Source organism: Ostrinia furnacalis, unplaced genomic scaffold (assembly GCF_004193835.3).
Source record: "Ostrinia furnacalis isolate ACB-3 unplaced genomic scaffold, ASM419383v2 OfSCF1456, whole genome shotgun sequence".
Classification (NCBI taxonomy): Eukaryota; Metazoa; Arthropoda; class Insecta; order Lepidoptera; family Crambidae; genus Ostrinia; species Ostrinia furnacalis.
Window position 1 is genome coordinate 131,414 of NW_021131695.1, and position 139,251 is coordinate 270,664.

General features: G+C 37.2%; 6 protein-coding genes across 10 annotated transcripts; 4 read left to right on the plus strand and 2 right to left on the minus strand.

The window, feature by feature from the left end:
* Positions 1-11,375: 11,375 nt before the first annotated feature.
* Positions 11,376-19,880, minus strand: LOC114352839 (uncharacterized). Its single transcript, XM_028304580.1, has 6 exons — positions 19,795-19,880; positions 19,067-19,296; positions 18,482-18,592; positions 17,968-17,992; positions 17,810-17,868; positions 11,376-17,429 (listed from the first exon to the last, which is right to left on the minus strand). The coding sequence occupies exons 1-6, from the start codon at positions 19,859-19,861 to the stop codon at positions 11,385-11,387; spliced, it is 6,537 nt and encodes a 2,178-aa protein (XP_028160381.1). The 5' UTR covers positions 19,862-19,880; the 3' UTR covers positions 11,376-11,384.
* A 2,268-nt stretch (positions 19,881-22,148) lies between these two features.
* LOC114352841 (uncharacterized) lies at positions 22,149-25,636 on the plus strand. The gene is made up of 7 exons (XM_028304581.1): positions 22,149-22,362; positions 22,791-22,872; positions 23,124-23,262; positions 23,697-23,821; positions 24,094-24,175; positions 24,467-24,568; positions 25,335-25,636. Exons 3-7 carry the CDS (start codon positions 23,154-23,156, stop codon positions 25,634-25,636), a joined length of 720 nt encoding a protein of 239 aa, XP_028160382.1. The 5' UTR covers positions 22,149-22,362; positions 22,791-22,872; positions 23,124-23,153.
* Positions 25,637-25,914: 278 nt separating this feature from the next.
* DCTN6-p27 (dynactin subunit 6) lies at positions 25,915-27,339 on the plus strand. Its single transcript, XM_028304567.1, has 4 exons — positions 25,915-26,090; positions 26,181-26,351; positions 26,473-26,645; positions 26,752-27,339. The coding sequence occupies exons 1-4, from the start codon at positions 26,080-26,082 to the stop codon at positions 26,979-26,981; spliced, it is 585 nt and encodes a 194-aa protein (XP_028160368.1). The 5' UTR covers positions 25,915-26,079; the 3' UTR covers positions 26,982-27,339.
* Positions 27,340-29,050: 1,711 nt separating this feature from the next.
* Positions 29,051-87,578, plus strand: fwd (phosphatidylinositol 4-kinase beta fwd). Of its 5 annotated transcripts, none has more exons than XM_028304550.1 (11): positions 29,051-29,559; positions 49,066-49,960; positions 54,111-54,311; positions 59,567-59,833; positions 64,050-64,121; positions 64,334-64,423; positions 67,916-68,149; positions 70,375-70,553; positions 85,160-85,271; positions 85,963-86,104; positions 87,300-87,578. In XM_028304550.1, the coding sequence occupies exons 1-11, from the start codon at positions 29,471-29,473 to the stop codon at positions 87,479-87,481; spliced, it is 2,463 nt and encodes an 820-aa protein (XP_028160351.1). In that variant the 5' UTR covers positions 29,051-29,470; the 3' UTR covers positions 87,482-87,578. The 5 variants fall into 5 exon arrangements, with proteins under 5 accessions (XP_028160351.1, XP_028160352.1, XP_028160350.1 ...); XM_028304551.1 differs by having other exon boundaries at positions 64,050-64,096; positions 64,309-64,423; XM_028304549.1 differs by lacking the exon at positions 64,334-64,423 and having other exon boundaries at positions 29,051-29,232; positions 29,339-29,559; positions 64,050-64,211.
* LOC114352812 (uncharacterized) lies at positions 77,287-78,409 on the plus strand. The gene has a single exon (XM_028304554.1). The coding sequence runs from the start codon at positions 77,462-77,464 to the stop codon at positions 78,395-78,397; it is 936 nt and encodes a 311-aa protein (XP_028160355.1). The 5' UTR covers positions 77,287-77,461; the 3' UTR covers positions 78,398-78,409.
* A 3,668-nt stretch (positions 87,579-91,246) lies between the features above and the next one.
* On the minus strand, positions 91,247-101,938 carry LOC114352834 (ATP-dependent RNA helicase DDX54). The gene is made up of 13 exons (XM_028304576.1): positions 101,621-101,938; positions 101,354-101,533; positions 100,986-101,169; positions 100,518-100,864; positions 99,637-99,847; positions 98,790-98,908; positions 98,133-98,246; positions 96,620-96,811; positions 96,210-96,323; positions 96,006-96,121; positions 95,015-95,150; positions 92,375-92,519; positions 91,247-91,451 (listed from the first exon to the last, which is right to left on the minus strand). The coding sequence occupies exons 1-13, from the start codon at positions 101,822-101,824 to the stop codon at positions 91,273-91,275; spliced, it is 2,241 nt and encodes a 746-aa protein (XP_028160377.1). The 5' UTR covers positions 101,825-101,938; the 3' UTR covers positions 91,247-91,272.
* Between the last annotated feature and the right edge of the window lie 37,313 nt (positions 101,939-139,251).

Genomic DNA, 139,251 nt, shown 5'->3' on the forward strand with positions numbered 1-139,251 from the left:
TTTGTATGAAAATTAAAAAAATAATAATTATGATATCAAATTTCTGACTTCACCATACCATTTATATGACCATGCTAACATGGGCTAGTGTCGGCTCATATACCCATTTACCTAACACCCTGTTCTTCTCTCATCAGTATGCGCCTTGTCTTGGCGACTGGCCATTGACGCCGGCGCCAACTAGCGAGTGAAAATATGACTGTTTTTTTATTGTACTTGCGCTCAACAGTTGGTGACAATATCAAAGTCATTAAAACTCATTTTATTCTTGCAAGTAGGTTTTTTAAAAAGCACTTTTACCTAATTACCTTAAAACTAACTTGGAATAATAAATTTATTTGTAAAAAGCTGTCCATTAAGCTTTTGGCTTTTGCCGTTCCTTGCTATAGCAATGATGAATTTTTTAGTTCATCCGTCCATCGAGTTGAGTTTGAGTTGAGGTGCTAAGGGGCGTCCGTCCAATTAAAACTAGCCGAGGCTCTTCTCCATCTAGATATTATCTCAAGTCTAAACTGTAATTTATGTTCAAAATATCATAAAATCTAACTCACCTTTTACCAATGTGTCAGCTGCAGATTCGAGTATGTACCGTCATATAAAAGTGTCCAACATTGGGGGCCTGTCATCGCACAAACTATAGCTAAGATCACAGAATACGCTGGAGGCACTGGGTCTTCGTCACATTGTCTTTACAACTGTTTTTGTTGCTCTGTGGAACAAGAATGTGTTACAGTTGGGACTCTAAGCCTTGTCCAGGAAGGCGAATTCGCCGCGAATGTCTACGCGCGAACAGTGTTCGCCGAACACGAGCGTATGTGTGACGCGATTTGTCTTGTGGACGCAATGTATTGGCTGCTAGTATCTCGCCAACGTGCGTAGGATTCGCGGCGAATTCGCTCTCTTGGACAAGGCCTTAGTTTTGACATAGCTTGACCATGACCATAACCATAACCTTATTGTTAGCTCCTTTGAAATAGCTGAGGGTAGTGGAGCCCTAGCATGTGGTAACAGTGGTCAAGCTACAGTCATGATCCAACCGGTTGCAAAGGTCAAACGTTAATGCATTTATCAAGTAAAATGCATGAGAAAACAAACAATAAACAAAACAAATAACGGGTCTATTACCTACTCACATTACAGAAAATAACCCACTTAAGGTAAAGAACACAAAAACGTTCGAGATAATTTAAAACTGAGAGCAAGAAAACTAAAACGCGACTTCGTCATTTGTCGCAAAACCAGAACTAGAAAAGGTCATTTTTTCATGTCTGAACTGTCCAGGTAAAGAACGGAATCTGCACCCATTTCGTTCAAGATTTCAATTCACCAAGCCACTCAGCCATTGGGGGTTCTATATTGGCTCACATAAAATTCTATATCCTATTCTTTGTCTTACTAACGATTTTTGTTCATAATAATCTCTCTTCATAATTTCATTTTTCATACTTTTTTTATTCATACATTTTTATTACTACCATCAAGTTATGTAAGAAAATGCGCTACCTAAAAGATAACTCTGTATACAGTGTACGATCATTGCAAACGTTGTAATAGGGATAGAGACATGCGATTTTTGGTTTTAGGAAGGTAATACGATAGAGAATAATACAAAGTAATAAAAACCACCGGTTATAGGGGCATTTTTTGGAGAAATTTATCAATTAACCAAAAAAACACGAATTTAAAAGCAGATTTTTTTCAAAAAGTATCCTTTTTTAATATTTGTTGGCTTTTTTTGTGTATTTTATGTATTTTTTAGTATCGCCTGTTATTTAGCATTATTACTGTTTTTATTTTATCAGGATATACCTCTTAGTTTAAAAGTTATTACGTTTTCTTTACAATAAGTAATTGGAAGAAAAAAAATTCTATAAAAAATTAAGAAAAAATCTCAAAAAAATTTTGACCTCTTTTTTGTCGATAAAAATAGGTCTCTAGTTTCATCTATTTCCATATGTACACTTTAACGTGACTCACACTGTATTTCTACTTATTTATAACTTATCCCAAACCTATCAAGTAACAGCAGACGCATGCGGTGCATACGTTACAGTCAAAACTCATAATCGGTCAAAACACTTTTGACTGAAAAAATCGGTCAAAAGTGATATTGACCAAGGCCATCAGTCAAAACCACTTATGACCGATTTTTTCACAACAACACATACAGCGATTAGACAGTGCCTGTCTACCTGACAAACAGTGTTGTCGCGTTCTTCTTTAAAGGCCGGGATAAAAACTATTCTACGAGTGACCTAATCCAATGTAAGAGTATTTGAAGCCATAAAAACATTACACAACACTAATGATGCTCGTTTGAAGTTTAATAGGATCAAAGTACCAAAAATATAGATCAGTTTGAACTCATAAATAACTGCTGAAAGTGGCAGACATTTGTTTAATTTCGATTTCGAGGTAGGCAGTAGGTTAATTAATACTTTGATGGTTAAAGTATTATTTAATCCTTAACTTTTTCTAAAGTTGCCAATCATAGTGTCATTTTTTATAGTTACTTTTGTGAAGCCTCAATGTAATCTTGTTGGTGATCAAATAAATAAAAAATAATAATTTTGAAACCTTTAGATAGGATCATTAGTTTTTTCATGAAACCACCGATGTTCACGCAAAACTACTGAAATGATGTTTATGAAACTAGGGATAAATATGGTTTCATCATCCTCATTTCAGCCACAGGATGTCCACTGCTGGACAAAGCCCTCCCCCAAGCATTTCCACGACCGTTCCTACGCTTCCCGCGACCTTCACCAGATCGTCGGTCCACCTTTTTCTAAAATAGTGAGACACGGGTCTTAACGCGACGTTTATTAATGAGTTACATTATGTACTCACGGCTTGACGTTTCGGGTGCGATGCTGCAGCCGTGGTCACAAGCAGACAAGCGTTAAGACCCGTTACTATTTTAGTTGAAATGGAACACCAAAGTTTAAAACCACCTTTTTCTATTTATAAACAACTCAACAAACACACCTTGCTGAACTTGTTTATAGCCCATTTGCGATCAATGTCAAATTGTCAATTGAACGTAATAGCTGTGATAACCTGCGACCCCGGCTTGGTGATGTCATAAGATGCTTTAGATAACGGCCCACACTTGAATAAAAACAAGATGGGAGAACTATTTGTATTTTGTAAACTGACATAAGACTTGTATGATGTGGTCCCAGAGGCTCTCCATAGACTGCACTTTTTCTCGGCCGATAGATTAATCAGTATGAACATGTAAGAAAGTGCACACATTACATCGATTTTGTGCCAATTAGGGAATGCAATCTCGCGAGATCTCGTTCTCGCAGAGATCTCGGCCTTTTTTAGCGAGATTGATTTCGGACGAATAAATAAATATTGGGAATATTTGCAAAAAAACACACGAAACTGCCAATCTCGCGAGATCTCGCAGTATTGTTAATCATAATCTCGCGGGATCTCGCTTGAGCCCCAATCTCGTGAGATTTGCATTCCCTAATGCCGATTCCTTATCCAAAGAAACAATCGGCCAACTAAAAATCTGAATCTCAAGACTGTCGCTCAAGTCATCTCCAGTATTCTCCAGTATCTTGTAGTAAATAAAAGGGATGCAAGATCAATCTTTTGGATGGTCTATTTATTTAAAAACCGGTCAATTGCGAGTCCAACTTGCGCACTAACGGTTCCGTAAAAATTGTGATGTAACAACATCACGATTTGCGGATTTTTGCCTTTACTTGTGCTGTAAAGAAAGATAACTTCCTTCTAGGTTAATTTGATGATTCTAGGCCTACGTAGCAACGAAATAATAACAGCTATTATGATGCGCCTAGGCGTCTGACCTGCCTCAATAAATATTAATGTGTAAGAAGTCGCATAGTGAAAAGAATGTCGTACAGTATTCAAAGACCATGAATTTATACGTCCAAAAATATAACTCCTACTAGCTTTTGCCCGCGGCTTCACCCGCGTGAAATTTAGTTTGTCACAGATCGTCATAAATTATAGCCTAATGTTATTTTGGGTTATAAACAAGAATACTGTAAAGTTTATTTATTTATTTATTTAAAATCTCTATTGCACACATAAAAAACAGTGATACAACAGGCGAGCTTAATGCCATGTGGCATTCTCTTCCAGCTAACCAGAAAATTAGACAAAACAGAGAATTTAAGTAGGTAATAGTAGTAGTAATTAAAGTTTCATTAAAATCCGTTCAGTAGTTTTTGCGTGAAAGAGTAACAAACATCCAGACATTTTATTTTTTATTTTTATTTATTTACATCCCGACATCCATACATACTTTCGCATTTATATTATTAGTAGGATAGTAGGATAAAAGGTAGGTCAAGAGTCATATGAAATGAGTCTAGCTATTTAGCCTAGGCTCAGAGTTGTAAATATTTACAATCTCCAACATAGCTCCAAGGTTCAAAAGTCAAGGTTTAACTTGCAGAATAAAAATATCGTTCAAGTTAGTTTTGTAATAAAGACAACCTTAGCATATACGGGGTTATTCTAAACGTTTCGAATGCTGCCATCTCTCTCACGCAAAGCGAGATGCCAGTATGAGCGATGGTGACAGATGACCAAAAACTAAGTAGCGTTGCGTAGCAGGCCTACTGTAACTGCTTCTTTGGAGGCCAACCGGCACCGCCTATGTCGTCTTGAATTAACTTGCAACCCTCGGCATGCGGGTATAAAACATTACTCTCCTTTACGTCGCGTAGTCGGGTAAAATTAGTGTTGATTAAGGGTCATCATCATCATCATCATCATCTCAGCCATAGGACGTCCACTGCTGAACATAGGCCTCCCCCAATGCTTTCCATGTTGATCGATTGGTAGCGGCCTGCGTCCAGCGCCTTCCTGCTACCTTTATGATGTCGTCGGTCCACTTTGTGGGTGGACGTCCCACGCCGCATTTTCCGGTACACGGCCTCCACTCCAGAACCTTGCTGCCCCATCGGCCGTCAGTTCTGCGTACTATGTGCCCTGCCCATTGCCACTTCAGCGTGCTAATCCGTCGGGCTATGTCAGCGACTTTAGTTCGTTTACGGATATCCTCATTTCTGATTCGATCTCGATTATGGGTGCACGCCAAAATTAAGAGACCCGGTGCAACGTTCGTTTGTATTAGTAAACTAGATGGGCCCGCGACTTTGTGCGCTTGGAACTCGTAATTTTCCTAAGTTTTCCCACCGTTTGAAACCTTCCCTGTACTACGAAAATCATTTCAAAACCAAAATCTGCCAAATCGGTCCAGCCGTTCCCGAGTTTTTGCGCGACTAACGCACAGCAATTCATTTTTATTAGAGAAAGAAGATAGGTAAAAGGTACCTAGATGTTCTTCATCTAGACTTCATCTAAATATCTATGAAATTCGATTTAGTAGCAAAAACGGTCAGTGTTAGTTTCGCATTAAAATAAATAATGTAACCCGACCAGTTTATAAATATTGCAAGAGACGTTGACTTTTTGCGATGTTTCTTAAATAACCAAATCCACCGCATAACGAAATCTTAACGGATTAAAATTATGAATCCATTCACAATGAAAGTGCTAGATTGGGCATGACACAATGGTTATACACTGAGTGGGTCCACTCTACAGCTTAATTATTATTACTGACGGGATTGCTACCATGCCTTAATTTTGAGTTTGCGAAAGAGGGTAGACCGATCGAACGTCGACCCATTGGGATCTTTTTTGCTTCCCCTTACTTTTATTCTCTCTATCCACAAAAATCCTAGTGGATCAAGTGCTTAGGTAAGAGGGACCTATAATCTTCTGGTGTCGGATAAGCCGACCCCAGGAGACCCATCCTAGTTCTCGCTAGCGCGTCGCATTCGCACAGTAGGTGTTTCATGGACTCCTCATGTTTTCGACATGTGAGTCCATGACACCTACTGTTTATCTAGTTACTTTTCTAGATCCGTATTTTGACGGATTCGAATCGGACGTAGTGCGATTTCGTATTCGTACATCCCATACCCGTGCTAAGTTTGCCGGTCCGTGGAATGCGCGTCCCCTCCCCCGACCGCGATTAAACGCAATTACTTAGTGATTAAACGCAATTAATGTGTCTTATTTTACGCAAATACACATATCAATAATAATAAATAAAAAATATTTTAAATATACTTTGATAAAGTTATAGACGCTTCCCTTCTAGTGACGTCATATCGCTAGCGGCAAACTTAACTTAACAAAAGTAAGGTTACTGAGTTCATCTTAACTGTGACAAACTTGAAATTGTTCCCACGATTATGTTTGAAAGTATGTATGTGAAAAAATAACTAATTGGCATAGCTTGTTAAAATTTTTGAGCATTAGGATTCCTTTACATGAGGAAACCATAGTCTAGACCAGTGGTTCCCAAAGTTGTCTGGGCTACGACTCATCTAATACAAGTTCCCAAACTCGGGACCCACCTATAGGAAATTTCGCCCGCTGCCCAGCGGTTGTATCGGTAGGGTGGTGTGTCGTTCTACAGGCAGGGCCCACTCAATGTTCGGTCGCGACCCACCACTGGGTCGCGCGCGACCCATAGTTTGGGAAACCCTGGTCTACACTATTTACACTAATATTATAAAGAGGAAAGAATTGATTGTTTGTTTGTATTGAATACGTTCCGAAACTACTGGACAGATTTGAAAAATTCTTTCACCATTAGAATCCTACATTATTTCTGATGAAAATAGGCGGTACGAAGTTCGCCTGGTCAGCTATTATTAAAATACAGTGGCTACATGAAATTGTACTTTTGATACAGAGGTCATAAGGTTGGATTTGCAGTGGGGATCAATATTGAAGGAAAAAACATTTTCGAATTACTAATTTTGTTACAACATTGTAGACTTTAATGATCTTTGATTCATTCATTTAAAACCTAATTAATGAATGATAATAGGAACCTAAATAAATAGTTTCTAGCACAAATTATGTTACACATACATAATACTAATCAGACTCATGTATTACTGTAATAGTATTATAAAGATATTATATCAAAATAAGAAGTATGTAATAACCATAAATACCAAGGTATTTATGGGCATTTCTCCACTAAATGGAAAATCGCTGTCCCAAGCTAAATTTATGTAGTAAACCTTAAAATTTCTCAGGTTTTTGTATCAATACCGACATAGAATTAGGTATTCTTAGCATGACATAGCATATTTAGTAATTTAATCATGGAATATTCGAATAAATAACCTCAAACGTCTCAAATCACAGTCCCCTGGTACGTCCCTTTTCCAGAATTACACATATTGTTACAAATGTTTATTATATTGCTGTTGATATTTGAATAAAAAATATCCAAATACATTAACAATAACAGTTAGCATCTTAATACATCACAAACAATGTTTACAATATAATTTTAATCAAAATATCCTTCTGAGAATGCTGTCCTCAAATTATTGAAACATTCCCCTGTTAAAATTTTAAAACCGGTTTAAAGTCATATTTAGTTTTGGCGCAAAGCACTTAGATCGCGAAACGGAACGCAATAGGTGTTAAGGTTGTTCAGTTGTGTAGCTAGTGGGCAGCCGCTATTTTGTTTAATGCTACTACTGCGTCATCTGGTGAACCACGCNAAAGATATCAAGGTAGATAGGATCGTTTCCTGACTGATTAAGTAGTGTTGGTCACATAGCGAAATTGACCCACAACATTTAAGTTTAAAAAATCTACAAAAGGTGTTTCTCTGAAATCTAACAATATTTATGTATTTTTTAAATCTTTTTACTTCTCTGTAAATTAATTTAAATCATTCAGAACAAAATTTGAGGTTCTTTTTAGATAAAATTTGATTTTATAAAATGTACTTGCTTAATTTTCTACTATTTATAGTGTAATCAGAAAAAGACGATTTAAAAAAAAACTAGAGCCAATCTGCTAAAAGTAATAATAGTTTCGTAAATTGTGGGTCTTAATTGACACAAAATCATTTAAATATCAAGGGCAACAAAAATACTGTTGACCAGTGTTATTTATAATCTATTGTTAAATCAACCATTAATAGAAATAAAAAATATGATTTGTAAGGCACTAAAAAAATAAGTTTTTACAAACATAAAATTAAAAAACAACAGTAAACAAACATTGCAAAATGATTACAAAAAATAGTAACTTAGTACAAAAGAGTCTACTTGCTAAATAAACAGTTTGATTTTGAATTTGACTAGGACCAGTTTTATTTGGGATGTGTAAGGCAAGTGCCCTGAAAAGGGCCATACTAAAAGTATTTTGATTTGATTTCAATCTTAACTAAACAAAACCTACAAGTGGACAATATAGGAAACTAATTATAAACCTCCTTAGTGATTCAGCAACTAAATATAACTGGGGCTGTGGGAGGCACACAGTCCGTATAAGTAGAAGGGTCAGTTTGTGTAGGGCTGCCACCTCAGTATTATTAACAGCTTACAATTCAATACAGAAAAACTGGTTTTTTACATGGTATTTCCAGTTCAGAGGTCCAGTGAGATAACAATACTTGAGTTGGTTAAAATACGGTTTAGAAAATACCAGTTTGAAAAAAATTTTGGTTGCCATAGGCTGGAGATGAGAAGTATGGGGAGTTTTAGCAATGTAACCATATTCTTTGAAATAAACTATTCTATTCTATTCTTATTACGTTTCAGCCAAATGACGTCCACTGCTGGACAAAGGCCTCCTCCAAGGTTTTCCACAATTTTATATTTCAATTGTATTGTCAGAACCATGCTTTTAACAATAGTTATGTTATTTCTTATGTTACATGGTTCATTATAAGGCCAGTTCGCATGATTTGTTTTGTTTGATCGATAAGATGTACAAAAGTCAATTGCTACACAAATAAAACTTATTATTTTGTTTTCTTTCTGAATCAATACAAAACATTAAACTTAGGATTAAACAGACTTGTTGATGTTTGTTATTTTCAGTTAGAACCATTAGTAAGCCCTTAGAAATCTACTAAAAACAAGACTATCTAAATCAATGACATAAATTGCATTAGGTTATCAAGCTACAAAATTAATGAATGTTACTAATGATAAAATTTACCTAAATTCATTGATGCTGATTTATCTCAACTTTGAGAAACTTGAATTTGTTCTTTGATGGGCCAGAACTAAAGATTAGATGACTGACAGAGAGAAATTCTGTAAAAGCAAGAGAAAAGGTTGGAATGAGTCATAGAGGCAGGCACTTACAGGGTATGTACCACCCTGGACTAATATCATTTAACATCAGGTGTGATTGCGGTCAAATACCAGCCACTTTTGCAAAATTTTTGGTCTTTCATAAAATGTGTGCTATCCACTTTTTTAATTATACTCAAGTATTTGTGTTGAAATCTGCCTAAGTTAGAAACAAAAAGTGATAAAGATGTGAAATGTGAAAGATTTGTTGTCAAAAGAAAAAGATAGCTGTTGGACCAACAGTGTGTCAATGTAAATATTTTATTTTATTTTTCTTTATTCAGAAAACCACAGCTCTTTATAATAATAATACAAACAGGTATTTTTGTTCTTACAGCCAATAATGGATTCTATATATTATTACAATCTCGTAAAAAAAAAAACAGTCAAAGGGGCAAAAAAAAAGAAACATAGGCTTGCATGCAGGTTGTGTGTGTGTATGTGTGTGTGTGTGTGTGTGGTGTGTGTGTGTGTGTGAGTGTGCGTGAGTTTTCATTTACCTAATAAGTCGCAAATCTCCCTCTTGAAAGAGTGCCTGGACGTGCAAAACAAATCGACTTGACTAAACTTTTTGTTATAAATGCGGTGCATTCTGCATACCACAGAATTTTGGGAGTAATTACTGCGAGACAAAGAACTGCTAAAAAGCTTAGTATGTCTAGTACGGGTGCGAGGAGCACCAAAAGTAAGCGTTTTGGATGCAAGGTTAAGGCTGTCTATGTTGCTATTGCAGATGTTATAAAGAAAGGTCACGTCAAGTAAACAACGACGGTCTTCAAGTGACATAATATTTTGGGATGTACAAGAATCCTCGTAAATAAGCAGATATCATTCTAAAAATAAGATAAGATTAAGCTTCATATCACAGGAATGAAAAGTAAATAAGCCAGTAAGATAAACATAGCTTAATTACTGTCAATTCATACTTAATTAGACTAATTGGAACAATTTTAAGGTATGGGGTGTGTTAAATAGTTTATATTGGAGTAAAATTGATGTTGATGAGCCATATTTATGTTTTCCTGCCATTTTATGTGTGTGAAGGTGTGCAGCAGTGTGTCATGATGTCATCAACTCAACTCAATTGAGGCTACAGAATGAAAATGTTTCAAATGTGTCATTGAGCACACATAATTAATAAAGTACACATTGTATAGTAACTTTAAAGTGTTAATTGGAGACTGGATTGTTCGTTTAACGTTTTGGAAGGACATTCGACGGACGATACACGAAATATGCGACAAGTTTTGCCAAGATGCCTCGACAAAAGATCTGTCAATGAAGAGTTAGCAACCCGATGTCGAGTGTGGGAAAGTCGAAATGCAATGAAAATATGCTAATACAGACCGATTCACATCCACGTACAAACTCACGGCTCGATCACGAAGAAAACAAAGAAGCAACAAAGATAATCGTAGAGAATTTGCCAATATGACGAGACATTTCCATTTTGGTTGTGACCTTTGCAACAAAAAACACTTCCTTACACCACACACAGACACTGCACGGTAAACACAATTTTGTAAACGTTCGTAAAACTTAAAACACAAACACAAGAAATAATACAAAGAGTTTTCCCGTCGCGTAAAACGTCTCACCGTTTCAAAATCAAGAAAAATTTAGCGATATCGCGCATGCCCAACAAAAATTTACATCACGTGACCTGTCATGGCGTCATTCAATTGAGGTTTTTTAACGTTTTGCAATCTGCACTATGGAATTCATATTGTACAGCTTATTTTAATTTGTATTAAAATAAATTACATATAATTTTTATTTATTGTTTTTTTTCAATAATATTATATTTTCAAGTTAAGTTTTATTCATGAAAAGATCTATTTTAATTTTTTTTCAACGAAGCGTGTGTAAGCGCCATCTGTTGTGGAGTAGCTGAAGTTTTACAGCAATAAGACCACAGATTACATATACCCAAAAAGGATTCAATTTTGCGTCAACGCCCTCTATTGACAAGCAGTAACACTTTCTTTTTGTACTTTGTACGTCGTCAGCCATGTGATGGGTGACCGGCGACCGCCCTGTTTCAGGGTGCATTATAGCATTATGGATTACTATTGTAACATGGGAAGAATAAGTTACCAATTTGAATACCTAACTTGATGTGATGTGTTGATGAGTTAATAATAGAATTAAAACAATATGTTAAACATAGATAACATTTTATTTCAGATCGCTTTATTTATTTTATCAGTAGTAAAAATAACTGGGCGGAAATCGATAAGCTGGCATGGGCATCCACATAGGTTCGAAGTCGTCACACTCATTGCAGAACTCTGGTCGTCGCAGCACACACCGAGGTCTGCCCCTCATTTTCTTCCTGATTCTACCATAAATGCACTTGCAATCTTCTTCATCATCAGATCCTGTTTTTCGTCTCTTTCTTTCTCTGTTCGCTTCAGCACGCGCTTCTCTTTCGCCTTGATTCGTTGGCATGTCTTCTCTATCACCTGTTGGCTGCTCTGTACTCGTTGGAGTTTTAGCTTTTGGAAGAGTTATTTTTGGATTATTGCTGGCACCTTGACGGGAGGATGTCAAAACCACGCCACCCCCAAACCCTTGGTACTCAACCGGAGTGACACCTAGACTTTGGATGGTGCCGTCATTTCGTATCGATCCTTGTCCTGTTCCTCCAAATTCTGGTACGTGAAGTTGATTCGCGATTGGAATATTTTGTGAAATAGCTGGATTTGGGGCTGCTGCTATTTGGTTAGGATTTTTGCCACATTGACAAGGACCGGTATTCGATTGATTATCTTTAGAACAATAACAAGTATCTTTGCCTGCTGGTGGAGCTTTCCTAGCCCCTTCATTCATCTTTAATCTCTCTACAAATGCCTCAATCTTCTTTGGATCGACTTCTTTTTCAATCTTCTTCAAGCACCTACTAATTTCTTTCTTCATTTTCGCATCGTTGGCGCAGTTGTGGCCAGTCTTCTCAATTTCGTTCAGTCGTTTCGCCAAGCTTTGTTTCATGTTGTTTCTCAAAGTCATTTTTTCCTCGTCCTCATCAGGGAATGCTAGTTCATCAAAGAACTGCTTGACTTCGTTTTTCATTCTAACTTCTTCAACTTCATCTTTTACTGCTCTTTCACTTGGGATCGAAACTTTAGATAGTTCACATAATAACTGATTTTGTCTTATCAAGGGATCAACTGGAGGACCTTCAGGTTTCTCGTTTATATCCACTAAGTATTTCGTCACAGCATCTCGTATTTTTGCTTTGTAAATTTGCTTGCCTATGTCATCATCACGATTGTAGTGAAACTGGACGAAATTGTCTACAATATCGTCTCTCAGTTCATTAAACATCTTAATCACATCAGCCGTGGTATTCAGCGGCTCTTCTAAAATAGTATTGACTGTACTTTTCAATTCTTGAACGTATTCGTGACGTGCTCTCTCTTCTCTCATCAGAGGTTTTACAGCATCGATTGCTGCTACAAGCTCAGTCTTTTTAGAGTCTTTCGTAGGTTTAAAATCGCAACAAATAGGTACTTTAGACATTAACACCTCCAATTCTTGGTCAAGTAAATAGTTGTAGAGTAAATCATCAGAAAACGTCTGTGGATTGCTGTTGAGTTCACAAATTTTTATAATGATCTTTGTAAGCAGATCTTCTCTGATGATTTTATTTGTTTGCTGATCTTGAGGAGTGCCAGCATACAGAGGTAGACTTTCACACCAATACTCAACTATTTCTAAAATAATGTCAGCAGGTTTCTTCCTTGGTATTGGAGATCCTTGGCAGCAGACTGGAGCTGCTGTTGGACTGACCCACGGCTGACTTGCACTACTAGGGCCTGCCACTTGACTCGTACCAAGAATCCCTTTTGACTTCGAAGCTTTCTTCTGAACCTTTCCCTTTTTACTATCTTTGCCATTCAACGGTGGTGCTGGAACACATTTACGTTCTTCTTTTGATGTTTTTAATCTATTCTGTAGATCATCGGCCAGTTTATCTATATCTCCCTCTTGACCTGGCAGCAATGGAAACTTTACAACCCATTTAGTGATTTCTTTGTGCATTTTTTCGTCAGGCTTCTGTTCATTCTTTTCAATCTCACGCAGCCTTTTAGCCAACATCGATAATATCTTATCCCATTCCAAAAGTTCACCCACACCAGACGCTTCTCTGAGTTTTAGCGTTCCAAACCAATCATCTATTTCACACCTCGTTATAACTTCTTCTACTTCTGCAGAAGTAGAATTTTCATTTGGTGTAGGTACTTTATAAAGTGCACTATACAGTTCACTGTATATTTGTTCTTTAGTCAAAGGCACAGCATTTCTTTTTAAGGCATCTTGAAAGTACTTATCAATTTCTTTCTTTATTAAATTCTCGTATTTCACTTTGACAGCATCGTTACCATGGTCGAAATTCTCCAAAATAAACATGTCTGCTAAGTGATTCTTATAAATCTCAAATCCTGGATCATGAAATTGTCTGTTGTAGATAGGACTTGGTATAGATGCTTCAATAGTGTTTTCTAGTTGATGTTTGTAGTTATCTCCGGCTGTGCATTCTTTGATGACACTTTTAGCTTCCATTACCTTATCGACTAAATCATTCTTAAGGCTTTCCTTCTTTTTCTGAATATCAGGACTTTGAAGGTTGTTCAGTTGTGCATTCACTTCATCTGTAAATAGTTCTTGATAAAGCAAATCATCGTTCATGATTTGGGGATCCACACTGAGTTCTCCCGCTTTTTGGTATAATTTCCTGGCAATATCATCTTTCATAGTCCTCTCAGCGTCTTTATTTTCAGCACGTACCGGTAGTTTATTTGCCCAGTTTTCTATAGCTTCTACTATAATTTGACCTGATCGTCCTGCTTTCCCACCAGAACTGCAGCAAGATGGTCTGCAACTCTTGGAACTTTTAGACTTATTTTTCGTTTTTGATTTACTTTTCTTTGGAGAGCTAGTAGATTCATTTGATGGTTGTATACTTTCTTCTGGACCTTTATTGACTCTTTCTATTCTCTTTTGCAGTTGTTGAATGACTATCGGATATACTACTTCTTTATTTCGATCAAGTGGAAGTTGCTGAATCCATCTAGTTATAAATTCATCCATATCAGAGTCCGGTGGTGGGTCACTCGGATTAACTATCTTATTTCTTTCTCTTTCTGCAAACTTTTCTGCCAGTTCACTTATCATTTTGACTCTCAGATCGCTGGATTCTTGACTTGTAATAGGTAGCAAAGGTAAATTATTAATCCAGTCTGAAATCTCTTTAGCATAATCAAGTTCCAATCCGAATAGTCTTACTGATTCATCTTCAGGAATAGGTATAGTAATAAGTTTGTTGTACACTTGAGTTTTGCATAGCGTGGACGGGTCAGCTGTATCTCTTGCAAGTTTTTTAACTTCTTTCAACAAGCGTGCTGACCAGGCATCTAATTTTACTTGATCATCAGCAATATCACCAGCGTTATTACGAATGTAATGATCTATGAAGTCACTTATGTTTTGCTCTTGTATGCCAGTGCTATTAATTGAAGCTGCGGTTTTATTGGCATTTGTACAGCAAGGCATAGGCGTCCTACTTGCTGCTATCTTCCCGACAAGCTCGTCGATCATAAGCATGACGTTTCCAGTGTGTTCAGGTAAAATAGGCAATTCGTTTATTGACTGACTTATTATTGAAGCCAAATACATATTGTAATCCATGGCTGATGGAGACTTTCGTCTACTTTCCTCAACGTCGTACACATTTTTAGCCAAATCATTCACGAATTCTATACGTTTCTTATTGTTAGGTGTATTATAAGAACCCTCGATGGGTATATTCCTTAGCCAGTCTGATATATCTTTTATGTATTGCAACTCCTTGCCAAGTCTTTCAGGTGAGAATTCGTCGTGTTGTTGAGATTTTGAAAAGTTGTCGTACACTTCTTTTCTTGTTGGGGGACTCAGTTTCCGGAATTCTGTTTTCAACAATTCGCCAAATGCTCCTCGAGCCATAGAGTCGACAACATTATAGTTTCGTTCCATGAATTTTCCTATAAACTCCATCAGAGTTCTGTCAGTATCAGGGGCGACAGTAGTACCATTTTTTGAATCATTTGCTCCTCCACATTTATTACAAGGATTAGCGTTTTCTACTATAACTTCATTTCTCTGCTGAATCTTTTTCTGAACTTTTCCAGAAAGCGTCGCATCTTGAGGTAGCTTCACAATCCTTTCTTTCAAATTCTCTGCAAGCTTCTCAATGTCTTGATTGGGTGATTTCACCATCTTCTTCAACCATTTTGACACCTCATCAGTTAATTCACGATCCGGTTTCTTGTTGTTTAAGCATTTTTTAACAGCATCAGCTAGTTCATGTACCATTTTATTTTGTTTGTCTTTATCCACAGTTTTATACATGTCCGAGGGTAGTTCACCCATGAAAATTGAAATTTCATCTTCTAGTACATCGATTCCTTTGGGCACAAAATATTCCTTCCAAGCAAGGTCGCCCTCCATATGCTTTATGTTTGACATAGCCTGTCTGCTACCATGTTGAGGTTTCGTAAGAACGGGTACAGGAATTTCTTGCAATTTTTTCACTAATTGCTCTACTTCAGGAGTTGCAGCAAGAACTTCTTCATCTTCATAGATATTAAATTTCAAAAGCCACTTAAATATAAAGAAATTCATATACTTATCTCTGTCATACCCAGACTGTGGTGCTAGCTGTTCTAATTTCACTTGATCCATGATGTCTCCAGCTAAATCTTGTATTATTGTGTCTTTGAATTCCTTTTCATCAGGTGCATCAAACTTTTTGGGCAACACTTCCATCCATGCCCTTATAAGACAGGAAACCTTGCTCATATAACTTATTTCTTCAGCATTCAGTTTAGAAACTTCTGCTTTTTTCTTAGGTGTTGATGTTACTGGATATTTAGACGGTCCTGATATTTCGTGTTCGGATGTGAAGACGGACATAGTTCCCGAATGACAAGATTGCTCCAGATTTCTATTACAATCAGCGTTTTTTATGATGTCTTCGGTTAACATATCTCTAACATTTTCTATAGTAACTTCTGAGGCTTGCGCCTCGGAGATTTCAAGTGAGTTTCGTAAAATATTGCTCATTTCATCGTCATCTTTTTTGCCACTTATAGATTCTATACAGTCTATAATAATGTCAGTTATTTCTTCTTTTATTTCATTTTGCTGGCCAACAGTAACGCCCTTTAAGCAGTTGCTTAAACCTTCTAATATCGATTGTTTCAAACTTGACTTACTGCATACAGTTAAGCGATACATACTTCGTTCTCTTGGAAACTTACAGGAACTAAAACTCTTACATTTCGATTGAACCAACAATAGTCTATTAGCCAAGTCTTCTGCGATACGATTAAGATAAATCTTTTTATTTTTCGGGAAGTGGAGAACATTCGGCAGGTCATTTAAAGTGTCTACAATAAGCCCTTTCAAAATAAGCTTGTAGTTCTTCGTGCCAGATGGTTTATCAAGCAATGGCATAAGACGTTTGGTGAAAATATCCGTCGCATCTATTATGTTAACTGTTCTTCCAATTTCATCGCTCTCTTTGAATTTTATCTGCATAAGCCAATCTAATACTTCACTTTCTACCATTTTCTCTTTATCATCACAGCCAAGTCGATGCAGACTACTACCGTTAACGACATCATCATCTGTGTTAACCGTGTCGTCAACTAACGTAGCTACTTGAGTTTCATTATTAGTCTTTGTACGAAGTCCATTTATTTTCTTTAGTAGATTGTTCTTAATACCTTCCTTTAACAGATCTTGATCACGTTTCGCTCCTGGATACCACATGGGAAGAGCGTTCAAAAAGTTTTCAATCTCAAACTTGACTTTTCTTTCATAATCTTTAGAATCAGAATCATTTGATAGTTCAAATAATTTGTCAATGAATTCATTGACCATGTTTCTTCTAAGATTTTTCAAAGAGGCTGTTATATTCGGATAAATTGGTATATCCTCGAACCATTTCAGTATTTCTTCGTGCAAATCGTCTCTCACAAAACTATTTTTTGAAGTGGTAGTAGTTTCATTTTGTACATGTACAGTTTTAAAAGTATCATGACTGAATTGGGTTTGTTCATCAGATCTAAACAGATTTGTCTCAAAGCTTCTACTGCCTTGTGCTGTGTGAGTGAAATCAACGAATTTGGGAGGAGTTTGTATGGAATGGCTTTCGGTGAACCTTGAGTTACGTTTTAAGATTGATGCGGCTGGAGAAATTGCGACCTGTAGAAAAAAATAATTATTTTTATTGCCAAACTTAAAGAGGCAGAGGAGGGGGCACAAGACTCTAGAACTGATGGTCGCGCTGTGTTCTCGAGTGGCGTGGTAAAACGCAATGTTGGGTGGTGCAACGAGTGGAAGGCCTACTTCCACTCGGTGCACCGACGATCTGGTAAAGGTAGCGAGAAGCATCTGGATGCGGGCAGCGCAGGACCAGTCATTGTGGAAATTCTTGAGGGAGGCCTTTGTCCAGCAGTTGATGTTCTTTGGCTGAAATGAGGTAGGTAATGCAAGTTTAGCTCAAAGCAATAAGCAGTCGTCAAAAAAAAGTATTTGTTCTAACTCCAGAAATATGTTTTATGCAGCAAACCACTCCTACTCACAGATCTGGTAACTCCTCCTGGTTCTGTTGAAAGAACTCGATGTATGCTCGGTTTGGAGGCTGAAAAAAACATGAGAAAACTTTGTCTGTCTCATTTTAATAAAAACTAACCGACTATTTTAGCAACTTAAGAATGAAAACAATATTTTGATAACTTACCAACTGCAATAGCCGATGGTATATTCTGAAATCAAAAATATATTATTTGTTTTTACTATGAACTGGAGAGGGCTATGCTCGGTGTTTCTTTACGAGATCGAATCAAAAATGAGAAGATCCGTAAACGAACCAGTCGCTGACATAGTCCGACGGATTAGCAAGCTGGAGTGGTAATGGGCAGGGCACATAGTACGCAGAACTTTTGGGCAGCAAGGTTTTGGAATGGACGCCTCGTACCGGAAAGCGCAGCGTAGGACGTCCACCCACAAGGTACACCGACGACCTCATAAAGGTAGCGGGAAGGCGCTGGATGCAGGCCGCCACTAACCGGCCATTGTGGAAATCATTGGGGGAGGCCTATTTTCAGCAGTGGACGTCCTGTGACTGAAAATGATGATGATGAATGAAAACGTTTAAGATGGTTTGCGTCAACCATAGTGATCAATGGACGATGCCAGTGATCTTAGTCAAGTTTAATTTGCTGCTGATCTAGCAATGGTATTTGAAGACTTACAGTCTGGCTCTGGCGGTCGTGTCTGCTACCAGACTCTGCGCAGGAGTGGTGTTCCTGCTGGTGTTGATCCAGTCGCTCCTTGATCATCGGGCAGTGCTGCTGGTTGCACGACTGCGGGATATTACGTTCATTTAGTTACTTTAATATAAAAGACAAGAAAGGCAGAGAGGTCTTTACGCAACGACTGGTTCTGCTCTGCCTGGATTTAGGTTGCTGAGATTTTTACTAGATCGTCGGTCCACCGACTATTGGGAGTAACGTAGAAACCCTTAACGCAGCAGATAGTTGTCGACGCTCTTTGTTTCATAATGCTTCTTCATAATTAATATATTACTAAGGATTTTGATGAAAATTTATCTCAAAAAATACAATTTGTATAATTGAATCGCCATTTTCGTCAAGTTATCCTCATTTTGCAAATTAGAAACACCGAAAGTGACTCCGGCTGTAGCAATACAGTCAAAATGTCAGGCTATAGATAGTAATAGTACCTACTTACTCATGTACCTAAGTGACGCGTTTGAGACCCGTTGCTCCTAGTTAGTTTTATTGCGAAAGTTTAAGATATTTTAGCATCCAACTTACATAAGAAGACTTGATCTTATCCTTGAAACTCCTGATGCTCTCCAGGTATCTGATCTCTATATTCTTTCCTTTCTTCGTTTCCTTCTTCTTGGTCCTGGACGAGAGGTCTTCTATGCTGATGTAGGTGGCGTTGATGGCTATATCGTCGTTGTTTAAGGCGTTGGTCTGGATGCGGATGGGGATATAGATCTTTTTTGACTTTGGGGGTGGGGGTTGCTTGTCTGTGGTACCTGTGATAAAGTTAAGACAAATAAATACTGTATTGTACACCACACAAAACAAGAATAAAAAAGAAATCCACAAAAGAGACGGCACACACAATAGGAGGTCCAATTGCTATGAGTTTAAAAAAATCCTACTGATTATCTCGCTATGTGAGAAGGAAAAAAATAGGGGCTGATGATAATGATAAATAAGCTAACGTGGTTGAGTGCTTAGGCCTGTTTTATACAGGGAAATCCTGAGTTCGATTTTCAGTGGAGATAAAGTTTCCTGCTTGGTTTGGCCCACCCACCACCATCTTACCTGAGTCTATCGCCATAACAACAATGTTAACAGCATTATTGCGTTTAGGCAGTTGGAGGTAAGATGGCCAGATACTCTGAGATTGAGGATTCTGGGTAAAACTCACACGGCCTGATCATCATAGGCCAAGAGCTTGACCGTTGTGGTTAAAGAAACGGACAGGGTGTGACGTGTGTTCTTAACAGCATACTTAGAAAGATTACCTTCCAAGGAAACAGTGGCGTCATCATTCTGACCCCCACCCGTCGCCATCGTTTCCCTGGGGTTCATCCCGCGCTACTGCAGCACCTGCGAAGATGATGACGTCATCAATAACAAAGACTGCTAAACAGAGAGCGTTCCTATACAGCCCCACAAATTCAGGTAGCCCCAGTGATATGAACCTCCTCTGTTGCAAATTGTCTATGATACTTTAAGAATGATACAAGTGACATCTTTGTGGAAAATATCTTGATCTTAAAATAACAGAAATGTAGCTCATTTATTAAGTTGAATAAAGCCTAGTTTCTGAAGGCCGTATCTTTTCATTTGTAACAATTTATTCAACTTAATAAATGAGCTACATTTCTGTTATTTTAAGATCAAGATATTTTCCACAAAGATGTCACTTGTATCATTCTTAAAGTATCATAGACAATTTGCAACAGAGGAGGTTCATATCATTCTCCCTCGCTATATTTCAATGTCCAGGTACACTTTATAGTCTATCCAATATAGCTTGATTAGAATGACGGCTGTCAAACGAATGTGACTAGTGATGGGTATGTTTCATACGGTTCACATAGATGTATCGATAAGTTTTCGAAAAAATGATATAAAAAAATGCACCCAATTTTTCTTCATATCTTTATTAATAAAAACGACAATTATGATTTAAATTTAAAGACAGTAAAATTTAAAATTCATGTCATGGGTGTACAACCTAAGTCGTAGTCATTATCATCAGTGTTCTTCAGTGGTTTTTTCCTCTCGCTAGAGGGCGGTGGGCATCTCTTCTAGAGCAACGGTGCTATGAATACCCAAAAAATTACCGGTGATTGATTTCCGATGTTTGATTGTTTAAGAATGAAATGTTTTTTGGTTTTTAATAGTGAACATTTAGAAAAACGTATAACTTGACTTAAATATGTTAAAAAATTAGTTAGAAAAATTTTTTGTTAAATATGTTAAAAAAATAGTTTTAATTTAATATGACATTTGTCGATATGTCCCAACACTAACATTTTTGTAACTCGAGATAACCTTGTAGAGACGTCGTTAATACTCTAGCTTGATTTTTATAATTTCGAATTACTACTTATTGGTGTAATTTAACGCTGCATTTACACGAAATTATCATTTTTATTGGAAGCACTGTCGTCGAAAATATTGTTTGTAGGTCAGACGTGAATTATTTCTTGTCCGCTAATATTTAGCTCTCATTGAACGCTACTACAAAGTTATGTCGTTACTTTTGATGACATCTGTCATTCTAATCAAGCTATATTGGATAGACTATAATCAGACTTAGATGAAATAGTTCAGGAATCTGAATCTGTTCAGCAGCCTGAACTTGGTCAAGAAACTGGTGTTGCTGAAGAGCCAGAGGCAAACCTGAGCCGGCGTTCCCGCAGGGCTCGCAGAAGACCAGGCTATCTAGAAGATTTCGTTTGTGATAATGACTAAAGTGTACCTGGACATTGAAATATAGCGAGGGAGAATGATATGAACCTCCTCTGTTGCAAATTGTCTATGATACTTTAAGAATGATACAAGTGACATCTTTGTGGAAAATATCTTGATCTTAAAATAACAGAAATGTAGCTCATTTATTAAGTTGAATAAAGCCTAGTTTCTGAAGGCCGTATCTTTTCATTTGTAACACCCAGTGATGCTCTACCTCTTTGCTTCGGATTGACACTACTTTTTGGGACACCCTGTATAATTAGGTATATTCCTAGCACTGCATTCTAGAACGCTGGGTTATGTGCTTGTGTTTCGTAGAATCTGTGAAGTTCGTTGTAGCTTTTGACTACGATTCTGCCAACGGAGGTTTGTGGTAGCACATGGTTCGAAAGAAGATGGATCTCCAAGAACCAGAAGACAAGTCTTAGGAAGATTAACATACCATCAGCTAGGCCGTCTGGCCAAAGTTTACTCTGTTCCAAGAGTTACATGGATCCCGTAAGTCTGAAGTGTTGTGTTAAAATATTTATGTACAATTTTTCACGATGATTTTTTTTATCAGTTTACCATTTTTACTTGTGAATTTTATGTGACAGACTGCTGTCAGAATACGTCAACTTCAACCGAAATAAACCAAAAAGAAGAAACGGTTTTAAAAAGAAGAAGATTGCCTATGTGTAGGTTTTATTTAGTCCTTACAGGAATAAAATCCAAAGAAGTTTTGTCAGTCAATGTCAAGACAATGGTCAAGACTATTGCTTCCAATATTGAAGAATTCATCATCATCATCATCATTTCAGCCATAAGACATCCACTGCTGAACATAGGCCTCCCTCAAAGATTTCTGATTTCCGGCTTCCGGCCGCATGCAGGCTGCATGAAATATTATTATGTCATCAATAATACTTGCTACGAAAACCTGGCCGTTTTCTGAGGATTTGTCAGAAAAATTTGAAATTCTCGATCCAAACGTTATCCTGACATTAGTTTGACATCAGAAATAATAGGCAGCCAAAATTCCAAGTCATCCTGTCCTTCTAAAATATCCCACAAATTACTGTATTCTGCAGCCAAGAACTAACACCGTTCAGATTCTTGCAAGAAATGTAAGTAGCTTTTGTAATACTTTATGAACCCTCAGATAAGTCATAGGTATAGTTTGGGTTGTGTGACCGTATTCCTGGCAGAAAATAGGTCCCTGAATGGTCCTGTACAAGTCGTGGAACAAGCACAAAACTTTCTTTTTAACTTGAGGAGGTCCAATCACATTTCTGTGTTCGCATCTCCACACAACAACGGGGCAAACTCAGGGGGCAAAGTAACGCAGAGGAGTGTGCTAAAATCATTTCATATACATTTTAGCTAATTGTAATCCACTGCTGTACACATCTCCAAAAAGTGCCAAGTGCACGGTTTCCCATTATTTTTATCTTGCCATCGTCAGTATGTTCCTGAGTAAGTTGTAAATTGGATCGATTTACCTAGCTACTACAAGAGTATTCTGTAATTGGACTGAGTTTTTTTTTGTTTGCAGGCCCATTCCCCATTGCGAAGAATGGCAGGCCTGTTATAGGCCTGATTTAAGTCATTCCTGTTTGAGGATGCTTAAAATGACGGTAAAAATATTTTTAAATATACTCGTCACATTATTTGCCCCCGTTGGGAACATAATTCCCGTTCAATAAGTGGATGCTTGCATGCTATGAAGTTTCGTGCGCAAATCGCAAGACCTTGTTGTCTTTATGCTAGCCACATATTTTTTTAAAGAAGGGAACTCAACCTTCAAGTGTAGTCCCTAGAAAAAGAAGTTGTTCAAGCCACTAGCCAGTATTTTTACTGCAAAGCTTAAGGGCATCTTGTGTTTCAGCACATCCCCATTGACCACAACTGAGTGATCATGGAGGGTGGCGAAGGTATGGTGGCCGTGGTCCGCGGACTTCGCGACTCCGGGCTGGCCGTCACGCTGCTGGATGGAAGCAGGCAGTATACCCTGATGCCTAACGCTGGTAACTACCATTACATAGCCTATACTTAACATCGTTTTAAAAGTAGTACATAAACCGACTAACTGACAATAAAATTTCTATTTGGCGCGAAACAGGGCGTGGGGTCTTATTCTAACATTCAAGAATTTGTGTCTGGTTCCAATATTTACGTAGTTGGGTATGTTTATCATCATTCATTATCATCAAGGCATTTAGTGTCCACTGCTGTTGCACGACACGACCCTCTCTAATTCGCCAACGAAAAATGGAGGATTTGGTCTGCACTGAAAAGATGTCTGAGTTTCTTGCGCTGCTTCTTCTCAGCACTGGCTTATTTACTGTCCCAAAGCGGTGGTTAAATTAATATTAGGATGAGAAAAGAAAGTCTGATGTTCGCATAGTTATCGCTTAGTCTTTATAACAATGTTAATATTTATTTCCTTCCCCTCCCCCAGCGAAGCCGCCGTCCCCTCCAAATGTGCGAATCACGCACACTTGCGCGCGCGCACAGACTCAGGAGATGGCGAGGAGTGACTCTGCTGCGCAGGCCACGGACGGGAGATACGCTAGCATGTATAAGGCAAGTAAAGTCTTTCAGCTTTTACTGGATTTCATGGTAAAACATTCAGCAATCCTATGGGGCAGCCACGTTCTGGAATGGAGGCCAAGTACCGGCAAGCGCAGCGTGGGATAGCCACCCACAAGGTCATTTATGCTTCATTGAGTCGCCATGGTTAATTTTAATTACGTTCTTCCTTTTTTTGGTGGCAAAGATGAGTGGATTTTGTTCTGCATGTTTTAAAATTCGCCAATAAGGTCGTGAAAAATAATGACTGACTGATATTTTTTTAGATGGCCCACTGTAGAGTGACTCCAACCTCCCCACCGGTGCAGCTTACGGAGTTTCCACCGCAAAGGGCTGAGCTCTGTCCAGGTTAATGGAAATTCGTTTTCAATCACTTAAAGTAGAAAATGAATAAGCCTATGGCTGCGTTTCCACCATAGATGTGCGAGGATGCGTAGCGAGGGATGTGTTTGCAAAGAACCAACAGAATCGCTTCATTTACTTCGCCTCGGTAAATGAAGCGCTTCTATACTAGCGCATCTATAATATTCTTCTATAAACGCAGCCTTACGTTGAAAAAATACCTCAACCACTAACAGAAACAATAGACGAGCGCATATGCATAACCAGCTGATAGACTAGGTGTATGCTACATTTCAGGACATGGCAACTTCGAAGTGGGTGGGTGTGGTAGCGGCGAGAACTACACACCTTGCAGGTCGAATGGATCCTTCCGCGGCGGGATGTCGTGGCCTGATAGAGGTAACACATTTCTTGCTTTATTACCGACTAGCAGTGCCCGCGACTTCGTACGCGTGAAAATCATTTATTACTGATGATTACGTGATGGTATAAAGCCTTCCTCGATAAATGGGCTATCTAACACTGAAATAATTTTTCAAATCGGACCGGTAGATCCTGAGATTAGCGCGTTCAAGTAAACAAACAAATAAACTCTTCAGCTTTATAATATTAGTATAGCCACAGAATAATAATAAGTACTATAGGTGTACCAGAATCTCATGGCAAATAGGGAAAATAAACTTTGTTGAGAGCAATACCAGGCCTGGCTCACTCCGCGCGGTACATCCGATAATTACCTACAGCGAAGCGCCCCGCCGGCGGGTATTATATCAGTCGAGTGTCACGCGCGCACTCGTCAGGACGCTGGCGTGCGTTGTAGTATGATTATAATTCTATGATCGAAGTATTATTTAAAAATGGACATAAAGAGAAAGAAATATTGTGCGGCGTTCGGGTGTTTAAATTCGAAAAGTAATCTACCAGATTTATCTNCTTTTCCTAAAATCTAAGGGCCTGGAAGTGACGGATTGGGAACAAGTGCTATCCGAATCTTTACATTCTATACGTTCTTTACTTTGCACGGCCACAAATTGCACTCCTCACGAACGTTTGTTTTGCCACCCTCGACGAACAATGAATGGGCAGTCGATACCATCATGGTTATCGTCTTCTGGGACCGCTCTCATGAAAAGGAATGTTCGTGCTTCAAAGTACGACCCCTTAGTGGAAGAGGTCGAACTTTTACAAACAAATCCATCATATTCGTATATAAGATTACAAGATGGTAGAGAGACCACCGTTTCAAACAGACATTTGGCTCCTTTACCGGATGGAGAGGATGATTCCTGTCAAGAAGAGCCATCAGACTTGGATGAAATAGTTCAGGAATCTGAATCTGTTCAGCAGCCTGAACTTGGTCAAGAAACTGGTGTTGCTGAAGAGCCAGAGGCAAACCTAAGCCGGCGTTCCCACAGGGCTCGCAGAAGACCAGGCTATCTAGAAGATTTCGTTTGTGATAATGACTAAAGTAAGTGTACCTGGACATTGAAATATAGCGAGGGAGAATGATATGAACCTCCTCTGTTGCAAATTGTCTATGGTACTTTAAGAATGATACAAGTGACATCTTTGTGGAAAATATCTTGATCTTAAAACAGAAATGTAGCTCATTTATTAAGTTGAATAAAGCCTAGTTTCTGAAGGCCGTATCTTTTCATTTGTAACAAAAATATCGTACTTTTATTTAGGCCATGGTCAACCATACAATAAAAAAATCATTCTGTCATTTTTAGTTGTGAAAAAAAAATCGAACTTGTTGATGGATGACGTCACTACAGCTGGTGCAATACGAATTTGGTGAAATTAGTAAAACATTTTTAGTTTATTTAACTAATTTTTAGAGTGGGTGTCGAGTCTGTAGAAAGATTCCAACGCTTATATTCTACATTTAAAAATATACCTCTGTCACAATGTCCCACAAGTAAGTAAATTGTAATAAAATTCCTGTTTTACTTACATTATATTCACTGCCATAATTCGAAGACGAGACTAATTTTTAGTATGATTCCAGCATTAAAATATTACCAGGAGCTACAGTTTGTGAGGACTGCACCCTCGAAGGCGATATAACCATTGGCGGAGGCACAGTCATTCATCCTCGCGTAACAATCATAGCTGAAGGTGGTCCAATAATCATTGCTGAATATTGCATTATTGAAGAATACTCTACCATAATACACAAGTAAGTTATCTAGTAATAACACACTATATTTTTAACTACCTATATTTGTTTAAGCTTCAAGCGTTCAAGTCTATAGAAAAAAGGCAACAAACATTACTAAATATGTAAATCCTTATTTCAGAAAGTGTGATGACCAAGAGGTTCCACCAAAACCTTTGTTCATCGGTGCCCATAATGTGTTTGAAGTCGGCTGTCGGTTAGAGTCAACCTTTGGTCACGTCGGAGAGAGCAACCTGTTTGAATGCAGATGTTTTGTTGGTGTAGACGTTAAAGTTGGAAGTGGATGTGTAATAGGTAAATAAATTCAATTTCAATTATTTTAAGCCGGATTTAAAATTGAGGTGGCTCATCTACAAGTAGATAAGTAGATTATTGATTTAAAAATGTTCAACATTTTCAGGTGCAGCATGTCATCTTACAGCCCCTCAGACATTGACGGATAATACAGTTATATGGGGCTCTGAGCACCACATACGGGAAGCATTAGAGAAGCAGCCCTCGCAGCTCCTCCAACTGGACTTCTTGAGTAAAGTGATGCCGAACTATCACAGGCTGAGGAAACCTAACGTCCACAAACGGCCACCGTCAGCACGCCAGTCTCAGTCACAAGAGACTTCCCCTAAACCATGAACTTCTAACAATAACCAGATATTTACTAAAATATTTATATCACTGCTTGTGGCGCTCTGTGATCTTCAAGTATTTCGAGTTACTCAAGCAAAAAAGTGCAACTAAGTTAACAATTTTAGCTCTAGTATTTATCTTTATGTTATTTCAGGATGTTAGGACTCTAGGTGTCAGACCAAAGTGGCTGAGTGATACACATTTTGAAAGAAAGATTTGATACATATATGTATTGTGTTTAAAAGTCATGTAGCTTTATTTTTTAACCAAACTGCACCTATTGATGTATTACATAATTTATATTTTTACATTACAAATTACAATAACTAAGTTTCTAAAGCTTCGCTGAATAAAGTTTATACTGAAAAAAGTTTGTTTTTATTTTATTCTGTATTTTGCTTCTTTATCTGACGTAAAGGACTAAAACTTCTTCGTCTCCTCGGAAGAAGTTAATTGCGAATCATGCCCATAGATGGCGTACCAAACTGAAATAATAAACCATCATAGCTAACTAGTGATGTCTGGAGTGAACTTGAAGGTGATTTTGAGTATTGAAGTATGTATTAAGTTATAGATTATTTTATTTATTATTATTTTTTTATTTCAAAATTGGCGTATCTTGATTTATGTATCTTATAGTCAATATCAAAATGTTTTTATTTGTATTTGTAGGCTATTACCTAAATAATAGTCAAATCTCTAAAGAAATACATAATAAAATACGTATAAAACAAAACAATTTTTTCCCTTATGGAAAGGCCTTCACATGCTTATTATACATCATTATGTTCCGATTGATACTACACTGATTTCGCCATGTCGAGATATAAAGAGACACCGTGGACAGTGGAATACATTTTAAAAGTCTAAAGAAGAAGCAGTCAGTCACTAACTACTGTGTGCAAAATTTTGTAAGAAGAACGCGATAGTAGCAAAACTATTGATTTAAGAGCAGCTGTCTGAATTTACCACGCATTTATTCATATTACTAGCGGCCGCCCGCGACTTTGTACGCGTGGATCCCGTTTTACCCCCTTCATCTATCGTACGCGGTTTAGATTTTTTCATACAAATGTTTTTTCCCGCTAACTCCCGTCCCGTGGTAATTTTGCAATATCCTATTGTAACTAAGCTTTAAGTTTACTAAGGAACCTGCATGCCAAATTTCAAACGTCTAACTTAAGCGGTTTAGATTTTTCAAACAAAAGGATTTTCCCGCTAATTCCCATTCCGGTGGGAATTCTTAAGTATACTGTAACCTGCCCAGGAGTATGAAGAATAATTGTACCAAGTTTCGTTAAAATCCGTCGAGTAGTTTTTGTTTCTATAAGGAACATACAGACAGACAGACAAAAATTTTACTGATTGCATTTTTGGCATCAGGATCGATCACTAATCACCCCCTGATAACTATTTTGAAAATATATTTCATGTACAGAATTGCTCTCTCAGATTTACTATAAGTATAGATAATTAAAAAGACTATTCAGAGATTATCATGTTTAACGACAAAAAATCTGTGTACCAACAGCATTGACTTAAAAACAGTAATATTTGAGCTGTTGCTGATTTATTATCCACTATAATTCAGGATTCAGCGGCTCTGGCTCCAATCAATTTTTAATCCACATCACATCACATCCTCATCACAAACATCCAAAGAATCCAAACACAACACTAGATAGAAAGGTTTATTCCCGTTATCCCTACCAAGTTTGTCCCCATCGGCCAGAGAAGATGGGACGACGGGAATAAAGAACCTAAACCATCCCCACCAGGCTTGTCCCCTTGATGGGAAAACGGGAATAAATCGCTGGAAGTAAAGTATTAGAATTAAAACGAGTTTTTTTTTATTGTTGCTCATTTCATAAAGAATATTTTTTAATAACAAAACAGATAAAATTATCTTCTGTTTCAAATAACAGCGATAGATATTAAAATACAACTAAAACTACATGTTAATAATGGTGATTTTCAAATAAATACATTGTCACATAAATGAATATCACGTTATTGATAGTTTCACTAGTGGTTTTGGTTGGAGTGACATATAAAAAAAAAAAAACTAAATTTATGTATGATGTCGTTTCTGACGAAGAACCATCGATTTCTTTAATTTTGAGAAATTTGTTTCTTTTGTTACGCCTGCACTTATTATTATATTTCAAATCGTTTTAAGTGTTCGTCATTTTGTGTTTTCACTTTAAATTTGTCGTGTTCCGTTTGCCAATTTTTAGTAGGACACAATAGAAAACTGGTACAATATTGATATCAAATCTGGCTTTTACAATCAGAATTTTGTAGAACAAGTGCTAGAGTAGATAAATTTCTCTTAGTACCTAATTGTTTTGTTGATGTCCTAGCGTGGGGTGTTCGCGATTTGATACAGTTTATTTCGACGCCATGTTGGCAATGTTGTTATTTACTCGTTGATTTGCTGTGGGTTGTTGTGCTATGGGTATAGTGTGTTGTGCGACAAAAGCCACTGTGTGAGCATGTTGGAAGATGTACCCGTCCATGGAAATCGCGATCCCAAGGTCCCTCAGGCGCCTACACATCAAAGGAATCTTAGTTTGGACTTCAGGTAAGTGACTGATCAACCATATCTATAGTAAAAGATAACAACTTGGTGCCTATCTACAGTAAACTTGATTATCCTTGACAATGTACCTGTGTATTTTATATTAATTATGTTTATCAATGTTGGTTAGAACTTCAACGTAATGCTACTTGAATCATAACAATATCTGGGATTTGGTGATAATCATGTAAATAATTGTTATCCTTGTTGTTATTAATAGATGAAGGTTTTGATAAATTTTTACACTGTATTCATCTTAGTTGAATGCAGAGAACCAAGTTAAAATGAATAATTATCATGACTCAATTCCTTTCTGCTCTATAAAAGAGATTATGATCTTAGCCTTATTGTGAAAGAATAGCTTTACAGAAGATGTTTTGCAATATTCAAGGCTACCACAGCATACACTCAATTTAATTTAATTTGGTCATGATTAGTTAACACTCGCTGCTCTCTAAGTTAATTAGCAGGCCAATAAATAATATGCAAAACTACTTCCTAGTTGGAGATGAAATTCAGTCAAAGTATGAAGGATATTCTGTAAAAACTTTCTTATTGTTTTTCACTAAAGATTTACTCTTAGAAAACAAAAACAGAAATGTGCACTAACATGTAAAGTTTTGTCCTAAGTTGTTTTCAACAAAACTTATAAGTTAGTCAAAATGTTAACAGACTCAGAACAACTTTCAACAATTTGCAAAAAACTTCAACTTGTGTGTAGTAAATTTCAACTTTCATAGATCATAAATTTTTATGGGAAATATAATTTTGAGCACAGTAGAATGGGCATGAGTTTTATGACAGGGTTTATGGTCTATAGCTATCAGACTGGCTGTTAATGCAATCATTAACAACCTACACTTTTAATTGACCTTGAATTAGTAGACTTTTAATGTTATGAACACCCGCAACCTTTTTTTTAATTCTAAAATACCACTTATACACTGTAATTGTACCGAAGGTGATTTTTAACAAATTTAATTTAGTTTAACTTTTCTTTCCTTCCTTCATATCAAGGAGAAAATGCCTGTAAAAGAGTTAGAAGTATCTTCCTTTCTTTGTCACTCTGTAGTTTAACATAATATTCAGAATTACCTACATGTACGTACACAGAACATTACGGTCATTTCATGTACACAAACCATTTATCTATTAATTTCCATAATGATCATAATTTTCTAATTGAATTAATACACATGTTTGTATGGACTGTAGACAATCATAGGTAATTAAACACCTGGGCCATGGTATTCTAATAATTTTGTAATTATTCACACATGGTGGTTTAAATAGAATGTGTTTCTATTGTCATTACTTTGTTGCATGGGTTTCTTTGTCTTTCCTGTTGCAATGCTCTTAAAATAAACTGAATTGACATTATCCTGAGCACATACTTTCCTATTTACATATGTATTTATGGATTGGAGATAAATACACATGTACACACGCCCACACTGTTAACTATCCATTTCCATTTTTGCTCTCGCTCTAATCAAATGGCAATTCTTTGCAATAGAACGAGATGACATGACTTTCAATGGGCAGTTAACACTGTTGGCGATAGTACATAAAATTCAACAGAAAAATAATTAAAAAACAAGTTAGAAACTATGTTTTTGTTATTTATTGGACACAATCAAAAATTTAAAATAAAGCTCTAAAGATACATACATACATATTACCTATATAATACCTATCTACTTGCGGAAAATATGGGTAGAGTAGTTCATTAAATTTTAGGAATTTAAGCATAGTTAACAACTGGTAATTAGAACTAAACACCTAATTTGAAATAAAAACAGTCAAACAAAGTTGTGATAATTGACACATAATATTCGACACAGCAAATTAGTGGATAATTAGTGTTAAATATTGAGGATGATCATTAATATCAGATGGGATAATAACACTAGAATGTTATTTGGGTTTTTGGACTAATATTGAACACATTAACCCAGTTGTTACGGATATCCCTTTTTTCTTACGATTCCTGTGATTTTGCATATATCGGCTATTTAATGCATCAAGGCAACAGGAAAAATACAAAAAAAAATATTGGTCTTACGAAAACGCTGGAAAATGGTGTTTGATATACGGAACGCTAGTAATATGTACGGCCAGTTGTATGAACTAAGAGATAATACCTACTCTTTGCGACTTGCGTAAGTTATTAAAGTATTTGCATAAAATATGGAATATTCATTAATAAAAAAATATTCAGAGTTAAATTTATTATTTTTCAAATTTAATTCCAGTAGTGTGAATGTATATTATGCCCAAAAAATTTTCTGGGATCAAGGGTACTATTATATTTCTTGCGAAAAACATTGCATTTGTATCAAAGCGTGAGTTTTATAAAACCTGTGTGTGTGTTGTAACTGAATTTGAGATGTTAAAATACTTCTTCTCTGTTTATGTGGCGGAGAAAATCTCTTGGTTTTGACAGTTGGCGCAATTTTCAATGCATTTGAAGCAACTGTAACCACACTAAATCATCTCATTTACAAACAATAATTTCTTCATATCTTCAAACTTGACTGACCCTGTCTAGGGCATAATTGGATATCTAAGCTAACAGGATGCAGTCTTCTTCATCATCACTGGATGAAGAATTATCTAGTGATTTCTACGTGGGCTCTCATTTGTAATCCAGACACTTTATTTACATCACCAGAGTTCTCTTTGGTTAAGTCACCATTACAATTTTCCGGATTTTCCGGCGGGAAAATTGTGATTTAGTTAGGGATACACTCATCTTCATTTTTCTCCAATTCTTCAATGATTTCATGTAAAGGAAAAGGCCTCGAAGGCAGGCGCTAAAACAACAAAATACCGCAGTTCATATTACTAGCGTTCCTTATACGGATCACTAAGTTTAACGTTGAATTAGTAACAGTTATACTATAAAAATGTTTATAATTTTGTTATCGATTTACAAAAAGTGGGCTACAAACTTTCATATTTCGGGAAGAAATACTTTAGAATAAATACTTATCATGTTTGTATTCACCTTGAAAATGTCATCGTAAAATTTACGAAAACAACAAAACGCTTACTATTGAAATGTGACACCCAATGTAGAACAGAACACTTCTGATGGACGAAGGGACCCCTCAGGAATCGTTTAACATAAACAATGTTATCAGAAACCACCCTCATTGTTTATAATAATTTAATTTTTATGTTGATCCGTATATCAAACGCTAGTAACAAGTGGGTTTAATGAACGATTGTCTCTTACGTCCGTATTCACAAACGATGCTTCAAATCGAACGCACAGCGTTGAATACAGCTCTGTGATTGGTTCGTGTGTCATCCTGTGCGTCCACGCGCACTGAGACCTCATAATAATGTTTGTGTATATGGGCGTTAAATACGTCCAGACTGAATGAATTTTGAAATTTTAAAGTGTGGCTAGATTAGATGAGGATCGGGTAAACATTGAATGGTTAGGGCATTTCTGAACGCCGTGCCAGGTGAACGGACCGGCGAAAGTAAAAGTGGACGAAACGACTTGGCGGCGACACGGACGCCAAGCGATTTCCTGACGAGCTAACTCTCTGTAATCAAGTTGCATGCACAATTCCAAGTAGGAGTGCTCTTTCTAATTATGACTAGTTGCACCCATCCTGGAATGCCGCGGTCTCACGGTACCGCATCTAAAGTACGAGAGAAATCGCCTGTTGGTTTTTTTAACGCATACAGTGAAGAAATCCTAGGAGTATTTGGTTCTTCTGAACTAATAGAGATGCTTTCACACCCCGTACTGATTTATTTATTCTCGTACCTACTTACTTACGACCCTTCAGTCTACATGGATGACTTGCTTTTAAAGTTTTTAATGCCGCAGGAACAGTTTACTTGCCTACAAATAAAAAAAGGCTTTATTTGCTAGTTCAGAAGTTCAAATACCTATAAGTCAAAAGAATTAAATGTAATAATCGCCTTTCTGACATGCGAGAGGTTGACGAGGCAATAAGCGAGCTGTGACTTTGGAATTAAACACGTACCTACCTAGATTTCTTGGAAGCGAAGGTGCTTAAACTCTAGAGAAATTAATTTGACCCGTACACAGTTCAGCCAACTTGTACTTGGCTGGTTTCTGTACTTATTGGAAGTAAGGCGGCCGGTATAGATGTTAATTAAATAACTTCGCGTGATGCTGTAATTAACTGTAGGCCAGTAACTTCTTCTAATGTCGGTTTGTACAAAACAAATTGAATAAAATTATATCAAGTCTATTGAAGGTGGTAATGGAAATTAATTGCGATGCAATGATTGTTTAAATAAATGTGCTGATGGTAGCACTATTTAGCAGACTTGGCGCCATAATTTATTCCGCGGGCACACAGCTCGTTACCATCCAAGGCGATCGTTAAGCCTCCCGCCTTTCTTCCTGAAGCTCGCATTAATTTTAATTTTGTTGTTTATTTTAGTACGAACCTATAAAGTCATGCCGCGATAAATTAATCTTCGTTGATCGTCCTGTTTAAAACAGCTTTTGTAAGGTTATGCAGCTGTTCAACGCATTTTAATTACTTTTCTGATAACGTGTTTTTCAGCAACTGACTAATTGAAAACAATCGATTCTATAATGTTGGCGACCTTCTACTCTGCCGGTGTGCGCTGAACCGACCAAGGCGATTTTGTATTGAGGATTTGTGTACTTCTGTAGTTAGAACTAATGCTAATGGCACAAGACAAATAAATACTGGCAAGGTTGCTTGCAGTATGATTTATGTAACTTTAAAACTACAATGGCAGCAGGGATTATTGGATATAGATTAGGATTACAAAATCTTCATTAAATCATTCTTATCAATCGTTAATGAAAATTGATTGAAAAAATTAGCATTCCCACTTTTAAATTTATAAAATATCCTATTGCATTTGTCCAGCAGCAGGCTGAAACGAACGAACGAACTCCTATGACAGCCATCTTACTTCTCAATCACCCGTTTTTCCCATCCAACCTTTTTCTTTACGGATCTGTGGTCCGTAGTCCCTGCAATAAATTCTCTCTACCTAATCTCCTCAACTAGTTTTAAGTCGTCCTCATTTCCATCTGATTGAGAGGTCGGTTATCGCACAGAATATCGTCTCCATTATTTTACAAGTCTGTAATCTAGCTATTGCATTCCTTACTTTCCAACAGTATTGCAACTTCTCAAGTCTTTATCTCGTTTTGTTAACGCTCTCTTCAAAACTATAAGTTTATAAATTATGTAATATTTTTTCGGCGGTCCGGCTGTCCTCCTTATTGGAGATTCATTGACTGACCATTTATTCTGCCCCTGACAACTTCCGAGTTCGGATAAAAACTTGCTCTTCATTATTTGTCATTGTCAGTGAGTTCGTCGCTTAGCTCTATTATTATTGCATGGTTTTCCTGTATTAATCTCTATGATTCATTGGGTGCTCATTTTTATTTTGTTGACAACAGTCCAGTCACCATTATGGAAATGGAACTGCTAATTCTTCTCTTGGCGGTTTATTTCCAGTCCTCATTATTAATAGATTATCTTGGAATCTGCTTTCATACATTGTAACTTTTTTTTTATAGTTTTGATGTCAACAGAGGTGAATAACATTTTTTTTATATCTGTGAGCTGCGTGTGAGACAGTCAATAGGCGCCACAGACATGAGACGTGACGTGCGAACAGTGAGAGCGAGACAGTGGCTCACTTTGTCAATTAGTCCCTAATTACGCCGACCCTACCAATGGGAATTAACAAAAGTATGCATGGAACGCGACGCTAGTCACGCTACCGGCCACAATTAATAAACGGATTCGGTTAATTTCTATTTGAAAAAAATACCTATCGATAGGTTACGTTATTCTGATGAATAAATGCTGCACAAGTTTTTCTCTTAAACCAATAGTTTGACTGGAAAAAAATATTTTCCATTTTCGTTGTATGGAATGAAACATAAAGTGGTCGATTTCGACTAAGCCTTGACAGATCTTGCTTTGAAACTACTTGAGCCTTGTTCTATGGCTTGTTGACTGTAATCCTACGCTATCAGCGCGCATCCAAAGTTGCCCGTTCACAAGTTATGAGGTTCTGAAAAATTAAAAAAAAATTTTTCGGAACCTCATAACTTCTGAACGGGCAATTTCGTGCGCGCGCTGTTAGTCTAGGATTATAGTCAACAAGCCATAGAACAAGGCTCAAGTAGTTTCAAAGCAAAATCTGTCAAGGCTTAGTCGAAATCGACCACTTTATGTTTCATTCCATACAACGAAAATGGAAAATATTTTTTTCCAGCCAAACTATTGGTTTTAGAGAAAAACGTTCATAATATTTATTCATCAGAATAACATACCCTATCGATAGGTATATTTTTTAAACAGAAATTGTGAAAAAAAAATCGCTGATTTAATTCCTTTTAAGTTTATTAAAATGTGTTTTTAGCAGTAATTTAAGGTTAATTTACATTATTAACGTATAAAATCTTTATATTTTTGTTAAATCTTTAAAGATATTCCAAAAAAAAGTCACTTTTACTTACTTTTTTTTAATTTTTCAGAACCTCATAACTTGTAAACGGGCAACTTTGGATGCGCGCTGATAGCGTAGGATTACAGTCAACAAGCTATAGAACAAGGCTCAAGTAGTTTCAAAGCAAGATCTGTCAAGGCTTAGTCGAAATCGACCACTTTATGTTTCATTCCATACAACGAAAATGGAAAATATTTTTTTCCAGTCAAACTATTGGTTTTAGAAAAAAACTTGTGCAGCATTTATTCATCAGAATAACGTAACCTATCGATAGGTATTTTTTTCAAATAGAAATTGTGAAAAAATTCGCTATGTCCATAAATCGCAATTTCGCTCCATAGTGCGTGGCCTCGGTTGATAATTCGGTGCGCCCGCACTCACCGCTCGCTACGTAGTAGCAGATACCTACTCGACTGCTGACTTTATCATTTACCCGTTCATGCTTATAGGCCAAGTCACTTCAAAGTAAATCAGACGTTCGTTAGTTTTGACAACAACACATGTAAAATACATTTTCAGCAGTACTAAGTTATTCAGATGTTAGAATGACAATACTATAACGCGACAAACAACTATTGTGATATTCGGGTCGGTTGAATCATGCATGACCATGGGCTTTTCTAAATTCATACAGAATTGACAACGACGGAACTTGTTTTGTGAATAGTTTGATAGTGGTGAACGGAAGATGAAAATAGAATAGAACTAATATGCTGTTATCTATGTTCAGCTAGATCATTGTGTTCCGGGAACATAGAGTCGTTTCTTTAATTAACAAAACTAATGAAAACTATATTTCTGTCACGATTATCCACAGAGACTACAGTTTTCCTAACCATGTCAGCGTTTTTTTGTCTGACACAAATCGTGGAATTCGGAAATTAAACTCGAGTAGTCGATTCGGGTTACGTTTCCGCACCGAAGAGCCTAAATATAGGTGGTTTGTAGAAACTGAGTCATACGATTATGAATGAACTTTGCAAACACAAAAGTAAAACGATAAACATGGTGGTGACAACAATGTTATGAGTGTCAATTATCAATAAATGAGTCATGCTTTGATTTATTAATAAGCTCGGCAAATTGATAATTATGTGTCGTTCAAGTCAACAGTCTCGGTTAAGCTGCTGCAAAAATAAAATGATTCATCACTTGGTGACGAAGACATCCAACCAAAGCATTAGTTACTTGACTGTAAACATTATTAAACTCTGTGGAAAATTCGTCGTGTGACAATTTTTAATTTTTTTACCATTGTAAGACCTCGAATTGTTATTAAGGTGTGTCATTTAATTTTATGATTTATTCATCATCATTCTTTTTAATGTTAATTTTACATGTATTTACTGCATATTTTATTAATGTACTCGTATTTCTGTATATTTTATAAACTCACGTCTAGTGCAGCTGAGTGAATAACATCCCAACAAAGTAAATTTCCGTTTTCAGTTGGATTCTCCCTATTTCCTTACAAGCGTTTGGGAAAGCTTGTCTATTTTGGTTTAAACATGATGCTGCCATAGTCGGGAAACTCCGGCAATTTAGTGTATCATTGTTTTACCAGCAACGAGATTTAATTAAACTTGTTTACTAGTAATTAAGGTTTTTCTTTTATTCTCTTACATTAATTATAACTTCAATAGTATTAGGAGAATTGCTTGTTTATCACCACTCAAGTTTAATCGAAACAAAAGTGGCGTATTGCAGTTTTGTTTGCCAATGCTATCGTTCATTAGTAATGGCCGTAGAAAAGTAGTACAGCTTTCACAGTTCACACTGCAAACGGTGGAAGTGCGGACAAAGCTGCTAATAATGACTCGCATCAAGTGTCAATAGTGCTTAGGACGTCATTAGTTATCTTAACGAGCATATTCGCATTAGCTCGTAGTGCTCCGGTGTCATGGGACCCATAACGGGATTCTATTATGACAGCCTCTAAGACTTGCCATAACACGCCTTCCCACGGATGCCTATCGAGGTCACCATTGCGCCCACGAGGTGGTATAAAGGTCGTGGTGGAGGCTCCAGTAGTCAGTAGTCGGCCATGTTTTAAAACACATACTCTTAAGACCTTCGGCAATGAGTCATCAGATAAGGCCTCACCAGTCAAGATAAGAAGTACTAATCCAATTAATGGATTTACCAACGTAGTTTTGTTAAACTGGTTCAGTGCACGTCTCGCTCGTTCCTTTCGCTCTTCAATATTTAAGATAGATAGATATAAAGTTTATTTGCAAAACACATTGACACACAATAAGCAAAAAGTAAGATTAATAAATACAGGAGTAGCAAGAAAGATATAGTACATTACAAGGAATAGAAAAGAAAATCCTGCGCTAAGGTGTAAGTGTGCCGCAGCGATGCAAAAAAGCAAAGAGACAATTCGGTTTAGCCATTCACTTAATTAACCTAGACCTTTTTTAAAGTGCAAGAATGAAAGGAATCAGATTATTGAATTCAGAAGTGTTAATCTTGAACTAGTCTTCTTTCATCTTTTTGCCATTATTATCTTTGGTCGTAATGGGTTTCGTGTCTTCTATATTGGTCTGCCGCCTGTGGTTACTTTGATTTTTCTGAAATGAATTGACGTCTTCGCCAGGCCGTTAATTTCCAACCTTGACAGCAGTTTGAACTAATGAATTATGGAGGTCTTTGATGATAATAACAGACACTCATAATATTTGCTATTTCTAACGTGTGCGTACAAAGCATTCATCACTAATAAGCGTTTAATAAAAAGTTGAAATAAATATTATTTCAATATTTGGGTACTTCACTGGTTATTTATATTTTACTTAGAATTATACAGATCTGACAAAAAAAACTTTTTATTTGGTGGGTCATTCCATGACAAATGTTACCGAGGGTGAAAAACTAAATACGTTCTTTTCGCATTAAATCTGATGAATTTTGAAAGTAAACATTCCAAATTATAATGTGCAACAAAAAAAATCTGAAAGAAACAAGTAATTTTTAAGTTATTAGTCTTCAAAGTCTATACTTAAGTCAACTGTCTGAATGATCATTTTCTCTCTAATTATTGGTAATACGATTTAAAAAAAACTATAAATCTGTGAAACGTTTTGCCACTATATGATTCGAGGGTATTTATCATAGTATTGGTAGATAGCGTCATAGTCCCAAAAAAATTGATAATCATCAAGTTTTAAGTGTGTTTTCTTGTTACTTCGGCGATGTAACACCCGAAACAGAAAAACAGGTATTTGTTTTATTATTGTACCTTACACATGAATTAGGGTAACAATATTTGGTAAAAGTAAGGTCATGGTAGTAATGATTTCAAATACTAACTAATATCTGAGCATGATACTAATTTAGTATGTTTCTTTCTTGATTAAAAACTGTAACACCCGAAACGTTTCGGGTATTACATTTTTATTTATATGTCGATAATGTGTGTATATTGCTTGGAGAAGTGAAAAAGTATTACTGTGAGGGTCCTTTGACCTCCCACTAGCGCTGGCATCGGAAAAGGAGTCATATTTCTCAATTTAAGACTTTTTTGAAATGTCGACTTAACACTAAAATTAAGGTATTGCTAAAAAGTGTCGATGTTTGACATTTCCAATAAATATCGTAATTAGAAATTAAAGTAATGCTATTTCAAGCCAAAAACAATAGAAAAAGCTATATTCTGAGGAAAAATTAAACTTGAACTTTGTATATTTTTTAAAAAAAGCTGCTTCGTAATTTTAAACCAGAATTCGCTCTATTTGTGTTTATTTGTTGTACTCCTTATTTTGTAGTACCTAGAGACTAATAAAACACCGATTTTATCGATAAAACGCGTTGAATTTTCGTACTCGTAACACCCGAAACAGAACCATTGTAACACCCGAAACAAAGAAAAAATTTATAAAAAAATAGTAAAACGTTTTATTTAACAGTGATTGTATGTTACATGGTTTGTAAATTTCATACTTTAGAAGTCCTGTAAGTTTTAGGTATGATTCCTTAAGAAAATTCGCTAAATTTCGAGTAAATGCAGCAACAGTCAGAACATAGAGGCAAAATCTCGTAACGCCCGAAACGCACACTTTTCGACTCATATTTTCGTTATCCTACATTCTAAGCTGTACTAACTTTATTATTTAAATAAAACAACTAAAAACGGACAGATTAAGGCACTAACATTATTAAAATACTATTTCAAAATACATGAAATTGTTGAATATGTGTGTACGAACGTAACACCCGAAACGATGGAATGACCCTGGTATTTTGTTTGAATCCATTGTTGTCATATTTGTTTCGATGTAAGAAAAATTTCAATTTATAATAAAATGTGGATTTACCACCTGAGAAAACACATCAATTATTTTCCAATTGTATTCGTAACGCGGTTAAATAATAAGACATTATTGATGGATTTTTATAGAATAGTATAATAGCAATAAGCAAAATTTTATTTTCCTTTTGATGACGTAAACTATCCGTACCCTATCTATTCCACAACTCTACGAGTCTATCGTTTGCGTCAGTGCGTTAAACGTTTGATAATTCTGCTTCTAAAATTAATATTTTCCTAGTAAACGTTCAATAATATCCTCTTGAATATTGATTGATTTTATAATTACTCCGCAGTTCAACACGTCGCAACATTGATGTCAGCCAGAACACTGTTATCATTCGTAACATTTCAGTTAAATTAACAGCTTCTAGAATTGCGTCATTGCTTTAGCATTAATAGGAAATCAAATCATAATTTAGATACATATTAAACACCACTTTGATATGTTTTATTTTCTAAGCCATACCGTGCACGACCCCAAAAATTTAACCCTACAACTAGGCGATACTTATGTATCAAAGGTCCAATTCTATCTGTCAGAAGTACTGTAACACTAAAATGTAGACGACCCCAAAACGAGGACGTCCCACAAACCCCCTAAACGGGTATTTACCTATAATGATGTTGATATTTAGACACTCCCCTGCAGACCAGAAGGCGTCGGCTTTACGATTGTATATTATGTAGGTCACACTTCTACTGCCCTATTGTGTTTCGCGTTCTCTTGGCACACTGCTCATAAAGCTGTGAAATGCTGATGGAACAAAAACAAAAATTTAGTAATCATGTAAGTAAGCGAACACTTTACAACTACTCCAGATTTGTACTGTTAGTAACACAAACGTTTGCGCGTTTGTAACTGAGTCTCAAGTGGACACAGCTAACATTATGCTATGGTCAAATATAAACCACTTGGGTATTACGTGGCTTACGCACACCGGGGTATAAAAGGGAATGACACAATGGACGGAAATCATCAATCAGTAGTCCTCACCCACGACGAGAGGGTCCACATTCACAATAGTTGCCGACTGAACACAAATGCCCCCTCAGATTGTCTCAAGCCGTACATTGGTCTCGGAGGCCAGTGATTGTAGTGCAGGAGTTATTTTAAGATAGCGGTGACATCGGTGCACTCAAACTGAAGTTACCTTGCATTCAGATTTAAGAAACTAATTCTGCATTATCAAAGGATAATATGATTTTGTAATTTGATGTGCAATGCTGAATGCATTGATGAGATCACATTGTAGACCTTCTAGAGGCTTCATAACACGCTCATGACGAAGCCGTAAACATGGTAAAGAGAAAAAAGTTGAAAATTATACTTCCATTTATGCGAAGTGCTAATGAGGCACGCCTACAAAAGTGCTTTACGAAGCGAGCAGCTGAATTGTTGCACATTTGGTTTCACGAGCACAGTAATTCGTTGGCCTCGCTCGTTTGGTTTCGGAAGTACCAATTCATACATAGGTTTAACACGCCTAGCAAGAGGCAAGGTCGGACATAGCTAAAATGCTTAATGTAATACTTCCAACTATAAAAGTGAAGGTATACCTTCGTATTTGGCCATTAACGCTAAAGCGTTAATAACGCATAAATGCCCGTTTCCACTTCTTAGGTATAATGCCCTAGTTTCTAAATTTAGGAGCCCGACCGTTAAACGTTGCGGGTGAGTATTGAGAAAGGAATTGTCATATTCCAGCTTCTCTGATGTTTACATTTGGTGTGTTTCTATGAATAAATCTGGTAAAACATAATTCCACCATAGATTGTTTAAAATAAGGATCAACATTTTCGCCAAGTCTCTGTTTCAATGCGAATAAAAACCATATACAATTACTTACAAACTTAATACAGAAGTCAATAAATTTAACGTTATTGAGTTCTAAAAATGGATTCCAGCTCACTTTCGGTGTGGATACTTGTCACCCTCCGTCATTTGTAATTACGGCTCGTCATGGCTGCTGCTTTTTACATTCTATTGTGTGCTGAGGAAGTAATCTAATTGCCCTTTATTGCGATGAAAGGAAACAGGCGTTTTTGAGTGCTCAGGAAACTTCATTGTTTGGAGGCGAACGACACACGATGCTCATGTAACAAATCTCTGCTGGGGTTTTTCTAATTTAACCTATAGTTGATGTTACTGCTTGATTAATTATGACTCATGATCATGATAATCAATGCAGGCTGTCGTTTTATTCTTCTGGATATCACCTTAGCTGTTACTGTTTCCTTCCAAGTCTTCTAGCTTCTCGAGTAAACGGTGGGTTTCATGATCAGCACCACGTGGATGACAACTAATTATTATTATACAAATTGTTCTTGAAGTAGATTTCTGTTTGTTTCTTTATATCTGGTCGGAGGTTTTGATGAGGCTTTTGAACTTAATGCAAGCGAAGTCGCGAGGGTCCATTAGCATTGAATATTACTCAAATTACACTGTCGGTATAATATTTCCAAAAAGTGTATGTCATTTCGTAGTTACACACGGATTAGGTAACCTGTGAATTTAAAAGTACAACTGTTTACACATAGCCAGAACATTTGTTATACTTGCTTCAAATTACGTGAATGGCTTTTACAGTCAAGCACAACACAATTAAAATTCTTTGCAACTGGTACTGGTGGTTGCTCTTAACTTTCGAAATGGTTTAGGTATTACATTATTGCCATTTCATGAATGCTTTTTGCGAACAATACAATAATATAAAGGCTTGTTTCTTCTATTTGATCTCGTAATATCAAATTCATCTAACTAAAGAATACGTAATTACTTTCGAATGTATTGTTTTTCCAAATCATTTCACAACCATTTGTTCAATGAAACTGGCAGGCTCGTTACAACCATCCACATCCATAGTAACATTTCCAATTCTCATTTCTATTTGGTTTGTTTTTTCATCTGACATCTACATGTACCGCGTATTATCTTTGTGAAATCAATCCGGCAGATGTTTCGCGAACCAGCCGCCAATCCGCGCCGGATCTTTAAGCAGCTGTACACTCAAACTTTGCTACAAAAGCCCACCTTGTGTTTGATTGAATATTTTTAATCGCACTTTATTTTTATAGCGTTAGTGTTTGAGAATTATCAAGTCAATTTTGACCAGACTCAACAGTTTTGGATCTCGGTCAGAGAGGATAGAGATTTTCCGCTCCATTTCTATGAAAAGCATTTCCTCAAGTTAACACGGATTTATTTTCACTTCGAAATTAATTTAGGCCAGGACGTGTTGAAGATTTTAATTTGCTTTGTCTTATTGCGTGTTTTCAGAATAAACCGGTCTTACCGCGTCTTAGCTATAATTGCTTTATTATCTCTCCTATAAATAGCTTGATGAAATTAATTCTCCCAGAAAAATATTGCAGTAACAAATCTTATTCAGATATTCTTGATATCGCGATATTATGTATGTAGGTGGATAAACTTGTTTCAACAGAACGGCTGAGGTCATTCGGTAGACTTTTTAGGGAAGTTGTTTGAGGCATTTGTTGTGACATTCAAATGATCTGCATAACTTCACAACAATACATTTAAAGCTGTTTTCGCTTAATTCTAACTTCTATCACGTCATCTGTTGTTGCATGGTATCCTTTCCACGTCAAATCCTCTCCAAGGTCCACTTCAACCTATTTTTTATCCCGTCAAGCTGTTTATATAACAGTGCATAAAACCAGAGCCCGAGAAGCCATGTAATGGAATCAGGGCGAAGCAGGTGGCAGGCTTTGGCTTTTATTCGATTAGCGCTGGAACTCGCCCGCATAGTAGAGTCTAATAGATGACGAACATAGCATAAAGATTAAATTATTGGTTCACATCGAACGGACACATGGCAGGAACGTGACGTGACCCGATGTCATCGTTAATCTTAAACCATTATTGATATTAAAGTTTATTGGTCCCTATTGTATAACATTAACCGCTTATCGCTGCCGGTCGCTGATGATGGAAATCATTTCCTTTGTTCTTGTATTTCTTTTTTTTTAATACGAACAATGAGCGTTTAATATGTATGGGAATATGTAAATTGTTTCTTGCATATCTTGGTGCTGTTTTTCTCGCTGTCCGTTCGCAAAAATAATCCCCAATCAAAGTCAGCGCAATTTTTTGCGCTAAAAAACAAAAATAATATTCAATAGAGCTACAATGCCTACATTGAACGAGGTTCTACATTGCTATATTCTTATTAAGGTTGCTTAAACATTGACGAACATCTAACTTAATTTAGATATTAGGAAACAATGTAGTCCCTTGTGTAAACTCCGAAATGTAATTACTTCTTCTAAGTGTATTGACTCTCGTAATAAGTTTAAAATGCAATCAAAATAGGCTATTACATCTTGAGACTTAATATACAGTGTCGTCTATAATTTGTAATTTGTATTAGATTACTAAGAATTAATATAAACGTTTCTTTCTGGGTGTTCCGCTCTTGCTTTATATAATTCGACGTTACAGTACAACAAGCCTTGGAGAATATAGTTGTTGCTCAATCTAGTTTGTTTGCAGTTGCCGTGGGGCGCCGTCTCGCATATCAATGTAATAAGTAACAGTTTATTGTTTTGAAATTAGTACGTGTAATATCAAAGAAGCTACTGAAACAGATGTTGTGACGAAATAATGTCAACACTCGTAATCTAATTTATTTATACAAAAGCACATACCAACAGATGGTCGAATTTCGCGCTGGAAGTTTGTTTTACGTAGTTTGATTGTATTGTAGCGTCATCAAGAAATATTACTTACATAATTATTATAGTTTTCAGATACCGAAATTGACTTGCGTAACTTTAATGCCTCGAACTGCAACTTCTCCTCTTCCTCAAATTTTGAAGATACGATTTTATTCGTGGGACCCGTCGAAATTTCTCTCAAAGAAATGTTTTTCATTGATGAGTCGGAAATAATATTTCAAAGACGAAATTCGCTTGTAGCTTTTACCGGGAAGCCATAGAAGAGTCACTCATGTGTGGTACATTGACATTTTCGTAAACGACCTTGTTGTTTTCGCGAACTGGTCAGAGTCAGAGTTTATTTAAATATCCTGGCACAAGATAATCATTTCGTCAGTTAAACGAATCAGCCGAATTTATGATGTCACGGATCATTAAATTCATTGAGTGGTTCGGACATTTTAATTTAACAGGGGTTAACTCTCAATATAAAGTTAGTTGTAGCAATTTGTTAGGCTCAAAGAAAAAGGAACATAGTTGATGTAGAGTCAACTCAATAGTCAATACATTGAAGCATTTTCCTGAAATCAATTGCGATATGAAATCGGAAACGCTTCCATTGAATAAAAACCTGCATAATATGCCAATTTAATGATGGGAACGTGATGGTATACTTATTCCAAGCCTATAATGCATTAGGTTGGGTGAGAGAGAAGTAATTGCACTTTCTCTACGCGTGCTCTATCATATCGTCGACTAAATCATTATTTACTCTCACAGTTGCTATAATGATAAAATGTAATGATAAATTGACTGCTAATGATGCAGTTTACGTAGATGATATAATAAAACATGCAAATGCTCCAAAAGAACAGAAATACGGTTTGTAGGTTAATGATGTAATATCCGAATCAGGTCCTGCCAGATGCAAGAACAGGCGTGCATTAATAAAGTGTTCAAGTCCACTTCCGTGACATAAAAATGTATTGGTATCTCGTGTCCGTCTTTCCATTGGTGTTACATCAATATGGCTAGAGTTAGAGTAGAGCGGTGCTTTACATAAGTATCTGGCGAAGCAGATGTATATCTTAGAAACACCGCTAATTTAAAGTTAACCAATATTAAAACAGTTCTAAGAATGGACATGTTTCGTTACGATTTTACAACAAATTACACATAAGGCCAGTTCGCTAAGCTTGAAATTTTCTCAAGTGTTAGCATGTGCCGTAAAGTATAAAATTGTGCTCTACGCACATTAAAAAACGACAAGGTCGTAAGAGGCGTTCACTTTCGCATCCATGCGATTCGGTAAGCACCAGTAATAGTACGTCTATAGCAACTTTCTGTAATTACAACTATTCATTTTCTCGCGACTGTTACCAGATATTACGTGGATCGTTTCAATTATGCTTGAGAGAAACGTGACGGATATTAGCGGCTTAAATGACTTGGCAATATTTTAACATCGTCTCACTCAGTAAGATCTTGCGCAGCTGTTTAGGAAATAGTCTATTTGAGGTTATTGAATTTCGATCTCTAACCATCAGTTTTAAATTATTGTTTATTTGTTTGATTTTATCTTCGGATAATCCGTAGTCTTATCTGTTTGAAGAAGCTTCTCGTTTACTTTCACCGATGCCCAGTGCAACAATACCTAGCCATGGCACCGAGGCGAATCAATTCACCATTGTTTGGTTATTGACGTCAATACGTCGTGAGTGTGGCATGCAGGGCCTTCACGACTTCGATTTCATTCGTCGGCTTGGCCACGATCACCTGTTACTTTATTGCCTATATTTTTGTATCGTTAGACCGCTTAGTCGTCATTGACGCTATTTTGATTCGCGATATTTATATTGCTTCAGTAAACGGTGCAAAAATATCAATGGACAAACATTTTGATTAAAATCAATAGAACCCTTGTTACGTTAAGTGGTATGTCAATTTTCTCTATTAGCTCTACTTTAGACTAGGTCACCACATCACATTGTCTATTCGCGCGTTTATCTCCAAGATGCTCAATTGATTTGCTTTTATCACGATGACGTCAGTCAGACTATGCGTTTTCAGCGGACATTGTTTAATGTGATTATTAGATATCATGCAACCGCGGGAATGTTTCTTACCTGACCTGCACGCGAGGTCAGCGAGCCTGCGAGCCCATCGATTGTGACCTATTTTACCGTACTGACCGTTAGTGATGTTACTAATATTAAACACACTGATATTCCTAAAAGCTTGTCAAAACAAAGCTTCTAAGAAACCTCTTTTCACGCTACTCCATCGTGGAACTCCTGCTCTGTTTGTTTGCGTTGTAGAAACGTTTGTAAAATGTGGTGGTAATGAAACGTTATTTGGCTCGCTTCCATAAAGTAAACTGCACTTGACTTCATACTACCGATTTATTACTACAATAAAATCTTTACTTAGGCACCGGTTTATCTAGCATTAAAATATTAGCGGTATTTTTTATTAGCATATTAATATTGACTGGAAATGATGGTGTTGTAATGTGTTTATAGATAAAAATAATAGCATAAATGGTTTTATTTTTCGATTAATTTCTTCCGGCTCTATTTTGTAGGAATTTTGATTGTATGTATTTTTAACTATTCGTCAAGGTGTGAAGTTTGCTGTAATTTGAAGGGCTCTTGAAATATTTTCGAGCAAAATAAATAGTAGCTAATAGACGCATCCTTTTCAATGGCAAAGTGCCGTTACTCGTCATCGCACATCTGCGGCGGGCGCGCCATATGCTCCAATCTCGATAACGCTCCTAAAATAAACGACGCTAATTCGTTCGCCACTCACGCCTCGGAATGCTCACTCAATGAATACCCACTTCCACTTCCTCCACTTTCTTGATTCAATGGCTACACTGCCGTATTAAGAATGCTGCACTCGACGGAATACTCGGTGGCAGATGGATCTTCTGAAATGCATAGCTTAAGTGGTGATAAAACTCGGGTCGACGGCCGCTTTCTCCGAGATGGTATGCGTAAGTGTTATGTCATGGTGTCTGCTCGGTGCGCTGGCCATCGTAAACTGCCCGAAGACGCTCCTACAAACAAGAACACACTGTTATTAGTACATCATGAGATGTAAAACATACGTTCTCTACTTGAGTAACTGTTCCCATCCACATTAATATTCTCGGCCGCATCTAAGTAATACGCGTTGCAGACTCATAAGGAACTGCTTATAAACTCAATGAATGAATACAAATGAAGACATAAGGTAGCCTTTTATGTTGACATTGTTTAATGTAATGGCATGAAATCGCATGCCTCAGGTGTCAATAGTCATTGAACTATCGACGAAATCAATTCAAACAATGTCTTGAATAGCACGTACGACTTTACAAGTTTACACACATACAGCACAGACGTCCTGAAAATTGCTTGCGTCTATTTGAACAAGTGTAGTATGCAAAGCGAAATCAAACATTGTCAAAACTGGTTAGTTCCACGTACAAAAACGCACTGGATGCCGCGAACTCGGTCGGGGAAATCTTTGGCCTGGATAGATCTTTGTTTACAGTTTCGAAGTTGTTTAGTTGCGTTTAGGCTGCGTAACCGTGGTGATCCTTATTCGAATGGTATGCGCCGCGGCGTGCCTGGTGTTGTTGCGTAAAGCCGTAGTCTGCCCCACGACGCCCGCCGCGCTGGTCGTGCGCGCTCGCGATATGTTCCGCTTCTAATTACTCGTTATGATAAATTGCGCGGCTGTTCGCATTGTTCCAACATCGAGCCCGTGCTCAAGCGTGACGACCATGTTTGTGTGAGGAGGCTTATTAAATACAGTGCTGTGCTCTCAATTAGTGATTGTTTATCTTATCAAAGTGTATTCTGCCAAATGGTTAGGAAAATAATCGTCGTCGGCATCCGACACTACGAGGATCCTTTCTATAAGTACGTAGCGTACCGTAAAAACAGATTTTACCTTGTCTCTGTTTTCCTCTCCAAATTAGTATTCTGTGTTACAAGTTTCCTCAATTAGATTTTGTTTTGTCCTAGGCATGTGACCGGCGCAAGCGGGCCGCCGGCAGGATGCGGCCATCAGAGGAACAGGTCCTTGGACTCTGTTCTCCAGAGGATACCGGAGGACATGACCCCGACGTCGCCGGAGGGTGCGCCGCTTCGGATGCCCATGGAAGTGCCCGCACCGAGGCTCGCTCTTCCCCCCGAAGTCCCGGCCGGCTCCGACGACTCCGGTATCCACACCCCGCCCGACGGAAACGATGAGGAGAGACCACCGGCGCCGGCCGCCGCCAGGTCTAGAGAAAGCCTCGACTCCGGCAACCCAGAAGACACGGATAAACCGCCCGATCCACCCGACGCTGTGGTCGAAACGCAAATCAGATCAGACACATCCGCCGCAGAAACATCGAAAAACAAAGACTTTCTTTTAAGGCTATTCGAGAGCAAACTTTTCGACATGAGTATGGCCATCTCGTATTTGTTTAATTCAAAAGAACCCGGTGTACAGACGTATCTAGCGAACAAACTCTTCTCATTCCCTCACGAAGACGTGGACTTCTACCTGCCACAGTTGTCGACGATGTATATAGAAATAGGTGATGTGGCGGACGTGCTTCGGCCGTACTTGGTTCACAGGTGTAAACAAAGCGCGGAGTTTTCGTTGCGGCTCGCGTGGCTGTTGACGGCTTTCGGTGGTGACATGAAGAGGTCGAAGGCGACTAAGTTAAGAGACTCGATATTGGCGGAGGAGATCAGGCCGGCGGCGAGGCGAGGGCACCACAGGTCCCAGTCGGACGCGTCGGCGCTGCGGCTGGCTACGCCTTCGGGGCGGCACTTAGGGGATTTGGCGTCAGGGAGAGCCTTTGACAATGGATGCCTCTGCGGTGAACAGTGCTCCTGCGGCGCGCCCAGATTAGCACCACAAACTCAGGTAAAATATTTCTCTTTTATGTGCTCACATTCCTCTTTTCATGTTCTATTGTAAGTTGACTATAAGGCGATAAGTCGCATTCCTAAAAACCCGGTCGTAAAAATACATAAATACAAGTTTGATAAGAGATTGATATTACGTGTTCTGTTATAAAAGAGATTGATAATTCAGCTGGTTACAATAACGAACATTATTCAATCTTTAAGATTACAATAGATTTTGCATGCACAAATAACTTTGAATACGAATAGTACGAATACTCTTAATGTGTTTTTGAATTGTAATAAAATATGTATTAACTACTGGTTGCTAAGAGGATCCGTAACAAACATTATCCGAAATTCCATGGTATATTATATTTTTTTCAAGAATTTTAAAAGCTCCCTACTACGATCGAGCTTTTAAAGAAATCATTATTAGCATACGATACGTTTATTTGGTTTTCGTATCATTAAATCGATATTGCTTATCGTCCTTGTAGACGTAGAGTAAGTAATGGTCTTAACTCTTAGCGAAGTCGCACTACTGAGGCACTAATAATAATTTCACGCCGTGTGTATGTTTAGAGATTACGCTTGTACGGCTTGACCGAGCTTTCTTCTTAATCACTACGTGTAGCGTGTGTAACGTGCCCGAATTAAAACCAACCGTGACTCAGGCAGCCGTACAAATGACGTCATTAGCCGTGTCTAGAGACCTACTCCTTCTGATACTCGTTGCAGTCATAAAATCGCACATAATGTGCCGAACAAAAACATATTTTCTCACACATTGAAAGTCTATTAATGTAGTGGATTTCTCACGGATCTGTATCACTAGTGCATGCAATTCCTGTTTAAAAGGAATTAAAAGCGTTCTGTAAAAGAACGACGAAAGAAAGACACGTAAACCGCATTTCTATTTCTATCGTTAAATAATTCATAAAGATAATCGTTTTTATCAGTTACCGATAAGAAAGTATTCGATTTCAGATAAGATATTCAAAATGGGACTACTCCAAGCTATAATCGCTCGGAAGTAAACACAGGTTTTGTTGCACCTTTCTACCGCGTTCCTTCCCAATGAGGATCAGTACTGTTGTAGAAAATTCAATAAAACTAGTATCTACGTTAATCTTTAAGACATAAGAAAGATATATCTTTTTGAATTATCCAAATCGGACCATTACTTACGAAGATATTAAGTAATAAACATAGGCCGTTTTTGCCGCTACAAGTCAACGTACGCAGGGCCGCGTGACGTCACTATATCCGAATCGAGCGCAGCCGGCGTACTATTAGGATGGAAAATATTTTTTTCCAGCTAAACTATCAGTTTTAGAAAAAAACTTTTAATAACATTTATTCATCAAAATAAAGTAATCTATCGACCAGTAATTTTTAAAAATAAAAATTGTAAAAAATAAGTATCGCTATGTCCAAAAACCACATTTTCATAGGATTCGATGCAATGCGGAGACGCGGTTGGGGTGAGTGTAACTTAATGATTGTTTGTATTGAACATAATAATACATAATATGATGCTAATAATACCCAGTTTCTGGCCTGGGGGGAGAGGGGGGAGGGATTAGTCATACCCAGCTTATAGCCTGGGGGGGAGAGGGGGGGGGGATTAGTCATACCCAGCTTATAGCCTGGGGGGAGGGGCAAGCCTTACCCAGCTTCTGGCCTGGGGGGAGGGGGAGGGGTCAAGTCATACCCAGTTTCGGTCCACGGGGGGGGGGGGTAAATCATACCCAACTTCTGGCCGAGGGGGAAGTCATATCCAGCTTATGACCTGGGGAGAGGAGGGGGGCGGGGGAGTCATACTCAGCTTCTAGGCTAAGATTAAATAGATTTCCAGGAGGGAGCAGCTGTCCTTTCCTGCAGCAGCTGGCCGCCCATGGGAACGGCGAATAGATAGGTAGGTACGTAGGTTTAACTCAGAAAAACTAAATAACAGGTAGGTATTGCGTGTACATCGAAATGATCTTCATAGCAATGTCTTGTATGTAGCCTAGGCAGAGTGTATATGCCTCAGCTATACCTTATTGTTAGAAGTAAATAAACTAATACTTATACATTTTTATATTTTACTTGGAAGAAGATAATATGACTAACAACACTTATGAACACTTTATTTGAATAAATCGCCAAATATACCACCGCGGCGACCCCAATCGCGTCTCTGCGTTCCATTGAATCGTATGAGCGTATGGATTTTTGCGTTATTTTTCACAATTTCTATTTTTAAAAATTACCTATCGATAGCTTACTTTATTCTGATGAATAAATGTCATTACAAGTTTTTCTCTAAAACTGATACTTTGGCTAGAAAAAATATTTTCTATCCACGCAGTACGCCGGCAGCGTTCGGGTCGGATATAATGACGTCATCGTCCCCGTGCCGGGCGGTCAGTGAACTTTTTTAGTAATTTGGCCATAACTTCGTCAATTTTTGTCGTAGAACAAAAATTTTTGGACTGTGTATTAAGGATTTCTTAGCCCTATAAATCTGCATTCACAGCTAAAAATCGAAATGATCCTCATTCTATTAATAGATCATCCAAGTGAACCTTTTTTTGTCTCATTGGTGTGGGAATGTACTTTTTGTGCTTGTGGATCACAGAAAATCGTTCCTTTTAGTCGTCATACGACTCGTTATATCACTGAAAAGAGCAGATAATAGTATCATTATTTCACTTTGTTGGATTACCACGATCTACGTGTGTCGCAATCGGCAGCTGATTGTCAGATAACTGAGCTTATTCTAATTTTTGTATCCAATGAAATACTTTGTTGTACGATAACAATACACACTGTTTTGTAATTTTATCGCATTACGTTATAATGACGTTAATTCATTTTTTAGGAAAATGTGACGAAACATATTTTCTGTTATAAACAATAATGCAGCAAACGTAAAAATGTTAAAGTTCAAATAGAAACATCGTGATGTGACATTGTTAACGTGATTTCCCCAGTTGAACGAACAAAGCGTAAACACACGGGCTGTTTGTAAAAAATTTAATAACCGCAACAAAAAGATTGCTGTTCAATTTTATCGGATATTTGTACCACTTCTCCGTACAAAGATTCACAAATGATAATGATAAATAGACTTGGATTTATGCGAACACTGGTGTATCCAACATTGAAGAATTTATTGTTTGTATTCAGTCAGTGAAATTATGAATGAGTGAGATGTTATACATCTTGACAGTTATTTAAAGTCTACATCTAACATCGTTCTCATTATTGTTATTTATGTTCTTATTCTTAGAACATGTGCGGATTGTATCTTGAAATTTTGCAGTTAGCAGTATTATCCATTTCAATTTGGACGTAAAGTAACATCGCGCTTTGCTAATGAAAATGTTTTGCAAAGTTTTTGTAATGTTTTTAGTACAGACGTTAATAGTTTAAACATGGTAGTATTCCCCTAAAACCCATTTTTTATCTGAGCGTTTACAATGCAGTTCAGAGAACTGAGCTATTCAGTATTCTCATGTTAATATTGCGCAGAGGAAACGTTGTTTATTTTTTACAGTTTAGTAAATTGAAGCTTAACAAAACTGTTATAATCAAATAGGATTCTCTCGAATTTAGTTACCGAGTTACCCACTAGTCTAGAGAGACTACATAGAGTCAAATATTTTGAAATCCTTGTTTAAAGTTTATTCCAGATGTATGTAGGTACATAATTAGGTACCGTTTTCAGCCAAATGATGTCCACTGCTGGACAAAGGCCTCCCCCAAGGTTTTCCACAATGAACGGTCCTGCGCTGCCCGCATCCAGGCTCTTCCCGCGACCTTCACCAGATCGTCGGTCCACCTAGTAGGAGGCCTGCCCACGCTACGTCTTCCAGCCCGTGGTCGCCACTCGAGAACTTTCCTGCCCCAACGGCCATCGTCTCTACGAGCTATGTGCCCCGCCCACTGCCACTTGATTTTAGCAATTCTGCGAGCTATGTCGGTTACTTTGGTTCTCCTGCGGATCTCCTCATTTCTGATTCGATCACGCAGGGAAACTCATATAATTAGGTAATTAGAGCGTAATTACTGGTAATTTGTTTGACCTATAACTTATATCCCCAGTTCCTGATTATTTGACCTATGACCTATTGATCCTCATTTCCTATTTGTTTGACCCATGACGTATTGGTCCCCAGTTCCTGACGGCGTTGACGAACATCGGCCGGCGGCTGGCAGGAGTGGCCGATAAGGAACGGCGGAACGGCCGATTACGTGCCGAACTGGCTGCACTAGACCTCAACTTGCCAGCACGAGTTTGGCTACCACTACACCACAGGCCGCATTATGTGCTGAGGATACCACCGCACGCGGCTGCCGTGCTCAACAGCAAGGATAAGGTGAGAGATTATTCTTTTTTTGAATTACTGGTAGCCGTAGGCGGCTTCTTCGGGCAATAGAGCACTAGGGCACGCTTTCAGCCTCAAAATTTAAGCAAGGCCATTGGGAATGATGTGAATACTAATGAGATACACCATCTCATTAGTACTCACTTTCATCTTAACATGTGTCCATCAGACAACCTCATTCACGCCTCAAGGATATCAGAGCGCCTCAGTTTTTAGGATAAATAAATAAATAAATATCCTTGGACATTTTACACTGCGCCGCTAGCCCCAAACTAAGCAAAGCTTGTACTATGGGTACTAGACAACGGATATAAACGTACTTAAATACTTTTTTTTTGTAAATACATATTATATACATAGAAAACACCGCCCAGACCCGTCACAGAAATTAAAATTCATCATTTCAATTTCTGCTCGGCCGGGAATCGAACCCGGTACCTCTCGGCATAGTAGTCCGTTCTGAACCACTACACCAAACAACCGACTAAGGATATTGCAGTTGGAATGGCACTCCAGTGTATCCATACAATTTAAATTATGAACTGAATTTTATTTCTCGCAAAGCATTTGAATGCTTGTAATTCGAGGCCTAGATTCAAAACAAACTTGGATGCCACAACACTTCTTACTTCAAACTACTCACGTGGGTGGCTATAGCGGATGTGGCTTAGTCATAAGTCGTTTTACCTATCCAGGTTTTCTCCGCTGTTCTCACGCGACCAATGGTTTTATAGGCTAGGGTTGGGCAAAAGATAGTTTCTATTTTCTGTGATATTCATTACTTAAATAACATGAAGCTGATTTTTTTTATCCACTACGAGGAAGCTCTTGGCCTGTATCTCACCTCATGATTGAGTATTCATGATTGGAATTTGGAACAAATACTGCAGTACGTTCGAGTTGCCAAATTTCGTTCTTGCCATAAAATGTCACTTAAATTCCACTATGTAGCATAAAGCCATTCGTTTACATGCTAAGAATGTATTCCTTCACTCCGAAAAAATCTCTATCATATTTTACTTTGGTCAAACCATTCAAAACGATGCGGAGGTGTCTCTGACATATCTCATTTGTCACCTCTCCCAGTATATCTTTTTAAGGATATCGCACTTAAAACTAGTTTTTGCGATCAGGAACAAGGTTTCTAGCCCACCAATCATAAATAACACTTACCATGACATTCTCTACGCCTACATTCATTATGTTGCTCTTGACCTTCGTTATAGACATTCGGCGTTATCTGCTTTGTTCTTATCAATTAGTTGGCTGTGTCAACCAACAGTCTCTCGTATCAAGTACGAAGATATTTTTTGTATTTATTTAAAGTGTTTCAATGTATGGCAGAGTAGAATAGAGCAACCCCCACTTTTCCCGAGGATATCGTAAGACGCGACTAGGATGGATTCGACCAAACAAGAGTAAATATTAATCTCAGAATAAATCGTCAGTGTTGACATATTCCCCATACTTAAACTGTGAATGTGCCAGTTATTCTTCTTCTCAGTCGGTACACTCTTGTCAGAGTGGTCGTGGTCATCATTTTGAATCACGGTTCAGAGTGATGTTCCTCGTAATACGGCGCCATTCCTCGCGAACTGCAGCTTTCCGGGTACTTTCGCTAACCGAGCACTTAGTTGCGGCCTTGATCTGGTCCGTCCATCTCATTGGTGATCTACCAGTGCCAGTTATACCAGGAGTTATTCTCGGATAAAAGTTTGGTTGAATCGGGCCTAAGGTGTAGATATATGTGAACATCAGGCCTCACCAACCCGTCTGGCCAGCGTGGGAACGTAGGCCAAATCATCCCTTTTGCCTTTGGTAAAGAATGTTAGAGGCACAGTATGTTAGAGGGTCGTCCTCCTACAGTGCTGACTAAATGACCTGATGATAAGCCAAGAATAAGTAGGGTGGGTGCACCAGTCCCACACCAGGAACCTGTAGTTTTCTAATTTCACATCAAAATATTAACAATCTGTCGAATTTCCCGCCACTTTTGTTACGTTTGGTAGCACTGCCGTACTTCTGCCAATAATTAGTCATAAATAAAAGCGACAAACACGACTTGTACGATCTGGTCAACCTTAGGCACATTGCGACTTTCCACATTGATTGTTAAATAAAAATAAACCTTACAGCTATTTAGAAAATTGGAATAAGCTACTTGATTCTATGATAGACAAGGAGTAGTTAATTCTTTTTTTTTGCAATTATTGTTGTAATAATTGAGTCACAATATCAAAAATACTTTTGAAATGTCGCTTATTCGGTTTGTTACTGGTACACCCACCCTAATTTTACTTAGTTCTTCTTAGTTTTAATATACCAAAGTTATGACTGTGATATCACACTGACCGAGTAACCAATAAGACACGACCTTTGATGATAATCGGTCAAATGATACGTGTTTAATCTTGTCTGACATACGTATTTATAAATGGGTCAGTTGATTGGCTGACTAATGATTTCTAAATTCATAAATTGATTAATTTGACCGCCCTCACGAATAACCACCGCCAGACCTGAGGCATGGAGTGGATAAAGGCAATCAAGCGCAGTGCCTTATGTGGTTTAAATTTGAAGAACTGTGGTTTAATTAAAGATAATATTCTTACCTCAAAATAAAACTAACAACAATGTGTCATCAATTAACACAGCTCTAACTGACGATCAGTAAATGCCTTATTGCCTGAATATAAGTTTCTTAGAACTTGGTGAGGTGCAATATTCTTCAAGAGCTCTATGCTTTTTCGATTTAGATGATGTTCATTCGCAATATTATGCACGTTCGTATATTTTGGGTCAAAGGTAATAAGTAATAACGATAAAATATTTATAGGCGCTATCGATCATTGGTATGGAATTCGATATACGCGCCAATGTTACCAGACTACCAGATCATTTCGTAATTTTATTGTAAACAAAATAAAAATTGCTAAAGCGCTCTGTTATTTAATATTAACTTCTGACATTAAAGGCGTTGGACTCAGTGCAACTTAATAGTTGCGGAAACAGCAAGGTTCCCTAAAATATTTTTTCTTTCGTTGGTTTCGTATTAATGTTACTGATATTTTAATTCAACTTTCGTGTGTAACTCGGCCTTCAGCTTATTTCAAGTAGCGCGCGGCATGACATAGTGCGGATTTCAACTGTGAGAGGTGGGCGTGATTTGAAAGGACAAATTAGTATCTGGGTTACACGGATATCTTTCTTTTGCAGATTTGATTGGACTTTTTCTAAAAAGTACGGCTGATTTTGAGATATTTTTTGCCGAAACAGTACAGCAGAAAACTTTTTACGTAAACTAATTGATTATATTCAAAGTAATATGGTCGCGAAATATTACCAGTTAATTAAATACAATTTATTAATATCCACGAATTTTAATTATCGTTGGTTCAAAGGTTTCAAGACAATCAACCGTGTTGAGTTTCGAGTTGCGTATCGCGATATTAATTTCACAGAATCGAGAGCTGTCAACGGGCACATTTCGCGCGAAGTCGAATACAATACCTCTGCATGTAGAGTAGGTGATACTACACGGCTTACTTGCTTTTTTGTGGTATATGGACTGGCTCTTGGTCTTGATAACATCTCACACAAAGGCCGTACTAACTGCTTGTGTATTTATCACTGTCGTTCTTATAGATATCTTGTTTTGCGTGAGAGAGATAGACGGACCCGAAAATATGTAAACGTCGCTACAAAACGTAAACCCGATGCTACAAGAAGGCTTGTTGCTAACAAAATAAGCTCTTTGGATTTTTCAAATTACTAGAGCTAGAGCTAAGCTAAGTCCTTTCATAAATAAAACTCTACAGTTTTAAACTGTGCGCACTGCGCATCAACAGTGAAGGACTGATAGAGTTAAAAAAATTTAGGCGACTGCTCTGCTGAAATTATTATTGATGTTCTTATTTACAATATTTAAAAAATAAAGAAATGCATTTACTTGAGAACAATTCATTATACTTATTAACTTTTAAAATATTGCTTGATTCCTTTGACAGGTTTCAAATCTCAAGAAACTATCTCTTCTAATGTACGAGTCCGATCTGTTTGTGAATTGTTAGCCGATCCGTAAAATCGAGTTCAAGCCAATTTGTGTCCTAACAGTATCTGCGATAGAAAATACTTACGCTTGCCGTTCAATGTTTATTCAAGAGAGATGATAATTTCGCAAATTGCCACTTTAAATAGTTAAATCATGTAAAAATTCCAACAAACTGTATACTGCAGAACATTATAGGAGTCTTCAGCCACTTGGCTCAATTTTAGCTTGGTCCACCGGCCAAATCACCGGTTTGGATTTGAAAATATTTTTTCTTTCAAGTCCAAGCTAAAAGTGGGCCAAGTCGCTGGAAGACTCCATTATAGTAGGTATACGAAGGAATTTATAGCTAAAAATTCCGTCATGTTTATAAAAAGGCAGTACCTTACCTTGCGTTGGAATGCTGTTAAACAATTGACTTTAATCGCCGCGTGCCAAGTTATAACCAATCGTCGCTTATTAATTTGTTCTTGAAACTGAACTACTGGAACGACATTTAGTGTAAAGTACATTCGGACTAGTATTCCAAAGAGCAATTAAAGTTTTCTGTTACACCAATTCGGGCCACGGACTCCGAGTTCCAAGTTTGGTATTTCTAAATACGCACTTCGATTTCGCAACTATGATTAGATAAAATGTTATTTATATTCACACTAATAAGATTACTTGAGATTATTTTACGTGTAATTGTATAGTTTTCATCTGCGCGTGAACAGTTGAGAAAATCATAGCATGTTTCCCTTTTATTGAAGAAAAGTTGTATTGTCTTTATGTGAAAGGGCGCAGTTATGAAAACTTTGACTTTATAATAACTGGCAATGAGAAGAATGAAAGTGAATTATTTGAGTTTGCAGTGACTGAGAAAGCATTGGATGTAAAAAGGATGTAATTTCGTGATATTAGAATTAGAATTCGTAAACTATGATATCTTACAAATCGTGTCGTTTTTTTGATTCACTGAAGTTGCATAGAAACTTTGTAGTTAAGTCCTATTTAAATGATAGGTATGTGGAAAATAAATTACTGCCTTGTCTTGTCTTTTCAATGATGTCTACTTTAGAATCATTATCTCACTCTATTGTGCCAGCTCAAAGCAATTTGCCGTCAATGCCTACATAGTGACGTTTTACTCGTATGTAGCAGCTGATGTAAGATAGCCACTGAACCCATTTTAAATTCCCCTCATTTTCTTCCACAGGCGCCATACATAATGTACGTGGAAGTTCTCGAAACAGAAGGTCACGAGCCCCTACCTCCCCGTTTGCTACCGCCAGCGCCGCCCGCGCCCCACTCTCCCCCCATCAGACATACGAAGAGCGAAGAGAATCTGGTGCCAGAATGGCCGGTGCTGTCATTATACTCTGCATTGGACGATGCTGACGCGGGTGACTGTTGGAGCCATGATGATGAGGATTTAAGTACGCAGTACGCACCGAGAGCGCCCGCGCCGGATAGCTTATCACAGGTGAATATATTAAGCTAATCTTCTTCTTATCGTGTCGACAACAAACCTACACACACACAGCGTCAACCCAAAACTCCGCTACAAGAGTGGCGTTGTCTGCAGCATTCATTAAATACTCTTATGTGCAGTTGCTCGGGCACTCAGGGCACGACATCATGTGCTTCATCGACTGGGGAACAAAACCACACTTGCATAGGGTTGCCAACTTTTCTTTCAAAATATAAAGTATATTAGAGGTCGGAGAAGGAAAACAGACAGTATTAAAAAAAAAACAAACAGTATAGCTCTACAACGCGTACTTAAATGTGGTGTTGGGCATTTACTTTTAAAAATATCTATGGATACTAGTGATGCTAGCTGAAAACAGTATTTTGTATACTTTATTTTTGTTCAACAGTAAAAAGTATAATTTAGTGAAAAACAGTATAATACTGTTCAAAACAGTATAGTTGGCAACCCTACACTTGCACCGCATTAGTTATGATGAAAGGTTTTAAACGGTTTTGTTTTGGGGAGTGAGATTCTGTAAATTATGGTGACAATAACCCAACTAGTAGGCCTAAGATGCGCGCCGTTATAACTTTTATCGACGTCAAAATGTATGGGCAAAATCGATAAAATTGCGTGATAACCGCTTATCGCGGCGCGCATCTTAGGCCTATAAACCGCTGGACTTTGTGGTCAATCCACTCTTGACACATAGGCAATAAAAACAGACACAATATGAAAAAAAAAAGTTGGTCCCCAAATCCCATTCAGTGAAGCCTAAAACATACAATAATTTCATGCAATACACTTTCATTAGGAGACTGTACCTAGTGTAAGTGTTACTTATTAGAAAAGCGGTAACAAAATAAAAATTGTGTCACGACTTATTCAATCCATTAGTACTTTCTTTTCTAGTATTGTTTTGTATGTTGCCAAGTAAATTATCGTTATATTGATAGCGATGCAAGTAACTGTGCCCGATAGTATGCTATTGTTTCTTTTATGTAATAGCATTATTATGTAACACATGAATTGATCCAAGTTAAGCATTAATTATGGTATCGAGAGTGTTGCTATACTGAACAGTATGCAAGCTTAAACCATTTGTTATATGCAAAAGTACCAGAGGTTGCGGTAAGAAGCCGCAAAATTCTTAACCTTCTTTCTTTTATAATGCCCATAAAGATATTTTTCCTAAAACAGTCTTCATTCGTTTTGAACCTACCTAAAATGTAGTACCAATAACTCCTCAGCTGCAGACACTTTCCAAAGAATGTGTAAAGATATGTAAATAACTGTCGTCAACACTCCATTTTCACTGTTTCTTTAAGTCATTGACTTTACTTTCCAAAATTTCGCCAGCCTTAAGATTACAGCCAGGTTGTCATAAGTAACCTATGACTTGTCACTTTACAAGACTACAGTCAAGTGGTCAACCGAATAACGGCTATTTGTGAGACAAACTATATTTTCAGACATTGCCTACCTAAGAATGGCGTGGCAATTACACTAATAAGCGAATAGTGTCTTTATCCTTATGTAGTCCGTCAATTCTTCAGGCTATACATTTTTAATGCAAAATTACACTTATTACAATGGGGATGTTGCCTGGGTCAAAAAGCAAGAGTTTTAATTAGTCCGTCAGTTAACTTATCAAAAAATACTCTACTCGTATTTTTCACTTTTTCAAACGAATGAAAATTTAAAGAGATAAAGCGCCCCAAAGTTCATAAGAAGAGGCCCGTGACGTCAACGCTTGCTTAAAAATGCCGCACGTTGTGACGTCGTGCGCAACTTCAACGCACCATAACTATGTAATTATTTGTTAGATTGACAAATAAAATTATACGTGTCCAATATTTTTTGATATTATACATTACGGACTAAAAAAATTTTTTTAGGCAACTAGCCTATTACAAAAGATGCTACATACCATGTGTATTATCCCCCGTACGTGATGTCGCTTCACCCACAAGCGTTAACCATTGATTGAGCAAACAAGATTTAATTTTTAGGGTTCCGTACCTCAAAAGGAAAAAACGGAACCCTTAATAGGATCACTTTGTTGTCCGTCCGTCCTTCTGTCAAGACCCTTTTTCTCAGGAACGCGTGGAGGTATGAAGCTGAAATTTATATCAATTACTCAGGTCTACTGTCCCTTGAAGCTGTGAAAAAATCAAACTTCTAAGCCAACGCAATCAAAAGATACAGCCGTTTATGCCGCAAATTTTCGACACTTGCAAGTAGGGTTTGCTCCCGGGAAATCCCGGTACTCATTTTTCCCGGGAATTCCCGATAATCTAATCCTTTATCTAGTTCCGGTACTGACGATGCAATTCCCGAGACTTTCGATACTTTCGGGACTTCAATAATTTATTTTTTAATAACAATTTTTTGACTAGATGCCATCATCTTTTTACGTACACACTATCAACAAATTAAAAAGTATCCTTTTAAGACTGATTGTTTTAACTGATTGTACTTAGGTACTAACTACTTATTATTTCTTATAATACCGTGTTTTTTTATAAACCTAATTTAGTTAATTTATGTTTTGTCCCTAACTCTTGTCGCTGCCAGTATTTGACATTGATAGAAAGTGAGAAAACATATTTTAAATAACCATTCACGTGGGTACCGAAATTCCCGAATTTCCCGGTTTTCCCGGTACTGGCTTAGACCTGGTACCGGTAATTCAGTAACACTCCTTAGTACCGGGACTTGCAACCCCTACTTGCAAGGGAATCAAAACCTACAGGGTGCTTCCCGTGAACTCAGAATCTTGAAATTTGGTACGAAGCAACGTCTTATAGCATAGATAAAGGAAAAATTANCCGGTTTTTTCTTTTGTTTTGACCTTATAACAAGGCAATAAAGTTCAAAATATGTATACTATTTCTTATTGAGGGTTAAGGATATTTCCCTCGCACGAGTGTCCGGCACGTGTATAACCCACGTGTAGTGTAATCAGCGACTCGACAACGGTGAATGCTCCGCAAACAATACATCTGATTGGATTTATTGTTACGAAATAAAATAAAACTTGACGTGATACGGCCACTGCAATTGATAAAAGACTGAAAAAACCATTTTAATTTATTCAGCACTAGTTTATTCATCATTCAACGCAACAATCATATAAACTGGTAATGCAGCAGATGACAACACAGTCATCTAAAAATATTCACGTTTATTTTATATCCAGGTAGTTAGTTAAAATTTTGATCAAGATAAAAAAAATCAAACAAATAAAAGGATTAGATTTCTAAAGAAAATATTCTCGATTTAAAAAAATATCGATTTCGGTTTAAAGAAGTTCCTCATTAAATAGAACTGTCTAAATCACCTTCTTACGCTGAATGGACCATAAATACTGTAGCATCTTCATGTAGTGATAATATTTGTTATATTGTGACATGTATGTGCTTTTAACTGTACATAATGCAAAGCAATACGCAATAAAAAATAAAAATGTTATCTATGCAAAAAGTTAAAAGCTGAATTTAAATAAAAAATACACAAACCAAACAAACTGCCAGAGTATCGTGTCACGTCTATTGACATTGCAGATAAGTATCTAAAAACACTTTCGTTTATTCTCGCCTTTTTTTAAGTACGCTACTTATTATGCGAAGCATTATGCCTGGAGGCAACGTTCGTTTGTTTATTTTGACTTATTGATTTAATAAAATAAAAAAAACACTTCACAATCGATAAATTGCATTTGGCTACTTGCAATTAATGCATGCAATTTTTTTACAATCTGTCATTCACGTATTGATAAATCGGTTTAAATTAATGAAAGTAAAATGTCTGTGTTAGTGGGGCAATATACTAATAAGCCAATGTCAATCAGACGGAGGGGGCGTGGTCTAGTATACTGATAGGTAGCACTAGCCACTTAGGTGCTTCATGCAACTGAACCTAGATTTTTAAATGTCATTGCTGAATAGTAGTGACGTTTTCAAATGCAATGCGGCATTGTAGAACGTGTCATTTACGGTTTACCTTGATAAAAAACATAATAATAAGCACTGTGCCTACCTTGTTACAAAAATGTTAAATGCGCAATAAACTGGAAATAAACTGGATAAAAATTACACTTAAAAAACTTGCTAAATGTTTAGCAAGTTTATAATAAGGAGACTGGACTGCTGCAGGCAGCAGCAGTGTGTACTTTTGTAAAAGCTATAAAAAACCTAGTTTTAAATTCTATTTTCCCTTGCAGGTGTCAGCGGTGTCAGCGTTATCAACATCGTCGTGTGGATCGCGGGAGTCTGTAGCGGTGGGAGCGGGCGAGGTGCGGCGACGGTTAGCGGACGCTACGGCCGCTCCGCCGCCCAACGCTTTCAAGCACGACCCGGCTGATCCATCGGCCACCGCTCTGAAGGTACGCACTCTTATCTATCTCCCTCTATCTCATTTCCCCTATTTTTTCTTTCCCTTTCTATCCCTATCTATTGAACATCGTCGTGTGGATCGAGGAAGTCTGTAGCGGTGGGAGCGGGCGAGGTGCGGCGACGGTTAGCGGACGCTACGGCCGCGCCGCCGCCCAACGCTTTCAAACGCGACCCGGCTGATCCATCGGCCACCGCTCTGAAGGTATTTACACGTTCTTTCTTCCCTACACACACTCTCTCTCACGAGCTGGCTGAACCCTTGTTACTGCTCTGAAGATACACGCTTTCTCTCTCTCTCTCAATTTATTAAACATCTTCCTGTGGATCTCAAGAGTCTGTAGCGGTGGGTACGGATTAAGTGCGGCGACGGCTAGCGATCGCTTTCAAACACGACCCGGCTGATCCGTCGCCCACCGCCTTTCAGGTACACACTCTATCTCCTTCTCTCTCCCCCTTCCCCTCCCTTTCTCTCTCTTATTGAACATCGTCGTGCGGATCGCGGGAGTCTGTAGCGGTGGGAGCGGGCGAGGTGCGGAGACGGTTAGCGGACGCTACGGCCGCGCCGCCGCCCAACGCTTTCAAGCACGACCCGGCTGATCCATCGGCCACCGCTTTGAAGGTATTTACACGTTCTTCCTTCCCCTCACTCTGTCTCTCTCACGAGCTGACTGATCCCTTGTTACTGCTCTAAAGATACACGCTTTCTCTCTCTCTCTCAATTTATTAAACATCTTCGTGTAGATCTCAAGAGTCTGTAGCGGTGGGTACGGATTAAGTGCGGCGACGGCTAGCGATCGCTTTCAAACACGACCCGGCTGATCCGTCGGCCACCGCCTTGCAGGTACACACTCTATCTCCTTCTCTCTCCCCCTTCCCCTCCCTTTCTCTCTCTTATTGAACATCGTCGTGCGGATCGCGGGAGTCTGTAGCGGTGGGAGCGGGCGAAGTGCGGCGACGGTTAGCGGACGCCACGGCCGCACCGCCGCCCAACGCTTTCAAACACGACCCAGCTGATCCATCGGCCACTGCTCTGAAGGTACTTACACGTTCTTCCTTCCCCTCACTCTGTCTCTCTCACGAGCTGACTGATTCCTCGTTACTGCTCTGAAGATACACGCTTTCTCTCTCTCTCTCAATTTATTAAACATCTTCCTGTGGATCTCAAGAGTCTGTAGCGGTGTATGCGGATTAAGTGCGGCGACGGCTAGCGAACGCTTTCAAACACGGCTGATCCATCGGCCACCGCTTTGAAGGTACGCACTCATATCTGTCTCCCTCTTTCTCTTTCCCCGCTTGTTTCTTTCCCTCTCTCGCTTCCCCCCTTTCTCTTTCCCTCACTATTGATTATCTTCGTGTGGGTCGTGTGGGCGGCGACTACGGTTTCAAATACGACCCGGCTGATTCCTCGGCCGCCGCTCTGAAGGTACTATCTATATGGCAACAGTGTTAACTTACCCATTGCCGGTCATGTCATCTCTTTCTATCGCAAAGAATCACCATTTGATGAGAGCGAGAGCAAAAACGGAAATGGATAGTTAACAGTGTGGCCGTGTGTACACACTCTATCTGTCATCCTCTATCTCTTTCCTCCCTCTATCTTTATCTCCTTCTCGCTTTTTCATTCTAATTTCGCTGTTGACAAAAGACTGGAGTACGTGTCGGTAAACAAATACTGAAATACTGCTCAATCAATGAGGGTTTTCGCGTATGAAAGATCCGCTAGATGGCGGGACGTGGATTTGGGGTCTGACTGCTGCGTGATTGGTGGATTTTCACATATCTGTCAATGTCATGTCAAAAATAACCAATCATGCGGCATTTGGACCTTGCGTCTACGTCTTGCCATCTGGCGGATTTTTCATACGCGAAAACCCCTCATTGAGGCACATGCTCTCTGTCTCTTTCCATCTTTTTCTCCCTCCCCCACCCTTTCATTATCTACAGTGTTAGTAGCTCACTAATATCACTAAACATTACCCAGCCGAAAGGCTCTTTTAACATCACTGTTATTCACTGTATCTCTTTGCGTAGATATGAGGTTAAAGGTACCGTTCAATCGTTATCATTATCATACTCGCTGTGACTATACTATTCTCACTACTGTCAAGATGCATAAGAACAAAAACTCATTCAGTAACTCTTCACGCAGTGACGTCACTAATGGTAGGGCCATTGATAAGAGACTGTCGCTAGTAGGAACAAGTGTGGGAAGTCTGGCGGATGCCGACGCTCAATGTAATCGAGCGTGACCCGGGTGACCTTTGCCACGGGTCTAAACGCAAGTAGGTAGTGACGTCACTTAGGTTAGGACTTGATGTCTAGCTTTTGGTCTTTCGAGTAAAAAATAAGATGGATGGTATAGTCAGCGTTAAATAATTACACCCAAATTGACCAAAAAACAAAGACGTGTTGCGAACTTTCAGGCTATTTTGTTGTCACTGACTATTTGATGCTTACTGTACTTGCCTACGTCTTACAGCAAAGAAATTCTGACGTTTTCAGCCGTTACTGTCAAGATAATCTCAAGTTTTTATCCTTATCATACTGACTGATGTCATTACTTTTGGATCTTGACGTATAACATGACGAGTTCGTCGTCCTTTCAGTTGACCTTGTCTGCTCTTAAATTCAAAAGATATTTTTGTTAAATTGTTGTTATTTGTAAATGTATTTGCGCCCCTGTTGTCGCGCATTATACTGTCGATCACAAATATGTATGCACATGATGTCATATGCTTCAACTCTTCGAACAAAAAATATTTTGCTTCAGACTATAACATAAATTTTAATTATATTTTATGTTATAAAACCCCTTGTCATATTGTAAACGGTCATTGGCGTCCCAAGTAAGTCGCGTGTGTTGGGACTGGCAGTAAAAGCGATTCATTGTAATACTAAATAAATACATTTTATAGGTTCTTAGGATATTAATGTTATAAGATATAATTTAAGTCTTAAATTGTGTTTAAGCACTATAGTTGTACGCTAAACAGTTCAAGGTAAACAAGTACGTTCGAGTTAGCTCATAAAAAGAACGCCATTAGTGAATATCGAAGTCATATAATTTAGACTTGTAAAACGATTAATTTAGATGTAATCGCTGACGATGATGCAGTTAATTGGATGATAACACGTAAACTGAAAATCAATTCATGAAATTGAGCCATATTTGATAGTAATTTAGTAAGAAACCAGTTTACTTGATATAAGATATTGATTGTTGATATAAGAGGATGTTAGAATTAGGTCGTTTCTTATGTTTGGCACATAAATTATCTCATTTGTAATTAAGTCAATATGTTAAATGCCGGGATTTGTAACCCAATAAAAATCTATGGAAATATTGGAGGCAATATTAGGTATTTTATGTAAATTTTTGGAGGAAGTGCTGGATGATGCCATATGAAAGTGACTAATATTATTATTTTGCTTTAAAAATAAATTCCAACACCAGTAAATTAACTCTCAACTACCGACCCGCCCCGGCTTCGCACGGTTGCAATGGAATTTCTCGGCTTTTCTATAATATGTAGTTTTATACCTATAAACGTTCCTCTTGAGTCACTATCTATTAAAAAAACCGCATTAAAATCTGTTGCGTAGTTCTAAAGATCTAAGCATACATAGGGACAGACAGTGGAAAGCGACTTTGTGATTATTTGAATATCCAAATAAACAAAATCCTCTTTTACAGGAATCCTGGGAAAGCAAACTAGCTCGGATGCGGTCTTCGTCCCCCTACGGCGCCTTAGCCGGTTGGAGGCTACTGGGCTGCATCGTCAAAGTGGGAGATGACTTAAGACAAGAGATGCTAGCGGCCCAGCTGTTAAGGAGGCTTCAAGCTGTGTGGGTCGCCGAGAGGGTGCCTTTGAAGCTGCACCCTTATGAGATCATCTGCTTGGACAAGGAGTCTGGATTGATACAGCCGGTGAGTGGTTTCTAATGTTTTTAAAGTGTATATTTATGCCCCTGAAAGAGTGTCTTTGAAACTGGACCCTTATGAGATCCCCTGCTTGGATAAGAAGTCGGGATTGATACAGTCGGTAAGTGGTACAATAGGTTTGTGCATCAGTTTGAGCTTGACAACAAGCCCCAATACGAGTTGGAGGCTACTGGGCTGCATCGTCAAGTGGGCGACGACCTCAGACAAGAGATGCTAGCAGCCCAGCTTTTAAGGAGGCTACAAGCCGTGTGGGTCGCCGAGAGAGTGCCTTTGAAGCTGCACCCTTATGAGATCATCTGCTTGGACAAGGAGTCAGGACTGATACAGCCGGTGAGTGGTTTCTAATGTTTTTAAAGTGTATATTTATGCCCCTGAAAGAGTGTTTTTGAAACTGGACCCTTATGAGTTCACCTACTTGGATGAGGAGTCGGGATTGATACAGTCGCTAAGTGGTACAATAGGTTTGTGCATCAGTTTGAGCTTGACAACAAGCCCCAATACGAGTTGGAGGCTACTGGGCTGCATCGTCAAAGTGAGAGACGACCTCAGACAAGAGATGCTAGCAGCCCAGCTGTTAAGGAGGCTACAGGCTGTGTGGGTCGCCGAGAGGGTGCCTATGAAGCTGCATCCTTATGAGATCATCTGCTTGGACAAGGAGTCTGGATTGATACAGCCGGTGAATGGTTTACTGTCGTTTATAAATCATATTTATGCCAGCTGTTAAGGAGACTACAGGCTTTTTTTGTGTTTGTTCGTTCCAACCGAATTCCTTCCACTACTGCACATAAGCCTCACCCATTGATTTCCACAAGGACCGGCTCTGCACAGCTCGTATCCAGGTGCTTCCCGCGACTTCACCAGATCGTATGAGTGGGAGGCCACCACTATCTGGCTATAAGTTCTACGAGCTATATGCCCCGCCCACTGCCACTTAAGTTTGGCAAATCTACGGGCTCGCTCGCTCGCTCGCTTCAGCCGAAAGACGTCCACTGCTGGACAAAGGCCTCCCCCAAGGATTTCCACAAAGACCGGTCCTGCGCCGCTTGCATCCAGGTACTTCCCGCGACCTTCACCAGATCGTCGGTCCACCTAGTGGGAGGCCTGCCCACGCTACGTCTTCCAGCTCGTGGCCGCCACTCAAGAACTTTCCTGCCCCAGCGGCCATCAGCTCTTCGAGCTATGTGCCCCGCCCACTGCCACTTGATTTTAGCGATTCTGCGGGCTATGTCAGTCACTCTGGTTCTCCTACGGATCTCCTCATTTCTGATTCGATCACGCAGGGAAACTCCGAGCATAGCACGCTCCATCGCTCTTTGGGTGACCTTGAGCCTTCTTATGAGGCCCATAGTAAGCGACCACGTCTCAGAGCCATACACCATCACTGGCAACACACACTGGTCAAACACTTTTGACTTGAGACACTGCGGTATTTCGGACGTGAGAATTTCGCGAAGCTTCCCGAACGCTGCCCAGCCGAGTTGGATTCGACGATTAACCTCTTTCTCGAAGTTGGACCTACCTAACTGGACTGTTTGTCCCAGGTATACATAATTGTCAACAACTTCGAGTATAGTGTCTCCAACCTTCAGAGGAGTGGGTATAACACGGGCATTTGACATAATTTTTGTCTTGTCCATGTTCATTTTAAGACCCACTTGTTGAGAGGCTCTACTGAGGCCATCGAGCATTGTGTTTAGGTCCTCCACGGTCTCAGCCATGACTACGATATCGTCCGCGAAACGAAGGTGGGTGATATACTCGCCGTTGATATTTATGCCGAATCCGCTCCAGTCCAGAAGCTTGAAAACATCTTCCAGGGCGGTGGTGAACAGTTTCGGAGATATGACATCTCCCTGTCTCACCCCTCGCTGCAACTGGATAGGTTTCGAGTTCTGATCCTGGAGGCGGACCGACATCTACGGGCTATCTCGGCTATTTTATTTCTCCTACGGATCTTTGTAGAGTAACTCCAAGATTTTTCATCATCATCATCATCATCATCATCATCATCATTTCAGCCATAGGACGTCCACTGCTGAACATAGGCCTCCCCTAATTCTTTCCACGTTGATCGACTGGTAGCGGCCTGCGTCCAGCGCTTCCCTGCTACCTTTACGATGTCGTCGGTCCACCTTGTAGGTGGATTGCCAAGATTTTTATGTAGGTTAAATGTCAAGTACCTGTTGCTAATTATTCCCTTTTCCCCACAGGTTTTAAACTCAGTATCGCTGCACCAGATCAAGAAACAGTCGGGCAAATCTCTTCGGGCGTGGTTGGAGTTAGAACATGGGCCTCCCAACAGTGAAGGCTTTTTACGAGCGCAGAACAACTTCGTAGAATCCGCGGCTGCGTATGCGCTGACGAGCTACCTACTACAGCTTAAAGACAGGTAATAGACTTAATAGATGTGCTAATTTGGGTCTAACACCACCACTGCAACTGACTATAGCCAGTATCTAGTTTGGCCTCCAATGAAACCCAGCAAATTCTTCTTCTTATCGTGTCGACAATAAACCTACACAGTGTCAACTCAAAACTCCGCTACAAGAGTGGCGTTGTCAGCAGCCCAACTAATAAAGGTTGAGTAGTCACCTATCTAATACACACCGCAAACTACAGACTTAGTCCCCTGATCGGGTCGGCTTCAAATTTGTATGAGGAAACAGGCCGATACCAAATCGCTGTGATGTGCGCACTTCCATGCATTAGAGATGGGTTATACTAGGTAAATTTGATAATAGGTGCACCTATTCCTAGTATTTATTTATACTCGATCCAAATACCTATTCCACCTAGTACGTAGTAATTTAGCATACTTGACGCGACTAGTGCGGACTAATACGCGTAATACGACTTTAAAATACATATTTTTTTAAAGATACAACCGTAGTATGAATAATAATAATAAATAATTTATTTCAGACTTTCATCCATAGTTTGTTAGTAGGGATTAGTAACAATTTTTCCTTATATTATGTTAGTTGAGTTAGTGCACATTACTTTTAGTTTTCATTTTATTTGGCCCATAGATAATTGTATCCAATGTGTTTGGATAGGACAGTCAGGACGTGCAATAATTGTCCTCAGAATGCTGTTGTTGCTGACCCTTATGCGGCGTAGCAGCGACGAGGCTTTTTTACGCATTATCGCATGGAACCCGTCTGTCCGTGCGTCCGCGAACATTCCCGAGGCGCTGCAGAACCGCGGCAGCCTCAACAGCATTCTGAAGGCGTTGTTGTACTGCACGCGTAGCGCGCTGTAGGCTCGACGCGTATAACTCACCCACAGACCACTCGAGTAAAAGGACTGACAAAAAGCCTTGAAAAGGGTAATCTTGACCTCCCCCGTACATCGAGCGAACCTGCGTGCAAGCATATTGCTTCTTACCGCCAGCGCCCTACGCTCTCTCTCAATGTCCTCATCATCACTTAAATTTGCAGTGACTATATGCCCAAGATATTTAAATTTTTCAACATTTTTCAATATCGAACCATTCAGAGTTATTGGCGGCACATAACCTGGCGCACGCTTTCCCGCTTTAAATACAAGGATTTCACTTTTTTTGGCGTTGTACACCAAGCCATGGGCCGCCGCATACGTCTCACAGATAGAAACCAATTTTCTTAACCCACCAATAGAAGGGCTCAGCAGCACCATGTCATCAGCGTAGCTTAGGTTATTTACACACTGTCCGTCTATGTAACAGCCAATATGGATGCCACTGAGCTCCCCAATCAGCTGGTCAATGTAGAGGTTAAAAAGGGTAGGCGAGCTTAACCCACCCTGCCTCACTCCGCATTGAAGGGTATACTCATCTGAGAGTGCACCAGCCCACCTCACCTGGTTTTTTTGATGTTTATACCAAAATCTAAATAATTTAGTACAGTCTGCCGGCATACCAGCTCTCCCCAGTTTCTCCCATAGTAGGCCATAGTCTACCAGGTCGAAGGCTTTAGATAAGTCTAGGAAGCACGCATACACCGGCGTTTTCCTCTTTGTATAGTACTTGACAGTGTGCTTAAGGCTGAAAATGGCGCTTTCTGTGGACACACCTGGTTTAAAACCAAATTGCGCATCGCGAAGTTCCACATACTTTGCGAGACAGCCGTTAAGCAAACCGTCAAGTATCTTTGCAGCAGTGGTAGCAAGCGATATGGGCCGGTAATTACACTTGTCAGATGCGTCCCCCGTCTTATTTTTAACTATGGGTACTACAATTGTACGCATTAATGCTTCCGGCAAATAGGCATGTCCCAGACTAAAACCAAAAATCATTGCGAGTATACGTGGTAGGTGTACCCCAGCATATTTAAAATGTTCTATACTGAGGCCATCGTGTCCGGGAGACTTCCCTTTTGTCATTTTTGCAATAACTTTGGCTATGTCTCTCGCCGAAAACTTAACCGATCTCCGAGACACGACGCCCTCAGCGCCCCCACCACAGCCCCGCGCAGATTCCAACGGTGACTTCACGGTAAAATGATCTTTAAAGATGTTTGCAATAGCCTTGAGATCATGTTCACTCTCTACGCTCACCGGGACACTTGGTTTCACGTTTAATTTATTTGTGTTTTTCCAAAATTTTCCAAAATGTTTTCCCGATAGGTCCGAGGCTAGAGCATCCATTCTTATCTGATCTTGTCTGTTTTGACACCATTTTAGTTTATTTTTAAAACATTTTCTACTATAATGCAATTTGAAATTGAATAATAATTCCCCCCTTCATACTTCAACAGGCTTAGGACTGTCAACTTAAAAGTTGGCGTATTTAAAAGATATCAATTTCATAAAAATATTTACATGAATATGGTTTGACTACGTTTGTGTGCGTTTGCTTCGTCGCGCTCAAATTTGTTTGGTCAGACAGAGACGGAGTGAATCTCTACGTTCGCACATAAGCTTAGCGAGAAATACTAAGTGCGCGTAATACACGACTACGGATTACGCAATTATAACCTCTATTACTTTAATGATAGGGTCGGAAATCGTGTAATTTATAAAATACTAGGTGGATCAAGTATTTAAAAAATTGGAATAGGTGCCGCCTAGTACTGTAAAATACCTAGTGTGTGGATCTGTTCTAGTAAATACGTCTCATCTCTACCATGCATGTTCATACTGATTAACAGTCGGTAAATACGGTAAACCTAATACCTACTACAGCTTAAAGACAGGTAATTACTAGAGATGCTAATTAGGGTTTAATACCATCACCACTACTGACTATAGCCAAAAACTACAGTTTAGCCTTCAATGAAATCTTCAATTATGGTTGAGTAATCACCTATTAACCTTACACACGCCGCAGACTACAAACTTTTACTCGCCTGATCAACCGATATCATATCGGTGCAATGTGCACAGTCGCTAAATACGGTAAACCTAATTAGATATTAAGAAAAATAAAAAGAATCAAATCGCCATTTATAAAAATTGAATCAGGAAAAATTGCTTGTGATTTCTATTTAAGTCCAAATACCAGTTTTTATGCAGAGTGCAAATTAAGGTGTGTAAAAATAATTATAAAAAGAACCGCCTTTCGTCTAATTATTTCGCCAATAATGAAGAGACTCGAGTTATAAAAAAGGTGATTTCACATAAGAAATTTTCATTCGTCGTTGGGGCTTGTCGTGAGCGGACGCATACTTGAATATTCTGACACCATTTATTAAAAAATAGACCTTATATACAGCGCGTTAAGTAGTTATTCGCTTGGCTAGTGTATTGGNGGAAGAGAAAAAAAAATTGTTAAATGTTCACTTATTTTCTAACTTCTACAGTCTTATTTCTAAAGGCTGGGTTTCACCGCCAAGCTTTGACCTTGACTATGACGATGACCGTGTTTTTGTATGGAGTTTGAGAGATTTTTGGCGGCTGTCAGGGTTTGGGGTGAGATGGTGTAACCCGGCCCAAGTTGTCATACAGAAGAGCAGTCTCATTCTAACACAAGTTTTACAAACTTAAAAGGATGAGACTCACAATATCATTGTTAAGACTTTTATCGATAAATAAATAATTTTGAATTTTTGAATTTTGAATTCCTCAGGCACTGACTGAGTTAAGCGCTAGACCTATAGTCTACCCCTTTGAAGTCGAACCTTAACTTCGAACTCCTCCTATGTTCTTCTGATTAATTTCATTGCGGGTCCAATGACAGTTTAACTTTCCTCCGGGACAAACTTGACCTTCACTGGTTGGGTTTTTATTGGCGGTCAAGCTGTAGATCCTGGCTACACAGGAGTTGCAGTGGTGGGAAAGAGAGGTGGGAATAGTCCTGTAACTAGTAACAACATAGTGTGCAAGTAGTCGTGTAATTGACGATGTCTATTCCGTTTCTAGTTTTCTTGGTATTTGCGTTTTGTTTCGCGTGTTTGTATTCGATAAGTAGAACAGTAGCGTAATAAGAAAATAGGTTAAGAGCGAGCCAAACTTGGGAACTGTGGGTTCCGTGTTCTTATTAGTCTCATGAAGGTTCTTCTTACTAAATGAATTTATGAAGATTTTTTAAAAAGAAAGTTAGCCATCTGCATGTAAGTAATTACTACGGAAAATATCGTGAGAAGTTCCTCGTAAAGTTTCAACATGATGTTCTTCAATGATTTAACTTAAATGGTATTATTATTTAGTACGGATGACGTCAGCAGCATCTTATACACATTATATGACTGTATACTGTTCACAGTTGTACCACAAACACAATACATAACTATGACTTAATTTTAACATCATTGTTGTTTAGACGTAACCAAACATCAACATGTTAAGCAATCAATCCCTAGAAGTGCATTAACTCATCGGACTACATTGTTGTTGGATAATAACACTTATTACAATTGAACAAGACACATAGTGTTAAGTTTGACGCGCTCTCCAGTGACATTATCGTATTCTTGCTTAAGTTAAGCAAATCGAACGCACAGCGTCGGATAGAGCTCTGTGATTGGTTCGTGTGTCACCATGTGCGTCCACGCGCACTGTGAGACCTCATAGTAATGTTTGTGAATACGGGCATAAATTTGTTGGATACGCACTTAATACCTACAACTGGACAAGATTTCACGGTGTTAGACTTGAGTTGCTCTTCTGTAGTGACGTTATCTATGCCATCAACCATTACAATCGCATTGGGCATACTTAGTTTCTATAACAAGATGTCATTTTAAAGTTCTCTGCATTCGTTACACTTGAGGTCATGAAGTTGTTACTTCGTTCGTTTCATCGAAATGACGTCCACTGCTGGACAAAGCCCTACATTTCTACAACGACCGGTCGGTTGTTAGTACACTTTATTATTTACTGGGACTCCAAAGCATTGTTTTTGCGACTTCAATTCTCACTGAGGGTATAAATTTTAATGTAATGTAACGTTAATACCAATTTTGTTGATCTGCTTAGTTTAAGTGGACTAGGTTTAGGTCTTAGATGCAAAAGCGATTTGTTTTGTTTTCTTTATGTATTTGATATTCATTGGTGGACTTTTGGAATGTCAGTTTATTGTCCTCAAATACAAATAAAAATGTATTAATGTAGTTAGGTAATGTTATGTAGATAGATGCCAGAAGCTATATGATTCGTTCATTCGTCTTACGAGTATATGCCACATTATTTGTATGAACCTTTTCAGACCTTACTCGTCTATTTTTAGACATATTACTTCGCAATATCTTTCTAATCAGCTGTCCATTTCATTCAACGCACTGTAAAACCTTATTTTCCAAATGATATGGTTCAAATTCGAATAATACATACGACCATTGCCACAATGGTAGCAATTAAAGCTCGCATTCGCTACATACATTTTATTGCTTTGTCCGTCTGTCTGGCGAAAGTCGATTATTTATACAATGCGGCTTCCTATCTGAAATAATGATTGACTCGTATAATTTTTTTGTGCAATACGTAATAACGTGTATTATTGTATTTATATGAAAGTCGTAATACAAATGCTTGCTTATGAAAGTTGAGCAATCATTTTTCACATGTGATAGAAGTAGAGATCAGTTCTGACTTTGCATATTATGTATTTTAATTAAAAACAGAAATTAAGGTGTGTAACTAGGCTTTTTTCCATGTCTGTATTATGCTATGTTAAAATAGGAAAACATTATTATACCAATAAGCTTTAAACAAGCTATCTCTGATTGACAACATTTTGGAAAAAGCGAATACAAAAAGAACTACATACAAGAAACCCGTTTATAAAAGATTCCAGAAGTAATTGTATTATTTAATTGTGACACCTTATTATGTCTAAAAAATTCTCTTTCGTCGTTGGGGCTTGTTGTGAGCGGACGCATACTTGAATATTCTGACACCATTTATTAAAAAATAGACCTTATATACAGCGCGTTAAGTAGTTATTCGCTTGGCTAGTGTATTGGTAAATTGTATAAACAAAACTATGAAGTATTTCCTAAAGAAACGGAAGTAGTCGGTATCATTACATACTTGCATTCAATAATCAAGGTTAAATTACAATATTAAATAAAACTATTATTATCAGATCTATACATGTTGTAAAATATATAAATATAATAATGAATTATATAAGTAGGCTTACACAAAGTACAGTGTGTCCTAACACTCTCTTTAAATGATGCTTTACAAGTTTAACAGAGCTTTCCCATAACCCGCCCCAATGAGCTGAATGAGGAATTATAAACCGCCATTCAATACCTTCTGAAATTACATAATTTGAAACTTGTTCAAAATCGTTCTTAAACATGTTGAATAACTCATGAAGCTCATTTTTTGCCCCATGAAAAGTAGTACCATTATCACTGAATATTTTAGCACAATAAATGAATCTACGCAATGCATTTAGAAATTCCTTAGTAGTGAGATTCGACACTAGTTCGATATGAATAGCTTTAGTACTCAAGCACACAAAAAGGCAAATATAACCTTTAGTTATAATAGGTTTCCTTATACGAGCAACTTTGACAGACAGCGGTCCAGCAAAATCTATGCCTGTGAACAGAAAGGGTCGAGAAGGAGTAATACGACATTTGGGTAGGTCAGCCATTATTTGTGAAGCAGTTTCTGCCTTAAACCTGTAACAACGTACACACTTGTGTATGAAATTATACACATTCGTCGTTGGGGCTTGTCGTGAGCGGACGCATACTTGAATATTCTGACACCATTTATTAAAGAATAGACCTTATATACAGCGCGTTAAGTAGTTATTCGCTTGACTAGTGTATTGGTATCTGTGCATTAACCGCCAGTGTACAGTGCGTGAGTGAGATAACATACGGAGTTATTGCGGTGCTAGAACGAGACAACCACACCACAATGCAGCGATCACCACAACACAAATTTGCATCAAACCCCGATTTACAGACTTCAGCTAAGTCTGATTTGATGGTTGATGACCTGAATATTAACTTACGCAAAAGGAGGGAACATATATTAGACGGCGAGATCCTGAACATCGTTGAAACCAGCCTAAATGAGCAACTTAACACCTGGAAGCAAAGCTTGGATGCCACGATCACAGAAACCATAAAAAACGCCGTGAGTGTTGCGCTGGAGACGGAGATGAGTAAATTATCAGCCAATATTAATCAGACAATGCAAAATTTCGCTATACGCATGGATGAATTCCAGGAATCGGTAGATTATGCGAACAATAGACAGGATCTGTTTGAAAAACGTTTGAAAGAAGTAGAGGTTGTCACCGCAGCTGGTAGCACCGTTCATAGTCAGATTACAACACTCGAAAATAAAATAGATCAGCTGGAGCAGCAAGCCAGACAGTTTAACATTGAAATCGCAAACCTGCCAGAAAAAAATGGCGAAAACCTGATGACACTGCTAAGTAAAATTGGTACAGTTATTAAGCACCCGATCAACCAGGCTGACATTTTATCTGCCCACCGTGTTCCACATGTTGACAAAAAGAATCCCCGCCCAAGGAATGTTATTGTAAAACTATCTTCCAAAATATTACGGAACAATATTCTAACCTCGGCGAGGGCGACTAAAGGATTAACTTCCGATATGTTGATGATGGCGGGCAGCACGCGTACGATTTATATCAACGAACATCTAACGCCTAAAAATAAGGCCCTCTTTCGTCAAAGTCGAGAAGCCGCAAAAAAAAATAATTATAAATACGTCTGGGTCAGACATGGTACTGTCCTTGTCCGCCAAACAGACACATCACCTATCTATGCAGTGCGTTCTGAGGATGATATTGACAAAATCAAAATCAAAACCAGTTCCTGAAAATAAGTTGAGGTGTTGTGACTATTTTTCCTATGATGCTGATGCAGGTAGTGTAAAACTTAAAATAAAAATCTATTATGTTTACCTGTTATGCAATCAATTATTGTGGTATAATAAGCTAGGTAATATTAAAAGTTTGGCATGATTTACTACTATAGATAACTATATAAAATTATATAAGCTGATTATTTTGAGCTGTATAAAATTATTGTGCTATAAGCTAAGTAACATCAAAAGTTTGGTATTATTTACTACTATAAATAAGTATACAGGGTGTAAAAAAAACTATCACGAAGACTGAAACTACGCATTCTGTACACCCAACCAAGTAATATTACAAAATATTATTGGTGGGAAATATTTTTTATTTTTATGATTAAAAAAAATACAATATTCCGCAGCCCGCAATGTATAGCGCGCCACGCAACGCAATGACCGTGCCTATGTGTGTGTGAGTGTATTGGCACAGTATTGGAGCGTACTAGGGATATTCCGATACTAATAAATACGAGTAGGTACTCGATACTTTTGATTCGATACCAAGTATTTATTGTATCGAATCAATTTTGCGATACATAATCGGTATCGAAACAAAAATACTTGGTATCGAATCGAATCAGCAAAACAACCGAAAACAATAAAAAAAAACCGAGAACGCATCATACAGAACTGAAAGAGTAAAAACAGTCAGCTAATCAGCTTTAATCGGTTACCGAGTTACTAGAGCCCGAGCCGAAAGCGAGAGAAGGAGACACCCGCACCCGCCCGCAAATCATCTCGCCATTCCGCCATTGTGAAAGTGTTAAGTCACTATTTACAAGTAATTTTATTAATTGTAATCATCAAATTCATCGGTTTATTCCAATGTTATCATGGCATAAACCGATAAATAAATAGTTGTTTTCTTCTCAATTTTGTTTAAATTATTGTCCTTCAACGTTCATTGATAGCACCCTCAAAATAATAAAACAAAATAAAAGTTCCAAAAAGTATCGATATCAGTAAGTATCGATACTTTAGGAGTACTTATTTAAGTAGTATCGAAAAAAGATTTGAGTATTATCGAAATGAGTAGGTATCGATACTTAGGTGGTATCGGAACATCCCTAGNGAAACCTGGTTACATCCAGACATTAACGATAACGAATTTATCGATAGTAGATATCAGGTGTTCAGGAGGGACAGGGACCGGACTGCGACTGGCCGCCGTGACGGCGGCGGCGTTCTAGTGGCTGTGTTGCGCTCACTATATGCAACTGCACGACCCGGCCTGACTGCGACAGCGCTATCGGACTGTGCCGTCCCACTCCCTCCCATTATTGACTGTGTGATGCTTGATCTGCGCATTGCTAATTTTAACTACATTATAGTAGCTGTTTACATACCACCCAACTTAAGTTTTGATCATTATCTTGCACTTTTCACTAATTTACAGGGTCAATTTTGTGATTTTAATGACAGCTTTCTAATAGTGGGAGATTTCAACTTACCGGGATTACACTGGGTGCCCAATACATCTCACAGTCAATCGATGACTAGTATTGCGAATCCGATTCATTCATGTATGATGAACTTTATGTCTATGCACAACTGCCTTCAACTTAATACCATACGCAATAAAAATAGCCGTACCTTGGACTTATGTTTGACTAATGACAATAGTTGTAGCTTATCACCGGCATCGGTTCCCTTACTAAATATTGACGAATTTCATCCTCCATTTCACGTGATATGTCCCTTAAAACCGGCCAAGTGCGAGTCGGGCTCGCGCACAAAGGGTTCCGTAGCAGCAAATATAATAAACTTATTATGTCAATTTATACACCTGGTGAATGGAGCCTAAACTCTCCCGATATTTTGCCTTGTACTTTTATGTATGAATATTAATTTTATATATGTATTTATAAATATTCCGAGCTAAAGAGGTGGCAAAAGCAATGGCAAACAAACCACAATCAATAGTATTCGGTTGTCGCTGAACACTTGGAAACTGAATACATGACTCCGATAGATACGGAAACAAGGCTTTTACATATATTTTTTGCGATTTTCCTAGAACACCAACAAGACTATCGTACACACGCAGTATTCCATTAATGTAATAAATACAACTCCAGTGCCCCACTAATCCCACGTCACCGTCATAAATTACTTGAAGGTGCGTCTCATTTTTAGGTACAGGTTCAATCAGTTCAGGGTGTTGAAATAATTCTAGCTCACGCGGTCTAAATGATGTGCACCGAAGTAACTTTTCATGAAATGCGCGAACCACATCATCTTCGATATAGTTATTATAATTCAGAATGTAGGAAAACGTATTATCTAAAGTATCCATTGTTAGATGATATACAATAAGCTTTAGAAATTTTAAAAACCTGCTACGAAACACTAAAATTTGCACCAAAAACAAAGGAATTTATATTATTGGGGGATTTATTAGTACGTGACCGGTTTAATAGCACCTATTAAACCAGTATACCTACTTACTTATTTTTTATAATAGGTACAATTCAATATTAAAAAGTCTCAACGCCAAATTCGACTTGCGAAAGAAGTAAATGGGAACGATGAAATTCTCTTAGCGCGCACAAGTGACAACGACGTCTGCCCTCACGTGTCTGCCCGTTCGGGTCGACGCGGTTAGCTATCTTATCCCCGCTCCCGCGCGAGACCACGCCCCGCAACTCACGCGCTGCAGCGCAGCGAGCGACCGATCTTCTTGAATCGATGTAATAATAATCTATAGGATTAACGCGTTTTAAAAATATTGGTTCGATGGATATGTTTAACCTATTATTACTCAACAATCACATTTGTAATATTAAACTTTATCAAATGCACAATGTATTTAAGGTACATTACTGGATAAGGATTAATGGCGTATTGCTTGAATAAGCTAATATTTCTCGTAAAAAGTACCTACATTATAAAGATTTTATATCATCGCGGATTTTAAAAGGTGTACAATACTGTAGTATATTTTTTGATCTATCTTATAAGGTTCAGCCATCGTTTTCAGTGTAAGCACAATAACTTAACCAAAATTACAGTTAAATCAACCTATCTCAAAAACTATAAGAGATACTTTGATCAAACCAAAAATCGTTGAAAGAGTTAATTAGCATGCATCACCTCTATTTTTTTTAGAATTTTATACCCCGTAGTTATAAAAATAGAGGGGGGGGGACATACTTTTTACGACTTTGAGAGCTGATATCTCAAAAACCGTTCACTTTAAGAAAAATGTTTTTTAGAAAACTTTATATCATTTTAAAAGACCTTTCCATTGATACCCCACACGGGTATGTACATCGAAAAAAAAATTTTCATCCCTCAGTTACATGTATGGGGGGCCCCACCCCCAATTCTTTTTTTTACTATTTAGTGTCATAATTTTGTAGCGGTTCATACAACACATATTCCCATCAAATTTCATCACTGTAGTACTTATAGTTTCCGAGTAAATCGGCTGTGACAGACGGACAGACGGACAGACGGACAGACGGACAGACGGACAGACGGACAGACGGACAGACGGACAGACGGACATGACGAAACTATAAGGGTTCCGTTTTTGCCATTTTGGCTACGGAACCCTAAAAACTAATATAAAAAATACTCAACGTTGGCCTCGAATTAGTTACAGGTTTAGGAATGCAGATTATGACAAAATTATAGAGGAATTGGAAAATACTAACTGGATGGAGTTGTTGTCGGAGAAACCTGTGACAGATGCGATTTCATGTTTTTATGAAAAACTGCATGAATTAATTAAAAAATATGTACCTACAAAAGTTGTAAACTCTGGCCCTTATCCAAATTGGTTTACACCTGAACTAATTCATCTTCATAGAAAAAAGAAACGTGCTTGGATCACAATGAAAAAATATAACACTCAATCCAATTATAATATATTCTCACTTTATAGAAGTAAATTTAAAGCTACTGCTGAACGCTGTTATAAGTATTATCTAGACAAAGTGGAAAATAGTATTAAAATCAACGGGAAATACTTCTGGACTTACATAAAAAATAGGAAAAAAACAACAGACTTACCGCAAATACTTACATACATGGACGAAATAGCAAATACCCCTGAGGAGACCTGTTCCTTGTTTTCTAGCTATTTTCAATCAGTTTTTGAGCCCTCATCGGTACCAACAGATTTAGATATTCATAATTTTAATACAGATTATTCTAAAGCGCCTGATTCCTTGCTTAGTGACATACAAATTTCAAATGAGGATGTGTTTAGGGAACTCAAATTGTTAGACGTTACTAAAGGCACTGGAACTGATAACATTCCACCATGGTTTTTGAAGGTTACGGCTAAGGCTATTCATGAACCACTATGCTTTTTATTCAATAAATGCCTGAAAGATGGAATATTTCCTGAGGTTTGGAAATGTNATCAAAGATAGGAAGGTGATTATTTTTTTCAAATATCTGAAACTAATAGGAAATCTGTCAAAAAAAAGAAATCTGAGAAAAGTCAACCCAAAAAAAAGATAAAAAAAAAAAATTAAGCCACTAGGTCATGAAATTTGAAAAAATCACAAAATTAACGATAACTTCTAAACTACGAAAAATCGTAGAACATACATGGGGGTGAAATCGATAGGTCTAGTCCTCACCTATCACCTGCCTTCGGCTTGACACCTTACAAGAAACACCCTGTATAAGCTAATTATTTTGAGCTGTATAAAATTATTGTGCTTTAAGCTAAGTAACATCAAAAGTTTGGTATTATTTACTACTATAAATAAGTATATAAAACTGTGTAAGCAGATTATTTTGAGCTGTGTAAAATTGTTGTGCTATAAGCTAAGTAACATCAAAAGTTTGGCATTATTTACTACTATAAATAATTATGTAAAAGTATGTAATTTTATTATTTTGAGCAGTGTAAAATTACTGTGTTATAGGCTAGGTGACCTTATAAGTTTGGTATTGTTTACTACTGTTAATAAGTGTGTAAAGTGTAAGTTGATTATTTTGAGTAGTGTGAAATTATTTTGCCACAAGCTAAGTAACATTAAAAGTTTGCTGTTATTTACTACTTTATATAACTGTGACAGATCGTATAAACTGATTAATTTGAGCTGTGAAAAAATATTTACTATATGTAGGAACTCAGGAGAAGTATATGCATATATAATAATAACTTGTCTCCTTAGGGTTATTTCTTGTATAACACTAATAGTTTCAATTGANGGTTTTTGAAGGTTACGGCTAAGGCTATTCATGAACCACTATGCTTTTTATTCAATAAATGCCTGAAAGATGGAATATTTCCTGAGGTTTGGAAATGTGCTAGAGTTGTACCTGTCCATAAAGGAGGAAACAAAAAACTTGTAGAAAATTACCGCCCTATATCAATATTGCCCACCCTGTCGAAGGTCTTCGAACGACTGGTTCATGATGCAACATATTCATTTTTACGAAGAAATATAATACCTCAACAACATGGGTTTGTCAAACAACGATCCACTGTAACTAACATGCTTATATATATAACTTTTCTTTTCAAAGGTTTTGAAGCCAACAAACAAATTGACAGTGTTTATACCGACTTTCGTAAGGCTTTCGACAGAGTGGATCATATGANAATAAAATAAAAAAAAAAAAAAAAAAAAAAAAAAAAAAATCCAGATTTAATTTAAAACGCTTGTACTGGCCACACTTGACAGCATTTAGTTACATGTAATGTTGTGTCGCTAATCACGGATCGCAAATACAATACAAAAAACTAAATCCGGCAGTGCATTTCCATGTAAAATAGATACGGCTTTATTTTCTAGCGTAATCACTAATCATGCAATTTAAAAAAGAGAAACGACAATATTATACATTAAGCTTGACAAAGTTCTCGATAATTAAGATAGGAAATAGTGTAACAACACCTGTGTATTTCTTCATTAGGATGAGTGAACTCGTGACAATATGATACGGTTATTGCTACCAAACCAGGTGAAAACTATAGCTGTATACATTCACCGGTAATTCATGAACTATGTAAACAACGTTACTTGGAATGTTACAAAAAATTGGGCTACGTTACTACACACTTGCTACTATATTGCCTCATTTAATTACGATTAGCTACACTTAAAACATTCCTCGCCGTGACAAACGTATTCATGAAGCCATATATCCGTTGGCCCATGTCTGGTATCACGATGCATCATTTTATTACCATGATTACAATAGCATGCAATAGTATGTTTGTGTTACATGTACAGGTTTGTTTCCGCACGTTTTGCTAGATAAAGATTGTTATAATCTAATACAGTATAATACCTTATTATAATTTGGTATAATACACGTTTGGGTACCAATCATAATGATAAGAAGCAGTATTGAAGACATTAAATCCTCATTGTTATTATATCCTCTTATACATTTGTCACCAACCCCTACTCTTCCCGCGTGTCGTAAGAGGCTAGTTATGGACTACACATTAAACAGAGAACGGGCAGCAGCGCTCTCTGATAAACATCAATCTTTTAAACTGCGATCTCCAGAACGCCTGCCAATCATGGATATTATGGCAAAACCCACCACTAAAGTGGATGAGGCTCATAGTCCAGCAGTAGACTGTACAGGGCTGTTGATGACGATGATGATTCTATCCTCTTCGTTATTCTAGACAATTTAAAAAAAATGTTAGGATGATTTGCTATGCAAGTTATTTTTTTTAAATAAACTGTTACATGTGACATTCAAAATTTAAAATTAATCACACCTTTTTTTTGTTTTCAGGCATAACGGCAACATATTGTTGGACAGTGCTGGCCACATCATCCACATTGACTTCGGATTCATTTTCTCAATATCACCCAAGAATTTAGGATTTGAAAGTTCTCCATTCAAGGTAATTTTGACATTATTTATAATGTTTTTTTTAGAATTTGTAGTTGATAAACATACCAGTTGCGATTTTTATCTTCGCGATAATGATACACAGTTTTTATGTCTTACTATGATTTTTGCAATTCATTATTGTAATCTGGCATTAGCCAAGCCATTTGTGGGGAATCGTATGATAAACATATTTTCCAAGTATTCGGAGTTATACATGTTTAGTTTGTGAAAGTTGAAATGTATTAACTGAATTACATAAAGGATCTTTATTAAAGGTTAACTTACTAAATGTGTAGTTGCCTGAGTTCTTGTCAGAGATTTAGTTAGCGAATAGATACTCATCGGTTCTGGGCACCCGCTGAAAATCAGTGTTGGAACACGTGTGTGTCTTGATGTATACTGAACGGCCTTTTTGGGACAAAAGTGCCTTTTGCTGTCTGTATTATATTTATTGTTCATGTTTCTTGTTTAGCCGGGTCTCCAGCGCGTGTTTTGCCCTACACAATCAACAAAGACATGTCACCATTCAACAAAATTGCGTACAAAAATACAGACCCGGCTTTTTCGTGTCAAATAAAGTTTATCTTTCTTCTTTCTATTTAGTTTGGGATTAGATCAGGGCATATAGATGACTAATTGTATTTCCTTGATAATTATATCCCCAACGTGTCCATTTAAATACGAACTCTATCTTTCCGCAGTTAACGGCGGAGTTTGTGGAGGTAATGGACGGCGAAACGTCAGACATGTTCCAGTACTTCAAGATCCTCATCCTGCGCGGACTCATCGCCGCTCGCAAGCACTGCGACCAGATCATACACCTTGTCGAGCTCATGCGATCAGGTTGCTATACTTTGTCATTATTATTATTGTCTCTTCCCATGAATGTCGTAAAAGAATAAGGCCCAGAACACACGGTGAAACGCAACTGCAACGAAACTGCAACTTTCTGATGATTCTTATGAATGAAACTGAAACTGAAAGTTTCAAACTGGTCGTCATGTGTGGTCTCTCAACGGACGCTATGGCAGAAACTTAGATAGGCTAGATTCCGTTGAGAGACCACACATGACGCGACCATTTCAAACCGGTTTCAAGCTGATCGCGTCATGTGTGTATGGCAGAAACTTAGATGCAACTCAAAAGTAACTAGAAGTTGCAGTTTCGTTGCAATTGCGTTTCACCGTGTGTTCTGGGCCTAACACTTTCAAATTAGACGTTTTGAGACGGACCGCAAACTGAAAATTGTATGATTATAGGCTAGATGACAAAATTTCAATTATTTGCCCGTCAGACAGATAATTAGAAAATATTAGACTCGTTTTTTTTATTTTCTTTCATAATTAAATAATAACAGTGCTACATCGACCTTGAAATGGCGCGATACGTCACGCTTGAGTAGAATTTTTACTCAAAAGTGACGTCACGCGACATTTTAACTCAATATATTACTGTAATTATTCGATTATGGAAAAAAAATATGAGTCTAATATTTTCTAATTATCTGTCTGACGGACTAAATAGAATTTCGATTTCATTACCCAGTCATCATCCCTATTGCGTTGGAATAAAATTGACAAGTACCAACAATTAGTGTGTGGATTAGCATACGCACAACAACTGTCCGGCTCAAAACTTCTAATTTGAAAGAGCCCTTAGATACAAAATTATCAGGCCTTCCCAACCCGTCTGGCCAGCGTGGGCAGTGCATGCCAAACCTTTATGGTGAGGCAAATGCCTCTGGTAAATTAGAGAGGGCTGAGGGCCTGTAGTGGAGACAAAGTGAATAATAATGATGATTACGTTAGTTGCCATAGCAACTAGCTCTACAAGCGACGTCATCGCACACAATTTTACCACGCATTGTTTAAATGTTTTTACTCAAAAACTTGTCACTTTTCATACTGTCGTGCTTACCGAAAATGTAGGAAAAATAAGCTAAATTGTACTTAAACCAAGCTAACTTAGCTTTTGGTTTGCACCCGGTCTAGATGACTCTTTTCAGTATGTAATCTAATCTGACATTTTCATATTTCAGGCGGGCAGTTAGCGTGCCTTCGTAGCTCAAGCGCAGTTTCAGCGTTTCGCGCGCGTTTCCACGGCGGACGCACCGAACCACAACTGCAAGCGTTAGTCGAGCGGCTCGTGAGGGACGCACTGCACTCGCTATCAACGCGCCTCTACGACAACTACCAGTACTACACCAACGGGATACTCTAACGGTCTGTGAGGATTCTGGAAATCATCCTATACAGGGTGGAAACGATAAGTGATTTTACTCGATTATTTCTAAACTATGCAAGATATCGAAAAACTGGTTACTGATCCTGAAAGTGCTTAATGAGCTCTATTAAACGGTACCGATAATGTTACAAAATAAACTGCATCTATCCGAAAATTCAATGTTTCCAATTTCCATACATTTAGTACTGCCACAGTCATGGCACTCATGTCTTGATAATATTATAGCAAGTAAAGCCTAGAACCAATGTTTTCCATGAATAATTTTAAATAAGGATGCAATTTAAGAGTTCATTTTAAGTGTTTATTATTTAATAAAAAAATCAACACTTAATATTGTGTGACTGGCATACATTTAGTATGGAGGCTGAAAACATTGAATTTTCGAATAGATCCAGTTAATTCTGTAACCTATTGATACCGTTGCAAAAAGCTCGTGAAACACTTTCAAGATCAGTTACCAGTTTTTCGATATCTTGTGTAGTTTAGAAATAATCGAGTTAGATTACTTATCGTTTCCATGCTGTATAGACTTAAGAGCTAGTGAACGACAGACCTACGTCATTTTATAAAAGCTGAAAGTTTGTCAGCGTATGCTAAATCTATCTTTTACGGTGGATTTTTCTGTGTATTCAATAGACTGTAATTCTACTAACGTTATACTGTCTGTACAATATTTGGGCAATAATTAGAAGTATTTTCCCCAACAGCCAGACAGTTTTGACAGTTCCAACTCCTTGCCAGACAGTTTTTTTAGGGTAGCTCCCAAAGCCACCATGGCCCAAACTTCATAATTAACCAACATTATGTCCTGTATTGGGAGCATACGCTGACAAACTTTCAGCCTTTATAAAATGACGTAGGTCTGGCGTTCACTAGCTCTTAGTCTAATAGGCCGTTGATCAAGATAGGTACTCCCAGTTTTAAAGGTTAATATCCTCTGCAAGGAAAGCGCGCGTGAGAACAGGCGTAATGAAATTGAACTTGTGATTGTCGGAAGCAAATTGCGGCCATAGAAAATTTGAGTAGCAAATAACCTGTCACATTAAAGCGCGCTTCCTTTGCTCGTTTTATATACCCCGCTAAATCATGTTACTCCGCATTAGATAATGTTAAAAATTGTGATACCTTAACTTCTTAGATTAATCAAAAATGTATCTGACCGATCGACAAACCCGAAACTGGAGAACTTTATGAATCTGTTAAAAGTAATTTTACAGTTAAATCTTAAGTGACAATAACAAATATGTCTCATATTTTCGTCCTTATTGTAAGCAGCAGTGTTACGCGTTCGCTTAAAAAATATTTGTTAATCTAGTGTATTGTTTTCAATCTGTTTATTGTCGATGCTAAATGTAGCAATTGACAATTACTTCTTCGACCGATATTGATTTGGAATCGAGACATCGATGTCCTAAATCATGACGACAAAATGTATCACAATTATGAAATGTTAAATTAAGTTTCTCGCGTCGAAACCCTAGTGCTGTAGTACACTTGTGTTACTTGCTTTGCGTAGGTTTTTATATAATTAGTGCCATAACCCATTGTCACTCGCTGTACCTTAAAGTAGATGTCCCCATTTGCTCAATCATGCCCGCAGTCACCTAACAAAATAATCATCTTCTGACCCGTCCATTGTAGTTACTTTATAGAACCATTAGTTCTTCGTAACACATTTGAATACTTTGTGTAAACATGTGAGCGCATAGGAATGTTAAATTTTCGAAAATCTGACGTGTAAATAGATAAAAATTATGATAATTTTCGCAAAGAGAAGACTGATTGATCAGGCATGCAAAGTGGTCTAGTTTTAGGTTTCTTATCCTTATAAATTTAAGTTTTACCCTGTATATTGAAATTAGTTGTGTAAAATAAAGCGGGATCCACTCATTCAGTATGTATTAGGAACAATGCCAAAGCGTTGAAGACAAAAGTGGCATTATCTAGGTGTAACGATGTTTGGACGTCGTTACGCGAAACGGGACTAGTTAGGTATTTCGGATACACCAAAATTATTTAGGTGGGTCTGTGGAAATCGAACAGGAAAAGTGAGTTAAAATATTTTTATCTGTGTTGTATGAGAGGTGTTGTTTCGGTGTTTGTAAATGCAATTGTGAGATTGTTAAGCTGCCGCTAGATAGGTTTTAAAATACTGTATAATTATTATGGAGCAGTATGTTCCACATGTTAATGTTGACTAAAATGATTAATCAATACCCTTGTACGTGTATCGCGAGACTAACCGTCTCTCTCGGCGTATAACTGCTTAGTGTAAATGGAGTGAGAAGTTTGTTGCCAAATTTTAAGCGATAAATCTTACCTACGCAGGACATAAATGCTTCTATTTTTCGATCTACTCACGATTTTCCGATTTTTTCACTCTTGTAATAGTGTGGTAAGATAAACAACCCATAAAATGTAAAGTGAACATGGAAGCTGTGTATTCGTGTTGTAAAAGTTAAAATGATTTCGTAAATTGAATTTTTCCGTTTTAAGAATTTACACACGAGTACATGGTTTTCTATAACGTAGGTTGGAAAAATGACGTGTAAAGTAACCTTGAAACCAGAACTGTATGTTATATTTAGACAAAATAATCCAGTAATTGATTTTACACGTCTCTCAACAAAATTCTTTGTTATCCTGATTAATTATAATGTTTAGACTAAAGCTAGGGATACCTTTAAGTTTGTACTCTTCAACTGATTACAATATTTTTGCTACGGCTTATTTAGTTTATCTCATTTAATTTTATCTTCGACTTGAGCGTAGTTAATAAATATATTTTATTGCTTTAAGCATCAGATACCCGAGTATGAATCGAGTTATATTGTGCGAGTGATTATTGTGACCGTTATATTGGAAATGTAGATAGGATATAATTATATCTGAAGTACCTTTAAATATTTTATTCTAAAAGGTAATTTATAGTCGCATCTTATTGTTTGCTAGTTAAACGAGTTAAATCTGTAAATAAACGTTTTCGCTTATATAATTCACTATTATTCCGGATTTAAGAGTATATTGCATCCGAAGTCCAAACATTAATATTTCCTCAAAATTAAAGTTATTTATCAACATGTACAGGTAATTGTAAGTAGGTACTGTAATGTTTATCTTAATTTTTTAAATATACATATATCATGATTTTTTTTCAGTCTTTCATTCTAACAACCCCTATTTATTCATTTGTTCTTTATTGTATAAAAAAAGTTAATTATTACATGTTGAACATTAGTTTAAAATGACAATTATATTAAACAAGTACTCAACGGGCGTTTAAATTTTTGTATCAAGTCCCTATTTAGTGGAAGTGGGGGAAACTGGGACATTTTTGTTAATTCCCATTTGTCCCCGGTGTTGGGGGCAACTGGGAATAACCCATCTTATTTACCTACAGTAGAACGCCGATTAACCGAATCGCCAATTATCCGAATCGGTCCTAAGCGCAATAAATAAAATTAAAACCAAGTAATTTTTATTTTGTTTTGTTATAACAAGTAGGAACTCTCAGGAGTCTAGATTATTTCAACTGAGCGTTATTGTAGAACTGTAAACATATTTAATAAAGTTTATTCTATGTGTGACGGTTAGTTTTAAACGCGCTTTTTCTTTATTACCAGTCTATGTCCGATTATCCGAATCGACCCCGGTCCCAGTTAATTCGGATAATCGGCGTTCTACTGTACTTTGGAAATGAAACAGTGTTTAACATACATATTATTTGGAAATGAAACAGTATTTAACATACATACTTTTTATTAAGATCACTTCTTCTTTTTCTTCTTGCCTTTCATCTTGTGTTTGAGCCGTTGCTTGATCTTCTCCTTGCGCAGGCGCTCCTTGACGATCTGCTGCTTGTCGCGGAACTCTTTGGAGGAGGCTTCCGCTTTCTTCTTCGCGACGCGCTCGTTGTGTTTCACCCAGTGGGGACGGAAGTCTGATACTGGAAAGGATATATGATTTTTTTATTTTATTTCAAAATTAACTGTCAGACAGTATCCTGTTTAGTAACATTTGTTTGTGGAAGGTGAAAAATATTGTACTACCGCTCAACATAAGGCGATAAGTTCCAGTAGCCCCTGCCGTGCGGTCGTACCCACTGGGGGCAACTGGGAATTTCCACGCAAGGGAACGCACCCATACTATATGGCCCATATTTTACCACTGTGTCTAAACTAATCCATTGTACATAGGAGTATTTGGCGAGTGTGTCATATGAGTGTGTCATGTGTCATGTAAAAAAACGTGGCCTTCACTGGTTGGGTTTTTATTGGCGGTCAAGCTGTAGATCCTGGCTACACAGGAGTTGCAGCGGTGGGAATAGTTGTACTCAGTATCAGGCCTGTTCATTTCCGCGAGTTTACATCGAAAACAAAACAAGCACGATTGCACCCTACATTTATTTATTACTATTCGACAAGACCTCACATACGAGCGAGCATTGACTTACGCACGCGTATTATTGTGTATGATGGAAAAAAAAGAAAATGGTGTACTAAATACTATGCAGTATTTAACAACCTAAATAGTAATAAAAACACAGTATGTACTTTTTTAAGTTGCCTGAAGATACTGAGAGGTAAATAAGTGGTTAATATTATTCATGATAATTCATGTATCATGTATTTCTTCCGCCATTTTCTGCAGTTTGGCACCTCACGTTACACAATATCATTTTACCGAAGTCAGCCCTATGGCTTCGGCGCAGTACCAATCACTGACGTTTGTCAACAAAATGGTGCTTGACTCTTGAGACAAGCTAAATTACACCATATTTTTAATGACAGTGAGCACATTTTTTTTAATACCTTCGCAAAGTAAACCTTCTGTCCGTAGTACTTATTATTATTCTGTGTCAGTACTCACCAGGCCTGTTGGCATGTGGGTCGTCGGGCGCGTCGTCGTCGTCGGGCTGCGCGTTGCGCTTGCGCCAGGCGTCGTAGCGGCCGCTGCGGAACGACGCGGGCACGCGCCCGCCGCTCTCTGTGCGGATCATCTTGCGACCACCGTCCTGGGTGCAGAAATGTAACAATCAATAAAGAAACATACATTTATTACAATGGACATCACACAAATACAGGCAATTACATAGACATGACAGTGGCACATAATAATGCAAGAAGAAAAAATAAAAACAAGAGGAAACTGAGCAGTGAGCTAAAAACAAGAGAGCAATTAATATTACAAAGACGTTGTATGGTTCTGAAGTGTAGAATGTTCATAAAGAGCTGACCTGGCCGCATCTAGGTGTTTTCCAGCTACGCTATTCTGGCCTAGGACTTGCCTACACTCCGTTTCCCGATCGGTGGCCGCTATTCGAGAAATTTTCTACCCCAACAGACATCTCATCGACAATTTCAATGAGCTATATGCCCCACCTCTCGCCATTTGATTTTGACAGTTCTCGTGCTCGTATGGAGGTGATTCTCAGGTCTACTTGTGCTGTACTTGTCAGGTCTAATTTTTCTGTACAGTACCCGGCAATAAATATTGCACATCGACCTTTGGAAAGAGAATCGATTAATTTCGGCTCGTAGAGCGTTATCTCTGTCGCACACTACCTATACGATTGACAAAACGTCATTGACAAAACATTATTCAATGAAAATATTGTCCGAACCCTTAGTATTTCTCTTCGATAAATACTAGTTTGTGAACCACTTTTCTTTCACGACTAAAAAGTTTTTAGCAATTTAATTCACAAAATCAATTGCACACATTGGTGTGGCGTGTAAATAGCCACACCAGGCGGAATCTTAATCGGAAGTCCAAATTACGTTTCCCAAATGATTTTGCCTGCAGAGGAGAAATAGTTGGTCCCACTAACCTCTGAGCCAATCTCGGGTCCCCTTCCGTCAGCTCGACCACTGCTGGGCACCGGGACACTCCGGGATGAAGATGGATCGGCTTCACTTCCCCTGCAGGGGGTTCGGGTCACGAGCAATTTGGGCTTTGAATGCGTAGATGGTTTGCGTAGATGCGTTGTGCGTTATGATGCGATTTGCGGGAGATAAAAGTGCGGTTTTTTCACTCGCGAGACTGCGAAGATGTGCGTTGCGATAAAGATTTTACGGTGAAGTGTGTCAAAGCTTGACGTTCAGAAACGCCAAGAATGACCACAGAGATGTGGAAACCAAACAGTTTTCTACCTGCAGACAAAACTATTCGGGAATTAAAAATAAGAATAAAACTGCGTACATCTGCGTAACCATACTCCCCGCCTTGGAAGTTCGCAGAACCTTTCAAAAAACTTACTAATGTGAACTTAATACGTTGCAATCCTTGCAATGCAACGGTGTAAATTCAAAGAAGAAAAAATAAATCAAAAGAACTCAGACCTCGAGTCTAATAACTTAACAATAAAGAATTAAATGCGTTAAAGTAAAATATATTATTGCGTAGGTACTGGGTACAACTTCACGACAGGACGTTTAAGGTTACCATATTTGGTCCTAACCCTCGCTACGCGAGTGACACCATCTGTACCAGGGTACACCTCAGAAATGATGCGAAGTTGCGAACGTTCGGTCCAAAATTGTACCCAGAATAACCTCAGGTTCCTTAACCGTACCTATTGAAATTATAATGCGTAACAATAATGCAATAAATCCCGAAAATTATTTCGATAAAATAAAATCGTACCTAATTTGAAAAATTTTCCAAAGATGTCAGACAGATGTCAAAATTCGGAATTTTCTAGAAGTTTACCAAAATTACGTAAATTATATGAAAAAATTATGCGAAAATTACTGATGCTATCCAAGCTGAAGGACCACAAAACTATGGTGTGGCGTGTAAATAGCCACACCAGGCGGGATCTTAATCGGAAGTCCAAATTACGTTTCCCAAATGATTTTGCCTGCAGAGGAGAAATAGTTGGTCCCACTAACCTCTGAGCCAATCTCGGGTCCCCTTCCGTCAGCTCGACCACTGCTGGGCACCGGGACACTCCGGGATGAAGATGGATCGGCTTCACTTCCCCTGCAGGGGGTTCGGGTCACGAGCAATTTGGGCTTTGAATGCGTAGATGGTTTGCGTAGATGCGTTGTGCGTTATGATGCGATTTGCGGGAGATAAAAGTGCGGTTTTTTCACTCGCGAGACTGCGAAGATGTGCGTTGCGATAAAGATTTTACGGTGAAGTGTGTCAAAGCTTGACGTTCAGAAACGCCAAGAATGACCACAGAGATGTGGAAACCAAACAGTTTTCTACCTGCAGACAAAACTATTCGGGAATTAAAAATAAGAATAAAACTGCGTACATCTGCGTAACCACACATTTATAATAAAGTTTGTTTACACTTTGGCAAAACGTCATTGTCAGTCATTGTTCAAGCGCGACAGTGATAACGCTCTACGAAACCGAAATTAGCCGATTGTCTCTTACTTAAGGTCGATGTGCAATATTTATCGCCGGGTATTGTATTTCTTACCGTGAAATTGTGATCTCCGTCAGTTTATAATAAAACGCGTGAGAACATCAAAATTGGTGACGTAGTAAACTCACCGGGTCGACATGCACCATCTTCTTGCGCTTGCGGTCCCAGCGTAGAAGCTGACGCCGCTCGCGCGCCATGTCGCCGCTGTCCGCGCCCATGTCTAGTTCCGCGCTCGCCGCGCCCGCGTTGAAGTTCACCGCCATACTAATAGTAGAACATTAACTCAGTATTTTTGCAACCCGCCTGCCAAGCGTGGGGATAATGGCAAAACCCTCCACTACAGTGGAGGAGGCTCTTAGTCCATCAGTGAACTGTAAAGGGCGGTTGATGATGATGATGAAATCAGTCTTTCATGCTCGTCATCACTGTTGCATCTTATGCAGTTGTAGTATAAATTTTGCAACAAAATGTCTGATGTGCTGTTGTCTAAATAGACAGCAAATCAATCTAAATACTATGGCATCTTATGTCCGTGACATGGATGCTATTCTGCAACAAAATGTGTGATTTGCGGTCGTGTCGGGGTACGGCGAGCAAATTAAGATCCCATCAAAAACAATACTTGTCAAAAAAACCAAGTCTCGCAACTCAGTTGTTCTACGGTAAAAAGTTGTGAGATCCATGTAATACCAAGTCCAGGCCAGGAAATCTTTAACGTTTTACATAAATTATTTACTTGGCCATCGCACTAAATAATTTAATTTACACGTGTTTTCATGTGAAGATTAACACTGTGGCAACTTATGTCCTTGTTATAGGTACAATTTTGCAGCAATTTGTAGTCTGATGTAATTTTTAAGCAAGCTTTTAGTGTTACCATCTGGGACACTTTTTTCAAATAAATTCCCATTGGCCCCCAGTGGGGGCAACTGGGAATAACCCCTTGTCGACAGCACAACAAATGGCACAGAATATGCCACAGTGTTTAGGTCGATATTCTATTGTCTGTGCAACTAGACAGGCTGACCTAGGCAGAAGTTAAGGTTGGATAAAATCTTTAAGAGTTACGTTATTAGTAAAATGTGTAAAATAATACAAAAATATCTCTAGAAAACATACCCAGCTTCTGTATGTTGGTCTGACGCTTGATGAGGAATATAGTTTTCATCTCGCACCACTTCTTTCTTTTTCTTCGACTTATTATTCGAATCAATGCCTTCCAATTTACCCTCAGCCTGTAAAATAAAAAAAAATCAATGCTACCTATATTGTTCCATTATTACAAGATACCATACAGAAATAAATACGAGTATTTTACTGTACCTGTAGCTTCTTATTTTCCCGCGTCTTTTGTACAACTTTCGAGTGTTTTTGCTTCATAATTTTCATAGCCATATACATGGGGGAGTCGTTCTTAGTAGTCAGTTCCAATATTGTCTGAAATAATATTATAGTAATGCAAAAAGGGTTAACTGGGGGATGTGTTAAGTTATATCAGATTTATTTCAAAACCTATGATCTTGGTAAGATAGTTTAATTAAAAACCGATTATTGGAACTCACAGCACAATATCATTTGATCGGCACACAGAAGATCTCAGAATTTTCAAGGGTAAGCTAATCTAATGTGGATTAATCCATATGGATAATTCTTGCTTGAAGTTTAGGCTTATTTTTGGAAGAAGTGGGACGAAGAAGTGTAAAATTTTGCTGAGAAAGGTTTTTTAAACTCACCCCTTTAGGCGTATAGTTCTTTATCTGCGCGACCATATCGTTAGCATTGTCGCCGCCCTCGTCCAGCAAGAAGGGATGTGTGTGCACCGGTATCGTGGTGATCTTGGCGCGTTTGTTGGCCTCAGCTGAGGCGGACTCCCGCCACTTGATGAACTGCTGCCAGCCGCGGGAACACGTGCGGACAGCTTCTTCCTGATGAAAAATTGAGAGGTAAATAAAAACAGCTGACAAACGTGATTGAATTTCTTGCGCCAGCTATACAATAGGCTAGTTTCCTAAAAAATTTTTTTTAGTCCGTCATGTTTAATATCAAAAAATATTGGACACATATATTTTTATTTGTCAACCTAACAAATAATTACATACTTATGGTGCGTTGAAGTTCCGCACGACGTCACAACGTGAAGCACTTTTATGCACGCATTGACGTCACGGGCCTCTTCTTATGAACTTTGGCGCGCTTTATCTCTTTAAATTTTCACTAGTTTGTAAAAGTGAAAAATACGTATACAGGGTGTTAGGTAAATGGGTATATGAGCCGACACTAGCTCATGTTAACATGGTCATATAAATGGTATGGTGAAGTCAGAAAATTTATATCTTCATTTCAATTATTTTAATTTTCATACAAATCGGATTTTATAAAATTTATTTTGTATGAAAATTAAAAAAAATTAAATCATGATATCAAATTTCTGACATCACCATACCATTTATATGCCTATGTTAACATGGGCCAGTGTCGGCTCATATACCCATTTACCTAACACCCTGTAGAGTATTTTTTGATAAGTTAACTGACTGACTAATTAAAACTCTTTCTTTTTGACCCAGGAAACATCCCTATTGTCCTGAAGTGGTGGTTGGGTAAGCTATGTTTGGGACATGTACAATTGCCCCGGAAATGGCCTAAGTATTGAATAAAAGATTTGAATATAAAAATCTTGTATCGACTATTTGAGAAAACGGCATATAACACAGTCATCCATGTAACTCTATTTTAAATAGAAACATTATTTATACATACTCAACTCATGTCAACAAGATTGACGCCCGTATTCACAAACATTACTATGAGATCTCACAGTGCGCGTGGACTGAATGGACACGAACCAATCACAGAGCTCTATTCAACGTTGTGCGTTCGATTTGCTGCTTCACTTAAGCAAGCATCATTTGTAAATACGGGCGTGAGACTTGTTGGGTTTGTCATTAAGCAATAAATAACTAATATGGGAGAGACAAAAGGTATAATTTGGCGGTCTTTTTCTACTCTGCCGGAATCACACGGCTACTCCGTTGTAAGGTGACGGTTTTTTTCCTGGTCTGGATTGTGTATTAAATTCCGTAGTGATTGAGTCTATAGGAGTTATTGGATGCCCAGCTATAGCCTATTTAGTATTTAATTTTGCAGATGGTAATTTTTGTTTCAACGACTTTTCTTCGATTTTTTATGACGGGTATAAGTTAACGATCTTCTAAGGTGTGACTGTTACAAATAGTGTCTACTCACGATCTCGGAGGTGTCCTTCTCCCAGGCCACGACGTCCTGGTGCCGTAGCTCAAGCGCGGCGGTGGGCATGGCGCCCCACACGCCGCTGGGACACGTAGCGCCTTTCTCTTTCACCTGGGAAAGAATGAGAATAATAGGGTTTCAATAAGGATTTCCACAACTACCGGACTTTCGCTGGCCAACAGGATAAGCGCATGACAGGGATTGAAAGATTTTTTCCTCTCATATTCCTTACACAATGCATACGAACGTAAACGTGACGACATAATTCAGCGCTCATTTCATTGAAAACTATTAGGGCAAGCCAATAAATTCAATTTTCAAATATTTATACTTATCTCAGGGAGTTATTTATGCTAACAAAGTATTTATTTATTGATAAGATCTAGTTTGTTGGTTTACCATTTATTTGAAGCTTATTTGCACATTTAACAAGGTATAAATTGCGAATAGTTTAATGGCATATTACATTCTCTTCCAGTTAAGTTTTGTGCCTAGCAGGAATGAAAGTAGTTGGTGGGTAAAGTTTTACCATCAATTTGAGTATTATCATTTGAAAATTACTATTATCTCTGAGCGCCGAGACAAGCCAGACAAAACGCAAGGACACTACCTACCTTTTCTCGAAGTAGTTCGTTTCTTATTACACGAACTCACCTGTGTGGGTGTTATCAAGTCGGCTCCCAAGAACAGCTGCAAGTCCAGTAGATGCGCCACGTCATCGGCCGCTACTAGCGAAAACGCGCGACCGGCGCGACCCGCACGGGCACTACGACCTGTTTAGAGAAGATTCATTACTCTACCTACCGTTATCCGTTTTTCAGGTATAGTTGTTGCAATTCATGAAGGCGAGTCAGCTTTACATGTGGGTTGGCTTGCAACTGTTCGTTTTTCAAAAGTTTTCAACCGACTTCAAAAAAGGAGGAGGTTCTCAATTCGACCCGTATGTTTTTTTTTTTCCTATGTTTGTTACGCGATAACTCCGCCAATTATGAACCGATTTGAACAAATCTTTTTTCGGCGTATAGGTAATACCTCAAGGGTGGTCCCATTTAAATTTAATAATAGAAAAAACAACCCCCAAGGGTGGAAAATTGGGGATGAACTTTTTTATACGCAATATCTCCGCCGTTTATAAATCAATTTGAACGATTATTTTTTTGTTGAATAGGTATTATCAAAAGGGTGGTTTCATGCGAATTTGAAGAAAATATTTCACCCCCAAGGGTGGCAAATTGGGGATGAACTTTTTTATACGCAATATTTTTAATTTTTAGTTTTTTTTTGTGTTCACGCATTTGAAGTCGGTTTTATTTTTTCAAAAAGTTAATTATGATAGACAGTACCTATGCATTATGGAATGAATGTTTGTAAAAACACGGAAGTGTCGTAGGGTATGTAAGGACACAAAAAGGCAAGGGAATGAATGTTTCTAAAACTTAGGCTTGGTAAGAACTGAAAGGACATAGCAGCTAAGCTATAAAATATAAGAGTGTCCACTTACCAACTCTATGCACAAACAGCTTCGGCGTAGCGGGGAAGTTGTAATTAATAACCGTATCTAAAGCCGGCAAGTCGAGACCTCTCGCTGCGACGTCGGTAACGATGAGCACAGAGCACTTGTTGTTGGTGAACCGGCCGAGCGCGATCTTGCGAGCTGACGGATCTAAGCCGGAGTACGCGTAGGTGGATGATATGCCCGCTTTTTGTAAGATCTATAAAAAAGTAGTGAATAAGAGTAGGCGCACACCGTTGATTTTTAGTTGGCCGATAGTTGTGCCCGATTTTAATTTGTATGAAGAATCGGCCAAATCGAATCGGCGTAGTGTGCGCACTCCCATACATGCCCATACTGATCAACTGCCCGATTAAACAATCGGCCGACGAAAAATCAACGGTGTGCGCCTACTCTAAGTTTCATTCATTGACTCATTTCAGGCTGGATACAAAAAAGTAGCTCATTTATTAAAAAAAATATGATACTTCATTTAGCCTAGACTGTAAACTGTTTGTATACCTATTAGAAATAAATAAATAAATTTAGGCCAGGAGAAAAACAAATACTGTATTGTACGTATAGCTTATGAATTGGGTAGAGGTGTGGAAAACTTTTGTTTAAAATTACAAAACGTTTAAAAGCATACTGAGTTGAATATACATTATTTAACTTCATCATCATTATTTCAGCCATAGGACGTCCACTGCTGAACATAGGCCTCCCCCAATGCTTTCCATGCTGATCGATTGGTAGCGGCCTGCGTCCAGCGCTTCCCTGCTACCTTTATGATGTCGTCGGTCCACCTTGTGGGTGGACGTCCTACGCTGCGTTTTCCGGTATGCGGCCTCCATTCCAGAACCTTGTTTATTTAATATTATTTAACTTACCAAATGTAAATATTCCACATGATGTTTTGTAGCAGCAAAGACAACAGCCTGTGGTGTAGTTGGAGTCAAAACTTTATCCAACAACAGTAACAAAGCTGCAGTTTTTAATTCCGCTCTGACCGATATCCAACCAAGCCAAAGTGTCGATGGTAATTTCCAATCAACGTCTAATCTGATCAATATAGGATCTGAAAGACCAGCTCTGGCGAATTCTACAAGCATTTTTGGTAATGTTGCAGAGAATAGAAGTGTCTGACGATTTGATGGAAGACGTGCGACGATTTCTCTTAATTGTTCTCCAAAGCCAAGCTCAAATAAACGGTCTGCTTCATCAAAAACTATCATTTCTGTAACAATAAGGTTGATTTAAAAATTGAGTTCACAACAAAAAAAAATCATGTAATGAAAAAAGTATTTACAACATTTTTTCAAATATTTTTTTTCTAAAAATGCTTTTGAATAACTTACTGATATTGTCAAGTTTTAAGCTCATCTCAATGCAAATGTGCAGGAATCGACCCGGAGTAGCCACCACAATGTCAGGAGCCTTGCCAGACATGACGCTGAACTGCTGCTCGATGGACTCTCCTCCGAGAATAGCTGCCGATGTCAATCCACTAAACTTTCCCAATTCTCTGACAAACCTTAGAGTCTGAAATCACATAATATTTATTTTAATAAATAAAAAGATATATTATCTTTTTAAAAAATGCAATAATATTTTAAAATGAACATCAGAATGTATTCTGGATATATCTTTTTATCATAGAGAGGTATTGTATTTTTATTTCTTTTCCATAATTTTGGTTATTATAGCTCTGAGTGAATATGCTTACTTGTAAGGCTAATTCTCTAGTCGGAGACAGGATGAGGGCTCTGAAGTTCTTCCCAGGCAACGGCTTGTTGGTGGGCGAAGTGAGTTTCTCAATTATGGGCAGTACGAAGCAAGCAGTCTTACCAGAACCAGTACGAGCCATAGCAACCACATCCTTTCCCTCCAATGCCAGTGGAATAGTCTGAAATTATTAACGAATAACTAAATCCGTGGTTGTTTTTGTACGGTTTTAGGTTATGTTTTAAAAGTCAAGATTTTCTCAATTTACCTTTCGTTGAATAGGTGTTGGTTGTTTATATCCTCGTTTAGTTATACCTTTTATGATTGGAAAACTGAATCCCATCGATTGAAAACCACCAGAGCCCTTCTTTTTCTTTTTGCTACTTTGCGACTCACTTTCCTTCGCATTTTCGTCTTCTGGAGGCGCTTCGAACCCTGGGAGATCATCTCCCAGATCCTTGGGTTTCAACATTTTATTTCTATTTTCAAATTACACTTATATTATTTTATTAAATTAATGAAAATCACATGCATGGGATCCACACACGCACCACATGTTTTTGTTATGACGTTATTGACCATAGAGAAAAGCAATATTATTGACGTTTGATGACAGTGACAGTGAAGTGACGGTCCGTGACATTGGCATTTTGTTTCATAAAAAAGTTTGCAGTTTTGTACCAGGAAAGTAGGGGCTCGGGTGTGCCTCCGCCAAGACGAGTCGATGACGTGCAAGAGCAAATAAGTGCCTTTATCATTTTGACTAAGGTGTAGAGACTAGAGTTGGCTTGGCTCTACTTTCACAGTGCGAGCCATTTATACAGTGTGTCCGGGCATGTAAGTGATCAGACTTTAAGGGCGTAATCTATGGACAATTTTATCGATGAAAATACTTCAAATTTAGGGCTTGACCCATTTCTCGCAAAATTACAAGGATTTAAGATTTGAATTTTAAGTTTTCTCCTCTTCCTTCAAAAACAAGTGATAGTGTGTGGGTAGCTTAACACTAATAAGCAAAAATGTTATATCATGCGATAGCCAATAAAATTATCTACTAGCAGAAGTAGAAAACATAATATAAGTTTCATACATTTTAAGGGAGTAAGAATGGATTTAATTAGAAAAAAAACATGCCTTTTTTACTTCTTTTTCAGTTTTTTTCCAACACAAGAAAAACCAGAGCGTTAAGGTATGTTTTATTTGCATTGTGTTATTAGTATTTGAGCTATTCTACAAAACGAATGTAAATTTATTAATCTACGTCTATTAGTTTCGACGTAATTGTTGAACAAAGATACCCCTTCCCAGCGGTTTCCATAGCGCACGCGACATGCGAAAATGCACTGCCTGAAAGAATCACACAACCTATTCCGATTACTATGGAAACCGCTGGAAAGGGGTATCTTTGTTCAACAATTACGTCGAAACTAATAGACGTAGACTAATAAATTTACATTAGTTTTGTAGAATAGCTCAAATACTAATAATACAATGCAAATAAAACATACCTTAACGACCTGGTTTTTCTTGTGTTGGGAAATAACTGAAAAAGAAGTGAAAAAAATTATGTTTATTTCTAATTAAATCCATTCTTACACCCTTAAAATGTATGAAACTTGTATCTGTTTTCTACTTCAACTAATAGATAATTTTATTGGCTATCGCATGATATGAAATTTTTGCTTATTAGTATTAAGCTACCCACGCTATCACTTGTTTTTAAAGGAAGAGGTGAAAACTTAAGATTACAATCCTTGTAAATTTGCGAGAAATGGGTCAAACCCAAATTTGAAGTATTTTCATCGAAAAAATTGTCCATAGATTACGCCCTTAAAGTTTGATCACTTATATACATGCCCGGACACACTGTATAGTTTCATCTTACAACAATTACATGATAATGTTTTGGTGGGATGAGTCTCACTAAGGAGGACCTCCTCCTCCTGGTATGATGAATCATACTCAAAGTCGGATGGACATCGTCCATAATTTGTCGTCCATACTCAAAGTCAAATCATACTAAACTTAACCATGCTTTACCAAATCAGTAGGTAGGTAGGTACTCACCCACCATTCTGTTAAGTTAAAATTAAACAGAATTAAACCTTTAAAAGTTGGATTGGTAGCCTGCTGGACGTAGGTACGGAAGGAATCAAGAAATCATGATCTCCCGTGACTCTATCCCCCTTTATCATCCAGCTGCTGCCAGCCTTTTTCTGAGGTCTTCGGTGCATTTCAATAATATTTTTAGTATTTTAATCAGGGCTTGTCGACCTTCAAAACCAAATCGGAAATTGTTATGGTGGTGGCACAAGGTCACACAATTTTGACATTTTTACTGGCTATGATCGGAAGTTCATGGCAGATAGTTTTAAGTAATTTTTAGTGATTGATGATCATTAAACGGTAAATGGGTTTTTGTTTAAATTACAGTTTACCTACATATTTCCTGTTCCCCATTTCGCGGTGGGCAGAGTCGTGCTGTAATTGCATTTTTGGATGCAACCCGTGAGACCTGTCGCTGCACTCAAGGGCTCATGAATAAGTTTATGTACTTACAGACCTACAAATTATTACTGTAAAGACTGCCCAGTAGCCATAAAATAAATAAACAATGAACAAATCAATAAATAAGTAAAATAAAATTATGCCATTAGCTTAGGCGTTGAGAATGAATGTCGTAAAGGAAAATAACTTACTTAATGATCCGAACGCGAAGCACAGGATTAAAACCTGTCTTAATAAAGTTTTCTTTTGGACAGGTGTAGGTATCTAAACTCTATCATTATTATTGCCTTCATTTCAGCCATAGGACGTCCACTGCTGAACATAGGCCTCCCCCTATGATTGCCTTTTTAACTACAAATAAATAGATAGACCTATTCATGTGTTTCATTCACATAAGAACGGCTACAACCACTTTCATTAACACTGCACTGGCCACGTAAACCCTGAAAACAAGTAAAGATATTACATACTCGTACACTTTTAAAAATCATACCATTTTTGTTATGAACGTGCAATTACTGTGTAATTTCCATTTTTATATGGCACGTAGAAATTAATCTGTCCCAGTAAAGGTTTGCTATTTTAATTCAAGGTTTGATGCTATCTTATCAATCATTAATTAAGTAATATCTCGAAGGGCATATACTTGAACCCTCTCGACCATTTACTTTAGTATTCCACTCACAAGCTTGAGATAATAACATGTCTCTACATTCACGTGGACAGACATAATAATACTTAATTTTTGTCATTGTTTTGATGCACTGTAATATACTTGGTTATTTGCGTAGTTCTATGACCAGAGAATTTGCTGTGCTAATGAAGGTGGTAAAACAGTATATTAGAAACTGTTTTAGTCACAAAATTGTCATTGATTGTGTCCGAAGAGACGGACTACTGCTGAACATAAAAACACACTTCCTCAACTTAGCGTTTCCCGCAACCTTCACCATCATCAACACCAGTTCATCATCATCATTTGCTGTCCACTGCTGAACTCTCCCAATAAATTCCACATCACCCCGTTTGGAGCGGCCTGCATTCAGTTAAGTTCTTGTTTCTTAAGGTCAGTTAAGTTAATATAATATGGGCAAATTGAGTGTAATATCATTTTAGTCTCACACCTTATAAACCATTGTAGGAAAAGAAGAGCAAATTTATCCGTGAATCGTCGTGTTACCAACCGATTTAACATGTCAGTCATCATAATTGGCACTCCAAAGTCTCCAGAGAAAGGCTATCTTTTCAAGAACACATTCCTTAGACGTCGTTTATTCTACGCTCAATGGTTTTTCCAGCTCGCTTACTTCGTGGATGTTATGGAAGATTACCAGACGGCCACAAAGGTTGTCTAAAACAAACACGATGACGCGTTTTATACGTTGTGGTTAATGATCTGAAGTATTATTAAACTAGCTTTTGTACAAGGCTCCGCTCAGGTGAAATTTTGTCTGTCACAGAAAAACTTAATAGCGCGCGTTTCTGTTTAAAAAACCGGGACAAAAACTATCCACTATGTCCTTGAGACTCAAGCTATTTAAACTAAATTTAATCAAAATCGGTTCAGTGGTTTAGGCGTGAAAGCGTAACAGACAAACTGGGAATCATCCTTTCCTTTGTTTCAATGTAAGTTTTGGAAGTTACCGTTTAGCCTAACTGTTGTAGTTACCAACCTACTGATGCTGTGCCTTCTTAGGTACCTCCTATTCAAAACACATATTATATTATTGTGATTTTCAGTGTGCCTACCATGAGTTTACGTTAGGTGAGCTCGCTAGCGAATACGTCAAAAAATTCTATGAAGATTTTATTTCTTGAAAGTAGCCACTAGGGGCGCTGCACAATATGTCATACATTTAAATGTCATTTTTTTACGCAGTCGCTAGCGAGCACACCTAACGTAAACTCATGGTAAGCACACAGAGCAAGCTAGAACTAGATGTTATAAATCTTAAGTGTTGTTAATCTATCAGAATAGTCTATGTAATCAACATTGAAAGATAATTACTAAGTTCATTCTGGTTTGTAATGTATTTATAGTTACATTTCAATTGACACAATTTGCATTTAATTTATAGTATGGATAAATTAGACCTTACATCTAGACTAGTTTTTTCACATTTAAATGTTTTGCTCTTGATAATGCTAGGTCAATGTAGATTTATACGATTACTTAGTCGTCTTATCTTCAGTTTTGTTTTAAGTACTGCTTAATTAGGCGTAATTTTAAGACGGCGAAAGAAGCAGATACTTTGTATAATGAGCTCATTATTTCGCCGACATCTTCGGAAGATGAGCACTATGCAATTACACGAGGTCACTTGAAAGAGGACCGTAATTATGGTAAACCGTCGAATTATGCTCTTAGCACGTTTAACTGACAGTTTTTACTACATGCATACATTACAGAAAATTAGTATTACAAAATTATGGCTAAAGGTTCGAAAACATTTCCAGATTCATAGGAAGAAACTCAGCTTCCTGCTTGTATCTACAACAAATGGATTTAAACAAATTAGCAATTTATGTCAGTGTCACCAAAGCAATTTAGAGTTGTTCAGATAAATAATTAAGTCCAGCCAAGCTCCAGCCAGAATTTGTTTGTCATTCTGGGATCTTAATAAGATCGAGAATCGATATTGTAATATTGCGTTTAAAAAAAGAAGTCACTTGGTAGTTTTTTTCGGCTTCAGAGTTTCAGACAGTAATCAAGTTCTTGCTCTATACGAATGCATTTTGCAGAGTGGATTCCACCACTTGACTCTCTGGGTGACCATTGACCTAAATTAGTATCTTAGCTTTAATGGTAACTGAAAAACACTATCCTAGTTTCAATTTAAACTGCTGCACGGAATCAATAAAGAAGCGAGTCAACAAAAGAGCGGCCACGAATAGAGTTTTAAATTAATATGGGTCAAATGCACGCGAGCCGAGTCGTTAGATTCGTTACTTTATCGTTTGCTTCTATTTGTCTCAGTATTTTCTTGTTATTTTAGTTTTTAAAAATAACGTAGGCATTCTATTTTGTTTGCCTTTGATCAGCAGAGGTCAAGGTTACGGGACTATTCCCACCTCTCGTTCCCACCGCTGCAAATCCTGTGTAGCCAGGATCTACAGCTTGACCGCCAATAAAAACGCAACCAGTGAAGGTCAAGTTCGTCCCGGGGGAAAGTTAAACTGTCAAGGTTAGGTCATCCTGACTCTACATCTCATTTTCATTCTGCATAAAAATAATGTCATTATCCGACACGTCGCATCAAAAAAAACACCTAGTTGATGAGTTGCATTTTGCTCACAAAATGCCAAGGGTGAATACGTGGCAATTACAGGATGTTTATTTTGTATGGATCGGATACGGATATTTATTGGTTTAAAGTGACCGTATACATGACCGAGGCCAGTTCCTGAGTTTTGTATCTTAAAAAATAATTTCATTAATAAAGTCGATACTATTAAGTAATTATGAGTACTGATCAACTGAAAAGTGCATAAAGAAAGGATGAATTAAATAAGATAACAGTACTGACTGACCTTTAGTTAATCAGCCTTCTTTATTTTTATTTCTAACTAATACTAGAATACTTTCTTCTTTTTCAAATTTTAGTTATATTTATTAAGTTAGCGCATTTTTGGGAGAGATGCTTCCTTGCGTAACGTTGTAAACTTTTTAATTTTAGACGTAATATATTTATCAATTGCTTAAAAATTTAATTAATACTATTAAACTTCTGGAGGTTAATAAAAATGCTAGAGGTTTTTTCCTCCTTTTACATTTGGCCTTATTTTTATTAATGCAGAAAATGTTTCAAAATGTCGTTAGTTTCATTTTACAGCAGGAATTTTATAAGCAAAATGTGTATTGATATAGTTAAAAAATGTTTTTTTTTTATTACTTTTATTACATAACATAATTTTGTGGTTGTTAACCCTCCGTACAGTCATAATGGATTAATCATCTTCTCATAAACTGTTATAGAGTCACTTCATTGACAGAAGTAAGGCTGTAATCATTATTAAGTAAGCCTGGTTTCCCATAACCGAGTAATAGTTTTCCTGGAATGTTGAAGCATTACAATGATGCAGGTGGCCAGTTACCGTCACTGACATACATAAAATAACTTCTTAGGCCCGGTTTTTTGATTCGTAGTTAAAATAACCAATGGTCAAGTTTGACAGATGTCAAATGACAAGTGGTTAAATATCAGAGAAAAATGTTTTTCGAACAATGGTTAGCTAGACTTTTAGTACATTTTTTAACTATGAGTTAACATTTTGTTAATATTTAACCATTAGTAGCAAAATTTAACAATTTGTTATTTTAACTATGAATCAAAAAACTGGGCCTTAGTAGAGTCATCTTTGATTGAAAAAGTAGAGTCGTTGATAATGTTGCAAAATGTACATTATTATATAAGAGGAGATTTGAGAAAAAAATAAATATGGGCTACATGGAATCTGTGAAAAGTCTTTATAATTAATATCAGGGCATAATGACGTAAAAACATAGTCATAGTCATAAACTTTTCCTCATCATCATTTCAGCCATATGACGTCCACTGCTGAACATAGGCCTCCCCCAATGCTTTCCATGTCGCCCGGTTGGTAGCGGCTTGCGTCCAGCGCCTTCCTGCTAACTTTATGATGTCGTCGGTCCACCTTTTGGGTGGACGTCCCACGCTGCGTTTCCCGGTACGCGGCCTCCACTCCAGAACCTTGCTGCCCCATCGGCCGTCAGTTCTGCGTACTATGTGCCCTGCCCATTGCCACTTCAGCTTGCTAATCCGTCGGGCTATGTCAGCGACTTTAGTTCGTAAACAGTTCATAAACTTTTATTCCATCATAATAGATGAGGTTTAGTGTGTACTGTGTACTTCTGTGTACTAACAGACCAGGTTTCATCATGAATCAAGTCCTGTATCTTAGAGACTGTATCATGTTGGTCAGTGCTAATCTTATAAATCTATCGCCGATATTTGGGCGAAGATAATGCGTTAATGCAACTTCTTTCAGTCAACCTTAGGGCAAAATGGAATTTATTGTTGGACGTGCATTCGGTATAGTAATGGTTTTCTGCACAACAAGTTGGGTGACACTTAAATTTATTTTCAAGCATAGACTGTATCCTAGTTGCCCTGGTAACAACAATGTAATTTTGGAAAAAGTATTCTTTTCTTACATTAAACTGCTCAAAACCTAAATTTTTTGTTGACTAGATCTTTATGTTAAAGTCTTGACTTTGAAATTAAGTGACGCCAGACGATGACGTCAATGTAATCGTATGTAATTAGTTACTGAGGCGTGTAACTGTAGTACTTAGAAACAATAACAGTTGATTGTTTTCATTGAAGACATAAAGTTTCTCTAATAAAGCTTTTCAGTAGCTAATTATATTAACAAGCCACACTGCTTTAATTGAATTGTCAAGACACGAACGCAATTAATGCTAATAATTAACCATAAGTGGCTAATTGTTACATGTAATCGTTATTAGTGACTAAATTTCTTCTCAGCACTGGCCCATTTATTGTCCTGAAGCAGTGGTAGGGTTAATACTGGGACGTGTAAAAGTGCCTTTTAAAAGTTTATTTGCAAAGTACCTAAATGAGTTTTTTTTATGAGTTTATTGAAAATTACATTCAGTTGGAAAATTCAAATATCGTGCTAGAGGTCGCCGGTATAATAATCGGTGAGCAAATACGCGCGCGATATTGTTTTTCTGTGACAGACAAAATTCCACGCGGGCGAAGCCGCGGGCGGAAAGCTAGTTTAATATAATATTAAACATATCTATTTATTGATATTAATATAATAATTTTGTCTTGTCGACATCCGACTGTTCTTAGAAGGGATTAGTTACCTACTAATTAGCAACATCAAATAATATTTTTGATATTAAAATACATATGTGATTAATAAATTATTGGGCGAAACTTATTGAGTTGATATTACAAATTGCTAATCTCTTCTAAGAACAGTTGGATATCAAGGTAAAATAATACATATTTAATTTGGAATAGAAGGTATCACGATAAAAGGTAACACTTTTCCGAGAAACATGCTTGTTATTTATTTCTGATATCTACAAACAATCCCCTGGAGATAAGCATTATAGGACAAATTGAAGTTCAAGGTAAACAGGCTACAAAGAAAAATCTCTACGCTCGAGAAAATGTGGAAATGTTGTTCCCGCCGCAATTTATATGGAATCACTATCATCATTTCAGCCACAGGACGTTAACTGCTGAATATAGGCCTCCCCCAGTGTTTTCTACATTGGCTAGTTGGTAGCGGCCTGCATTCCCGCAACCTTTATATGAACGGCTAGCACGAAAAACTTTCGAGTTCAAATCGTTTGCGTACTCGAATCGCCATCAAAAGATTTAGTAAGAAAACTACAACAGCGTCCATGTGAACGTGTCGTAAAGTGAACTTAGTATCAGATGTGGTTGCACGAAACTTATTTTGAGAATCAAAATTGTCACGTTATCGTTTAATTCAAGATTGAGTATAGAATTTTATCGAATACGCAAACGATTCGAAGACGAAAGTTGTTCATGCTAGAGGTACTGGACAGATGATCCCATAAAGGTTGGATGGTAGAATGGACACCCACTATACCTTAATTAATTCAAGTACTTAAGACTTATCATAATTAACTAGTCGTTAAAACCTTTTATCGAGCGTGTCGGCTAGTAACTACACCTTGGCACTTAAATAGGTCGAAATACGGTAGCGATTCAGGTGCGATTGTGGTCAAATAACTGCCTTGTTATGCATAAAAAAAGCTGCTTTATTCTTCTTATACATATTTATGTCTTAGAGTAACATGGGTAGAAGTTTCCCAAAATCCACTGACATTATTGCTATTCCTAGAAGTGGTATTCATTCAGAACATATTGGTTTTTTATTAGTTTTTCATAATTTAAGTTCTCAGCAAGTTTTTTTACTCGTAGTACAATCATAAGTGTTTTCTTTTTTGTTTTAGGTGCTCTCTTTATTTTCTTCAAGGTGTATTTTTATATTAAAAAAAAAAACAATTTATACAGGACAATACGTTTATTTCATAAATAATCTTATTGATATTCTTAGTTTGTATTTTAAAGCTTTACATGGCGTAGTACTCGATCGCTTATCATCCAATGTTTCTAATTCAGTGATAACGTACTAAACATCCATAACCGGTAATAAGTTGATAGAGGACTTACCTATTTATAACTAAGCTTAATAATAATTATAACACTTTGACATAAAAATAAGTTCAGATTTATCATTGTTTTAGACCTTAAAATAAGGCTATGAGCCAATTTTTTTCTAAAAATACGGAACATTATGCCTATGGGACAGAGGGTCACCAACCTTAGCAAATGATTTCATGCATTATGTAGAGTTTTATGAAGACAATCTTGTTTGTATGTGTGTAACTTACGATATAGGTACAAGGTACGGTAAAGTTACTAACATAAAAGAGTCATTTATTTGTGTTAAACTTCAAAAGATTGCATTTTCGATATAAATCACAATGGAAAACATTTTAGACAAACACAATAATGAGTACATCATAACAATGCCTGAAAAACATTTCAAATATTTAAACAGTAAATAAACATTCAAACAGTAGGTAAATAGTGTAAACGCAGCAGATAATAAATATTACGAAAAAAATTCAAGTGGATTTTAAATATGATTATTAGGTATGCTCGCTACATTTGCAGTTACGATGTAGGTAATTTTATTTTATTTTTGTTTCAGAAAATCTTTATTATTTGAAGGTGTCACCTTGTAAAGGTGTCACCATGAACATGACATGAACATGAAACACAAAACATGATGTATTTATTATTCACATGACAAATTACACCTAAGTGATTTAGAACAGTAAGTAGGTAGGTACACTAATAGGATCTTACATACCAACTACACTCGGCATCAAATAAATTGCACCTCCCGCAACAAGCACTTTTCAAACGTATGCATCCCCACTTCCCACCAACATTGGTACCATTTGAACGCCTAGTTCTAAACTTCATTTCATTAAAGGAAAGGTAAAGAGCGACAGGAAGTTACGCTTGAGCCAACTTTTATGGCTATAAAACTGTTAAATTGGGATTAATCGTTACGTAAGATCATCATTGGTTTTAGAACTACAAAAATTGGTCTCGCGTCGCGGGAGGTGCGGTTTATTTGATGCAGAGTGTATTATTTATACCTAATTCAGAACGATTGGCTTAGCACATTTTACCTATAGAAAAGTATTTTTACATCGGAAAAATGTGTACGTTATGAATGATTTAGAAAAATATTGCTGCTAGTTCTAGCTCACTGATAAACTCATATCTTTTTTAGTCCCTTGTTAACTATTTCAAAACGAGATTCACTTGAGCTGGCCCCAGTTTTGTGTCTTGAAAGATTTTAGATCTAGTAGATATGGACAGAAGTTGTCATATCTTACTGGCTGTGTTCCAATCTTAGAGCGTTTTCACATCTGAAACAAAAGGAAAATTCACTTATTTTCATTCGTTAATGGCACGTTGAAACAGTGAGTCTAGACAAGTGACACTTCTTGATCGAATCCAAAATCGAATCCGTTGAAACTCCATACAAAAAAGCTTTTTAACCATCTTTCGACATAAAAATTGACACAATTGGCATTTTGTCCTAACGAGTCACAGTGAGGCTTCATGGGATTTTTTTACAACGGGTAACAGTACTCAGTGTTACACGTTTCGGTGTGACTGGTTGGAGACAAGCGAAAATACTAAGGTAAGATTTTATTTCCATCAATAAAATGGACTACAACTTTTTTATTACAGTGTTCAGGTTTAAAGGCTTTATTGGCCATAAAATGCACTTGTTATTATTATAGGGTAAGTGTGCTAGTTTTCGTCCAATTATCGGAGTTGCCAACTTTGTGATGCGAAATGAATATCTTAAAATACCCTTACTCATATGTATCATATGTCATTTTAGTCCTTATATAGTCTACTTTACGTTAATATTATAATTATGACAATAAGTAAATACCACGGGTTTTTTTATAAAAAATATTTTATGCAAAAGAGGCGATTTCACTAGTTTTCGTCCAAAAAAATCAGTTTTTGTCCTAGTGTACGCTAGTTTTCGACCACTGTGTAGAAAAAAGGGTGCAGTTGAATTATTAACTTAAAACCAATTCTACAATACAGTAACTATGAATTGTGGTATATCATTTGAAAGGTAATTTTGTTAGCTTTCAAATGATATCAAAAAGATTTAAATAAGTTTCTTACATAAATTTAGGAAAATATTTCAATAGTTCGAAGGACAAATGGACGAAAACTAATCTACAGGAATAGCTAATTTTGGTTTTCGTCCACCCCAGTGCTTGCTCATGACGTCATGGACGAAAACACAACAACGTTTAAAGCTGTTTTTTGTTTTCGTCCACATCTTTTTAACGGTTTTTATGGGTTTATCACTGTTAAAAAGTGGACGTAAACTAAAATGTTTAATGTAATAGCAATAAAGATCATATTGGAAGAAAAAACATTGTATTTTGTAGGTCCATTGAAGTAAAATGATTATTATAAATATTAACTAGGTGTCAGGGTTTCCGTCCACGTGGACGAAAACCAAAATCTTGCAAAATTGTTATGCTAGTATTAGTCCACTTAGTTATCTAAGATTTCTATACAAAAACTTTAATAAACCCTTAAAATAGTGTTTATTATGCTTATAATTAGACATACGTGCCAAAAACATTACGTAAAGTAGCTAAAACAGTAATTAAACATACCATGAAAGTTCCCTACCGGCACGTTTTTTTTCTAACTTGACGACGTTTTCCATTCACCTGTGTGCAGCAGCAACTTCCGTAGATTTTTTTGGCGTTATTACTTGTCAAATTACATTTTCATGCACGCAGAACTGTTACTTAGATATTATAGATTGTAACAAGTCCAAACTTGCACGGAAAGTTAGGTTTGTATTCTAATTTTCCGAATTTGTTTGTGGCAAGTCGGTCAAATGGACGAAAACAGGAGCTGGACGGAAAACCGGCGCAATTACCCTATATTACTTTAACAGCTAGTAGTTAGTAGCTATTAAAGTAAATTTCTAGTAGTATGTTGAACTCTGACGTCATAGCTAAAGGTGAATATAGACTAGAGCATTTCTATGTACTGTAACGTTCTTGCGAATAGTACAATTTATCTGTGGTACAATACAGGTAAAAAATGTGTGACGTTCGGTTCGTGACAGGGTGGTGATACACTAGAGTTCACTAGACATTTCGTAGAGCGGCTCGTTGTTCTGTTACAAGTAAATGCAGTCTATACTCACCTTAAGATTAAACTTGCGACTACCTACAGCAAAAAGCTTTTATTTAATTTGCAATCAATGACATTGTATTTCATATCGCCCGGATATCAACAGTTATTATCTCTCTTAATTTCCGAGTGAAACATTTAATTAATAATTGAAATCGGCTGCATTAATTGATAAAATAAATAAAGTTCGTTGGCTTTCAGTTGCTAATGCGGGTCGTACCTAAACAATATTTTTTAAATAAATAGTGTATTTTGAGTGTATGAATAATTAATTAAATCAAAATCTTTAAGCTTTAATTTAATATAGACTCGAAAGTCGATTTGAAAGCTGTGTTGTTATTATTTAATTTGATAAAGAACTATTAATGTAATTTTAAAGATCGTCGATAAAATTCGTAATAAGTAGATGTGATGTTTTTGCCATGCAGATGATTTTTTGCTCATGAAAATCAAGTAGGTATTAAAATATACTGATGTTAATTAAAACCGTTTTTTACAAAATAATGAAATAAATCTTCTATATTAGGATTCGTCATTGTATTTTCTTTTTGTATTGCAGAATCTTTCCCTCATAAAACAGCGTGTACCTAGGTAATCAACTACATATTACAGTCGCCTAAAGGTTAAATAAACAAACTGTGTGGAAATTAACACGTTTATTTGGTCATTGACCAGTTGCGAAACGTAGGCACTTGTGCGGTGAACCACTTAAGACATTTTACTCAGCGCATTCGTATTTTATGCCTACCCACCCAGCGCCCAGTGACGCATAGTGTTGCGGAATTACTATCATTGTGATCGAATGGTAGTATTGTTATACCGCCAAACTATTTTTTCTGCATAACCCGAAGGTAAACTGGATGAGAATGAAATTCGCCTAATGTTAACATTTTGGCATTAAAGTATAAATAAATAAATTGCAGGCCGCTACCAATCGATCAACACGGAAAGCATTGGGGGAGGCCTATGTTCAGCAGTGGACGTTCTATGGCTGAAATGATGGTGATGAAATAAATTGTTCTTTAAAAAGGAAAAATTCAGCAGTAGAAGTCTGATTTTCCAATTAGGATCTGTTTTTATGTTCTTATTTTTTTTAGTGTAGAGTTTTTAATACTGTTTTGGATGGAACTACAGACGATGTATCTAATTTTATACATATTACTGAGATACAAACTGTGCGAATCGGAGAAGTTCAGATGACGCGTTTTTACTCGCGCGTTTCAAATCGCGCGATTGTGAGATAATTACCTAGTAGACATTCATATTCGTACATTCTGTCAAACTGCATGTTAGTCGTAAGTTTTCATGAGCAAAACGCTTATCTCTGTATCTCAAAATTGCGCGATTAAAAACGCGTCATCTGGATTAGCTCTTTAAGTATTCTAAAACAATGAATGAAAGCGCGTTAACCCGTTCGCGGCATGTGGAGCGTAACAAGTGAACATGCGTTTCCGGCGTCTCGGGAAACTACGAAATTTTCCGTTACAAAATCGAAGCTAAATATTTGGCCTATTATAAATGGGTTAATTACAAAGAGATTTCATAACGGATCTTAACCACCAAGGGCGCACGTTATGTGTTCGGTAACACGATAACATAAGTAAAAACAGTAGAACCGCTTTTTTATAGTGGGTCAATGTCAACATTTACTTAACTTGACACCCAGTATCGTGGTAAACATTAAGTATTTTCCAAGGAACAAAGAAACAATGCAAATTGTAGTATTGGGTATATGAAGTTGTAGAAAAGTATGTTTAAATAGGGCACATTTATCCTTGTGGACAAACTTTACAGTAATTTTTTGTCGATGCACATTCCACTACCAATTTGGGTATCATTAATCAGAATCGATTTGATCCATTTGGAGCTACATTACCCGCATTGATGCGTAATGACGCGATCAGTATTGACGCACCACGAATAAATTTATATATTCACTGAAATAGATCATAGCATTATTTGGACACATCAGTTAAATAAAGAGGATTTAGGACGCTATTTGGATCAAATATGTAATTGCTCAATAATGAATAATAATAAAAAAAAAGTTAGTACTCTTATCAAAGTCATGGTGTGTCTAGTAGACACTATAAACATCCATAAATAAGCCAGTGTTCTTTAGTATTTATGCGCTTTAGTTAAGTATACCTCGAGTAGTTTATAATATAGATAGGATTCGAAAAATAATTTATTGGTAACAAGAAAAGGCGAAACAGTTAACTTTGGGTCACATCTCATTGTATCTTACTACTGAATAAAGGTTCCCTGATCCCTTCAAGTTGAAATCACGAATGTCCAAGGCCAACTTTCGCCCCTCTATGCGAGGTCCTGCATATCCTCAATCCTCATCAATTCTTTGAATCTTGTCATAAGGGACTGACATTTCAACAAATCATCCAAGTCCCCTTTTGTTTTACTATTATGGCTCTTTTTGTGGGCAGCGAATGTGTTATTAAGTAAGCTTGCTGTATTCACCCCAAATGTAGTGTATTTGCATTATCGTGCGGTTAAACGCATCCTTGCAGCCTCCAATACTTTTAAACTAATACTCATGACATACTTACTTACTTTGGGAAAGGCTGTCAATGTTTACAGTATTACAAAGACGGTTATGTCTGGGAAATGTAATAAATAAATAAATATCCTTGGACATTTTACAATGCGCTTCTAGTCTCAAACTAAGCAAAACTTGTACTATGGGTACTAGACAACGGATATAAACATACTTAAATACTTTTTTTTTGTAAATACATACTTATTATAGATAGAAAACACCCAGTCCAATACAAACAAATCTGTTCATGCACACAAATGTTAGTACTGTGCGGGAATCGAACCCGCTACCTCCGGAATAGTAGTCCGTTTCGAACCACTACACCAAATGTTCTTATAAGATACACCATACAAGAATGCGGGGTAAATTCAAAGAACTGCTCCTGAATCAATAATGTACCTACTACTGCTATTTCTATTTATTTCTCGGCAGACAGTGGTGACTGAGTTTGTTGCGGCGCTTCTTCTCAGGACTTGCCAAATGTAAGTTGGTCTCGAAGCGCTAGTAGGGTAAAAAGATTATGAGACATTTAGAAAGAGGCTCCTTAAGAGCAAAATATTTGATGAATTGTAAGTACCTACTATTTAAATAGTCTATACTCTATACAAATAAGGAAAATTTGACTTTCACTTTGAGACATGCTAAGTACGAAGTAAGTTATGAGGTCGAATAATTCACAGTTTTCTTAAAAATAAAGATAATTTGCCTTTGACTTTGAGTTTGAGACATGCTACGAGCGAATAATTTACACTTTTCGTAAGATATAAGTTAAAGATACTCGCAATTACAGGGATTACTTATTTGTGGGATTCTGAAATACGAAAAACTTCAATATTCCTCTTTATGTAGTAGGGTTCCAGAGGCACTCGTATTGCCAAGCTTTTCTTTGACGAAACATCCGGATCTTTGGAAAATATACCCCATGAACTGGCTACAGAATGTTATAAATAAATAATAATAATAAATAAATATCCCTGGACATTTTACACTACGCTTCTAGTCCCAAACTAAGCATAGCTTGTACTATGGGTGCTAGACAACGGATATAAACATACTTAAATACTTTTTTTTTGTAAATACATACATATTATACATAGCAACACCCATTCCCATCACAGAAATTAAAATTTATCATAATTTCTGCCCGGCCGGGTATCGAACCTGGGACCTCTCGGAATAGTAGTCCGTTCCGAACCACTACACCAAACGGCTGATTAAAGTACATTGTGGTCTCAGTTTCATTACTACTGTATTAAAATACCGCTGAATCGTCGATGGATGTAAACCTCCAGTTCCCTATCCACACATAGTTTAAGAAAGGCATCTTTCGAAACAGTGCACGGTTGCAGAACGTTCCAGACCAGTTTGGACGCAAGCGCCGGTTGGGCAAGCGCAGGAAACGGCCGCGGTACTGCTTAGTGCTATTACGATGTTCTACCGTATTTTGTATTGATCGAAACTCTGGGATCGCTGGAATATTCCTGTAGGTATAATTGCCAATTTTTCGAATCTACAATCGAATCCGTTCACGGAGCGATGTAACTCCATACAAAAAATGCCGGAGCTAAGGCCTTCCGATATTACAACTGTCACGTTTTGCCTATTTTGCAGAAGCATGGGAATCTAATCGGGGCGTTTCTAAGTGCCCTGAAAATGGTAGATTCTTTTCACTTATATTAAATTTATTGTACCAATCTGCTGTACTGTAAAATACTGTGAATTTAAGTTGCGAACATTTAACATTCTGATGAAATGCAATTTATGTTGCCGGGAATTTTAACGAAAATGTAATTAAAGCATCCAGACTTCCAGAGCCACAGGCAACAAAATTCCAGTTAAATTTCAACTAAAACAACTAGTCTGTTCTTCAAAATACATACTCACCTACTGTATGTGCTAGATACAACACTATTAATATACCCGTTAACCTCTCTAGCTAAACAAAAGTATGTGTGTGTTCATCACTATTAAAAGTTCGGCGATGGTATCGAACACATTGTCGGAATCGAATTATAGCGCCTTTCAAATTACTTAATTAAACCCGGTATGTGTTTTTTTATTTAATTATAATAGGGATGATGACTGGGTAATTAAATCGAAATTCTATTTAGTCCGTCAGACAGATAATTAGAAAATATTAGACTCATATTTTTTATTTTTTTCCATAATCCAATAAGTAATTACAATATTAATTGAGTTGAAATGTCGCGTGACGTCACTTTTGAGTAAAAATTCTACTCAAGCGTGACGTATCGCGCCATTTCAACTCGATGTAGCACTGTTATTATTTAATTATTAAAGCAAATAAAAAATATGAGTCAAATATTTTCTAATTATCTGTCTGACGGACAAATTTGAAATTTTGTCATCTAGCCTATTACAATGAGTAATGGGGGCATAAGGGGTTGACGACATTTAACTCACGTGCTTAACTTTTGAATAATTCATTCTGTATCAGAAAATTATACAAGCCTAAGGCGGCATCACCAATAACTGTCGAAAGATGTTTCGTCTAAAAATAGATTTTATATAAACTTCGAGGAAAATATGTTTAAAATGAGACATGTAGGCCTACCTATGTAACGTTTGTTTAGGCCATGATCTTATATGGTGTTTGTTATAGCTACTCTGTATTACTCGTATGTGGTCGCTCTATCGGTCGCATCATCATCATCATCATCATCAGTGTGCTTACAATTAGTTAACGTCAGTTAAAAGTTTCTATGAAGATGTTAGTTCTTGAAAGTATGCTGTATAATCTGTCATTCATTTTATGTCATTTTTATACGCAGTCGCTAGCGAGCACACCTAACTTAAACTCATGGTAAGCACACAAGTTATTTAATCTCCAAAAGAACATAACCCTCTTTGATAAAATTTGTCTGTGGCATAATAACTTACACTTTTATCTTAGTACCGAGATAAAATTCTCAGTCATTTAATTAATATAAAAATATAACGGACACGGCTAAAATGTTTCCATGACACAGTAAAAGTTGATGAGCAAAGTTGTTAACTAATCGTTTATTGAAACAACAAAACGTTTTAATGACATTTCTCGCCTCAAATTAAATGAAATGGCGTCATATCATAGATTTGTATGTTAATTTACTAAAGCTATTCCAATTAGAGAAATACCTACTAATAAAATGTGTGGAAATGTTGCTTTTATTCATATGACTAATGCTAATATTGGACCAGCAAATACCTTCTAATGGGACATTATTTGATAACTTATATAAAACCAATTACAAATTCATTGACCACTTAGTTATACAATAAATTATATAGACATAACTCAGTAAAAGTATTTTTATCTATCAGCTTTAGCTAAGAACGGGTTCTTCAACTTCATATAATAATTTTCATCAAAAATATTACAGAAATAGATTACATTATTGTTTGTCAACAAATTGACTCACAATAAGCAAAAGTTTATGAAATTGCGAAATTAGAGACAGGATTATAAAATGTAGAGTCAATCTTATCTAAGAAACTGTTATAGTCATGATCTAACGCACAAAACTAACTACTTAACTTCAAGTCTAACGTCAGACTTGGGATTTAAGTGATTCGCAGAAATAACTGATAGAGGTAGCTAGGTATAAGATCCGAGTAAATAGGCCAGTAGAATTAAACACAAAAATTGATTAAATCGGAAATAATTCAAACAAAAGATTTACTTGCTCTAACGGCTTCATTGGTTGCCCATTAAGACTCTCCTAGGTTTTCGACTTCGACGGAGTTGTGCTTAAGTGGTGGGGGGCCCGGAAAGGGGCGCTTTTTCGGTTTTCCGGTTATACCGCGTAAAGGACTTACCCTATCGAAAAGTGGTCTTCCTGACGGTTGAAGGGCATTTAATCCTGCATTAAATAAGACCAAATTCATATGTTTTGAACAAACCGTTCTCGTGCAAATGTTCGGCAAAGTAGAAAATATGTGTATAATTAATTACCCTCTCCACGTCCAATGGCTCGTTACACACAGGCTTCCAAGTCTTGAAAAGGAGCGCCTCAACCAGTGTAACCCTATCAAGGCTTACGAGCTGGATGCGCCTATCCTTGTTCGTCCCAGCCGTTCCTTAACTGCGGTTGCTGCACCTCTTCCTGGCACTCACCTGAACGACTCTGTGTTACCTACTGTGGCTGCTCCTCTTCTTTGTATCCTCCTGCACGACTACGTTGCCTAGCCGTATGCCTGGTCTAAGGTTCGACGCCAAAAATCAACAACAACAAGTTCATATTAAAACGCTGAAGAGTTTTTTGTTTGTTTGTTTGAACGCGCTAATCTCAAGAATTACTAGTTTGATTGAAATAATTATTTTTGTGTTGAATAGCTCATAAATTGAAGAAGGCTATAGGATATATACAATCACTCTACGACTAATATAGGCGAAGCAGTAAAGAAAAATGTTGCAAGCACGGAAAATAGTATTTAAACTATTTTCACGCGTACGAAGTTGATTTTGTGGCGTCGAACCTTAGACCAAGCATATGGCTAAGCAATGCAATCGTACAGGAGGGTACAAGGAAGAGACGCAGCCACAGTAGTTAACACAGAGTCGTTCAGGAGAGTGCCAGGAAGAGGTGCAGCAACCGCAGTTAAGGAACGGCTGGAACGAACAAGGATAAGCGAATCCAACTCGTGAGCCTAGACAGGGATACGCTGGTTAAGGCGACCCTTTACAAGGCTTGGGAGCATACGGGTGACGAGCTATTGGACGTGGAGAGGGTCATTAATTATACACATATTTTCTACTTTGCCGAACATTTGCACGAGAACGGTTTGTCCAAAAAATATGAATTTGGTCTCATTTAATGCAGGATTAAATGCCCTTCAACCGTCAGGAAGACCACTTTTCGATAGGGTAAGTCCTTTACGCGATATAATCGGAAAACCGAAAAAGCGCCCCTTTCGGGGGCCCCCACCACTTAAGCACAACTCCGTCGAAGTCGAAAACCTAGGAGAGTCTTAAAGGGCAACCAATGAAGACATTAAAGCAATAAAAATTTTTGTAGGAATTATTTCCGATTTAAAAGCTAATTCTACTGGACTAAAAGGAAGATTTGGATTTTCTTAATATTGGAAGTTTTCTATCTAGATTGAGCCGTCTCAATTCCACTCCATTTCCTAGACGACGGCGCGTCAAGGTAAACACTGTAGGATCTTATGCAATGGTGATAGGAGCGAATTTGCAACAAAAATGGGTAGTCCGATGTGCTGTCGTCCGTATATTATGGTCCTGAAAGTATGCTTTATAGATATCTACGAACAAAACAAGATTGATTGCTCCGCACGGTTGAGCCAGCGGTATTCTTATATCACTTCGATTGCTCGACATTTTCCATTCAATTATCCCTCACATGATTTATTGTTTCTTCTAAAAGCTTCAATTTTCTGAAGAATTTGGATTCAAATTCTTAAGTCTTTCATGTGAGTCCTTCTAACACTTAGGTACTAAGGACGGTCGTTAACACTACCTATACAAATACTACACTCAAGAGCAAAGAATTCGAGTTTCATAAACATTGGTACATAAAAATAGTATAAAAAAGATAATCCGCATTATTCATAACAATTACGCTATTTAAATTGTCCTCATGATTTTTCAATAGATACTAAGTAATCCTCATTTTTATTTTACATTTATTACATTTATTATGATACTGCACGAGGATAGCCTGTGTTTAAAATGCATTGCGTATTTTACCGTTATCAGGAAAAAATACCTGATCAAAGTCCACGATAGTGAACCGATTAAATCAAAATTTAGAGGTCGCAGAATACAAAAATATATAAAATATTAGCATTTTATTGACAGAATGTCTGTTTCGTTTTAATTTATTACAAGTATCACGGAACTTGTTAGTGTCACAATAAAAATTGTGGTCATATTTGACCGTCATAGACGAACTTTACTAAGCCCCATCCCAGCTATTTAAGACAGACATTTTCAAGGTCTAAAATTTGAGATTCTGTTCGAATTTACAGTACCAAGGTCATATTAAATTTTATTTGTAGTTAGGTAGGTACTTCACTAATTATTTGTAGTTTCAGTGGTTGTAAGTACCTATAGTTATACCATATTTTTATAAAAGTTTTTGGTGAACTTGATATCTTTGCACTGGAGTGTAGTGGAAATACAATTTTACTTGAGAGCAAAAATCTTAGTGTCACTTTAGATCTATCTAAGTCTCCGGTCAACGTTCGGGAAACTATGTAGTCAACACTTACAGGCAATTAATACGTCTATTAAGTACATCAAAGGGTTGTTAATTGAATCAAAAATCATTTGAGCGATTCATTAATCTAGGAATTCACACGGAGTAAGAAGAACAAATAGACTCTACATGAAATAGCCATTACGAGTAGGTATTAGCAAACACAACTTATAGACAGAAGTTTAATTTGTGGGATTATCACAGACTAAAGTTTAACATAAACCCTTTGCCTTATTCCAGAAAATCTCTTCATTTAGTACATATTAATACGAAATTGTGTCTAAATCACGTTTCAATTAGGCATGTTGTGTAAGCCGCATTTCAATGTCAGTGAACTTGGTTTATTGTCCTTATATTTGGGCCTAACTCCGAATAGGGTCTTGTTTTATTGCTATCCCTGAATATAGGATTAGATGAACCTTTAACCGCTATTAACTTGAAGCTTACTGAAACTAAAATGGCTGGTACCTATAGTACCTATTATGTAATTTTTCTATGTAGATTTTGTACCTTGTTATTACATGGGAAGGAAAAAAACTATTTTAATTTGCTTTTTATACCTGAAAGCTTATAATTCACCACATTCCGATTGAAAAGTTTACTTACCTACCTTATTCTTAAATCAACAATATTCACAACAATCAACAATATTCGGCGCCTTGATTCTAGTCAAACACCCTGTATCAACCAGATTTGATTATGAGCAAATAGTAAACTGAGTTCTGTTTGCGCGATGTGTAAAGTCAATTTCAACGCTAGTTTGCACTGTTACAAAACACTTAACATAGATTCTACTATCCCAATACAAAGTTGGTTTACCTATGGAAGATAGAACGTTGTGGTGGACTTTAGAAAAGGTATGTTATTGATTGACCCCGCTCTAAAGCACAGGGCCCGACCGTGGTTTGTTTAGTCTAGCTAGCACGAAAAGCTTTCGTCTTCGATCGTTTGCGTATTCGACAAAATTCGATACCCACCCAGCCTTCGAATTCAACGATAAGTGACGATCTCGACTGTCAAAATTAGTTTCGTTCTACCATTTCTCAAACTCAGTTTACTTTAGGTCACGTTCACAGGGGCGCTGTTTAAGTTTTCATACTAAATGTTTTGATTCGAATCCGCAAACGATTCGAAGTCGAAAGCTATCCGTGCTAGAGGTACATTTCCCAAGCTCGACCAGATCCCACAGCGATCCATTACCAACATATACGAGTATGTTGCAAAGGGCCATGCTGTTAATTCTATTTATACATAGTGTCGCAAGGACGGAGACAAAATAACAGGTTCAGTGCACGCTCAGTTTGTTGCCAAACAATAATGTGCACATTATATACTCGGCTTGGTCTAGGTGAGACAGCAATTTGATATGGGAACATGCAGTACCTACTGTTTTTTTTAATTATGTTTTTAGGAAGCTAAATATGTACTTATTATAATTTTACAATCTAATCTTCTTGGTATTACGATATCATAAGCTGCATAAATCAAGCTAATCTATTAGTCTGGGAATAATTTAGCAATTTTAAATTCAACGAATAACACGTGCGTCCCTGTCCAAAAATAATATTCTGCCAAAAGCTACTCGATTATTTCATATCATTATTTAAATCTAGAACGACATGTGACCAAAATAGCAGCGTATTTTTGGATAAACGAACTCCGCTTAAATTTTATCTCTCGAACGTCAGCTTAAAGCCTTTAACACCTTATTTATAGTTCGACTAATAGATGTTGATATTGAAGCTTTCTTGATTAAGAAACCTGAATCAAGTTTATTAAAAAAGGTATTTTGCGAAACATTTTAATTGTGAGTAGTTTACTTACCAAAGTTTTTGTGAACAGCGTTGACTAGTAGACTAGAAAATAACATCAGTTTATGATTGCACACTTGTAACTTAAACCGGCACTTTGGAGTCAGTTTCAGGGGGTCCTGAGGGAGAACCGAGGGAATTTCCGGGATTCCGTGCTCCCTGTGGACGCGTTGGAGCATGTTGACGTGTTGCTGTCCTTTCTTGTTAGGTTGCTTTTGGTTTTCATCGCGCGTGAGTCTTTGAAAATTTTGTCGAGGACTTGTCTTATGGTGGAGTGTTTTCTGTCGAAGGGGTTCGGGTACATGGTGACCGCGCGCTGCGCCGAGAGTGGACTCCACGGGACTGCGCCGGCGCACAGCAACGAGAGAGGGGCGCGCGAGTCTTGCAAAACCGCACCGCCTTTAAGGTCAAGTTCAAAGTCGCCCTATTTGATGTTACTTCAGTCAGTTATGAAACGTTTGGTAAGATTTTACTGACCGATCAGGCTGTCTTCGTTTTGTAATGGAAGTTAGCTTTCGTTGGCTAACTCGGTTGTCTTTGCACAACTTTCCTTGTTTACTTAATTAAGTAGGAGCAATGTTGAAAATTAGGAATTTGGGAGATTTGCAACCGGGTCAGAAATAGCTTGGTATTTCAATAAAATACGGAACGGTATTTCAGAAATTATCTACGTCTGGCTATGGCCCTATTAGGTTTAAAACAATTCCTCTTCATTTTAGTAGTAGGTAGGTAGGTATATGACATCTATGTAAAGATTCTTTGATCAAAAATGATATTATACTAACCATCACTTCGTGTCTCGATATCGTAAAATATTGAACGAACCTTTTAGAAATAATCAAAGTCCAGTCTAGAATGATTTTGTTTGAAACATTTTCACGACATTTTGGCAATATATGAAATCTGTGTAAAGTCCTTTTGTCGAATATTGTCTATTCACCATCACGTGGCTAAATATCGTGAAATATTAAATGAAGCCCTTTCTCCTCACGCGTCGCTGCCCCTTCCATTCCGCTTGATCAAACACATCCATGAATATTTTCGAACACAAACATTCACACAATATGAAGAACGTGGTTCATGTGGAATTTAATATCGAACTAAATATTGAAATGTGCGACATCGTTCATGGAATACAGCTTCGTAATTAAGCCTTTAACTGTTGATCCATGAAATGGCAGAGTATGTAATGTTTAGGGGAATATCAACTTGGAGATTGCAAATACTTAACTACTTCATTTTACGAAATATGTATTTCAACTTATTCATTACGGTTTCCAATTTCCGTGATACCATGTTCAATGGATACTGGATATTTATTTAGATGTAGGTACTTACAGTCGTCAGAAAATGATTCGGCAAACTTAAAGTTTCGATGGAGGAAGTTATAGGAATGCCTAATATATAAAATGTTTGTACATATCCTCCTGTAATTCTATTAATAAAAATTGTTTAAATCGTGCAAACATTTACAATACATCCGTTGACGAAACGTAATTTTAAGTAAATAATGAAATGTTCCAGGAGGAAACGTTCATCTTTATGTTATTCATTTACATTAATTAATGATTTACGTTTTATTCGTTTGTTATGTTCGTTTCATTAGAAATTAATAGGTAAGTAGGTAACATTCCATCCGCACACTGTATCAAAAACAACCGTTTTAATAATATTTTGTGTACTTAAGTAATTTTCGCAGCAGTTTTTGTTAGAGTGACGCAGTAACGCACTGTTTGTTTATAACTTTGCTATTAATAGATAAGTAGGATTAAATACTTATCTCACAACAACATCTTTGTCTGTGTAAACAATATAATTTATCAGCGGCACAAAAACCTGTAATTTGCTAATTAAATATTCAGTTATATTCCGTTGTCATAAAAAGATAATTGTGATTTAACAGATACGCAAATTCTATTTTAGAAACGTACGAGTAGGTGTGTTTATGGAAAATTTTCAAATTAAGTAGAGGATTGCGAAAATAGGTAGATATACATATTTTCTTATAATTATTATCTCAATTCTTTCGCTAGGTAAGCATTCAAACTTAACTAGGTACAACATGTTTATTCACATGCAACATTGTGATACTTTATTTATTTATAGCTTTCCGCCCGCGGCTTCGCCCGCGTGGAATTTTGTCTGTCACAGAAAAACTTTATCGCGCGCTTCCCTGTTTCAAAAACCGGGATAAAAACTATCTTATGTTCTTTCCCGGGACTCAAACTATCTCTATGCCAAATTTCATCAAAATCGGTTGCGAGGTTTAAGCGGGAAAGCGTAACAGACAGACAGACAGACAGACAGACAGACAGACAGACAGACAGACAGAGTTACTTTCGCATTTATAATATTAGTTGGGATGTTATTTATATTATTTATGTATAATGTCAATTGGACTACGTAATGGACCTTTCGTCACAATAAATTATTCTGAATATCGATACCTCTGGGCTCAAAGGTCGTAAAGGACAAAATACGACTTTTCAGGAGAAGCAAAAAACGTTTTTTTATTTTTTTATTCGACAGTAACTTTTTTGTTTTTTGAGCTATTAAAATATGACTTAGGAAGAAAGTGCTTAGAATTCACAGCATTTTCTGAGGAGGTATTGAGAAACTGGACTAGAGCTGTATTTACTAAGATAGATTTCCTTTACGCCCTCAAAATTACAATAAAAAGACCTTTACGCCCCTCAAATATTCGTCCTAAGCAAGTTACTCAGGACGTAAGTCTCTTTTTATTTCACAAAACTACAAAACCAAGGTAATAAATGACAATTTACATAGTTTTGTAGGTTTTCATAGGTCGTAACGGAACACCCAGGTAAGGTATTATGCAAGGGTAAATTGATAATTTAGCTTAAATATTTAATGTTTTATGCTATTTGATATGTAATATACCATTTCTTCACACATTTTTAATGAATTATGGTCTTTTAAATAAAATAAAATGATTTTTCGTAGCTTCATAATTTAATGCACACAATTTCTGAAAGTATTTAAGCAGAAGTTTTGATATCTTCGAACTAGAAGATACCATTTCCGATATAAGAGTGAATTTAATTTAGAAAATAAATATTATGACGCTTTAAAATAAAACTTCATAAATGTGTACTATATACGAAAAACCGAAATCAATTTAATTTTGTTTATTTATTTAATCATTATCATTATTTCGAAAAACTACAAATGGCGGACTTAATTCCAAAGGGCAGTCTGTCAACCAGTTGACCTTATGATAATGCAGATCGGATAGAATTATTAAGGACAAGCGAAAACCAAACTATAAATTATTCTTAATTCTAAATAGATTAAACATTATTATTCATACTAGCTTAAAATTATGTCATTTTACTTGATATAAAAGTAGAAAGGTTAGGTAAGTAAGATTACAAGTAGGAAGCTTTCATTCCAGTAAAGTACATCCACTTACTTTACTGTAGGAGTAATAATACCGTTTTCAAAAGCCAATTATTATTTTTAATATAATATATAACTTCGAAAAAAAGTGCATTCACGGTTTTTAGTAGATTAAGTCTCAACTGACACTATATTTTCCCATGTTGTGCAAATATTTTTCCTACTAGATTATAAATATTAGCTGATCCAAATAACTTTAGAAACTATACTTATTTATTATAATTGTTAGTACCTACAGTAAAAGTGGTTTGACCAAGCGCGTTAGTCAAAATTACTAGGAAATCATTAAAAACAATTGATAAGTGTAGCATTTGTGTGATTTGTGCATAGAAAATAACTACACCTCAAGGTACTACAGTAAGGTGACTTTTTTTTTCTCATAATATTTTAACAAATCTAGCTTTTTAATTTTTAAATTTTTTGTGAATTCATCATTAACATCATAAAAACATGCTATATCATGTTCATTTTCTTAATCATCTTTTAATGATCTTTTACCTGACAAATACGTAGTTTCTTCAAATATGAGAAATAATAAAAAGCAACATTACTTTACCCGATGTAGGAAGGTAGATGTCATCATTTAATATGTACAGCCGACGGCACGTCATCGTAACCACTGTGGGTTCTTGAGCAGTTGTAATAGGGGCGAGTTTGCAACAAAAATGGGTAACCTGATGTGCTGTCGTAAACACTAAAAAAGTTTTATTACATATTTTTGATGATTTTTTAGTTCTTTCGTTTGTTCCAAACGCACCAACTTAAATACAATAAGAAACGTCTATAAAATTAACCTTCTCAGTTATTATAATATCTTTTCTTTGTAGATTTTTAAAATATTTGTTTACGTAATCTAAGGGCGTAAAGGACAATTTATTTAGACTTTGGTATGAAAATGTTAGGTTGTATAGGACAATAGATATACTACATGTACATTATACGCCCAAAAAATTGTGTTTACTTGTTCTTTACTACCATGGTAACTGTACTAAAAAATCAAATGGTATTTACATCCCAATTTTCACGATGATTTCTGTTTAGCTTATCAAAAATGATGGGTCGTAAAGGCACTTTTTTTGAGAATTTCGACAAACTAAATATACAGATCGATAGAGAATAAAATTCTGAGCAAAACTGTATAAATAACTCATTTTCGGTATTTTGTCCTTTACGACCTTTGAGCCCAGAGGTATCGATATTTTCAGTTAGGTCAGATAAATTGGGTTTTAAAATCAAAATTAGATTTGGAATAATTGCAAATGAAAGCTTTGCTTTGGGGAGCGACATAATGATTATATTTCTGTGAAGGCTCGTTCGAGGTATAATTTTTTAAATTGAAGTCTGTATAAGTACTAAATATTTGGTCGACTTTGAAGTCCCCAGACTATGATAGAGTGCCTTTTTATGACGTGTAACTTTATTTTAACTTAATTATATTTGGTAATATTACGTCATATCTAGATATAAGTGGTATTTGCCTGCCGATATTTTGTACCAATCTGAGGACAAGCTATATTTGGGACGTACCTTGAAAATTCCCTCATATTGAGTTTATGTTTGTGCATTATAAAAGTAGCTAAGCCGTGTGGTGACGGCAGAGTAGAATACATTTGTCACCAACCCCTACTCTTCCCGCGGGTGTCGTAAGAGGCGACTTAGGGACTACACATCAAACAGAGAATGGGCAGCAGCGCTCTCTGAAAAACATCAATCTTTTAAACTGCGATCTCCAACCCGCCTGCCTAGCGTGGAGATTATGGCAAAACCCTCCACTATANAACCCGCCTGCCTAGCGTGGAGATTATGGCAAAACCCTCCACTATAGTGGAGGAGGCTCATAGTCCAGCAGTGGACTGTAAAGGGCTGTTGATGATTATAAAAGTACAACCTCATAAAGGTAGCACGAAGGCGCTGGATGCAGGCCGCTACCAACCGGTCATTATGGAAATCATTTGGGTGGCTTATGTTCAGCAGTGGACGTCCTATGGCTAAAATGATGATGAAGATGATTATAAAAGTAGTTCTTTCGTCAGCCAAATGACGTCCACAGCTGGACAAAGGCCTACAACGACCGGACCTATAGTATCACGGATGTAATGATGATTACTTAGTAGACCACATCATCATAGATACTACAAACACCGGTTGTGGTCATTGTTTATGACAGGTGGGGAATACCTACTTCAGAGATCCGTAAGTTTATTTCAATAGTCATCGTCGTAATTACCATTGTTGACAAAGGTTATTGACAAAAGATATAAGTAACTGTGTCACGAGAAAAGGTTTTCTTATGAATGACGCACGTAAGGGGTTTTTCGTTTAACAGGTTTGGTTAGTAAAAAAATGTAAGAAATAGGATCTTGTAAATGATGGAATTTTAGGTTTTGGACAGGTAGAGCTGTTTCAACAGGCATTTTAGGAAGAGTATTCTGGATATGTAGGTATATTACATAATAAGTATATGATTAAAAACTTAGCAATTGAAGAAGAAAATTTATCTTACAGATTCCTATCTAGAATTTTCACAGTGCAGTGGCCCACAATAGTTTGGATACGTTTAAAAGACCATGTGAGAAAAATTCCAAAGCGTAACTAGCTTCATTCATGTGGGTGAAGTTCCTATGTCAATAGACTTCGAGACGCTGGTAACGATGACGATGAACGCAACTTGGTTAATGTAGTATCCTCCCTTACCACGTAGTACCTACCTTATAGCACCTTAAAAAGTAATCTTAAACTTAGCAGACCAGGATATTTATAGCATAGGTAACTAAGTAGACCAGTTGTAACTAATCTGCCAGTCTAGAGTAAGATTTATAGTTCATTTACATTAGAATTTAAGAACTAGATTCGAAACTCAATTTAACCTGAAACAAGTTTCTAAACTGTGATTAGTAGAAATCCTAGACTTTGGCCAATGAAACTAGTTTTATAGTTAAAAATAGACTAGTTCAGGGGTACTGTTTACTTTTTCAAACTTTTTTCGTCTCTGTGTCCTTTTTGTGACTGTTTCTGTGAAGTGATCCTTGCAAAGGTGAACGTCGAAGTTAAACTTTAACTTAATTTGATCCAATGTACATAATGTTTCAAATTATTGGCTAGTACGAATAAGCTCATGTGATAAGTGGCCAAATAGTTAACTTAGTTATCATAAAAATATGTAGTATGATTCTTCGTAATTCTCAAAGATTTTGAGCTTTACTTGAACATCAAGAACAACGATAAGAAATTCATGATCAAATAATAATTTATTGTGTGTGTTTTTATAAGATTTAATACGTCGTCGAAATCGTTTAATACAATTACTTGCTCGACCAAAGTCCAATGGTCGTAGTCGGACATTCACCACATCATCGAAAAATTTACATCGTCACCGTTATTTGCACGTCAGTCCACCTGTGGACGTATGTAACTGGTCGTATTCACAGTATTTACTGGTTTTCGGGTTTGTTCTTTGACGATAACCCATTAAAGACTGATTTTAGTGAAGACATCATCGAATTTACTTCGTCACCGTTATTTGCACGTCAGTCCACCTGTGGACGTATGTAACCGGTCATATTCACAGTACTTTCTGGTTTTTGGGTTTGTTCTTTGACGATAACCCACTAAAAACTGATTTTAGTGACGACATCATCGAAAAAACTTCGTCACCGTTATTTCTACGTCAGTCCACCTGTGGACGTATGTACTGGTCATATTCACAGTACTTTCTGGTTTTTGGGTTTGTTCTTTGACGATAACCCATTAAAGACTGATTTTAGTGACGACATCATCGAATTTACTTCGTCACCGTTATTGGACGTCAGTCCACCTGTGGACGTATGTAACTGGTCATATTCACAGTATCTGCTGGTTTTTGGGTTTGTTCTTTGACGATGACCAATTAAAGACTGATTTTAGCGAAGAAATCATCGAATTTACGTTGTCACCGTTATCTACGTAAGTCCACCTTTGGACGTATGTAACTGGTCATATTCACAGTATCTGCTGGGTTACGAGTTTGTTTTCTGACGTCGATACTTAAGAAGAATGAGTTTTAGCGAAGAATCTACGACCGATATCGTTAAGCCAATCCAAGATCAGGATTGCGCAGATTGCTCTGCATTGTAATTTTAATGTTTGTGATTGTCAAAACCAATAATTACTTATAAATGGTACATTTTCAAAATAAAACGTAGAATTATTTTATTACTATATTAATAACTTATTTACTATGAATGAATACTAATAATAGTAATTCCTTATTTACGTAACCAGGACTCATTTTGGTTAGTAAAAATTGCACTTAAAACACCTATGTTAGCTGAACAATAATAAAAATTAAATAAGATGAAAAATAAGAATTAAAAAATAATTGAATATGATGATGTTGTAAAAGTTGGTAAAATATTCACTTATTTTACGTAATTACAATTAAAATGTCAAGAACTACTGTTGTAATTTATTCTTTTGTTTATCGTAATTTCTTTCGTTTATTTGTGACTCTTAACGCTAAGAACATTTTAACTATGTTGTTCTTAGTTAAAAAGAAATTAGTTGAATTTCAGCGGTATTAAAAAGGAGGTGCGGCTAATGAATACGGGATTGCAAACGTCGTCATTACAAATCATTGTTTACCAGCCCACCGGTCTAACGTGTTTTGTAACGAGTGGAAAACGATGCGCCCGCGCGGCCTTGAGCCGCGCTCGCTAGAATGTTCATTGAATATTAATCTGTAACAGTTATTGATGTACGAGTACGCTTAGGATGTTTATGCCTGAAAATTTTACAGTTGGAAATTTATTAACCTACGTATAACTTCTTCTCTTCTTCTTAATCGGGCACTCTTGTCAGAGTTCGGTGTTCGGTGTCATCTCCGAGGGTAGCTCTCCTGGCGATGTGCTTCCATTTCTGACGGTTAAAGGCGTCGCAAGTACACTGGACTATGGTGGACTCAGTAGCCTTTGTGATGGCGTCTATCCAGCGAGTTGGCGATCGACCGCGTGCTCTACCAGTCTCTCCATCGAGTTCTCATTTCGTATCGTCAAGTTTCTAGACAACGGCTAGGTCACCTGCGCTTGTTCCGGGATACCTACTTTTCAATTAGTGCCTGACTTATTTCATGCAACTTGCTTTATTATTTTCACTGCGCCCAGTAATAATAAGCTAGTAAATCAGAAAAAGTTACATTCTTATTTCTTATACTTTTAGTATAAAGTAGTATAAATATAATAATTAAAAATAATTAAATAGAAAGATTTCTGTTCTTCTAACATTATTTGACTATTCTTGTTTCTACATGGACTCCTATGGGAGAACGAAAAATTCTTATACCAAAACAATATGGTACAGATATTTCTGTTTATAAAGTATGCTATTAAATGAAGCTTGTATGAACAATTTAATTTTGAGCACTCTAAGCCTAGGCGCAGGTCACCGACTTTTGGTTGGCCGATAGTTGTGTCGGGCTGTTCATCAGTATGGAGATGTATGAAAGTGCGCACATTACACCGATTGATTCTTCATACAAATTAGAATCGGGCCCAACTATCGGCCGACTAAAAGTCGGTGGTATGCGCCTAGGTTTAGTTTACTTACGTAAGAGTGGCTTTCTTTCTAATCAAAGAAATGTCAATAATTTGAAAGTTATGTAAATGAATACGAATAAATAAGACTGATGTGTCTCTTTCATATGTCAAGACAAGATTTTACTAAATGCATCTATAAAGATGTGCGGTATTTTTCGACAGAAAAAAGAACCAATTATTTTTTTTCTGTCCATTCCAGCTAATCTCCTAAATGACTGGAGTTTGAAGGGACTTTCACTGGTAGATAATCCGTAACATTAATTAAAATCCATAAAAAATGAATGTCAAGCCGAGAGCCGCATGTAGAGATAATAGGTATATTTTAAAAGGATTTACTTTTTGCTGATATTTTTTTACCCACAATGGGTAAGCTCATCTGGCCTGCATCTAATGAAAGGTGGTTTAGCTTTAGCTAAAACTCGCTTTGTTTTTGTTTTGTTTATGTCTTATTTACTTTCTTGTGCTACGTCAAAATATTAAATAAAATAATGTAAAATAATATTTATCTCATTGCAAGTGAACTATGTATAATGTTCCTAGGAGAACAAAGTCTTTAAGCTAAAGCTTAAAGACATAAACAAAACAAAAACAAAGCGAGTTTTAGCTAAAGCTAAACCACCTTTCATTAGATGCAGGCCAGATGAGCTTACCCATTGTGGGTAAAAAAATATCAGCAAAAAGTAAATCCTTTTAAAATATACCTATTATCTCTACATGCGGCTCTCGGCTTGACATTCATTTTTTATGGAAGCTAAAGCTTAAAGACTTTGTTCTCCTAGGAACATTATACATAGTTCACTTGCAATGAGATAAATATTATTTTACATTATTTTATTTAATATTTTGACGTAGCTAAAGCTTAAAGACTTTGTTCTCCTAGGAACATTATACATAGTTCACTTGCAATGAGATAAATATTATTTTACATTATTTTATTTAATATTTTGACGTAGCACAAGAAAGTAAATAAGACATAAACAAAACAAAAACAAAGCGAGTCTCAAAGTCATATTTGAGTCAAGTGCTTGTAGGTACCTAATATTGTCACTACAATATCCAAGTTATATTAGTTTTTTACGGCAAACTCAAAGTATTATCTATGTGAATATTTGCATCAGTGTAACAAAAGGTTAAGTTAAAGGTAAACTTTTACTGTTAAAACAATTAAGTTACGTATGAAACTAGTTAAAACTAGTAACTAACAGCTACAAGTTAAGACAATTGAAACTACGAGTAAATCCAAGGCACGTGCATGTGGATTGTTTTGTCCTGTTTCGGGTATTTCTATGGGTGTGGTTTCCCATAGGAACAAAGGGGTATTTCCTATTACATATTCCATTATTGATAAGGAGTTATTATTATATTACTATTTTATAATACACGAATATTCCACTAAGTATAGCAGTTTAATCTACAGTTTATAATCATAAATGTGCTTAGGTTATAACTATTTTAAAACAGCTCTACCAGACCAATTTTATTAATGACTAGCTTTCCGCCCGCGGCTTCGCCCGCGTGGAATTTTGTCTGTCACAGAAAAACTTTATCGCGCGCGTCCCTGTTTCAAAAACCGGGATAAAAACTATCCTATGTTCTTTCCCGGGACTCAAACTATCTCTATGCCAAATTTCATCAAAATCGGTTGCGAGGTTTAAGCGGGAAAGCGTAGACAGACAGACAGACAGACAGACAGACAGACAGACAGACAGACAGACAGACAGACAGACAGAGTTACTTTCGCATTTATAATATTAGTTGGGATGATGAGTTGTTGCATATAATTGTGTCAACATTTATAACAATCCATTATTGTTGTTGCACTTACATTGACGTTCTTCAATTAAACATAATGATAGGAAAAATTACGATTGAACAGAGTACCGACATCATTGTAAATCTTGGAGATGTATCTTTGAATTAAGTTTGTATTTTAATTCCAAATTATACACTTGGGCCCGATTCAACCAAACTTTTATTCGAGAACTAGCGGCCGCCCGCGACTTCGTACGCGTGGATCCCGTTTTACCCCCTTCATCTATCTTACACGGTTAAGATTTTTTCATACAAATGTTTTTTCCCGCTAACTCCCGTTCCCGTGGGAATTTTGCAATATCCTGTTGTAACTAAGCTTTAAGTTTACTAAGGTACCTGCATGCCAAATTTCAAGCGTCTAACTTAAGCAGTTTAGATTTTTCATACAAACATATTTTCCCGCTAATTCCCGGTCCCGTGGGAATTCCTAAGTATCCTATAACCTGCCCAGGAGTATGAAGAATAATTGTACCAAGTTTCGTTAAAATCCGTCGAGTAGTTTTTGTTTCTATAAGGAACATACAGACAGACAGACAGACAGACAGACAGACAAAAATTTTACTGATTGCATTTTTGGCATCAGTATCGATCACTAATCACCCCCTGATAGTTATTTTGAAAATATATTTCATGTACAGAATTGACCTCTCTACAGATTTATTATAAGTATAGATAACTCCTGGTATAGCTGGCACATTGACAGTTTCTGTAAAGATTCGGCCAAACCAACGCGATCAACCGGCGTGCAGCGATGGCGAACAATGAATTTAGGTCTGGTCGCCATCGCTGCACGCCAGCTGATCGCGCTGTGATCGCGTTGGTTTGGCAGAACCCTTAGGGAAATATATCAAAACGTCAAATAACTGGCGATTTATTCTGAGATTTACTCTTATTTGGTCGAATCCACCCTAAATCTAATATTATGTAACATGATTTTTGTGCAAATTCTTAAACTAATAGAAACTCAAACGATTCAAAAATACGGGGTCTTGGGAATTCAAAATTTTATTTAACCATCTCTTTTATTAAGTTGGTGTAGGTATCAAAACCAGCAACTTTCTTTTCGAATTTGATTATGCGAAAAAGTAGCGCTACAAAATTCTACAATACAATTATGTTAAAATGTTTTCAATACAAAAATCCTAACCAGACAATAATGTCAGAGAAATCTGATTTATCGATTTTGATATCACAATAATAATTATTTGTATAGATGACTGTATTCTTTTAATGAGAGAAAGGCACAATCCTGGCTATAATAGTATTTCGAATGCGGAAGTTACGCATCTGAAAATGATTTAATGCAAACTGCATAGTTTGACCCTCTTTCATCAGTTGCAGTTGATGTAGTAACAACTTACTAAAGTACGTTTGCAATATGGATATCCTTATAATTTTGATTATTACTTACCTTTAACAGCCAGTTGGTACGAGTATGTACAGAATGTTTTGGAAGATTGTAGTATTTTCTTTAGTATTTAAATTAGTTTTTTTTTTTTTTTATCCACAACGAGGAAGCTCTTGGCCTGTATCTCACCTGATGGTAAGTGACGATCAGGCCGAAGGTGGAAGCGAGCTTCACCCGGAATCCTCAACCACGGAGGAACTGGCTATCTTACCTCTAACTGCCGGAACACAATAATGCTGTGAACATTGTTGTTATGGCGACAGACTTAGGTAAGATGGTGGTAGCTAGCCAGGCGGACTTAGAACAAGCCCTACCACCAACCAAACCGAACAGAAAAATCTGCCCCCACTGGGAATCGAACCCGGGACCTCTGCGTCTGAAGCAGGTGGTCTTACCACTAGACCACAGAGGCGGTTAAGTTATTGATTTCCTCGCCTATGTCGAACTTAGTTTGATGCATTGCAAAATTTAGATTTACAGGATTCAGGCATCTCATCATCATCTCAGCCATTATTATGATTTGCAGAGGAAATTTAGGTTCTATTTAATTAATTAAGTAATATTGCAATAAGCTTGTTAAAACACGAGGTTAGGTATAGAATAAGTTGATTGTTAGACGCGTGTTTTCCAAAGTGACGTCAAAGCAGTTCATTACGTTACTTCTTTCTTAGTAATAACACCTATGTATTATAATAACGGTAATTAATATTACTGACGGCAAAACACTGCAAGTATTGAAGTACGTACTATGTTCATCATACAGTATGGTAAAGGTTAGACCAGACCAACGCGTGCAGCCGGCGTGCACGATGACGATGGCGATGGCGACCAGACAGCGCGTATGAATTTGTAGCGATGTGTTCACATCAACGCGTCCTGTCATTGGTCGCGGCGATCTATGCAGCGTCTGCACGCAGCGATCAGCGATCATCGCGACATTTGTCACTATGACGTTTCTGTTTTTTAAAATCGATGTAATAAATAGTAAGTAGGATCTGTTAAAAAGTTTTTACACGATTAAAAATGAATTATTCATAACATACCACTAGTCTGACCTACTTGAATAATAAAAAAGGTTTTAGAATAAAGTATCAATATCAGAATTTATTTTTATGTATTNTTAATAATTCAGTTTCCATTTTGCCGAATAGGCGTGATTGACAATATGTGTGACAGTTGTGGTGACAGTGACAACCTGCACGCGCAGTGATCGCCATCGAGGTCGCGGCAGTGTGAAACAACTTTTGCACGCGCAGTGGTCGCCATCGCCATCGCTGCACGCGTTGGTTTGTCCGAACCTTAACTCTGTACCTAGATATTTAGAGCGTATTTAGTGCGTTGTCATAGTAATACTTAACTTATTTATTTTCAACTATTGGTGATGTAATTACTTACCAATCAGCATACTTTTTACGCAGAAACTTTTCAATTTATCTTCTTTACTGGGTTGATTTCAAAACTCTGAATGGTAGTAGATGTGTCAATGATCGCTCCAATGTGACGTACATTCGTAGAGACTGGCGATTGATAGCTCTATCGTAATAAATAATATACTACATGTTCTGTAAATGTAATACGCGTTAACGCGAAGTTAAGGTCAAGGTTATAAATGCTAAGATTAAAGGAGTAATATGCAAATTGTATAAATATTTCAACAACTGCCACACCCTTTACTTTTAAACTTATTCATTGAAATATCGCTGCGTCACACGAAGTCTATGTAGCAGGTACTACGAGTAGTTTTAATTTTTAGCTCGTAATTTTATCGGACTTTCCTTAGTGATAAGATAAGAGCTTTCTTATGTCTGTGATTTGCCTAATGTTACATAAATTCATTAACTATCATAGTGTTGATTGCCTAATGTACGAAGTGCTTTATTTGACAGCTTTTTCTTGACTTTTTTTTATTGATAAAGCGTATAAGTATGTATTGACCTTCCGTTTTTTATTGATTCGGAAACCAATACACCAGAAGTGATTTCTTGGAATAGTAGGTACATAATGCAAACTTACATCTTAGGTAATAATGGTGATCTCAAATTAAACTGCCCAGACATGACATGATGTAGCGTGTACTACGAGTATAGAGAAATTTCTAAACATGGTTGTTCGTGTAGAGTTTGTTACGCTTAAATATAAGAGAAAGCTCTTTTCATGATGAAATGGCTACAGACATTTAACGTAGCACAGTTCTAAAGTGTTTTTTCGACTTTTGTAGAGCTTTATTTTATTGCATACAAGAAATGAATTTTTTTGTTGAAGAATTACTTATTATATGTCAGTATGTAGCT

What these genes read in the sequence shown, in the direction of transcription:
- DCTN6-p27 (XM_028304567.1), top strand. An exon ending in TACTCTACCATAATACACAA is followed by an intron (nt 26,352 to 26,472) that starts GTAAGTTATCTA and finishes TCCTTATTTCAG; the next exon opens with AAAGTGTGATGACCAAGAGG. An exon ending in TGGAAGTGGATGTGTAATAG is followed by an intron (nt 26,646 to 26,751) that starts GTAAATAAATTC and finishes CAACATTTTCAG; the next exon opens with GTGCAGCATGTCATCTTACA.
- LOC114352812 (XM_028304554.1), top strand. Translation starts at nt 77,462, where the DNA reads ATGCAGCGATCACCACAACACAAATTTGCATCAAACCCCGATTTACAG.
- LOC114352834 (XM_028304576.1), bottom strand. Translation starts at nt 101,824, where the DNA reads ATGTTGAAACCCAAGGATCTGGGAGATGATCTCCCAGGGTTCGAAGCG. An exon ending in CTTAAAACTTGACAATATCA is followed by an intron (nt 100,865 to 100,985) that starts GTAAGTTATTCA and finishes TTATTGTTACAG; the next exon opens with AAATGATAGTTTTTGATGAA. An exon ending in CCCACATGCCAACAGGCCTG is followed by an intron (nt 91,452 to 92,374) that starts GTGAGTACTGAC and finishes TATCCTTTCCAG; the next exon opens with TATCAGACTTCCGTCCCCAC.
- fwd (XM_028304548.1), top strand. Translation starts at nt 29,471, where the DNA reads ATGTTGGAAGATGTACCCGTCCATGGAAATCGCGATCCCAAGGTCCCT. An exon ending in CGCCGGATAGCTTATCACAG is followed by an intron (nt 59,834 to 64,049) that starts GTGAATATATTA and finishes TTTCCCTTGCAG; the next exon opens with GTGTCAGCGGTGTCAGCGTT. An exon ending in CTACTACAGCTTAAAGACAG is followed by an intron (nt 70,554 to 85,159) that starts GTAATAGACTTA and finishes TTTTGTTTTCAG; the next exon opens with GCATAACGGCAACATATTGT.
- LOC114352839 (XM_028304580.1), bottom strand. Translation starts at nt 19,861, where the DNA reads ATGAACCCCAGGGAAACGATGGCGACGGGTGGGGGTCAGAATGATGAC. An exon ending in CGCCACTGTTTCCTTGGAAG is followed by an intron (nt 19,297 to 19,794) that starts GTAATCTTTCTA and finishes ACTTTATCACAG; the next exon opens with GTACCACAGACAAGCAACCC. An exon ending in ACGACCGCCAGAGCCAGACT is followed by an intron (nt 17,993 to 18,481) that starts GTAAGTCTTCAA and finishes TTTTGATTTCAG; the next exon opens with AATATACCATCGGCTATTGC.
- LOC114352841 (XM_028304581.1), top strand. Translation starts at nt 23,154, where the DNA reads ATGGAGGGTGGCGAAGGTATGGTGGCCGTGGTCCGCGGACTTCGCGAC. An exon ending in TACCCTGATGCCTAACGCTG is followed by an intron (nt 23,263 to 23,696) that starts GTAACTACCATT and finishes CCCCTCCCCCAG; the next exon opens with CGAAGCCGCCGTCCCCTCCA. An exon ending in AAGGGCTGAGCTCTGTCCAG is followed by an intron (nt 24,176 to 24,466) that starts GTTAATGGAAAT and finishes GCTACATTTCAG; the next exon opens with GACATGGCAACTTCGAAGTG.